The sequence below is a fragment of the Drosophila virilis genome, chromosome 4, assembly GCF_030788295.1.
Source record: "Drosophila virilis strain 15010-1051.87 chromosome 4, Dvir_AGI_RSII-ME, whole genome shotgun sequence".
NCBI lineage: Eukaryota > Metazoa > Arthropoda > Insecta > Diptera > Drosophilidae > Drosophila > Drosophila virilis.
The window spans coordinates 19,986,202-20,125,503 of record NC_091546.1 but is presented as its reverse complement, the minus strand read 5'-3'; the positions used below and the strand labels follow the sequence as shown (position 1 = coordinate 20,125,503).

The following is a 139,302-nucleotide window of genomic DNA, read 5'->3' as shown; positions in this document are numbered from 1 at the left end:
TAACAGCAATTTAGTCACTAAGTGCCAAAACAGCGCCATCCTGTTTGCAATTGGACACATTGTCAGGCCAACATTTGCATTAATATTGCAATAACCAGCAACAGTGTGGAGGTCCTTTGTCGAGGGCCCCTGAATTCTCCGCCCATCAAGACCATGCGTTCCTCTGTGTGCACATCTCTCTCTCTCCCTCTTTCCCTCACTCTTGGTCTCTGTGCGTGTGGTCAGTGCTTGGTGACGTTAATTTATCAAAGGAATTTGCAATTGTTTAATTAATTAGATGCTCACCACACACACGCACACACAGCATACCGAAACACAAAGATGAGAACAACTAAGCATCGCAGTAATTTGAATTGAATTGTGGTCGGAAGTATTTTAGTATTAGCATTTGTCATTACATTTTTTAAATCTCTACACCCGCAACTAAGCGCGGTATACAATACTGACGAGCTGGCCAACTGATTGACTGACTGCGGAAAATAAGCAGCAAAAATGTTTTTCATCCCACATGCTTTTAAATTCATTGAAGTCGGCCTTCTCTCTATATATAAAACTATTTGTACTGACTGACTTACTGATTCGTGATCCGACTCAATTTCAACGATCTTTATTTAAATTAAATTTAGGAGTGTTTCACACTATTAGGAAAATCCATCCATGGAAATGGAGGTCAAATATTTGGAGGGTGACGTTTCTCTATGAAAAATCAGTTGAGACATGTTTCACACTTTTCACAGAATCCAAGCTTCCTTGACTCAAAGATTTTGTGCACTAACTTGTAAGTTTTGTTCGATTTGCCTCAAACTTCTTTTCAAAGCTTTACATAAACAATTTATGAATACCAGTTTCAGCGATTCAGGATTAAAGTTAAAGTTTTTAGTTTTCGATCAGAATCGGCTTTAAAGTAATTTTTAAAGATCTTTGTGAGAATTTGTTTGATACGTTGTCGAGATCAAGATGGGTAGATTTAATAAAATTAATAACACGACTCGTTTTAAGGTATAAAATAAAGAAAGTGTGCTTTACAGCCTTACAAAAGTTCAAGTGTTCCAAATGAACTCGAATCTTGTTTAAAACCTCTAAGTAATTAGTTTTTTGGGTACATAATTCTCCAATTAAGAAAATCCATTTATGATCCATTTGATATCCAAATATATGTATGCCTTATAGAATTTCTAAATATTAAACAATTAGTCAGTTGCAGACTAAAGTCTATTGATTGCACTTTTCATTGATAAAATTGTCGAAACTTGTCGCAGCACATGTTTTCGCGTATTTTCTGGAATCCTCACGATAACCATCAATGAAGTAGATGTAGTATGTTAGATGTTTTCAATTATAATCAAATTGATAAGAAATCACAGTGATAGACTGTAAGTTCTTTGAAGAATATATCAAAACGCTGTCGTTTCCGTAAAACGTAGATTCGTACGTGTGCGACGGCCTCTTGCTCTACGCTTCCAATATTTTTCAAAGCACATCAAAGACAATTATCAAAGACTTCATTACCAACAACTTGCCTTGAACCGGCAGCCAATCTCGTGCCCAGCAAAAATGCTGTAGGTACAAATGTACGCATGCGAAAAAACTAGCCAAAAGACATATTCATTCAATCCAAAGAAAGGGTATTTGTATTTCGTAGCGCCGTGAACAGACCTTTCTTTGGTTTCCGTTTCAATTCTTTTTATATTAAAAAAATTTGATAGCTTTCGCTGTTTTATTTAAAAGCTATTACAAAATATCAACAACAATTTGAATTTAAAATTAATTTCAATAGATTGTCTATCTTACCTATTGCCTTACTTAAATGCAGACAGTTTTCTTTATATGGGTTCAGGCCAAGATATCCTTTAAGGTCAAATAAATTTCGTTAACGTAATTTAGCTAGCCACACGAAATTAAAGCAAATTCGAAGTTAAATATGAATTTGAAACATTGATTAACATTTTTAGCCCATTTGCTATTTGCACAATTTCACACTTTGCAGCTTAAATGGTGCGATACTATATACTATCAATATCTATATCCACAAGCACATGAAAATTAATTTTAAATTAGAATTCAATTTGGGATACGAAAAATGATCAAACAGACATTAAGCGTGGCACACCGACAACAACAACGATAACAACAACAACAGCAGCAACAACCAGGCCACAACAACGACAACGACAACAACTTGTTAGGCTATAAAAAGTGTTTGCTATTACCGGCAATTACATTAAAATCAGTCAGAACAACAACAGCAACAACAACAACATCAACGACAACAACAGCAACAACAAAATATACATACATATAATAAAACATTTCAACGAAATTGAATTGAATTTCTGTAATGACAACCCTTTCAAGGTGGAAGGTGACTCGGTACGGGGCTGGATTGTGGCCGGCTGCGGGGGTGACAAGTGCGCTGGTTTTTTTTCGGGCGGGTGAGGCAAGGGGAACGTAAGTTAACCGAAGGCAACAACTGTGCAAACATTTTGGGTCAACATTTTTTGATATTGGTCAACGCCTGCAGCGCATTAGCCAACACTGTCAGCCTGGGTGAAGGCAAGAGAGAGTGAGAGACAGAGAGAGTGAGAGACAGAGAGGGAGAGAGAGAGAGAGATAGTAAGGGGCGGCTAGGCTTATCTCTGAACAAAATCAATAGTTTCAAAATTTAAATTATTTGTGCGTAAAACTTTAAATTTTTCATGTGTTTTCTTTGCTTATTTATGCGACTTTATTTTACAGTTGACTAGCATTAAACAAGAAGGAAAACAAGACAGAGAAGCAGAAAAACAGAAACAAAAGAAATCACTTAACCCTTGAGCGACCCCGACACATGCGAAATTGACTTGAATTATCGAATTTCGTATGGGTTTCTGCCACTGGGCATGGGCAAGGTCTGTCGAGCGACCCTTTTATCAAACTTGAACTCAAGTTCAGGCATCGGCACAAGAGCAACAAGCACGTGAACGTCTGACTTTGTAATACCCTATATATTCTACTTATGTATATGCCATCTTTCATAAACACGAGTATATACGCTAAATATGAGTTTTATATTTGTTTAACAATTAGAATTGGATTTTATTTAAAGTTTAATAAAATCTAGGAGATACCTTGTACCCAGCTCGAAGCTACCTTTATGATCTCAGAAATGTGTAAAAGAAACAAGTGCTGGAAAACGATGATTATCGATTTTAAAGAATCGGATAACCTCCTAGCTGATATAACCCTAATATATTCTTTGCATAACTGCTGCTATAAACTCTTACTTTTTAACTATTCGTAACAGATACAGAGTATAAAAAAATATATAAATATTTTCAAGAATAGAAAAAATGACAAATTTGATAGTCAAAATACCCCATGATTGGGAATAGGGTATCAAAAAAGAAAGAGCGACGGGCACACATGACGCGTAGTCGAGGGGAACAAGGGAATCAAACGGAATATAAATCAGTTTAATGATTTTTATGCCAGAAAACAACAAAAAGCATAGAGAGACAGAGAAAGAGAGAGAGAGAGAGAGGGGGGGGGGGGGGGAGAGGGTGGATGAGAGTGGAAAAAGTAGAGCGTGGGCTGTGTTTGCACTGCTTTGCTTGCCGCCGGAAGCGGAAGCTGGCGAAGTGTGCGAAAAAGCTCAACAAAAAACTGAAAATACAAAAAATAAAGAAATGGACGCCGGCTGCTTTAAAAGTTGCTGGCACACAATTTAAGGCATCGCTGGCTTAAAGCAAAGCAAAGGAATGGCATTTCACTCTGCAATTTCCTTACGAGCCAAATGGTGATTTTCTCGTACAAATTAAGCTCAATTGAATTGCGATTGCAATTCAATTACAAGTTGCTTATTGATTTTTCATCTGTGAAATGCAAGATTGCAATGGAGTTAAGTTTCCAGTGCTCGCTTAAATCATTTAAAGGCAGCATCCATTCGCATGGCCCACCTGCCTGACAGACAGACAGGCAGACACCCTGGCGCTCTTGTACTGCTGTTGCCATATCTCAACGTTTAATTAATGTCAGTGACATTTGTCAAGTTGAATTTCATAATTTTCGCTTTAGACCCGCTTCCAGCCTACCGCCCGCCTGGCTGCCACCCAGTGCACCGCCTACGCCTCCGTTCCCGCTTCAGTTCCCGGCCCCGTCACAGCCAGCCGACCGACAAGTGACTCACCAAACCGGCGACATCAGCATGGCACCTGCAGTGACAGTGCCACGCCCCTCATTTACCCCCAGTAGCTACCCCCCCCCCCCCCTACATCTGTACATCAACTCCATTGGACTGCCAACATTAGTTTCAATAATAAATTAACCTGTAACTCAAACTCGGCTGCTTATCTTGCCATAAGTCAGTCCAAGTCAGTCCAATGCCTTTTGCACTCCACTGAGTCGCGTACGCAGCGCAAAATTTAGTTAGCAGAGTGCACTCGACTGTGTGTGCGTGTTTGTGTTGTGTGTGTGCGTGTGTGTGCGTGGGTATTGTGTGTATCTGGCATGCAAGTAAATTTATTTCAGCACAAGACAAACTCATGCGTTGTCTCAGTGCCATCTTCCTGCGCCGTCTGCCAGGTGATTCCCAGCCAGGACTCAAGATCCAGGAGCCAAAGTTTTGCCGGCGTGTGCTTAGTTCTTGCTTTCTTTTCAATTATTTATCAGGCTGCCAGCAACGAGTTTAGTTAATGCCAGCGAAACAACAATGCCAAGCACGCATATTATCAGGGGCCGATAAATTCTCTGTGCCAAGGTAGAGCCAAAGAAACTATATATAGACATATATATATATATATATATATATATATATATATATATAGGTAGGAGTTTAAGTATGTCAGAGGGCTTACGATGGGGCAAATGTTGATAATCTTTCTTTTTCTTCTTTAAAACCTCAAATCTCGAAATGGGTCATCTTTTTTAACATCGATAGAACCCGCACATTCTTGACAATTATCTTAAACTCTGTTGTAAATATAATACTGCATAAAATTAAAAATTAAACTCTTTAATCTACGATAACGTTTAGTTGTGCCTGCAACTGGGAGAAAATTATTACAGGTCTTTGACCTGACCCATTAAGGCTCTAATTTCTCTAGTATCAGGGCAGAGTCTGCAAGCGGCATAATGCATAGTTTTGAGCTTGAGCAGGAGCTTTGATTACTTTTGTCAAATGCATAAAGTCGACTTTTCATTGAAATTAGGCCGAATTTTAATTTTAGGTATATGAATCGAGACGACCTAACGGCCGAAGCTAACATTAATTGCAATTTTGTATCTATGTAGATATTTTCGTTCAGCTTTATTTAGCATACCTGAGAAGCCACTCTCATTTGACATGTTTCGGTATATGCTCACTTTTGGTTTTACACACTTTTGACATTTTATGATTTATGCGATGTACGATAACCATATAAATGTATATATTTATCATTCGCTGGAGTCATCAGCATTTGCGAGTCACAAAGCAAATCCCTTTACAATACGCAATGTTCACAAAAACTTTAACGCAGCAGAAGCAACTCCATAAAGGCTCCCCCAACCTATCGAATGCCCGAGCAGACGAGCACATAAAAACGACAAGCATACGTGCTCATATAGGTGTGTGTATGTGTGTGGGTGTGTATAAAAAGTAACGCTGAAATAAAAATAACTGAAATATGCACACACGCACACACCTTTACGACTGGCTGAAGGAGTAAAAATGTTATGTCGAAAATGTACAGCGAAATTTACACGCTAAATGCGTCCCAAAAGAGAGCAAGAGCCAAAGTCATTAAATGTTGGCCAGGTGGATGTGTGTGTAGGCCCCAAAAAGGTTTTACATGTCATTGCGGCCTGCTACACACACACACGCACACACACACACACACACACCAAGAGCCACACAATCCGAAAGAGCGACCCAGAAATTGACATAAATACATAATGAGCAACAATTTCAGGTGCTGCTGCGACTTGCGCCCGCCTTCACCTATTGCGGCTAACTTTTTGTGGGCGTGGCCAAGGTGCGTGTGTGCTTTGAGGCTAAAAAAGCGTAAACTCTTACTTTAATTTCCCGCCGGAATTGGCACAAGAAAACGCCAGCCAAGACGTCGAGCCTAGTTGTAAGCAATTAATGTGGTTCTCCACAAAACTACTGAGAATAGAGGCGAAGTTATCTTTAAACTAATGAATGCCCTTATAGAATCAGGCCAGGATAACAAAGGATCTTCATGTGAATTCTGTCAGTTTCTTTTGCATATAATTTTAAAGACATTGTCAATGCGAAGGCAACGAATATATCGATACGGATAATGGGGAATCGTAATCAATAGTTGTGCCTGGCATTAAAATTTGAGAATCGACAGAGCCGATTTTCATATTTATCTCTAATATCTAATATTCATTATCTCGTATGCATTAAGCAAGGGAAACTATCTCGTGCGCTCAAAATTATTGCGAATGGAACCGATAATGTACATATAATCGATTGTTTTGTTAGGCCTTAAAAGCTGAAAATCACTTCTGTTATCCATTACAAAAATCATAAAATTGATTAGCTAGTTAAAACAAATATTACAAATATGACCCTAAAGTCAATGCGAAATAAATCGATAAGTCGATAATATTTGTATTATAAAAGATTATTGTGCCTGGTTTAGTTGTGTTATACAACATAAATATTTAAAACCTAGTAAATCGTTAAATTTAAAAAAAAATTAATATAATTTTCTGCATGGAAAATTCTCTCGAGCGTTTAATTTCACAAGAGTGTAGCAAGTGCAATTACATAGCTCACAAGCCTGCCCTGGCTAGGCTAGTGTATAGAAAAGCCAAAGTCTTTGCCTGGTCTGCTCTAATATTAAGGCCAAATTGTTGGCTGGCAGAGTTCACACGAAGCGAAGAATTCTCGTGAGACATTTTCAATTATTTATTATTTATGCATGGCTTGTAAGCGAGGGGAGGGTAGATACGTCTTAGCAACCACTAGCCATACATATGGTATGTGTCCTCGTGTCGAGACTGGTCCTGTCAGTTGACAAATTTGCGCCGTGTCCTGGCGAGCTTTAATGTGGTCGACGGCCAAAGTAGCAAGCGAGTGCTACGTGAAAATTTCGTTAAGAAAATTATTTACATTTGCAAATTTTATGAGCTTTGTTTGGGAGCGTTAAGGCAACTCTCCAAAGGGCTGCATGTTTAATGTAATGCAGTGTGTGCGTGTGTGTGTGTGTGTTCGTGTAGGTGTAGCGCTCAGCCCACTTTTGGGGCACCTCTAGCTCAAACTCTCCCTCCAAACAACCTGTAAAGCTCACAGTCTGCATGTCTTGCTTTCTGGGCTCCACGTGTCGTACTTTTTAACCGTATTAAATTACATCCCTGTTGGCGTTTATTAATGGCGCAAACTTTTAATGAGAATGTGCATATTTAATTGCAAAGCCAAGAGAACGAGATGCCATGAGAGCGAGGGCAGGGGACACAGAGAGAGAGAGAGAGATAGAGTTAGCTTGAGCGCGACTTCATTTTTAAAGCTGTTGCTATTTGGGCAACCGCTTCGATTTTCTCTCTCACTCTCACATGCTCGCTCCCTCATTCTCTCGCTCTCTCTGAAGCCATATTTGTTTACCTACTGCGCGCTTTGCCAGCAGGAATGTTATCTGGGAGTGCTACTTAGCGGCAACATCATCAGCATTAATGTGCCCAGGTCTTTATTATAATCAGCGCTGGGTCGCCAACGCAAATTGTCCATTTGTTGTTGTATTAAAAATATGTACTAATTTTAAGGCGGACATAAAAAGCTAATCGACTGACTTGAAAGCATCGACACGTGACTTACTTTGTGGCGTCGATCTAAAAGGTTTTCTCTAACAACTCCAGCTACTTGAAGAGTTCTTATATGATTAATTAATAATTTGTTATTATGCCAGCATTTAAAGTGAAAAACTCTTAAAAGACCAATGCAACACGAAAGACCGAACAGAAGTAATGAAATGTGCTTGAACTTTTTGCCAATCTAATGCACTTCGTTGAAAAACTCTAATGAAACTTTGTTAGCCAAATTTGATTGCTTTTCGAATATAATTAATTAAATACTAGCAAAAACTGCAGCTGAAAGTGCTTCACTAGAAGATACTCTATAATTAAGTTTAGCCAGGAAAATAAAAGATCAAGCTTTGTGCGCAGAATACATAATTGAATTAGATCTGAAATTAGCAATTTGTTTGACAATTGTCTGAGAACAAATTTTCAATGTTTACAGGGTACAAATGTCAGTCAACAGCCAGCAATAAAGTTGCCATTAAATATTTATGAAAAAATAAATGACAAAAATAATTTTAATTAAATTCATTTTCATTTCCATCGCATTTGTCCATGGAATAGTGTGGTGCGAGTGGGAAAACTGAGCCAAAACAACAAGAATACAACAAATATATTTGTATTTGTGTGCAGCATTTTGCAGCTAATTTTGCTAAAAGTGCGGGCAACAGAATATGCAAAAAGTGCAAAATATTTGGTTAGTTTATTCCAGTGAAATGCAAAACTGAAGCGAAGCGATACGAAACGCAACGATATATCATTGAACTTCGACCACTATCAAAATGAGCAGCCAAACCGAATACCCAGAAAGTTGAAACCAGACAAACAATTAATTGAGCTGCGGGCTGAAATATTGTTGTTCAGTTTGTTGCCAGTCCAGGCCGACTTTAAAAAGAAAATATCACAAAATGCTGGCACTCCGGATGTCAGAGGCGCCAATATAGCTTCATTTCCGTTTGTCGAGCACAACAAAAAAATATATATATGTGTATAAATGCCATACGTTCGGGCGCATATGCACATGGTGTATACGGCGTATACGTAATATTTCGGCTGCCCTCACAATAAACGGGTGAGCAGTTGTGCTTGAAGCGGGAGCTGCTGGAGGTGGGCTCGGTATGCTTTTCTCTCATAACACCAAACCGAAATTGTCAAATAAATGTATTCAAAAAATGTCGACATTCCGCGCTACTGCAAAGTATGCACTGGTAATGGACTTTTAATGTTTGTATTTTTAGCTGCGCTCGCTAAGTAAGTGGAGAGGGTGCAGTGGAAGAAGAAGAAGTTAGCCACTGGCAGCGGCAACTGCGGCGACACACTTAACAATATTTTGTGGTTTATAAATGTATGAAAATTGTCGCTTTATGGTTGCGGAACATGTCTTGCTTGTGTGAATAAATCGCAGTTGGCTTAAAAAAAGTATATAAACAAAATGCAAGCATATCAAGCCCAATAAATTAATGTAAAGTAAAACAAGACAAAGAAACTTCAAGAAGGAACAGCAGATAACTACAGGCTTTTAGTTTTACTCTTCTATTATATTAATTATCCAGATCAAAAAAAACTTCTCTTGTAAATATAGAGTATAAATTAATTATAGTATAGAAACATTCAAACGCTGGCATTGCGAAGATCTCTGTGCTTGCTATTACCTATTAAATGTACATTAAGCTCGAGCACAAGTTAATGTATTTATTGTTGCCTTTAGCATTGTTGTATGCTCGATCAAAGGAGGCAATGCCCCATGAGGAGAGAGTAACATACTCATATCAGAGACCACAAGTATTGCAGGACTAACTGTCTCGCCTGTCTGCGCATTCAACTCTGACTGTCTGAGTGACTCGTGAAAGCGATTCTGACGTCGCCTGCCGTATGCCATTTGCCCGTCTGCTGCCCCTGTGGACGGGGCTTAATAAATGGCTGACATTTAAAGCGCATTCCCCCTTTCAAAGCCGCCTGATGGCTGACGTTTTTCTGAGCTTTTGTTTCACATTACAAAGTTACATTTCCAGGCTGCAGCTCCCACACACAGACACATACAGCTCTCACTCACTCTCTCTCTCTACCTCTCTCTCTGTCTGCCAGACATCATGCCGTTTAAAAATAATTTCGCTTGGTTCCGGTCGCTAGCTGCGCTTTGACTGCCAGCCAAAAAGTACGCTCATATATTTGCTTCTAGTCGCCTGTTAATAACCAAATACGCAGTAGTACAAAAAAAAAAAAAAACGTAGCGAAAACTCCCCCGAACCGGGCTAAGGAGCCAAGCTCGAAGGCAATTCTTCGTCCGCATCTAATGGGCTGTCCACGCAGCTACAAATGTTGCATACTCCATGCCGGGAATTGGGGATTTCGGGCCGCATTTCTTTTATTTATAGGTTGACGCGACGCGGTCTCTCGGTTATATATCGCATCTATATGTATGCCCCACCCGTCTCATATCCGCTTGTATGGTCGTATTTCCGTTTCAACTTTTTCGGCCGCTCATGAAAAATGGTAAGCGTACAGCGCACACCAACGGCAAAACGACAAAAAAAAAAAAGAAACAAAAGAGAGAATGTCGATTTCCACACGCCGAGCACTAAATACCCTTACACCCTTGTTGCACACATGTATGTAGATTTTGGATGCTCTCAATTGTTAACTTTGGTAAAGATATCTTGAAAACTGCTTGCAGCAGAAAGACGGACTTATATTAACGTTTCTGACAAAAGCTTGTTTCTAGCGATTCGGCTCAACAATATTTTTGAAAATGTCCTCTTCATGACAAAATTAAAACTACTCTCGTAGAGCGTATAAAAAGTTGTCCATCTATTTGAACGGCCTGAAATGTCTGTCTCTCTCTCTCTTTCCCATCTGGACTTGCAAAATATGCTCGAGTGGTTTATAATTTTTGCTGCCAAACATTTTTTTGCGGCTCAGTCTGCGTTGGTTTTTGTAGGGCGGTGTCATGGGGTTAATGCCACGCCAGATGAGCTGACAATTGGCGGGCTAAAAGTGCCATCATTTGTTCGGCATTTTACTCGCTGCTGTGTTATAACATTCTTTTGTTTTGAGCCAGCGACATTTATGGACACATTTGAATTTCAAGCACCTTTTAATGAACCATAGCAATATGCTTCTGTGATGCATTGCATGAGAGGAATAGGGCACCAACCAGAAGTGTGGACATTATAAATTTATATAAATGGTGGGCAACTTTATGTTAGGCATATAGCTTTATATAGAATATACTTAGAATAAATCTGCTTACACGGAATAGCTATTGATAAAAATGCAATTACATCAAAAGTAAAACATAATTAACTGAAAAATGCAGCCAGGCTAACACTTCTAATGCGCTTCTGGTGTTTAACCAAGCGATCTTCACACTATCTCAAGTATTAGAAGCGACCTATAATCTCTGAACTCAGCGAGTGGTTAAATTATTTATTTCTACTTTTTTTCAGCAATTCAACCATAAGTTAAACACTCGAAAAACACATTGCTATCCAGCAGAACGCAGCTGCGGCAACTCATTTGAACTCAGCTCAAACTGGAATCATAATTATTTGACCATTGAAGCTGAACTGTTTTGAAAAACTACCCCATAGCATTTTTTCTAGCTCGCTACAAAATTTCTTTCATTTTAATGCCAGGGCTGGTTAGCTTCTAAAAAAAAAATAAAAAAATAAAAAACAACTGAAATGGTGCGCTGGCCAAATTAATTGAAACTTTATTTGGATTATGAAATTAGCACACGCCCAATGCTCTGGGTATTTTTTTTGTAGCATTAAGCGCTTTTTAATTAGGTTTCCATTTTTTCGGAGGGGATGAAGCTTTTGAAGTTGCCCCATTTTGTTGCAAGGGGGTGGTCGGATTAAGTGCTCCATAATTTGACGCCAGTTTTTAATTGTGTGGAAAATTGTTGGCAAGCATTTGAAACTAGTACAAAATTGTTGTGGGCTCCATAACTGAAATATGCAATTAAACTTTTGTCGGACGGGTTGAAGGTAAGCACTCCGAGGCCAGTTCTGACACATGCCAGTCCGTGAGATGGAAAATGTGCTGCACATGAGTTGCCATTTTGGGGCAATCAAGCGCAAAATGTAAATGAAAATTGACAGTTAAGATGGCAGCAAATGCTGGCAAAAGTTTGGCTAACAAAAATCACTCATGAAATTTGATTGACTGAATCAATGAGTAAATGACTGGGCCACTGACAGATGCGGCAACAAGAACCGAAACCAAAACCAAATACCAAACAAAAAAAAAAAAAATGGAACAAAATAATAACGAAAAAGTTTCGCTTTGCGGCGGAAATGTCCTGGCAATCCTGACTGCTGCCAGCCTCATGAAAATTGACAATCAAATTGCAAATAGCTTTATCTTGTAGTTTGTTTATTTATTTATATCATTTCGTACACTTCCTGCGCGTCGGCCACAATGAGCAGAGAAGTCATCTGGGAGGCTGACGGCGGCCATAGTTGTTAAGCTCTGTGTTTGTGCGAGTGTGTGCGTGTGTGTGTGTGTGTGTGTAGCCGCCATTTTGATATGGCTCATGTGTGCGCGTGTGCGTGTGTGTGTGTGATTGCCTGTCCTTTTTGGCCTGTTATCCTTGGCTTATGTTTTCAATTAAATTTCCATACAATTTTCATGACATGATGAACTACCTAGGACTACAAGCCAGGTCTCGACACGACTCTCAGCTCTGGCGTCCTGTGGTACATGCGTGTGCATGTGTCCGTTTGCGTGTGTCAGTCAATTTATTTAATAACAAACGCACAGGACATATACAGTGAAGATCTGTACAGTGCTGTGTTACAAAAGTTCCTTCTGCCGGGCTCAACAATTCACATAAAAATCTCTGTGAAGATTTTTGAATAAATCAAGAGTCAAATATTTTATTTCATTTCATTTACACTCGAATAAAATCAAGCAAAATGCAACTGAGCGAAGATAAAGGCTTAACTATGGTAAAGAAAATGCACATTTGATGCCGAAATGTTTCGATTATAGCTGCAAATTTATTGTGTAATATATTTGTTCTTAAATATAAGCTTTAGAGAACATTGCAGGTGGTTAAGGCAGAGTTCTAGTTCTCGACTAAACAATATGCCTGGCCAATAACTTTATACTAACTTCACATTGTCGAAACACTTATCGAAATTGTATAATTTAATTTAATCTAATTTATTTAGTCTATGTTCAAGGTTTAATACGTATTGGAGCATGATTTACAAAGTACAAGTTCCTGTCATATGCCTTAGCTGAACCAATCTCGAGATTTAGTTTTTGTTTATGACTTATGCATGCATCCATCAATTGTTAACGGTAGGCATTTGTCTTTCATTTACAATAAGAGCCACTCATTTTTTGTATGATCGGACAGGGCTGACATAAACAATAAGTAAGTTTGTGTAATCGGTTGAGTTGGGACGCAGCAAAGACACAGCACAGTTAATATCACTTATGCGAAATGCGTTTCGTTTCAACGGTGAGTGGAAAACTTTAATGTGGCCGCCCACACAAATGAATCAGGCGTCTGTTACAGGTTAACTGACAGAGCAGCTCCTGCTGCTGCCCACGTCATTTCAATCAAACATTTTTGTTTATGACAGCATCGTCGAGGTCCAGGCATATGATTTATCATTATGTGACTGTATGCCGACCCACCTACTTTATCCCCACGCCTGTTACGCAACATAAGTACATGTTCAATATATAATAACATAAAATATGATGGCCTGCCACATAAATAAAACAGCAACGAACCGAAGAATATTGTAAATGTTTCAAATGTTACAAATGAGCACACACACGTCATTCAAAAATGCTGCGCCAACATACGCATACATAGATATATACATATATGCGTTGTTACATATATGAAATTTGTTTTAGAATCCTTAATAGGGCTTGTTTAAGCTCGTATTAAAAACGACATTTGCTTTGAAATATTATAAACTATAAATACAAAAATAAAATTATTATGACGAAGCGCACGCTGTGTGCCTACCTGATGACAAATTTGGAGCAGAATTTAAACTTAGTCGATAGAAAAGGGTTTATTAATTAAATCATATTAAATATGGAAAATATACCCGACTGTCCATTTATTTTACTATATTTTGAAAAACATTTGTATTTGCATGAATTAAAGAGAAGTGTATGTTGTGTGGGCGTATTAAATTTGTCGATTTTATTGCTGGCGTGGATAGCTATAATACTTAATTAGGGGAAGTGGCTGCCGACGCCAATCAGAACGAAATCTTTTTCAAATCTGGCACAGAAATCTAAAGTGATATTAAAAATCAGAATGAACTGGCCTCGTCAATTAAAATGGCAACTAAATAAATTAAATTCCAAGTTAGCTGTCATCGGCCAAAAGGCAAACATATAAGTGCTGGCCATTCAAGTGGGCCAGGGTGCAGACAGCAGGGATCAGATTCTGAGCGCAGAACGAAGAAGGGCCAGAACTCGTGGCCAGCATCAATGGTCAATGGAAGTGCGCGTTTATTGAATGAAATTAGTCTGCAAATAGTATGGCATAAGCCAGGGCGCATTGGCCTGGTCAACGAGCCGTAAGCCTAATGTAAGTGCCTTGGCTGGAACAATTTGTGCCCGATGCTTGATGCCCGATGCTCGATGCCTGTTGCCCCGCCCATTCTTACTATATCCGGTCTCTATCCCCAGCAGTTGTCGTCTGCATTGAAATCGTCCATTAGCTAAGCAGATTAATTGCTAAAAGGTATTTAATTCGCGCTGCTTTTATATTTCAGCGTTCATTCTACGTTTCAGCCAGACGCATATAACGCTTTTCTTTTTATTTCATTTCTCAATTTCTTTTCATTTTATTGTTCCCTTTTTTTTTTTTTTTGTTTGTGCTCTGCTGTGCTTTTTGATAGAAGCTCGCAACTTCCTTGGAAATATGGCGTTAAGTATTTTTGCGTTACTTTTTTTCGTTACTTTTTAATGCTTCATTAGCTACTAATGGAAATTGTGTGACTTTGCGAAAAGCTCTGGCAGTTGCTGCCATTAGAAGTTGCGTGTGGAGGGTTTTCGCTGGGTTGTCGCATTGATACAAACCAGGAAGTTGCCTTGGTAGCTTTATATACGACCGATATTAACTAGAGTTTGTTTGATTAATATTCACATGTCTTATAATCATAAATATCATCTTTACCTATCCTAAACATGAATTCAAGAAAATAAGCTCTTTATGATAACCTAATCCAAATGCTATATATCTTACAGATATACTTTGGCTATGTTGAGTCCCACATTGAAATCTGTTTTCTTTTCTAAAGATGTTCGGTGCCACTGGGGAAAAATGGCACTCAAGGTATTTGAAGACAGCGCATAAAAGTCAAAAGCAGTATAAAATACAACTAAAAAACAGCAGCAAATAATTTTAAGAAAGTTGTGTGATTTATGTGCAAATATAACACAAAAGCATGGCAAGTTTTGCACTATAAAAAAATACAAGCAGAGGGAAGGAGTGCTAAGAGACACACACACACATACAGATAGAGAGAGAGAGACTAGGCAATGCAGGTGGCAATGAAGTAGGACAAACCAGGTAGAAAATGAAAATTGCCGATGCAGCTGCTGCCAAGTCAAACAAAATGAATGACGACCAAGGCAGTACAAACTTGAGAAGCTGAGTAGGACAATGGGTAAAAGAGAAAGAGAGAGAGAGAGCAGGAGCGGACGAGGGAGGGAACTGCCTCTAAGCGTCAGCTGAGCTCAGTGAAAGCTGTTCCGGAAAACTTCGGGAAATTATTGAAGTGTAAGTAGACAAGTAAATGTAACACTTAAGAGAGCGAAAACTACAAAAGACACATGGAAAACAAGGAAGAAAGTTTAAGAGACAAATGATGAGCTACAAAAAATAGAGGAGAGGGAATGCTGGATTTATCATCTATATTCACAGAACCTAAGCCGATCGCAAGGAATCTTGTAAAACTAGTCAGCTTTCTCATGCTTTAAGGAAAATCGTCTTGCATTAAATGCAAAAAATTGTATATTAGAATATTGAAAGCCTACAGCTAGGTAAATAACAGCTAACCGACATTGAGTGAAAGCACCTGCAATTTTATTTTTAAATTTAAAACTGGGAAACTTTGTAAATTTGTTGTAAGAGTAGCATAAAATTGTTGATTCAGTCAATTAGCTAACATTCTCGTACATCTTTGGATTACGTTGAATATTCTCCTCCATGATCTTTTTGTGCATGTACTCCCAATGGTCGACCTTTTGGAGCACATCCGGTATAACTTCCCGTATACGGAATCGATCAATTTCGAGACCATCACGTTGCTCAATGTTTGTCTTGAAATTATAATTGGGCGTGTAGCCGTTGAGCTTGAGAAAATGATCGAAATAGAATGGAACAATCTGCTCCTGCATGTTGTCCAGCACCATCACAGAGTCTTGGGTGAAACCCTCGCTAACGACACCATCCTCGGCAAAGGCGCGCACAAAGTTTCTAGTGTTCTCCGAGATTACGACGGGTGGTGTTATAATCTTGGGGACACGCTTTCTCAGATACAGTCTCTGCAGCGGTCCAACACGTTTGGGTTTCTTGTAGGGCGGCTCAAGGTTGCGGCGCACCTTCTTCATTTCCATGTCGATACGACGCTCAACCTGGTAGGCCTGCGCAGAAAGCTTTTCCAGGTAGCGTCGTCGTTTGCGAAGTGTCATTTCCACTTCGCGCACCTTCTCAATGTCCATGTGCTCAAACTTGGCGAGTAATTCCAGCACAACGGTGCTGATGGCCCCCACCATATCCGAGGCATTGGGAATCACATCGCTGGAACCCCGCACCGTGGCGGGCACAATGCGACGCCACACTTCGGCAAGGACGGCGCGATGTTTGTTGAATTCCTCGTCGGCAAAAGAGTTCTGAATTGGTTTGTCGAGGTAGTGCCTGACTCGTGCCTCCATCTCAATGGCGCGATCCTCCATGAAGAACTTCTTGGCAGATTTTCGTGCTACATACTCCTGCTTCTCTTTCAAGTCCTTGGTGCACCAATCCACAAAGGTTTCCAGCCTACCCTGCAGCTCGGTGTGTATGGACAAGGTATAGTGCATTTCAAGCAGCAGCATGAACGTCTTGTTCTTTAAATTGTCAATGCCTTCAAGGAAAGTCTCAGCATTGGGAAAGACCTGCAACACCGGATGCAGATTGCGCAAGTAGACGTCATAGTAAAACTCGCGTATGGCCCAAGCGTCATCTTTGTCCCTTACGCGAATGTTGACAATGGCACGCTTGGCAATGGACTGGTCATAGGGTTCCAGTTCATACTCTATATCCTCATCTTCCTCTGTAGCAATGCTAACTTGCTCGGACTCGTCAATTTCGCCGCCAGGTTTGCCGCGTTTTTTTACTGGCACCAAATGGATCCAATCGTGCTCTGCGCGCCATTCCTCCTCGCCGAGCAGATAATGAAAGTTCTGCAGCATTACGCAACGTATCCAGTGACCCTCAATGAACACAATGTCCATATTGAGCATTGTGAGTTCGCGCTCCAATTCGCGGAATTCTTGCTTCATTTTGTCGGTTATCTCATAATAGGTCTTCACTTGATAGACCTGTGTCATGGCCGCATTATATTCTTTCTTTTCCCATTTTGCGAAGAGGCCTTCGTAGAGAAGCTTGGTATTCTTCATATCCTGCCAGTGGCGCTCGTTGAGCGTATCATAGATCTTGGTGCGCACCATTTTGCCTTGAATCAATAGTGACTCATACTTAAGACGCATCGCAACCTTTAACAGCTCCACGCCTGTCTTGAAATTAAATGTTTTTACTGTTGCGCGGCTTTTAAGCTCATCTATGTAGTTCTCATCTAAGTCCGTGATAACAGAGCCATAGTATTTATTTGCGCCAGGTCCCAACAGGGTGTTACGCACATCCGGTACCGGCACCTCCAGTCTGAGGCGCAAGCCATTGCGAAGGCGTGTGCTAAATGTAAAGAAAGAATCTTTGGGACCCAGCATAGCTGCCTGCTCCTTGCGTTGACCGGAAAACGGTAGCATACGATAGGGATTCTCCTCCTCAGCGTCAACATCAATAACTTCCGCCTGAAAGCGTGAGCGACGCATTTCCTCGAAGGGTACCAAGGGTTTTCGTATATAGTCCAAAGGTATCTTAGTTTCGTCTTCTAGCAATAGAAAGCTGCCGCTGTCTTTGGATAGATTTGTGCACTCCGAGCTGCTAAGCGAGCTGAGGCATTCCTCAATGCTCTTCAGATCCTCCTCCAGCTCGGCAACAATTGCCTTACGGTCGACCAATAGGTGCTCCTCGGCAGGGTCAATGTCCTTGGTCTCGTACAGAGCCTCGCGGGTCTCGCGCAAAAATTCCAGGTACTGTTTACGACCTGGAAAATCGAGAGTCGCCAGCTCGTCGGGGTCACGTGAGTGAAAAACGAAATCATACGGATGACACAGGTCCTGTACTACCTCCCTGGCTGCATCCTTGCTATCAGTGCGAGTGGCCGCCAAGTGGTCAGCGATCATCTTCTCGAAATCATAGCGAGGAATGGTCAGGTCCTCGTTCATATATTTCTTACAAGGCGGATTTGCCTTGATAAAATTTACAATCGGCACCCTTTCCGGTTGTTCTTGTACTGTAATCTTTGGATATACCGTCTTGGTTTGATAGTGCACATGAACGCTCTTTGCCTGGGTAGGGTCCCAGTGATCGTGATGGTGGCGTGCCTCGAATTTGTCAGTGTAGGGACGCTTCGTAGTCCGTACATTGGCAAATTTAATGTGATCAGGCACTATCTTCTCTAACATCGGCATGCCCGAATTTTGGATGGCATCGTTAAACAGGGCCGAGGGCACACGCTCATTGGCGTAATCTCGACGTCGTCTTGGATGGACGAGAAGCGTTTTCTCTCGAAACATTGGTGCTGGCATGTTACCACGCTGGTCAATGGGCACATTATCACTACCGGCCGCCATGCGATACTCCTCCTCCTCCTCCTCAGTGTGCTCAGAGACATTAATTACCTCCTGTGGCGGCACCCAATCGATATCGAATACCTCCTCTTTGACATCACAGGGCGATTGCTCACGCAACTGTTTAGCCTCCACACAAGTGAGACCCAGCAGATTCATGCGTGCCAGCTTCTGCTTTAGGTGCTTCGCCTTGGCCACTTTGCTCTTTAGGGCAATGTACTCCAAGGTGGTCTCTACTTTGGAAACGTCAACCATGTCGGCTTCCAAAAGATCCGGTGCATCCGGCACTATAATCTTTTCAGGAAATACATAGCGAATGAGATTGAACTTCTTGACATGGTACTTCAGTTTCGGTTTGACCAGTTTTAGATTCTTACGCAGCACACGATGATAGTGTAAGCCCAGACGCTTGTCAATGAATTCCTTGATGGCACTCTTCTGTTCGCGTTTGTGCAGTAGCAACGGTTGCGGTGGGAATAGATCCAATTTGGGATCATCCGGATCGAGCACCTTTATAATGCCCCGCTCAACGTCCAGCTTAATGGGTTCCTTGCGTGGCGCCAGCTGATTGAGCCACTCCTCGCGGGTTAAGCAGCCCTTCACCGTGCGCTGACCCTCCATGATCTGATGATGATGCAGCTTGCCGCGCAGACCATCACCATGTTTGAAATGAAAGCCGCGCAGCTGGAATTTATCACCTATTTTGCCCACCTTCAGGTAGTCCTCATCATCGCTGCTCTGCTCGCTGGGCGTAGTGCCGACACTACCTTCAATGCTTTCCTGGCACGCCAGCCGCTGTTCGGCATCGGGGAATTTCTTCAGCTTGCCCGTACGCTCCAAAAAGAACTCCTGTGCTACCATGGCATGGTCCCTGCGAACACAATTCTCCTTGTGCATGATGGCCTTTAGGCGCTCGGTCTCTGTCAGCGTTTTGGGGAAGAACTTGCGCTTTCGGATCACTGGTGGAATGTACTCAAACTTTCGAAAACTGCGCTCAATATCATCATCGATTTTGGCCACATCCTGTAGCAGATCGTTCTCAGCCACGGTGCGTGCCTGAATCTCCATAGCGGCTGCCTCCATTTTTTTTTGCTCTTGCTCCCGCTCGGCTTTCCGGTACTTGTTGCGCAAATAAATGTCCTTGTAGCGTTCCTCACGACGCTTTTGCTCATGGGCGATCTTCTCTTTGTTGGCTGGCTTATCTGGCGAGCGAAACAACTCGGCCAGCTTGAAGTCCTTTGGGGGCACCTCTTCTGGCACTGGCAGATCCTTGATCTTAGTATTGAACACGGCCGGAATCGCTAAGCGTTCCGCTTGTAATTCGGCTTCCACCTTTTGCTCGGTTTGCTTTTTTGTACGACGCCGTGCCATGTAGCGCACTACTCGCCAATAGTTCTGCTGATTCTGTTGCTCCTGTTCGTCCTTTTCGTATGTGTTCTTATAGTCCATGCCCTGAAAATCTAAATTCACGGGATTTTCCAAATCAATTACCTCGCATATGTGCGTATCGGAAGACTCTGAGCCTGTGCTGGCGCACACATTGTCGCCATGCTTGACCATCTTGCTAATCAGCTTGAACTGCTGGTCCTCGGTCAGTTTCTTGTGGCGCAACGCACTGGGATTGACCAGACAGTGCGTCTTGCGCGGATCCTGTGTAAGGAAGAACTTTTGACGCACTGGCGACAATTTGGACAGTTGTTGGAAATTTTCTGGACAGCGTCCAATGTGCGGCCGCGGCGCTCCAATCACATAGCTAGCCTCGCAGGGCTTCTTCCACTGATCGCCCTTAAAGTTTTTGGGGCGCACGGACGGCACATGATACGAGTCAATCATTTCCTGTGAATTAACATCTTTCTTTTTGCCCAAAGGGGAGCGTTGTGTGGTCTTGCCTGAGACGACCGGCCTGCCTGGAATGCTTGTCGACGTACAGCTCTTTGCTTGCATGTTAACTGTAAAGATGCCATCCCGAAAGCCCGATACACTTGAGCTGAGAAAATCATATCCAGTTTTCTTAGTCAACACCCGCTTGCCACAAGCATCGCGCGTCTCGACCTCTGTGCGCTTTATGTTGGCATCCGGGAACTCCAGCGTCTGCACGGTCAGCTGTGGCTCCGAATCGCGGCGTGAGAAGTCAATATTCTTGAACTTGGCAATGCCAGCCTCTCGCTTTGTCTGCTTATGTTGCTTTTTGGGCGGACATCTCCTCTTCTCCCACGGTTCGTTTGTATATGACCTTTGCGCCCTAGTCATCTGGACTTTTGGATCTGGCTCAATTTTCGTTTCGGGCATATATGTGTCCCTTTGTAGGGAGCCTGAAATTCGCTGGACGTCAATTTCTGCCGCGGTGTTACGAGCCGAATCAGTCACAGTGTAGCGCGGTTGCAGGACAGAAGCCCGGGGTTTTTCGGGTGCCGGCATTTTAGCATAGGATTTTGAATTCAAAATATGTGGTTATTGGACAGAATATTCGTTTCCGCTTGTGATTGCGTAAGTAAAATAAAAGTGACTGAATTTTTTAATGGAAGCTTTGTGACAGAATTTTACAAGGGTTTTCCACACAGCTTTGAGGCATGTATAACTTGGTGCTAAGGAATTCAATTATATTTATTATATTATTCCACAATCTTCTGCTTATTTACCTTAATTTCTGCTTAAATTTGTTCGATCCCATACCTATTTTTACACTCATTTCACATTTACTTTTAAGTCTTTTATTTCTGCCGACTGTTTGTTTCCATTACCATTCAAAAGTTTACATTGAGGACCCATAAATTCAGAACGTTACATATCTGCTTACATGATTTTTATTACATTTCGGGGCAGCATTTGCTGTGCTCAGCGTTCGCTTTTCTCGCACCCAAACTCCTTTTACTCGTTCTTTATTTCCACCCTCAGCATCAATATTTCCATTTCAGCTATTTTTGTATACCCTGTAGCCATATGATGGACTATGGTTGGGTATAATCAGGCTGTAAGTGTGTACTCATTTTGAAAATATCTTTGATGTTTTTAGGAATATCATTTAATAGATACTTCTTTATATGGTCGTTGCTTCCAAGAGTTGAGCAGCTATTTCCATGTTATCGGTGCACGTTAGACCTGAGCTGCAGGGTATTGTCCTATCGAGCATTCATAGCAGTCGGCTACATCTACTGTTTTCTTTAGTATGTGCCTTGTGTTCTTATTGTGAGCACTCCTGCCCGCCCAAAAGTATGCCATAAAAATTGACTTGTTTTCCATGTTTAGCTTGTCGCAGTGCGCATCGAAGTTCGCCATTTTTCAATTTATTTGCCAGCCCCCATCCAGATATTTTATGACCCACATATGTCAGCCTAATAGGTCCGAGCACTAAGCCGCCGCCCTACGTGAATTTAATTAAAATTTATAACGACTTCAATATGCCAAACACGCCGCATAATTTCAGCCAGGTCTGATCTGAAAATCCTTCTGCTCTCTTCCTGTCGGACAGGCATTCACCATGATTCCCAACCTTCAGTTCTGTTCGCGGTGGTTTAATTTCGTATTTATGTTTATTTTTGACGCTCACAATCGGAAACAAAGTTAATTTTTGTACATTTTCTATTCGTGCGTTCATTTTAATGTTCGTTTATTGTTGTTATTGTTGTTGCTTTCAGTCATTTCATTGTTTTGATTATTGTTTTTTGGGCGCCCCCCAAGCGGCAAATAAATAATTTATAATAATTTCACAAAATGCCACTTAAAGTGCGGAAATTGCGCAAAACGAAGCCCCACAACGGCCAATTGTGTGAATTTATAATTTTTGTGCAAATTCAATTAAATGTTCCCTGCTTTTGGGCTTACGATTGGGAAAGGCAAAATCAATTCAATTCAATTCAACAAAAAAAAACAAATCAGAAAAAAAAAACCAATGGAAATTTTTGCATAGAAATGCAAAATGCAAATGCATTATGAAAACATATTCTTTAATGCTATGACTGAATATTCTATACACTTACAAGAGCAGCGCATAAAATATTCATTTCAGTAATAAACTATTATTTTCCATGCATTTCCGGCCTTAAGGGACTTAATCTACTTATGTTTGAAATGTGAACTTGCGGGCTCTAATAAATATATATTTTTATGCAGTTGAAAACAAGGAAGAGCAGTCATATGGTTGGGTGTGTTCCACTGAAACATAGAACCTAACTAAAATCGACGAAAATCGAATAATATGTAAGTAAGGACCGGAGCTTGAGCAGAGATTAGGTTAATTGAATTCGGAGGCCATGAAAATCGCATAGAAAGGCGCACCTTATAAACATTCATCATTAAAGGAGTCAATTTATGCAGTTTCCCATTACTTCACACATTTTCTAGTTCTGTAGTGCTGCAAATATGTTGGCGAACTAACAATGCCCGCCACAAGGGTAGAAAAAGACAACGTAAAAAAAAAAATGGTTAACATTTTTTGTTGCTTGCACTTTGCAGCTAAAAAGTTTAATTCAATTAAGAGTTTGGCCTGCGCTGCTGTTGCGTGGATGTTGAAGTTGCTCTGACGAGAAACCAAACAATTGCACACACTCACACATATACACAACCACCTACACACCCGCATACATACACACACACACACACACACACACACAAACGTACTTACGCACACTTGCACACTCGGCCACCCACAGCAAAGTCAAAGTTGCGCTTTTCAATTCTTGCAACATTTTCTGTTGCATTTCCCTTTGGTTTCGTTTTCTCACCTTCTCTACCCCACGTCGCAGGTTACGTTCACCTTTTCAGGATTCATTAAAAATGCATTCTCAGCCCGCTGTGCCGCACAAAATGGCAAAAGAAACTGAAAAATTTAAGCAAAGTTTTCGAGTCTGTGTGAAGGCGATGCCAAATTTGCCATATGGCCAAAGTCTGTGCGGGATTTTCTTTGTTTGGGTGTAAAGTTTTCCCCATTGCATACTTTAGCCCAAACTGCGGCAGCTCTTAAAGATGCACTGCTGCAACATTCTGCTGGGCTGATACATAAGAAAGTCAGGTGCACAGCTTTAACAATCATTTCAGTTACAAAAGGTGGAAGACTCTAGTGAGATTATATGCACATAAAACACAGTGAATTTTGAATTTGAATTTAGTTATCGATTGCTTCAAATACAAACCACAAAGCTTAAAAATGCAATATCCATTTGATCAAATCCATCTTGATTAATGTTAATTAAAAGCATTTTCTTTTGAGTGTCGTTAATTAAATGTAACAAATATACTCTATCTTCTGCCATGGAATATATGGAATATTTTTGATTTAAAATGCCGTAAATTTGATGGCTATTAATTTTTTTTTGGTTAATTTTGCCTTTGCCCTTTTTAATCGCTTCTAATACTTTATTTTTTATTTATTTTTCTATGCATCTTCTAATTGCCCAGCAAGTCTGCTCATCTGTACTATAATTTCCTAAGCTCGACTGCTTCAAAATGCATTTTTCCAGGCCCTTCAACCTTATTTTTTTCCCTACACTTTTTTTCACGCGCGGCAAAGTTTTTAATTGAAAGTTTTAAGCTGTAATTGAAGTTTGCCCAGTGCTTCGACCTGTCACGTACCCCGTCCCACGCCCATACTCCTTCCTTCCGGGCGGTCTTCCCATCTAACTGCCATTTTGCCAGCCTCTTCATTGCGCACTTTGGTAGCCAAGCCTCAGCCTCGGCCTCAAACTCGAGCCTGGTCTCGGCCTGAAGCTGGTTACAGCTTGTAAAGCGTTTTATCCGGTGCGGCTGGGAGTCACCGTTGCCGTTGCTGTCGCCGTCGCCGTCGCCTCGCCAAAGTCCCTTTCGAGTGAAGCGCAAATTTGCCTTTTGGCCCAGGTATGAAATAATTATAATTTGCAAATTTCGTAGCCACCGCGCGGACGTTGTTTAATTTTGTGTGCAGCAACTTGTTAAAGTCGACCCAAAAGTGGCAGCCACTTGAACATTTTCCATTAATGTGTTAAATTTTATTTAATTTCACTTCATATACGTATTTCGAAATTTGTTTTTTTTTTTTCGTTTATGTATACATTTTAAAGCCCGCCTAGATGAAATTTTTCATTTTTGCGGGCACCTCGTGTCGTTGCACTTTCGGGGCCTCATTTTTCTCTTGTGGCGTATAGAACATGTATTTATTTAATTAAAAAACGAAGCTTTTGTGCACTGTGCAGTGTTCTGTAGTGTAATAATTACAAAAATAACAACTATTTTGTCTTCTTGCTTGCCAGAACTTTTAACAAACAATTGTTGTGGCAGTGCAGAGAAATTCATGAAAAATAAGTAAAAGTGGTTAAGAGTGTGCGGCATTAAAATACCCTATAAAAAAAACAAATAGTTTTACAACACTGCACTCCAATTTCAATAGGCAGAGTTACCACCTAACAATGTACTGTCGTGCATGTGGCAACGCCAAACAGTGTGAATCAACACAAAGCAACATTAAATGATGATTTTTAACAACATTTTTTATAATTTTCAGCTCTCGACTTGACAAACGTCGAAACAGAAGGTATATTTTTGTGATATATGTACACCATTTTAATTATACACAGCAGTGTTAATTATACTCAGAGGAATAGCTTATCAAAAACTGCATATCTTGAATGTAAGTTATTATTCAAGTATTCTTATAGAGCATCCCTTTACACATATGTGTAAGCTTCACAAAACAATTCAATTCTGTTTTTATATTTTGTATTCACTATCTTTCGAAAACCTTTCAAAAATATATATGGAATATATCTGCTATGAATTGTGCCCAATCGAAAAATAAAAATCTACCATTTTCTTCCGCCATTTCAAAATATATTCCTTTCCATATTCCTTTAATAAGTTCACTTAAATGTCTGTTATTTTTTCTCGGTTTCAGATCTACATCCATCCCTATACATATGCGATGACATTCGTCTTCATAATGTAATCGCTCTTCATAGCACATCGCGCTCTTAATTAAATAAAAATATTGCATATGATTTTATTTTGTATTGACATTTTTTGAGCACTCTGATGTATTTTTTTTATTATTTGTTATTGTTGTTTTGCACTGTTGTTACAATGTATATGAAAAATTATTCATTATTTGCATGTGTCGTTGCAGAAGCCGCACAAGCAGAATAAAGAAGAAATTGCCAGTTTTTAATTAAATTTTCACGGAAGTGCAGCCACATTTAACGGAAATGTTGAAACATTTAAATGCAAACGACATGCAAGATGGGGGCAACAGATTCAGACAACTACACCCCAGACCCCTTGGGGTCTTTTTATTCATACATATATATCCACGTATCTATAGTTATAACAACTTTTTGACCAGCTCGTGGTAGGTCGTTGCCATCGGCGCCTTTGTGTTCATTTGTCAAGCTGATTGGCCCACAGCCTCAAAGAAATAGCTTTAATGCTGACATATTATTACGCACATTTTTTAATTATAATATCGAGTTACATTCGCTTTCAAACAATAATTAACGTGTGCAGGTTGTAGCTGTGAGACTTCTTTTAAGTGGATTTTATGAGTAGGTTTAAGAAATAAAGAACGAAAACAAATTGTTTAATCAACTTATCTACAGATTTAAATTAATTACCTAACAGCTAAAAAACCCCATTTTAATTATTTGGGCCACAATTGCAACTAAAAAAATGTTCTTAAGTCTCAGAGCAATTATAACATTTATGAAATAAATGTTTTATCTTGTTAAACAATTGTCAAGAAATTGGGAAAAAACGGTAAATAACTCAATTGTTCTATAGAAATGGGAGTTTTTTCTTCCAATTAGTTACTTCTCAATGAACAGCTTCGTGTTCCGAAATAGTAGAAATAATGATATCTATCAGGTAGATAAAAAAAAACGACAACATACTGAAATTGGGTAAATTTTAGCAACATTTCGGCAATTTCCGGACAACAATAATAAAAATCAACGATAATAAATGCATTCAATATGCAAAGGTTTTCAATGTTTATTTATGCAATAATGCAATGACAATTAGGCCAATTAAATATTTATTTTTACACTTGGCTTCAACAGTAGGTAAATGTGCAGTTGATGTTTGTTTTAGTTCTCAATCGTCTGATACTGAGTGCTTCCTCTTCGCATATTGTTGTCGTTGTCGTTGTCGTTGGTGTTGATTTAACGAGTGCATTTGAGCCACAACAACAACTTGTTCAAATTTTTGCTTTTGGTTTTGTTAAACAAACTAACAGCAGCAGCAGAAACAACAGCAACAACAACTAAAAGTGCTGCCACAGAACCTGGCACTTTGTCAACTTCACACAACGACAAATTGGTAAACCAACAGCAGCAAAGTGCAAAGTGAACAACAATGGCAAATAAAATAAAATAAACAAAACCGCAAAAATTAATTAGCATGCCAACGAAATAACTAATTACTAAAGTATATTAATTAATCGCTGTAAACTACTTCATTCCCATTTTAGCCCTAAAATTTGTTTATGATTTCTGATTTTATACGCGTCTGCGAGGCAAGGCCCGCGGGCTATAGGTGACTATAAAAAACATAAAAACCATAGAGAAATACTGTGCACTTACCCGGAGTAGAGTAACAACTTTGCTGTGCTGGAGTAGAGTAACAACTTTGCTGTGCTGAAATAAAAAATAATAATAATGAATATATATAATAGCTGGACATTAATATAAAAATATAAAATAAATATATACTTGTGAAATATGTTTTAAGCTAAATTTCCTTTTTGATTTAGTTCTTGGCTTAAGCTTTCTCTATTTCAAAGGCATTTATTCATTTGTTTGCACACGTTACTCAACACTGGTTTATCTGAAGTGTTGTAATATAATTTATTGAATGTTCCACAATTGCAGACACATGCTCATGTTAGCTTGATGATAAATATTGTTTTTCCCACCACAAATCATTTCCTTTCGGCCTCTCGGTATTTCGGCTGTCTGCGTTATGTGTTATTAAAACCATTTTTAATTGAAAATTAATTGAAATATCAATTGCAATGGCATTAAAATGCATCAAGCGGTATCCGAAGCTACAGGCACATAAACACACACACACACACACACACACACATTATAATAATACTGCGACATTTTATGCATTTACAATTTATTATTATGCCATTTTACGAGACATTTGTGTGCGTGTGTGCTTGATAATTTGTTATGCAATAATATACCAAAAATCCACTTTGATGCCATGTCAATTTGTCTGTTATCCGAGTACACACTGTACGAAAATCAATTAATGCAATACGTCGGGCATTGGCAATTGCCAACTTCGATCGTCGAGTGGCTCCATAAATTAGCCGAGCAAGCCATTTAATTGAATTAAGCGCATTTACAAATCTGAATTATATCTGAATTGAATTGCACGAATATGTCAAGTGATATTCTGGCAAATAGCGACCTTCCCGCCCCCCACACAGCCATGCTCAATACAATATGGGAAGGAAAAAAGAGCAAGCCATATTTTTTGCTCTTTTATCCCTGGGCAAGCAGGAAGTCCAGAAGTTAAGACAACGAATGCCATCTAAGGCTTATGAATGCGTGTTGCCAATGCACAATTTCCATAAAGCTGCAAATAAAGAGTTGCAAGTGCTGTAGTCGGGATTGCCCTGTTGGTTAAGATATCAGCAAAGAGTACGTAAACTGGAAACTGTTGAAATCGTTTTGTGTTTCACAGCATGTGAGAGTCTTTTGAACAAGCCCCCCTAACGAGCTAAAAGTTACGCATTCTCATACCCTTAGTTAGGGCATAGAAAATAAAATGGAAATTCGAAATTCTAAAAACCTTTAAAAGCTGTGCAGGTCTCTATGAAATCTATTTCAATTATAAATTATTCACTTTTTAAGTTATAAATAATTATAATAACAAGAGCTAAATCTTAAAGAGTTAAATATGTCTGTCTGTCTGAATCGAGCATTTGCTGGAAGAGAGATTCGGCCAAAATCGGCAGTCATTAGTCAGCAGTGTCAGAAATGAAAGTGGCAAGACAATTGCAAAGGCTTTGTATACACTTGTAAGGCAGGCGGAGACATTGACTATGCCATGATATATATAATCTGATCAGTATTTAAGCTAGTTTCTTAACTTTAAAGCTACTTTGCCGAGCATATAGCTGTCATAGGTATGTTCTATCGAAAACTCATGCTCGAAATTGTTTTGTTTTTTTTTTTTTTTATATAACCTTTTAACCTTCATATCTGCAAAACTGCCTGCCGTACGTCAACAAGGGTATTCAAACTTCGGCATGCCAAAAAGTAAGCCGTTCTTTTTTTGTTTTTGTTGCTCTGGGCTCAAATCGATGGCTGGGGCTGTCCAAATTACGAGCCTATTGTTTGGCAGTTGCCGAAAAAGTGGGACTACGAGAAGTGAATCGGTTTTTTCTAATGCTCGCAACTCATCGTTTGGGCTAATGGCAATTTTAATGCGCACTTCCGCCGGAAGTCAAAATGTCGTCGTTCTCGCAGCGGGTTGGCAGCACCCAGTTGTGGTTGCGCTGTTAGCAATGTCCCAGCCAACACGTACGCATTCGGAGGCAGTTCGGCGTTAAAAAGACAAATGACAAACACATTTGCACACTATTACAACTCGCACTCTATCCCGCTCGCGCTCTCACTCTTTCTCCAGCCATCTCTCTTGCTCTCTCACTCGCTGCTCTTTGCTTGGAGTCGCAACAGGCGGTCATGACACAGGCACATAGATAACTGTCGCTCTATTTTATACACACTACTTACATGGCAGATAAACACGCATGTAAATGTGCCGAGCACGAGGCTGGCGCGGGGGCGAGGTAGAGCTAGAGGCTGAACGGTTGAGCGGGTGGCTGGTGGATGGTGGGTGGCTGGCAGTGAGACAAAGGACAACAGAGGCTGGCATTAAAATAATGTTAAATTGCTTGTAGTATTTGCTCCTGTTGCCTGGCTTGCTCCTGCTGCCGCCGCCTTTGTTTGCAGGCATCTCATTGTAGTTGTCCTTCGGCATGTCCTGCCTTCCTTTGTTGCTGCTGCTACTGCTGGTGCTGCTGTTGTTCTTGTCATGCCACACACACTTTTTCTTTTTTGCTTATTTCACTCCTCTTTTGCAGTTTTTCGGTGCGTGGCGTCGTAATTCATTGTGCCCTCCGCCTCCATTGTTGCATTTAAATGTGCTTAAAATGTGGTTAAATGTGTTCGTGGTATAAGTGCGCCGTGCCATGGTCGCATTTCCGTTTCCGTTTCCACATTGCTGCCAAGCCGACTGTAGTTGATTTTTAAGTTGCAATTTTTGTGGCCACGCTCGAAATGTTCCCCTGTGGCCCGCAAACCCGACTTGCAAATTGGTTTAGATTTGTTGCCAATAGCGGATTGGATTTTGTGGTTTTGCTTTCTGTTTACTTTTAGTTTTTTTTCTGTTTTTTTTTTTTTTTTTTATTGGTATTTTGATTTTTACGTTTATATGCTAATTGGATTTTTGCTTCTTTATGCATCCATTGGATCAAGCAATAGTTGCAAGCCAGTCAATAAGTGTTGTAAAAAGTTTAGGGAATTGAATTCATAGCATTAAATAAAAATAAAAAAAAAACAACTAAGTTAAGCTGCGGTGAATGCGAAATTCAGCATTGGTCTAGATAAGATGAACTTAAGTCCCGCTGAGACTTTTAGAAGCATTTAAGATCCAAGACTTAATATTTTATGTCCCAAGCAAATACTCCGTATCTCGGAATTATTTTTAAATAATCCAAGTTTTGCCATTTTCTATATTTGCTCTTTAAGCGATATTAAAATAAGCATGAGCTTAGTTCAATAGTTTTTCAACAAAATATCCCCATTTCTCCGCAAGGTATTTATTCTTTTAGCTGTGACACGCTTCAAAAACACATAATAATAAATAATCCCAGAAGTGGAAGTGCGTATTTAATTTTGTTTGTGTCATTTTACAAAGTGTTTAAGCACTTCCCGCTTGCACTGAAACAACAATCTAGTAAAAAAAAAAGATGTTATTTAAAATGAAATCAAATATTTAAAATGTATCATAGTTGAACAGTTTTGGGGGCATAGTATCAAAGCCCTTTTCGCAGTATTCTGTGTCCCAAGCGGGCAGCGCAAATATTTGCGTAAACCACACAAAAGTGAATGCGATTGCGAGTGAGTGCACCCGCGAATGCACTCTACTATATGCATGAGTAATTAATTTAATTAATTTGTTCATAATTAATGCCAACGGCAAAAGTGCAAAACTGTTGCAACAACATCAAAGATGGGCTGAGAAATGTTTTTGTTGTTTATAAAAATGACGTACATTTTCATTTTCTCTTTTCTTTTTTTTTTCGTCTTTGTTATTGTACGTTTTTTTTATGGCCATTTCATCGACCGCAACCCCTGCGCCTGGCTGACCGGCTGTCATATTCATATTGCAACGATGATGCGACTTTTTGCAAGCTATTTGTTAAATATGTCACTTTTAATATGCCACACGCATTTTCACTTATTAAGTGCGCTTCATTCATTGACAAAAATAAAAAACGAAAAAAAAAAATAAATAAATAAGCAAGCAAAGATGAAAAAATGCGAAAAAATTCAATGCAATGCATTGTGCAACGTTGCGTATGCGTGATTTTTAATCAACCCGCCACCCAATCAACAGATCAACTGCCCACTTTGAACCACTCCGCGTTCTTTAACGCTCAGTCGCAGCCATATAAATAACCATAAAAATATATGCATGTATATATATCAATATAAAGTATATATTAAAGCCAAGTATTTCATTTCATTAATGTAATGTAACATAAATGCTTATGATAAAATTATACCACAGTGGATGCGAATTGGCATTCAAACCTTAAATAAAGTAAACGAAAATACAAAAGTACTTGGACAATATACAAAAATTTGTAATGCTAAAAATTGCTCAATCGATTGTGTGCAAAGGCTTAAATAGAAATTGTTAGCAGGTTAAAAAGCAGGTTAAATAACAAATAGCTGACGAATTTAAATCCATGTTATTTTGAATATTCTGGAGAAGTTAATAAAGTTAAGAAGTTTAAGAAAATAAATAAAAATAAATATAATATGCTAATAATAAATAATACATAAATTATATATATAACTGGATTATTAAAAAATGAAAAAAAAAACATATATTAAACAAACATTTTCTCTTTTTTTTAAATATGTCTAAAGAAATACAAAAAAAAAACAAAAATGCAATGCAAAAATAAAATGAAAAATACAAATAAAATGAATACATGTATTAAATAAAGAATAAACCAAATAGAGATTTATATAAAATAAATTTTAAACCGAAACATCACTCAGTCAGTCAAAACAAAAAACACAAAAACGAGCTAGGTTGATAAAAATTAGCTGATGAAAAAAATATATAGCTAATAATACATAAAACAATATGAAGGGATGCCGAACTGCATATGTTGTGCCACAGTGCATACAATAATTAAAATATATAATGGATTGTCAAATGTGCTTGATATGGCGGAGCCACGTACACAAATACAATTGCATATACGATGGCTACACACACACATACACAGACAATCAGGGAACGAAAACGATTTGTTGACCACGTGCAATGGGCCGTATGAGCGATTTGTGTATACATATACGCACAATATTTTAAGTGCTTTATGGTTAATGCCACTTATGGTTAGCACACTGACAAACCCAACCAAACAACAGGCAGCCGCAATTTATGCAAATTTACGTTGGCAACAATAAGGGAACCGAACAAAATAACTGACCGGCAATACTTTGATCCCCCAACTGCAATCACAGAGTCTCAATGCAGAAACTAATTAAAATTACAAATCCACAAATTATTTTTGTATACCCTTCATTGACTTTGCCAAATGGCAAAATTATGCGGGCTTAAAAATTAATAGCACATAATGCTGCACAAAATACAGCAAACAAAATGCCAAATTGCACAGGCAATGCAATCAAAGGCTCACTAAGCTGTTGCGGCAAGAAGGGCGACACAAAGCCAGCTAAACAGGCAGACAGAGAGAGAGTGAGAGAGAGAGAGAGCGAGAGAGAGAGAGAGAGAGCGAGAGAGAGAGAGAGAGAGCGAGAAGAGAGGGGAGTAAGTAAGGAGTGAGAGCGCAAGATGGCAAGTCTGCTATTAAATAATTGCACATGTATCAATTGGCAAGCTTACTCAATTTACAGGCAAACAATTTGAGCTGTAAAGAGCAACGGCTTGATAAAAATCTATTGCATACTAATAGGCACTTCAATTCAATTCGCTCACTTAGGCAGCCTCGTGTGCAGATGTATGCGTGTGTGTTCGTGTTTGTGTGTGTGTGCTGCAGTGCACTTTACAATGACCCATAATAAAGTTTGTTTGCCGCTCTGTGTCTGCCAATTTGCCCATTTTGTGTTTACTCAACGCGCCAGAGCAAACAAACGATGCCAAAGAGCAGGCGGCGAGCGACAGCAGATAAACGCAAATGCAGAGTGTGAGAGGGAAAGCAAGAGAGATGAAGAGCGCCTGACTCGCACCTTTCGTCAAGTTACCATTGCCATACGTTGTATACGTTTACCTGGCATTATTTCCGCTTTTGGTCCGGCCCCCCGCTGCTGGTTTGTTACCCCTGTTGCAAACTTGCTGGCGCATGTTTGTTTCTCGAAGGCCCAACAACAACCGAGAGCGCTCTCTTAGCTACGCTCGCATACGCTCTTAAATGTAGACACACACATGGGCAGCACTGTTCGCCAGCTGCAGTATATTTTCTTTGGTATTATTTGGCGGATTTTGGGTTAAGCGACTGTTTTGTCGTTTGACTGTTTAAATCTTAATTTAAGCTTAAAAGCTGTGAATATGTGTTTTTATAATAAATATTTGTATTACAACTATTTGTACTATTACTAATCAACCAATTCTAAGTCGACAAAAGTAATAGATTGTCTATTACTAGAAAATGGGAATAGATTAAATGGAAAATAGGACCCATTGCAGTAATTGGTCTTTATATTGAACACTAACTATTGTAACATATATACAAAGATCAAACGATTTTCGCTTTGTAAAATGTTTCAAAGATTCAATTGGAAATTCCCCCAACAAGTGTTTCGGCTCCATTGCCAAGCACTTACTTAACGAGACTTAGACACCCAAGAGGCAACAAGCCAAGCTATTAATTAGCCATTTGCACGCCATTTCAATGCCATTTCAGCAGCTCTCGTCATCAATAGATGGCCGAGCTGTCGCACCCCCATTTCACCCGTCCGCCCCCACACACACATGTCAATTGCAAAGTTGTCAGGCCCCCAAACCCGTGCCTAAGCCGTCTGGGTTGTAGTCCTGCATACACAACACGGACAGCATGCAAAATAGTCGTATATTAAATGTTTGAAGTCTGGCAGCTCGCAGAGCCAGAGTCATATATTCTAGTGGCGGCTTACAGTGCGTATGAGTGACATTTAATTAGTACGACATAAGCGTTGCCATAAAGTACACTTCGAATTGTATTTATTTGCAAACAAACATGGCGACAAAGGACTCGCCTCTCCGCGCCCTCTTTTTCACTCTCCCTACCTCTGAAGGAGCAGCAGCAGCAACTTTTGTGCGTGGGTGTTTCGGGTATTTACACACATTTCACACCGACAAACACACACACATACACGCACAACCACGCGCACTTGAACAAAGTGTAAGACATTTATAAGCAAATATTTATAACGCGCGCCTTGCACTGGTGCGGGGAGCAGCAGCTGAGGAGCACAGAGAGGGGAAAATGCAAAACAAAATAATTACAACATAAATTAAGCAAAATAACCGCAGACGCGTAAATGTTACTTCGTGACTTCTGACTGTGTGTGTGTGTGTACATATTAACATATGCTACACGAGATTTGTAATAAAGTGAATTTAAACATGGCTTGAGACTAAATATTAAAGGTGAATGATATACAAAATGTTAGAGAATCTTTACTTAATTCATAAATAAATGTATGTACATGTTGCCAAGCAAAGAGAGTAATTTATAGGTTCATATAGGTATGGCAGTACAAAAACATGTCAAATTATATGAAATTATCTATACATGATATTTTTGTTGTTTTTTTATAAGATTAATCGGAACATAATTTAAATATGAGATATGTAAAACAAATAATATTTTGTACTCTTAACAAAACAAAAGGTACACTGAGCGCAAAGTTGTCAAACCAAGTATTCTCTAGAGATAGAGAGAATTCTCTGACTTGGTGTAAATTTGTTCTACTTGCTTGAAGCGGATTCTCAGGTGGAGACACCTCGCTCAACTTTCGCGGCCGCTCTGACACATTTCCTCATTGTCTCTTATTTTCTCTATGTGTAATTGCAAACGAATTTTAATAGAAATGATTTTTGCGACAGCCTCAGTGCCGACAGCTTTTTGCGAAACTTAATGCCCTGACAAATATGTCCCCCAGGGGAACATCTTGGTGTCCTGGTGTATTCTCTGGTATCCGCATTTGATGCAGGCGCCATCATCGATGCAGGTTTTGAGTTACTCAAAGGAAATGAACAGAAATGTAACAACAAAAGTGAATTCCACATACAAATTGAAAAAAAAAAGTATGAAAGATATGAAGCAGCAGCAGCAGCAGAGGATGGCGACAAAACATGCCCACGTCTTGACAGGAAGTAAGTGCCCCAAAATGTGTGCTACGCCTCTTCGCACTCGCATTCGCATTTGCCTTTATTCGCCTCAAATGAAAGCAAGTTAATTTGATTTGGAAATTTCGAAAGCGCAGTTGGAGGCAGGCGCATTGGGATGCTAATAAACGTGTCGCCATTGTCGCTTAGGTGACAAAACAAGTGGTTGGAGGGAACTGTGCGCGCGCGTGTAGGGAAGTCAAGTGAAAACCAAGGAAATTGAATATAACTTGATAAATCTAACAAATATGGAAAGTTCTAAATGCTTGCTGGCACAGTGTCACAACGTCAAAATGAATACTAAACAAATATTAACAATTTCAAATATTTTGCAAGGGAATATAATTAATATAAAAAAGTATTTTCTTAAGCATATTTTATCGAATATTATGAGTAAAAATGCTTATATATAATAAAAACTTTTAATTTTCCCTGTTTTTACATTTACCTTTATTAAATATTTTACTTCTTTTTTTCTTTATCAATCAAGCTAATTATTTGATTTATTTCGCTTGTCTTGAGGCACTGTATTCTTTAAGCAGGCAGCCAACACATTCGTAAGTCAGACAACAAAACAGAACGCAACTTTTGGCAGAACACTTCGACTTCCACTTCCACTTGAATACGCTTTCAATGCGACGACGACGACGACGACGACGACGACGAGAACGACAACAGCAGAGTCGACAGCCCTGTGGCAGCTGTCAAGCGAGACAAGCTGGCGGAGTAGCTGCTTCAATATAAATAGCTAAATGTATACCTGAGACCTGAGCCAGCCCTACCCCGTTCCAATATTCATGGCAACGCACCAAGGAAAGTACATCAAATGTACATTAGTGCGGTAGTTAACTTATTCATGTACACAGCCCCAGCCCAGCTCATTGGGGCTGACACGCCTCCTTTTTTGACGCCTCTCACCCATACCCAGCCTCAATTTCGTGTTGTTGTATCACTTTTTGTCACCAAAAAATACAAAAAAAAAAAAAAAAAAAAGAATGTCAAATGAAATATAATAAGGGTACATTGGAACTGGCGGTGCTTCTGGGTGGGTCCGTGAGTGTACCTGCTTTATAAGCTGACTCCATTTAACTGGTACGCACTTGAAGCTCGACAACGGCAGTCGGAGTCGGCAACGGAGTCCTCCGTCAAGTGTGTCCTTGGCTGGCGACTTCAATACTGTCACTCTGCACTTTCCGGCAGACAGACAAAAAATTTGTTTTCGAGTTGAGCTCCTGGCGCATAGTTCGCTGTTTCGAGTTGTTGGTTGTCGGTTAGTCGCTGCTGCTGCTGCTGCAAGGGCACAAAAGACTTTGGCAAAGTATGAAATAAAGTCAAATTCCAAAACGTGTCGCCCCTCCCTTCTCCCTTCACTTCTGGAAAAAAAAAGAACTAGTCCACAGCTGTCAAGAACAACCCAACTTTCGAGTGCTTTGCTTAAAACCGACAGCAGCTGCAGGTGAAAGTTTCGTCTAATTAAAAAATGCTTCTTTGGCAAGAAAATTGCGGCTTCATTGGGTTCGGTGCCCAAGCCCCAGACCTCTAATGTAAATGACTTCACAAGCCGCTAAATATATAACTTGCATATCTCGTGTACAAAACCTTTCATATCTTTGAAGAGGGTATTATAAGTAGACATATTCGACCCCAAATAGCTTAAAATATCTTTTTGATTAGCCAGGATGGTTTCATCTACATCATGTCTAGATCTGGCTCCTAGAACTTTTTCATACAGAAGGGCAATAAGATAAAAAAAAGTCCGATTTGCGGGAATAATTCAAATCGACTGCCAGTTGAGCAATGTAATGCAACTTCAGAGTACTCAGACTGAGTCTTTAAATAATATTTGAATAATTCTGGAAAAAGAACAGCCGCAATGCAGAAGCTGGCTTAGGCGTCTTGCCCTTGCTTACGCTGCGTATGCGTGATTTGAGTTTCTTGTATTGAAATATTTATGGCATATTCAAGCGTTTGGTTCGCGGCACGTCTAGACTTTGTTTAACATTTACCAGCTCAATGAGGAGACGAATAAAAGTGTGTAGAAAGCATAATGCCGTTGGCCAACTTGGCAACTGTAAATAATAACAGAAATTGTTGCTTTTCTTGCTGTGGGTGGGCCAATAACCTTGCTACTGGTTGGGGCAACTGAGCCTGGCGGCACTTAAAATGCACTCAACTAAAATGCCACAAATGTAGCAGAGGCAACAAACATCAACAACATCAGAGCCAAATAGCCAAACAGCCACACGGCCAACGGCCAACGGGCAATGGTCACCAGAGCAAAAAGGTCACTGAAGTAAACGCAAACGAAAATAAAACTGCAAATAAAATTAACACGCACATCAAAATGCAAGCAGCAAAGCTGCCAGGCGAAAGTAAAGCAACGCACAGAAAATCGCTCAGTGCGAGCACAAATCGACGCCACTGTGCGTATGGCGAGGGCAGTCACATGAATTGTAGATAAAACTGGTAAATGACATGCATAAATAAAATCTGTGGACCTGTATATTTAATTACACATATATTATCTTTCTATGCGATTTTCATAAATTCACGTGAAGCCTTAGGCTTTCAATAAAAATTTTATAATCCTTATCTTTATATTGACTACCTTTTTCTCAAACTCACACATGTTATTTCCTCTATGATTATGTGTTCAAAAAAATGCATAAAAATATAGATGTTATTCAATTAAGTCACAAGTCGTTTAAACTTCTGATGGTGACAAAACGGCATCACTTACATTTTCAACATTATTCATTTGAGCCAGGCTTATAAACCTTTAAATATATGCAATTTAATATTTAAAATTGTGCATTATTTAAAAGTGAGAAACGCAAATTATGAACTCTTTTGAAGTGCCTCACCATTTGCGCCTCTCGTGCTCCGCAACTTATGAAACTTGGATGCACATTAAATTGAATTGGCAAGTGCTTCTGTTTTTTAACTGACAGGCATTGGCCATGCCCACAATTTACTGGCCTCCACCTTTCGGAATGCCCTCATCGTTGCAATATACATTATGCAGTGCCTGCAAAGCAAATTTATTTAAGTTAAAAGTCAACACACACAAACACACACACACACTCAACCCAGAGTTACCTCTCCCCTTGCTCTTTTGCTGCACATTTGCACACTTAATGTCATACTTCGACCGTTGCCCGCTCTGAACCCGCCCACTCTTCATCGGCAATGCCACGCCCATTTACTTTGGCAACGCCATAAAGTATACAATGGCATTGGTAATAAACCGCAACGCGTCATTGGCACACCCTTCCACAGCCCCACTGTGCACCTTGCCCGACCTGTGGTCTGCTCGCCCGGTTCACTCCGTTATCCTGTGAGTCCTGTGCGTCCTGTTCGCCCTCCGAGTACTTTGTGTTTGCCCCGGGATGCCTAGCCTCCACAAAATTATGCTGCACACACCATACAACGCCTTTGTGTCCAACTTATTGACGCGCTGACTGACTTTGAGTTGGAGTTGAGCTGACTTCAATGCATGTGCTCGACGTGAACGCCGCCGGCTGCTTGGCTAACTGGCTGACTACCGGACGGCCTGACTCTCAGTCTGATGGCTGGACCGATTGTGCAACTTCCTCTTGGCCACGCTTCATGGCGTTAATGTTTGCCCATATATAGCCTGGCCATATATTGTGTTTCTATATAATGCATAATATTTTGCTCGCCAGACGCTGCCAGACACAACAGCAACAGCAACAGCAGCGGTCACCCAACCGTCCGTCCATTCGGTCTTGGCCCATTGTGGGCGCTTCTTAGCCTTTGTTGCCTTGTCAAGGTGTTGATATAGGCGTTGGCCGCTGCAGCGTTTGTTGTTGTTCGTTTGTTTGTTCGATTATTGATTGAGCGCTCAACTGTTAAGCAACAAGACGCACAGCCGAACAGGTGACTAGCCAGCCAGCGATGGCCTTCGGGCTTGTGCTCGTAAAGAGGATAAAGCCAAGTAACATCAACCAATAATAGGTACGTGCTAAGTGATCCGATCTGATCTACAGTTGCAGCCTTGCCATACGGACCGTGGTATTTGTTATAAGACCCACAAAAAAAAAAAACCGACAGAGGATAGTAAAACTAGCCACGTCAGATACAGGATCCAGGATACTTTTCTCGCAATCGAAATTTAAATGACAAGTCTTTACAACTTTGATCATTTTATATATTTTACTTAATGTATATTATATTTTTTTATACGTTTTTGTTAATATTTGTCTGCTTTCTGCAAGCTAAATTATCTGATTTGACAGTTTTGGCTAAATATATTTAACCAAACATACACTTAGCAAACTTATTTATTTTCTCATTATTAATTACAATACGTATTATGATTATTTATTAAGGATCATCTCATGCTAGATTAACTAAGATGATTCATTGTAACACACCTAATATTTGATAGTTCTTCCAAATAGCTTAGGACTTTTCAAGCGAATGTCTTACGAACTAAATCCACAATCAGAGTAAACTGACAGCTGTGGTATGCACTTTATTAGCCTAACTGCGCCATAAACTCATCCGCACGAGGTTCAACAACAAAATCAATGCACTATTCATTCATACGCTGGCGGAAGTTTTTCACACGCGTCCCATGCATAAAACAACTCCGCAAAAACAACTTCAACTTCAACTTCATTGTCATCGTCAAAGTAGCACTAACCGGCATTGTGCAAGCAGCGCCTCAAGTGTCCTTGTCGTGTTCATGCATGTCACTTCGATCACTTCACAGATTTAATCAACTACCCGGCCGGCTCCCTATGTTCCGCAGCCGTCACCTATCCGGCAATCCCCGCTCACATTGCTGCATACGCTGCGGGCGCATTATGATGTGATGTGCTCTATTATATTCATATTTTATAGCTACTTACATTTTACTACCCAACTACACCCAGGCGCTAACCCAACTGCCAGCTGCCTTTTTTTTTTAGTGTCTGCTACTTCTTTTCCTTTGCATATATTTTTTAGAGCATGTATTTTTATACCCTAACTTCATTGAAAATGGCTTAAAAGGGGTCTAATAGGTTTGTGGACATGCATGTAACAGACAGGAGCATCGCCCAATAAAGTAAATAAATTCTGACTCAGCATTAACAATCGCATAGATCTAGCCATTTTCGTCGTAAATTAAGTTATCGATAAGTCGATCAATATTAACATCAATAGCTCGTTATTTGACTTTAATCTAGGATGTAGGTTCTCGTACAGTAGGCGCAGCTCCTGAATATCTAATTATTTTTGATAGCCTTCCAAATTTTCCCGAATATGCATTAAATGTGAATTTTGAGACATATCCTTAGGTTAACCCTGTTAATAATAAGTAAATTCATATGTGAACATATATAAATTGAGGAAATTTCCAATGTTTGCTGCGACAGGTCTGATCCTAGAATATGTTTTAGTCAGCCATTCCCGGCTAGGACACTTAGCTTTGTTGTTGTTGGGTTTTATGCTTGCCTTCTTTTCCGTGGGCTTCCATTGTTGTGCAAATATTTTTTAGCTTGGCGGCACTTTACACGCCTCTTTTCTTTTCTCTATCGTTGAGTAAATCCTTGCAGCAGTTGTCTCTCGGTCCGCCCATTTTTCCAGCCAGCCACCATTACCACCGGCCTATCAAAAGTGCTGCCTGTCTACTTTTGTTGGCTGTCAGCGTCGTTGCCACCCTGCGCTATTTTTTTTTGTGTGTGCTTTTAACATGTCTTTTGTCATTTTTCTAGTTTATTATTATATTTTCTTGCACTCCCACACACGCTGCGCCAGTTGCAATGGGCGGGGCCGATCCTCATCCACGTCCACTTTATGCTATGCTTCATAAAAATGCATCAACCGCAAATTTTTTTGTGTTGCCTTTTATGATGTGCCTGTCTGCCCATCCATGTCCACGTTCCCGTCCATGTCTATGTCTAGATCCAGCAGGCGCAGGACATGCTCTTTGTTGCAGCTACCGCAGTTGTGGCTACTTTTGCAATGCAATTGGCGCTGCAAATTCCATTACTCGTGCATTTGCCACTGTTCGCCAGGCAATTTTGTTAAATTTGATTGAGCAGACAAAGCTCAGGCCGGAGAAGCTGTCCGTAATGCAGGCGAAACAGAGCAAAATTTCCTTTTGCTCAAATTCTATAAAATATTGGGACACAAAAGACTGGCTGACACATAAAACAAGCAAGGCCGCTCGACTAGGGAATACCCTGCAAACATTCCAGCTTCATTCGATAATAATAATACAAATAATCAAGATTCTTAATTAACTTGGGATTAAATATTCTGATCTTTATGAAATTTTCAGCGTTCAAATATGACATTAAAAAGTACGAGCATACCAAGGGACATTGGTCCATAAGTCAAATATTCTCAATTTGCATACTAAACAAGAACATCGATACTTAAATTAGATGTTCTAGTCTTAGAGCTATGCTGAATAAAAAGTTCACAAAACCTATGTTTATGAACAAAATAAAAATGGGCAAAATGAAATTCAAATTGAGAAAAAATGGCATTAAATAAATAAAAGAGCAAACTTTCTTTACAACCACCTTCTTCCCATTTCTTTTAGTGTTTCAGCTTCAAGCCAAGTAAGTTGCGTTAATAATGTAATTGGTATATTTGAGCCTATGCGCATTTTAAGGCACATCTGTTGGATTAGCATCGTCTGGGGTTAGTATAAAACGATCCAACTGGCGCCTCTAAGTGACCTGAATCGCAATTGCATCTTCCACTTCAGCTGAAAGCTGTCGCAAATTGGCAGAACCGAGGCGCCTTATGTGGCCCACGTTCTGCTCTGCCGATTGAATGGGGGCCATGGGGCATGGGTAAGGGCTGTGTGGGCGTGGCCGGTACACGCTTGCCTTTTTGCAGCTGTAATCAATATGCAAACAAACCATTTGCCACAATAATTACAAAGTAATGCAGAGCCCGGCGCGAAATGTAAAAATAAACGGCAGCTGCTCGAATCCAATGATGACTTTGCCCCGGACCAGTGGAGTGGATTGGCAGGAGTTTCACTTGTGGCGGGCCATCATCCAGACCAACCCATGAACGCTGGCCATGCGCGAGCCAATGATGAAGCAATTAATTTGCAATTAAATCGATGATGCAATTGCAAATAAGCGCAGCGAAAAAGAAGCGACTGCAAATTGTGAACAAAAAAAAAATGGGTTGATGCTGGAACAGCACAAAATATTGGGTCGGCAGCTAAATGCGCTACATTTACAAGGAAAGTGAGAAATTTTCCTTGCACAAAACAGCTTATAATATATTTTCCATCATATTCTCAAAAACGAAATAATTCAATTTTTTTCTTTACATTTAAGTAAAAGAAATCAATTGAAGTCTGGTGAAATTTAATACAATTTTATGACAGCAATTTCTAGATGCTATTGAATAGAAAAAAATGTTGGTTGACAAATAAAATAAAATAAAAAATATGAATTGTCTATAAAAATATATATATATATGTTTTAGGTGCATATCATATAACAGAGTATTTAAGCAAATTAATAATTGTATATAATTAACTGTTTTAATTGTAGGGCATAAGCGAAAACTAAATAAACCAGTGCACTGCGCGTCTGAAAAGGGGCGGAAAAGGGTGGCAAAATTAATGTCCACACGCGCACACAGAGACACACTCATAACAAATGTTGGCACACGCACAGTGGTGCGAATGACGTTACGGTCAGTGAGGCGATGGCTGCAACAACAATAACCAGCAACAACATTGAAGCGAATGCTGATGCTCCTCACTGATGCTGATGCGCATTTTTCACGCTGTTTGCATCAACCCGAAACTGGAAATCGATCAGTTTTTAAGCCAGAATGTATATATGGAGTGAACTGGCGTGGTCTGGAGTGGCCCAGCCTGGCCTCTCCTGTCCTGGCCCGGCCTGTCCAGTCCTGGCCTGGTTTGGTTTGGTTTGGTGTCGACGAAACGTTTTTCCATCAACTTTGGCGGTTATTCAATTAAAAATTACTTTATTTGTAATTAAATCGTTTGCCAGCGCTCAGCTGTGGTGGCCATGTTGCATTTTATACATACATTCTCTTTTTTTTTCTGGTATTCACAGTGGGCGGCGGCGGGGGCGAGGCCAAGTTTACTTTATAGAGTATGCAAGTGATGTTAGAAAATCGCTTCAGCGGCATTTTAAAATGCAATTTGTTTAGCCCATGATATTTTTCTTTTGTATACATTTTTTTTTTTTATCGACGCCTCTTGCGGCTGGCACACAAATCACGGCAATTTATTTATGACACTATTTACTATAAAGGGCGCCCGGATTGTGCAGAGACAGCAGCTGCCAGGCGCCGCCCACAGAAAGCACACACATACATAGCCGACCTGGGAGGGCAGAGGAGAACACACAGCAGGAACACTTGGTATGTTGCCTCCTTTTGGCTCCACGTGCACTCTACTTAAATAACAATTTCAATATATTGAAATTTACTTTGTCACATGAAAGCTAAACAGCTTGCACTCAGCGTCAGTCACGAAGCAATCCACAAGCTACACCCGCCACACACACACACACACACACATCGAACTCCCTTAACCAGCAACTCAACGTTGTGACTTGTGTTTCCCGTCCGGCAGCCCCTCGTCGTCAAGTTGAAAGTGTTGGAAAAGTGCTGCCATTGCAGGTTTTCATTTTATGCTATTTACATTTTCATATTTTGCTATACGCCGCACCGCAAACAATTTTGTTGTTCGCATACGCTTGCCACAACTGGGTCTTATAATTTGCTGTTGCATTTTGTGATGAAAAGCGAATAGAAAGAGCTCAGCCGGTTCAAATCCAGCAAAAAATTGCTATACAATTATTAACATTCACATTATTATGATAAGAAAATATAATAATAAAAAACAAAAAATTATAATAATAAAATTTAAGTAAAAAACAAAGAAATAGAAAATGTTGTATGTATTCTGACAGGTCGAACCCTTAGGCAATAATTAAAACTATAAATTACGTGAAATTTTTTGCTAGCTTGTATTTTTATATCAAATGCTTTCTTCGTTATTTAATTTCCTTGAATGGATTTTTTTTTGATATTTTTTTAGAGCATCAACGCGTCAGATTTGCATTTAGGGTAAGTTTTCTTGTTGTTTCCGCTGTCGTTTAACATTTTTTGTCTTTTGTACTTTTTATTTTCAATTTTGTTATGTGCTCGTCGTCGGTAGCTGCCTTCGGTGGGCAACTGATACTTCTGTTTTTTGTGCCCATTTAGTCGTTGCTTGCAATTTTTAACGTAGCATACTCCGATGGCATGGCACGCTGCTAGCCTGGGTCGGCGTCCTTTCAAAAGGGCATCAGGTGTTGCACGTTGTGCAGCAGCTTATCTCAAATGATTTATAAACTACCAACAGTGGCGAGGCCAAAGCCATTGTCATTGCATAAAATATGCTAACAGAACAGCAAAAAAAAAAAACACAAAAAAAAAGTACAAAAAGAAGCTACCGAGAGCGAAACATATCCGAACCAAGCCCTGAGAGACGTAACAAAATGATACAAAGTGCTTCTGCCTCCAACCAAACTCGACCAGCAGAAAGGGACTTTCAGTTGAAGTGCCATTCGCAATGGAAGCTGAAAAACTCAAACTGACGTTAGACAAAGGTATTAACTGACAACTGCTTAGACCTAGGCTCTGCTGGACAGTATTTGTGCACCGCCCAAAATCGAATTAAATGCTCCAAAGCAGACCTCGAAAATGCAAGAACGCATAAAGTGTATATATTCTTGATCAGCATCGAAAGCCGTCCGTCTGCCCGAATGTATAAATGCGTCGAGCTCAGAACCTATAAGAGCTAAAGACTTGAACCTAGGTATTCATAATGTCCGGGCAGGACCAATTTCTCAACCCGTTTCCAACCAATCGATAAGAATCTATGTCGAAATTCTTCAAGATATAATTACAGATCAAGTATGTTTCATTTTATAGCTAGAAGTTACAGGGTATTCCCTCGTCAAGCACTTCCGACTTGTTTTACCTTCAAAATCAAATTTTGTTCAACAACAATTTGGGCAATCAAAGTAAGCTTTGATGTCCTTAAAAATCCAAAATGGTTCTACATAAATCTGAAAGTTCACAACATTTCGAGCACTTGAATGTAGAAGGGCTCTAGGCAAAAATAAAATAAAAATGAAATGGAATAAAGGAACTACAGCAGCAGGATAAAAAAAAACACACTTGTAAATAAACTATTGAGATATGTCTACACTGATTAGATTACGTTTTATGATGTGAAAAATTAATTTGCCTCGTAGAATACATTTTTTTTTAAATTATTTTTTGAGGAGTGCCTATGACTATATATTCTTTTACTTCTTATTCTGTAGTATGTTTTTGGGCACAGAGCACATACGACTGTTCATGTTTCTTTCGAAATTCTTTTAAAATTTTAAAAAAATTTTTTTTAGTGTTTTATCAAAAATTTACATTTTCGTTACACTGCAAAATAAGTTAAATTCGGATAGAAATTGAATAACTAAGGCAGATTATAAAATGTAAGTTGCACCTTTTGACTTTTGAGAACATCCAAAGGAATCTCAAGATTTTAAATAAGTTCATTCTACTAAATGTAAGGCTGCAGGCCCAAACAAAAAATTGTCGGCCTTTAGCTTTAAGTTCGGCGCATAGCAATAAGTAAATGGATTGCTGGTCTCAATAGTGGCCTGCAGCACAGTTCAATACATATATAAAAGCAGCGTATTATATATGTGTTCCCTAATTTGCATTGCTGCCTAACCATTAAGAGCAGCACCCATTATCGAGTGGCTCTTCAGCAGAGAACAAACATATTGTACACACTTGCACATAATAAGCCTCTCACTAATTGTTGCAGCTTAATTGAGGCTTACGCATTGTCGGCCCATCCAATCCGCTTGGAGTGTGGCGCCCACTCATTATAGACGCTCAATTTGCTCATAACTATGGCTAACAAAATAATTATTGTTTAAAAAGCCGTGCAAACTAATGCCCAGTGCTAAGCTTGCAAATCTCCTCTTCCTTGCATCGATGATGGGCGTGGGTGTGGGATGTGGGGTAGCAACTGCTGCCTTTCCTCCTGCTGTTGTTGTGATAATAATAATTGCTGTTGTTGTTGTTGTTGTTGTTACTGTTGTATTGAGGTTGAGTTTGGCTTGTCTAATTAATTTGCATTTAGCGCACAGGCCTTGCAGTGCTTTGGCATCGGCTTTGGGTCTTAGATTGGATGCAACTGCGGTATTTGGCGACCACCGCAAATAAGCCCATTCCATATCCTGCTCTCTACATACCCCCGACACACACACACACACACACACACACACACACACACACACACACACACATCCCTTGACTACCGAACGTTGCATCTCTTAGGCGATTTATGTTGACTGCAATTTTCAGCTGTGGCTCAACGCAGACAATTCAGCTAGATATATCGATATAGATATATGTATTTCTGTGTGCCTCGAAATTCAGTTGTCCCAGCATTTGTGGTTCTTGCATTGTGATTATTATCGATTTAAGCCCTGCTGGGCACATTACTCGGCAGTTCGTTTTATTAATTTGAATATCAGTTGATGATTGGTTGCGTGAAATCATTTAAGATATCAATTTCACCAGATAGTTGCCTCACAAGCACATAAATACATTCGTATAAAATTTATAGAGAATTTGACAACAATTTATAAAATCAGCTTGAAGGCAATTAAAGAACACATTTTATCCGAACACAACTTGCTAATCTAAATATCTCGGGTACTTAAGACTTAAAAGAATATCCATATTGAACAATTATTATTAGACCAAATCTGTATTCAATATTCCAGATGTTAGCTGACATATCATTAAAATGCCTAGAACTTTCCCTAAAAGTGTCCTCATTGGGGTATATGTATGCACAAAATTTTTATTTTTTTTTATACTTACAGTCCCAATATTATTGGCTTATATGCACATTTATCTTGATGTCTTTCTATTTATCGTACCCAATAGAACATTAAATTTCAAAGCGCCTCAAAACTATCAAACACACAGATGCACAAAGCTATTGAGCAGCACGCACACATGCACACACGCACACACACACTTACCCACCCACCCACATTGGTGGAGCAGGTGGCAGCTACAGTCACCATGCTCCCCTCCCCGTTGCACCCATGCTCTGCCATCGGGCTATACAAATACAAGATGGCAAAAGCATTTATGGCATTTTGTCGTTAGCTGTGCGAACTATTTGCCTTGAAACGACAACCACGAAGACAATGCCACAAGAGCAGCAACAGCAACAACAACAACAACAACAAGAGGACACAAATCATCGAGAGATGCCACAAAAGCGCCTCGAACATGCCAAACAGAGACAGCGCCAAGGGGGGTTAAAGCAGACAGAGATAGATACAGCTGAAAAGCTTAAACATATGCAGACAAAAGTAAATCAATCAATCCTGGAATTAACTAATTGCGTAAAGCAATATTTATGAATAATTAATGAGCTCATAATGCCGACCAGCATATGGGCGTATATGTATATGTATATGCATGGGGCGTGGCAAGCAGAGGGTATTTAGTTTGTGGTTCGTTTATCTTTTAAGCATTCGAAGGCAATTCAAACTGCCTGCCTCAAACCTGCGGCTGGGCTTATTAAGTGGGCCTTTGAGTTTCTGGTTGAGTGGAAACTTGAAACTATGAATATTAGTTGGCTACTTTATGTAATATTCTATGAATTTTTAATTAACCGCATGTGAGTGGGTCTGTGTGTGCTAGCATTTGCATAAATCAAACAAAATATTTTACAAACGCATTGATATAGTGTATGGATTTTTTGAAGACTAGTGCCTGGTTAATTTATAGCTGAAATGCATGTAAATTACCTCGGGGCCACGACAAGCTGCAGCCACTGTAGATAAGGCGTTGCCAGAAAGTATGCAACAGCAACAACAGCTACAACATTTGCATTTCATAAATTCAACGGCAAGCGCGCAAATAATTCAAAAATTTAATACGAATGCCAGAAAAAAATGCCAAAAGTAACATATAAAAGGAAAACGAGAACTGCAGCCAGCATTTCCCATTCCTTGCCAAAAGTATATGAATTGTATATCCAAAAAAAAACAAAAATAATATGAATAACAGCAGAGCTCACAGCTACAACAACTAGCGACATGCGCGTTTAAAATATTTGCACATTTTTTAACTGAATATTAATTTATGTTGTTTTCCACTGTTCAGTATTTCAGTGTCAGGCCCTCTGTGGGCGCCAAACTGCCAAACAAGATTTCATACCCTACGTCAGCTACCTTTTATAGTAGTTCGCTCAGCAAACCAATCGCAGCATATGCTCAACTATTATTCTATTGAAACTCGCAAAGGAATAATTCTAAATACAAAGTGTTATTTGTTTTATATAAATCTTGGCTTTGCTGTTGTTGGATTGAATAGCCAAAAAGCTGGATTTCGGTTGCTGATCTTGTCCTTGTTAAAATTCGCAACAAGTTAGCGCATATATATGTGTATTATATATATATACTTATATATATGTATTATAATATATGTTATAATGCGCAATATAGACCCTGACTCAGATTTTGGAAATCTAAACTACAGAACATATCGAAACATTAGAAATGATGTAAGAAAATAACTTTTTGAAGCATATTTACGCTTAAAATATACATATATTATATAACATTATAAAATTGAAATTAATTCCATTCATTTTCATTTTTGTTAAGGGTGATTGCGAATTCGACACTCGAAAATTTGCGACTTCATTTAACTTTTTGTTTTGTTTTTTTTTTTTTTTTTTGCCGCAACAGCAGCTGTTGACACATAAATAAATGCATATTGCACGAGCCGTGAGTTACCGCGTGTGCCTATTTTATTTTCAGCTGAGGGTTCATGAATTTAAATAAATTTTTGCGCGCAATACGAAGTACAACAATTGGGCATTTAAATGCAACAAATTTTTCAGTGTGGCAATAAAACCAAATTCGAAATGCCTAAAAATCTAGTAAATTGAAGTAAAGGCTGGCAAAGAAGAACCTAAAAGGCCAAGCGCTTGATGGGCGTGGGCTGGCATAGGGCAAGGGGCAGGGGGCAACTGTACGCAAAGGCTGCACAGACATGCACAATGACGCAGCAGACGTTGCATACTTCTAGGCTGCCTGCCAAAAATGTAACAGGCAACGCTTCACCGACTACCACTCCGAGAGAGGAGAGGACCAGGCACCGGCAGGGTGGGCTGATGTGGGCATGGCAAACGCGTCTGGGGCTCATAGTTTACATTGACACGCGCTTGCATGCAAATAAAATCATGGCAGCCAGACAGGAAGTCGGGAAAGCTGCCAGCAGAGGAAAAACTCAGCCAACGGGCACACACTCACACACACATCCATATAATTATTATTGTTTTGATTTCCCTGGCTGAGTTTGTTTAAAATTTTTTTAATTCTTGAACTTGACAGGCAGCGCAGCCCCAAGAAACTGGCCAAAAGGACTGTAGCTGGCTTTGGGGCCGGGCCACTTGACTGCATTGACTTCTGGCACTTTTGCCGCTGTCATGGCCATAACCCACGAGCCAAGTCCAAGTCCACTTCATCTCCTGTTTCTCGTTCAGCAGCTTGTTTGTCCTGTTTTGTTTTGGATTTGTTTTGTTTTGTTTCGTTTCACTTGGCCCGGACCTGGACCAGTGCCAAAATATTATTTTATTATGCCAAAAGAAGCTATGTCGTCCATGAGCAGCCCCTTTCAGCACTGGGATTACACTGTTCCTTCATGCATTTCGTCGGTTTTGCTTTTTGCTCGTCTGCCTCAAAGCTGTGCATTTAAAAGTAGCCACAATTTGCCTTCATCTTTTCGTTTTTCCTCCTTTGGCCAACGCTTGAGGCCAAAACAGCTTAATATGTTGCACAGATATAAAACTGTCTGTTTTGCCATCAAATTTGCTTTATAAATATATACATATTTATGTATGTATAAAGAAAGCCTTAAGGTAGATGGTTTAGCAAAATACAAACAAAAACTGATAAATAAAAATTATTGATCTGGGTAAGGAGCTAACTGAATGATAATATAATCTCCTTGAAATATCAGTTAATTTCGCGGGTGACTTTTTTTAAATGTGAAGCAAATATAAATACAAATATAAAAAAGAAAATCTACCAATTCTTTATCCAAGTGAAGTATATTTTAGAATGTGCTGTGTATTCTGGAATAGAATTAACGCCTAAGAAATTTTAAATTCTTCTTAATATTTCAAATTTAGACAAAGCCAGCATATCCAGAAACCAATCCTGCTTGCTGAATTTCTCGTGACTTGCTGAACTCTTTATATATATAATAGAGCTGCAAATGAACTTAAGCCTTTTCAATATTAGCCTTTTCTTTAATCTGCCTTCAGTTTGTCCGCAATGTTCATTTGCTTCACGAATGTCACCACCGAAAACGCCAACTTAGCCACCTATGAAAATAACTCTATTAATACACAACCTAAGGCAAGGGGCAGGCAGTAAAAGCGTCAACTTACTTTAATGTTAGTGTTCAGACTGATGGGAAATATGGAGCCGGCGGTAAAGCTAATTGATTGCTGCACATTTTGCAAAAAGTATATCAAAGCGGATTTATATCGACGAGTTGCATCGACCCAGTGCGATTGAAATATGGCTAGGGCCAGGTTCTCGCAGTCGCTTTCGATCAGGTTGCAGGTGAAACAAAAGGGAAACGTCTGAAAGAAGAGCGCAATCACGTATGCCACTGAGGCAATGCCCGTCCAGAGATCCACAAAGAACATCAAATTGATCATCGTGAGGCCGAACAAGAGGCCCACGAATAGGAATTGCACAAAGGTGGTGCGCGATATATAGGGTCGCATTAGATTGCAAATCCTAAAGCACAACTCAATGAAGTAGTCTTTATGAAAACAATTCCGTATAATTACTTGAGTATTAGCTTGTGATCTGAAATGCAACCTCTGAGCTCCAGATAGTTCTGTTCCTCGGACTTGCTGGGATCCGTGCGCAAGTTTTCGATGCGTTTGCAAAGCAGTTGCAGATGCATCCGCAACGAGAAGCCAAAGATTAAGGGATAAACATCCGTCATTTGATTGAAGTACACGCCAGAGGACATAAAAAGATACTCAATAAAGGAAGCGATCAACAGGCTGGATGTGCCATCGCGCCAATCCACAAAGCAGTTATACAAACGCCAAGGCGTCAGTCCCCTCACCACCGAGGTCAAATAGGTGATGGTCACAAAGATCGTGTAGGTGAACTGATATAGAAGATAAAGCGAATTGCAGCGTTTCACACCGCGATGCACCTCAATTCGCTCCTCATCCTTGACGCAACGCTTGTCCATTTCATCGAACAGCTGCTTGAGCTCGGCGAGACGCCACACGTTCAGAAATGATATCATGCCACGGGTAAAGGCGCCCGGTGCATTGATGCCCGCTTGCAGCGATGTAAACAGTTCACCGGGCGTAAACGTGCTAAACTCCTTTACATAGGTTATGGACAGACCGATGGGCAAATAACCAGCCAGTGCGATCACAAATATTGTCCAGATTCGGTATAGAAAGCGATATCTGGCATTCACTGCCAGCGGCATCCAGCCCAAGGCCGTCATGCCGTACTCCAAATACTTGTACGCATCTCGACTGGGCATCCGATCTGTCAGCGTTGGCTCCCTCAAATACTTGAAAAACATTTTCACTTTTTAACCACTTTGAAAGTTTGCTAGCAAACACCACTGAAAACTAGCTGCAACTGTTGATGCCAATTGGTTGGAAGAGCCATTTTATATGCCCTAGCCCAAGGCTGAAACTAATTACTAGTCATATAATAATAGTATAAAGTATATTTCTATGTGACTTTCGATATGCCGAAGAGTGAATACTCTTAAAGAGCCAGAACTGAAGCCAAAGCAGAAAATAATTTATGCCAAGAGGTATACAAAAATGATACTAAACACTTCAGTAAAACACAATCTGGTTTTTAAAAGAGGGACAACACTCTTTTATAAATAAATATATAATCTATCTACCTATCTATATATTTATCTAATGTCTATTCTGTGTAACAAAATTCATTGGCAATTTATGAAACCCTCTGAGTTGGTGCAATATGTCTAATTGTCGTTTAATTATTTATATTTTAGTCGTATTGCTGTTATATGTAATTGTTTACATATTTAAATCAGTGTCTTTGCTATTGGGAAAATTGTCATCGGGTTGCAAATCACAAGCTGGTCAAAACATATTGGCCAAATAAATTCCTCCCCCTTAAGTGAGGTCTGCAGTATTAGTTAGAGATTTCTAATTGAAATGTCCTTGCACAGAATATTTGATTTTGCAAGTTGAACTAATTTCGGCTTATTTTAAGCATGGGGATTGCTAGTCGCCAACTACATAATTGAAATCTCATCTTTGCAAAATGCACCTCAGACATTTATTATCTGGGTCAAAAGCCTGCCCATCTGATCTAAAGTAAAGCTTCATTAGCACGTCGTCCTTTGTAGGGGAGGCCCCTAAACCCTCTCAGCCGCCCCTTTTCATAAATAAAAGGTATGACTAGAATGAACCTTCTCTGCCAGTTGCGACGAGTGATAAAAGAGCTTTTATTAACTCATTGTAATTTTAAAAATCTTAAATCAATCAGATATGCCTTTGAATCTGAAATGCAACACGCTGTTGGGTTATTTAAAGGGATAATAAGCATCTCAAAGAGCCAGCTGCATTTGGTTACGATTTTAGCAGCTCGCAGCTTATCCTTTAGATAACCACCCGTTGCCAGCTGGGATGGATGTGCCCTACAAGTGTGTTGCCTTATGATTATTCCGTGCTCTGAAGCTCTTTCATTCTCATTTCCGTTGCACAAAGATTTGCATTGCGATTATTTCTGACCGGCGAAAAGGTTGTTGTTGCTTTTTATGCACAGCAACAAAATAAAATGTCGACTGATGTTAATGACAGGACTGCTGCCAGAAAGGCAGAGGACGAGCGAACGGCTTAAGCGGATAAGTGAAAAACGACGTAAGCTCATCCTGGAGCAGAGCAGGTGGGGTAGAATGCAGCCCGGTGCCTAGGCAGGGATTGCCACAAATGAATGGCATTTCAGATGCATGCAAGGATATATGAACCACAACAAAGGCGATGCCCGGAACAGTCAGGACTGGACTGGACTCGCCCCTGGCCTACCAGGCGGCTCATTATGCGCAAACACGTCACCGAGTGTAAGCCCGTGCCGGTAGATGGCGCCAGTACACGAACTGCCCAATGATAAGTCAAGAGGAGTCCTGGCAACATCCTGGCCGGCTTTAACAGCAAGTGCGGCAGCTGAAGAAATATCAAACAGCAAACAGCAACAGAAGAAACATCGGCAGCAGCCTTGAAGCAGCAGCGCCCTGTTGTTCCACCAGCAGCTCCTGTCCTGCCGCCTGACGATGATGCGTGACATAAACCACAATGCCAGGGCCCTGGGACCAAAGCCCAGCATCCCAGATCCCTGGGACTGTCGGACAGAATGACTTACAAATTTGCAGAGCGTCGCATATTTCAGTTGTCATTTTTGCTGTTTTGCCAGTTTTGCGTATGCCAGAAAAGAAGTCGCCGTGTGTGTGCGGAAGCTCCTGTGCCCCGTTAACCCGCCTCTTCCACTCGTTATGGTTTGCATCCTGCCTCTCCTGTCCTGGGTAGCGGCATTTCCGCTGGCAACGCAACTGCGGCGGCAACTGCCACAAACAATTTTGACATTTGCGCTGCACAGTTGCGGAGCGCTCGTTCGTTTCGTAGCCAGTCGGTGTGCTGCTCTCTGGACAGGATGTGCAAGGATATTGTGAAATCAACGTAATGGCGGGGCATTAACATGCAAGCTGCGAAAAAGGCGACAGGTAGCAATGTCCGGGCATGTTGGCCACAAAACAAGAATGCACAATGCATGAAACAACATATCGCACTTCGAATACACTACACAGTGCTGTATCAATAAATTATGACAGGTATGTAAGAAATGGCTTTACTAATCCAGTCAAGGATTCCCAGCTATTGGTGGGGCACAGAACTGTGCATTCAGTGCTTCAATAGAATGAAGATTATCACTAATATTTATATATATTATATTATTTATTATTTTAAAACAACAAACTATTCTGCATAATAAGATCATGCTGCTAGCGTTTCACAGTTTCAGTTTCCTTTGAGTAAAAATATCTTTCTGTATGTCAAATGTTTTAGCCCTAATTCGACAGTAATCATTGTGTACCCTAAAAGTATTCAATATATATTCTCAACTCCACTGACACGCAACAAGTCTCAGATGAAAGCTAAAATGCCCGCTCGGGTCAGGGGTATTATGAAAGAGAGTGTATAGCCCCAGTTTTCGCATTATCTTTGGCATGCTGCTCTTTTTCATTATGAAATTATAAATATTTTATTTAATACAGAAGCGAGGACAGCAGCACCTGAAGCGGGCAGGCATGGTGCGAGGGGCGAGAGGCGTGTAAAGCGAGCCTGTAGGGCCAAGTAGACTGTATTAAATTCCACAGCCAATTGCAGGCGACTTTGTTTTGCTGCCAGCTACATTTCAATTTTAAATGAAACATAAAATTCCACTTGCACGCAATGGTAAAACGAGAAGCAAGGCCAAAAATACAAAATAACAAAAAAAAAATAATAATAAAAGGAAAAGCACGACAAGTAAAAAAAAAATTCCTTTAAAATATATGTAATATGTGTGAGTGTGCGAGCATTTCAATTGAAATTTACAAACCGCTCGAATGACCTTAAGCTACTTTAACATAAGCTGATGGGCGGGGTGCTGGTGCTGGTGCTGGGGCTGGGGCGTGGCTGGCGGCGCACAATAAAAGCAATGTAACGCAAAAAAAAAAAAAAAGAACAAAAATGTGAAAATTTCATAAACCAAAACTCAAACAACGTCCAAAGTTAAGTAAAAATGTAGGTAACCAATGGCTAGGGGCTCTGTGCGCGGACAAAAACTGAGCCGCCCAGTAAAAGTTACGGCCATTTTACACACACACACACGCACACACAATCACACACTGGCTGTTTTTGTTGTTGTGTGGCTTATTTGATTTTTGCTTGAGTTATTACACAACTGGCAACTGCATAAACACGGCAACCGCAACGCCTTTGGCATATAAATTCAATTAAAAAAAAAAAATTAATATTCCTCTTGCTCTACCCAAAACCGGGGCTCTTGTTGATTTTCCAATACAATTTTAACCAGTTCAGAGAAATTTCCTTAGAAAATATCGAGCAGAAAAAATGTAGAAAGTGTATATTATTATTTAAATCATTTTATGAATTAAATTACCTGAATATGTTGATTCTAGTCAAATATATTTCTCAGATTTATGAAATTGTAATCGAATTAACAGATTCTTATGCCTCGAAACTTTTAGCTAAATGTAATACATTTTATAAAGAGTATTATTATTTTATCTAGAAAATGTATATAAGACGTGTCTTACATTTTTCGCAAGATCCTTGCTCTTATATCAAAGATAAGGTGAAAATTCTAAAAAGAGCTATATACGTAAGCTTAAAGCATCACACCACGGCACTTAAATGTGTGTGTGTGTGCGTGTGTGTGTTTTGTAATTGAAAAACAGAAATGCTGACAAAAATTTGTCAAAAACGGATAGATAAAAAAATTTTCTGGTTTCTCAATTTTAAAGTTTTATAACAAATATGCTTAAGTAAAATTCTCAATGATACTTTGGTTTTTTCACGACAACAGCACTCGACGAGTTCGGTAACATCCTGGCGCAGGTTGCCACAGATCAAGTTTGTGGACCATTTTAAATGGCGACAGCGCCAAAGAGAAAGGGTGACCCAAGTACGTATTTGAATCAAAATAATATTGCTGTATTGAATTGCATGTGTGCTATCACCTTTGCCCGCAGTTGCTGCAAGTTCATCGCAAGATCTAGTCACCGATCAAAATTCGGGTCGCAGGACTGAACAGAAAGTCTATACGTTCAACAGCGAGAAGCCCAATCAGGCCAAGACAACTCCGACTGCGGGCAAAGACGAAAAGGCCAAGCCTCAAAAGACCATACTGGAAGAGCATGGCATCATATTGGGCAAGGTGATTGGCACGGGTAACTATGCCAAGGTCAAGATTGGCTTCTCCGAGGAGTATGGCAAGCGGGTGGCCGTTAAAATAATATCCAAGGTCAAGGCGCCATCCGAATACACCCAAAAGTTTCTGCCCCGCGAAATTGAGGCTGTAAAGGGACTGCATCATGAGAATCTGATAACGTTCTATCAAAGCATTGAGACCAGTCACAGGTATAGACTGATCTATAGCCGATTATCTTCTTCTTTTCGTTATCATTATCAATCTACCCAACCACCAGAGTCTATTTGATAATGCAGCTAGCGGAGAACGGCACATTGCTGGACTATGTGCGCGAGAAGAAATTTCTGGATGAGCCGCAATCACGCACACTCTTTAGACAATTGATCAGTGCCGTTGAGTATATACACAGCAAGGGCGTCGTACATCGTGATATCAAATGTGAGAACCTTTTGCTGGATGAGAACTGGAATTTGAAGTTAATCGACTTTGGATTTGCGCGCAAGGACACGCGCACGAATGAAAATCAAGTGGTGCTGTCAAAGACTTTCTGTGGCAGCTACGCATACGCTAGTCCAGAAATATTGAAGGGTATACTGATCAAACACAAAATATTATCGTTAACCTTTTCTAAGCCTATCTCTCTAATTAATTCCCCACTCAGGCATTGCTTACGATCCATTCATGTCGGATGTTTGGGCCTGCGGCGTGGTCTGCTATGCGATGGTCTTTGGTCGTCTGCCCTACGATGGCTCCAATGTGCACATACTGCTGAAGCGCATCAATCAGTCGCTGGTATTTCCAAAAAATCCATCAGCCACCACTGAGTGCAAGCACATGATTATGCATATATTGGCGCCCGTCAAAATCAGATATAATGTGCCGCAAATCAAAGAAGATCCTTGGTTCGGTCAGAGATAAATATATACATATATATGCCACAGTCCAGTTCTCGCTGTTGTCGTAGCAGAAAAACAAATTTTAAGTTAATAAAACTGCTTAATTATTAAGCCACAAGCTGTGAAGTTCTCTCTGCATAGATATACAAGGCTTTATCAAAATGAAAGATGTGGCCTGAGGGACAGAGTTCCTCAAATATTTTGTAGTCTAAATGCCATATTTAAAACATTTAAACACAAATTCCACCTCACAAACGTTTTTTTGATTTCAAATACAAATTCACCATATATTTCAGCAGAACGTGCGCATGCGTTGTGTACAGGTTGGCAGCACCGATAAATATCGTGTGGCCCCTACGATTTATCGGCAGCAAATCGAGCATTTATCGATGGAGCCGCGCATTGCGAAATTCACTCAAAATAATACTATCAATGCCAAAGCAAATGAGAAAATATTTAGCTAGTCATTTTTTTTTTTTTTTTATTTACCCTAGTCGTGTTTGTATACCCTGCAAATAGGGTATGTCCTGGGCAGTCATGACAACAATCGGTTGCCCTGGCAACGACGACTGGCAGCCAAAACATGAAAATGTCTTACGCGACTCGTTTTTAAAAGTCAAGCTGTGTAAATTATATTAAAATAAACATATTTGAGTGCAGTTAATAGTTGTTAAATTAAATATTTAAAACAATTGATGGCGGAGGTGCACATAATTGGACAAATACTGAAAGCTGTTGATTTCGACGAGCCACATTTGTACTGCAAGTGGAGTCTGCAGAGCGGTAAATAGCGAGCGAAAAACAAATATTTTGATTTTAACATAACATAAATGTGTGCATATACTTTTTAACTGGCCACGCCCACTGCTTACAGGCAACGCTTGGCGTTTGGTTCAGGGTGAGCTGCAGGGACAGACGCACGTTTCCAGCCATCGCCTACAGAACAGCTCCGATTTCGCTCAACCCCTGGACATACATTTGTGCACCGCTGCGATTCAGGGTTGGCCGCGTCTCCTTGTCGAGGTCTACGCCGTAAACGTGCTCCAGCAGTGCTGGCCCGTCGGCTACGGATTTGCGCATATGCCATCAACACCCGGTGCTCATCGCCTGGAGATAAACACCTGGAAGATCGCACCAAACAGCTGGTGGCAGAGCATCAAGGAACGTTTTGGTGGCGGCGGCACGGCGCTGCATAAAACCGATTTACTTTACTCGGGAGTGGAGCGGTAGGTTTAAATGACACTTGCCAAAAATGCCACATAAGCTTTTGATTAAGCGTACAGAAAAGCTTGGGCAGGGAACAAGAGAAATTTAAAGTCAGCTTTTGTCAAATCAAGCTTTGTCTTGGTTTTACTTAAAGCTTAGAGTAAAACTAACTTACTTTATCAAGACTAGCTTTGGCCTATGTTAAGGAAGAGCTATAAGAGCAAAGAACTTTGAAGCATATTGATTGAGATTAAAGTGTGCTTAAGTGCGATTGATTTCACTTAAAGCAAAGTGCAACTATATAAAATTCTCTAACTCTAGGACAAAGGCCTTATGCTGCAGCTAGTGCAATTTTAAACTAACTTTATTTATGAACAACCTAATCTTTTACAGCTACAAACTGCTGACGCGCAGCTCTGGCAAAATAATTGTCGAGCTGAGCTTAATATTTCGCAAATTTGAGGAATACGGTGTGGAATTTAAATAATTAACAACCATGTTATGCCTAAAGTTGACTGCATTATCTATCTGCCTGCTGTCGACGTCGATGCAGTGCATCAAGATCGGCATCTCGCAGAGCTATAATACAAGCACAACACCAACAACAACTACAACAACTACAACAACAACAACAACAATAACATCAACAACTACAGAGACTCCAACGACAACTATTGTTGCGGACACGATCACCACTGACATTAGCCCCGTGCCCGATGCTGGTAGCACTCCCAGTCAGACTTTTCCGCCACGCAAGACGCCAAAACCACGCACAACCGCAGCGCCCAGACGAAGCAGCTCAACGCCTGCTCCAACCACTGAAACGCTGCCATTAAATGCCACCACTGCGCCTTTCCACGGGCATAATCGCTTCGCCTACTGCGCCTGTGATTTGCACAGCGATCTATGCGATATAAATTGCTGCTGCGATCCCGATTGTCCACAGGAGACGCTGCAGGTATTCAGCTGCTTGCCAGAGCAGCCGACGCGTCTGGAAGACTTTCAGTACAACCATGGACTGCCCACATGTCAGCTCAGCGATGGTTGGTTGTGCGTCTTTCGCAGCAACACAAAGCCAGCCAAAATACAGGTGAATGTTAAATGAAAAGAAGAGGCTAAGCTACTTCTGGCAAATGCATTCTTGTTTATAGTCTGTACCTATGTTATTTCCTTAATTCTCTAGACCCCAATCAACAATTTCGATGCAGCACAGTACAATAAATGGCCGGAACAGCTGAGCGGGTATGATACGCAATTGCCGTCCACACAATTTGCAGCGCATTACAAATTTGGACAAGCGCTGCAGCTGTGGCAGCCCGAGAGCAAAGAGCTGTCCACTTTGGAGCTGCCCATGGGCTATGAGAGCGCCAGTTGCCAGCTAAAGCAGACGTTATTGTATTTGCAGCCCATGCGGAGCAGCTGCCTTTTAAGCGATGCGTCGCAAATGCAAACGCATCTCTGGACGCTGCTCAACGTGACCAGCAACCACCAGCTGTTGTCGCGGCCATGTGAACCGGAGGAACAGGAAGAGGTGCAGGGCATTAGCATTCAAGTATGCCAACAGCTGCTGCTGCAAACGCAAGTACTTTGTCTGGCTGGAAATGAGACACAAGTGGACATGCTGGTGGATAGCATAGAGCTAGAATTGACGCACAACTATACCCACATTTTGGAAGCCAAGCTGCTGCTCAGGGAAGCCCGAGAGGAGGAGGAGCATCAAGAGCTTTGGCTGAGCTATGCGCTAGTCTACAAGTCTGCCAATGACAACAAGAGGAAAAAGCCCAGCTCTGGGCCACTTGGTTATGTCCTGGGTGCACCAATACTGCTGGGAATAATGATTCAGATGGACCCGAAAAACGAAACGGAACAGCCTCAGCACTTGCTCAGCTACTTTCAGAGCAATGCTAGCGAGCGCAATCAGCACTGGCTGACACCTTGCCGCAGGCACAGCTTGGAACCGCATCATGCCGTCAGCTTTGGCATCGATCTGGCCAGGCAATGCCAATTGCGTCAACTAGCGCCGGAGCACGACAACCATACGGACTACTGCCAGCAGTTGCAGTCGCACATTTGGCAACAGTTGCTGCCCCAAAATTGCACGCGGCTCGATGAACTGGGAAAGGTGTTTGTCTCGCAGCTGGGCAGACCGCAGCCGGATAAATGGCTGCCAATCCAGCTGGGTTCTGCTGATGGTCAGCAGCTGCCACCCGTTCAGGGCATTTACGATGAGCAACAGCAAAGTCTCAGCTGCCGCAATATGTTGCTCAGCGTTAGCTACGAGTTCTATATGACAGAATTGACGCTGCTCGGCGGACACGTGCCACACCAGAATCTGCTGCAGCATGCGAGGCTAGTGCTGGGTCATCGACATGACCTGGAATTCGATGCGCGTGACCAGCAAGTGGAACTGCCCTTGGCCGTAACCGTAATGTTCTTCAAGGCGCAGCACAAGAGGCTAACCGGTTCAAGCCTACGAATTGTCGCCAATTTTGGACTGATCTTTACAACTATTCTGGTCTCAATGAGAACTAATGCAAGTTTACAGCTTTTCTAGTCACAAAGGGTTCTGAGTTCTATTACAGACTTAGGATACATTTTATAAAAATATGAAATAAATGTCTATAAAAATATATGGATGTCAAGTATATCGCATTGATATCTTAAGATTTACAAAGTAAAGCAGCAGTTATTAATACTTATAAACTTACCAATATAGGTTCTGATTGTCTTTAAGTAGGTTTCTTTTGGGTTTTAAAAATGTTTCCTTTCACACGATCGTCCAGTTCATGAAACACAACTAAAAGTAAAGGAGCCAATTTATTTTTTAGTGCCAGATGAATTAAAGCATTAATTTTATGTATGCACTAGCAAGAAGATATATAGTAAGACTTAAGAGAATGAGAATTGTATAGAAAGGCGATTAATAAAAGAGATAATTTGAGAGGCAGACAATGAAAGAGTAACAGGTTATTAAAGATTAGAAAAAATGTTTACTATTACTGAGATTAAACCTTATCGAAAGAACTTTTGATGCGACTTGTATGGGAAATATACGAGATGAGAAATATATGAGAATTGTATAAGTGATATACGAGATGGTCGAAAAGAAAAAACGGTAATAGTGTGACTTGAACAGAAGGTGTAAGTGTGAACTCAGAAGAAAAACGTCAAACACGGATATTAGAATCCTAATGATTATTCAATGCAATTATAACGATGTTTAAATGCGATTTATTGCAGCATAAACAAAAATCGCACATCGAACTTTGCAATGTGTATGGAATGGTCATAAGTTTTGAGGAACCAATCTTCTAAACAATATCCCTGCGGCACTTGCGCAATTGTTTTCGCAACAGCAAGGCATTCAACTCGGCCTGTTTGCGTCGCTCCTCCTCCTCGATGGCCCGTTGAATTTCTTCAGCCTCGTTGGTGGCCTTAACAGAGATCTCATGCACGTCCGGCAGAAAGTCCAAGATGCCCTTACGTATGAGATATTGATAGTTCATCGAAGCGGTATACTTTATTTCGTTGCCAATAACACGACTGAGATCCATCCAATGCAAATACATCCAGTTTTCGTTACGCAAATCCTTGACGCTATTATAGACGGGAATGAATTCATCGATTTTGCCAATAAATACATGGGCCACATCCATAATTTCAGGCTTCTCGCTGAAGTTGACCAGCGATTCAACTAGCTCATTGCGCAGATTCATTAGATTGGTCCAAACTTCATCAAGATCGAGCAACGCAATCGGATTACCCAAGGTGGCGTCTTCCAGTTTCTGAAAGTTGGCGCAGGCATACCATAGCTGTTTATATGGCTCAAAGCTCCTGATGATGCTGGTCAGAAATTCCGTGGAAAGTGGCTCCAATTCGAACAGTTCCTGACGATACTGCAGCGTTCGTCCGACCTTCTCCAGTTCCCTTATCAGCGCCCAAGTTAGTTTTATATCGACAGAGGTCTCTTGGGCCCGATTTGGATTGAAGACCAAAGAGAAGGCCTGAACCTCATCGTTGAGCGCTTCGAGACGCTCTTCAAAGTTCTGGCATTCGCTGGAATGCTGTCGCAGAAACTCTTCAATGTCCAGCTTCTGCTCCTCCTTCAGTGTGGACAACCGCATCAGGATCTGATGTGGCCAGGCAAAGGCATTCCATTTCATGGCAAACTGATGATCGCTCAGATTGTAAAAGAAACTATCCAGCAGATCGTACTCCAGCCACATCACCTGTATATCGGCGCGCAGCTGGTCGACCACATCGGGCACTGTCAGTGCAAAATCCCGAATCTCGAACAGATGCTCAATGCTCATGGGACGCACGGCAATTTTATTGAATACCTCCATACAGCGCTCCACTATCTGTTCGTTCGTCTCATACATGCGATCCACGTAGTACTCAAAAATGCGGCGCACTATTTCAATGTATTTCTTGATCATGAACTGCTTTATGGTGTCCACATTAATGTAGAAAGGTCCGATTGTTATGTAGGCGGGCAATATTTGACGAATCTCTTCCTTTTGCCGCTTGTGCTCCAGTATATCCCATTTAACCTGCGATGAGGGCTTATGGGCTGCCGCATAATCCTTCATGAAATCATTTACATTCAGCAGATAAAAGTCGACGAATCTCTCGTAATGTCGCGCATAGGCCTTCAGCGGAAGCACCGCCTGAGCATAGCAGCGGCGCATTAGATCGTTCTGCTCAAGGAACTTATCCTCGATCAGTTCGACGGTCAATATGTATAGATTATGTGCGAACTTTAAATTGCTCATCACTTCCGCATCAATGGTGCGGACGCCCGAAGTCTTCTCCAAGCCCCGTTTGTAAATATCCATTAGCGATGGTTGAAAGTCATCCGGATTCGTTGAGTAGAAGACCTTTCGTTCCTCATTAATACCTATGGTCAGGGCAAAGACGGGCTTTGGAAAGGGAAACTCAGTCTCGATAAAATCGCTGGTCCACTTATAATTATGCTTGAGTGGCAGAAATTGCAAACAGGGATCACAGACCAGTTTCGAGAAGTTCATCAGCGACGAGAGCAGCAGCACCTCCATGGACTCCTGCATGCGAAATTTGACTTGCCAAATGAAAGGGAAGATCTTGCACATCTGGTAGACCGTCCAATTGTTGAGCGAGATATCCAGCCAGCCCTTGCCCAAGGCGCGTAACACCAGGGTTATCACCGTGGTCAGCTGCTCTGGCCAATAGACCTTCAGAAAGGTGGAGACAGTGTCGCTGTGCGCCTCCTGCGACTGCAGGAAATCCACCAATGCTGTTGGCTTATTGAAATTGCATACGAATATGGTCAGCGTTTCGATGTGCTGGCATTCGACGGCCACGCCCATCATGGCCTCAATGCCACCAGCGCAATAAAAAAGGCTGGCTCGCAGCCAGAGATACCGTTTCTCCTTTATATTAATACCGAGAGCCTGCAACTCGCGGCGCTCTTGTTCGGCAAAGTCAACGGGTGCGGCAGCTGGCATGAACTCTTTTAAGGATATGTTGCGAAACTGTGGAAACTCCTTGGGCATGTGTATGATAAACTGCTCCAGCTCATAGAGTGCCATCAGACGCTCAAACACGATGTTCACCTCGGACCTAAGACGCCTCTTGCACTGTTCCGAGACGTTGGACTGCTGCAGCAGTGCCTCAATGGGTTTGAAGCTTTGGAAGGTCGTCGACTCGATGTCATCGTGGAGCACACAGTCGACAATCAGCTCCATAAGCATCAGTTGTTCGCCCTTGTGACGCTCATGCACGGCTGACTTGAGACGCTGTATGTACTTGTGCGGATCCTCGGCCAGGAACATGAACTGCAACTTGGGAACCTCGTAGGTGCATTCGTCGTCCAATGAGGTAAGCGTCCAGAGATCCGTTTTCTCGTTGTACGACGAGACCGCTGCCATGGCCCAGCGGCAGCTCCGCAGACTCCGATTATAGGGCAGATAGGCACGTGCCGGAAGCGGATAACGGTCACCGCCGACAATGCCGAGCTCAAACCAGGCATCTGGGGAGCTAATGTCGTAGTTGCTGTCATCGAAATAGCTCAGTGGAAATTTGTGCGGGAAGGCAAATTCGGACATCAGGTCGTACTGTTCTTCGGTGGGCTGCAGCATATCATCGGTAAGTCCGGCTTTTTTCAGCTCCTCGATCAAATTGATTCTGCTGTACTGTCTTCGGCGGCGATCCACAGCCACGTCCTTGGGCAGCTCGCCCTTGGGCACGAAACGAGTCTGTATGACCTTGGGCAGAATAGTGGGTAACGGAAAGCGATAGACTTTGCCATTTTTGCCCATCAACGTTAGCCAACGCTGCGCCTCCTGTATGGGATAATGGACGGGCGTTAATTGTTCGCGCGGTATATGCAGCTCGTGGAAAGTCTTGGGCGCCGTGCCTGGACGCGGAGGCATTATACAAATTGTCCGCGATGACTCGTCATCCTCCACGGAGGAGAAGGAAACTGTAACTGGCTCCTCGGTGAACGAATTGTTAAGCGCCATTTCGATTGTTCGAGATGTTCTTGAACTTCAAATATATTCGAGTAATTTTAGTGTCGTTAACCTACTTACAAATAAATGACAGCTTTTATATTGATGGCCATTTTACAATATCTTTTTTTTTCGAATAGATATTTCATTTTCTTAAATTTTAAGCGACGCGCCACTTACGCGACATTCACGTTAGTTGGCAGCACAGAGAGTGTTTGCAGTGGGCTGGCAGCCCACTCGGAGAGAGCAATGTGCGCCGTTTTGCAACACAGACAGCTGACAACAGTGTTGAGCGGTTAAGTGATTTTTATTTTTAGCGCACAAAGAGACACGTTGAGAGCAATATAAACACAAGCTATTATAAAATAATGCAATTAAAATGGTGTAGATGTAATTAATTAGCACATGTATTCATAATTCATGTACAAATTTATTTTGGAAATTTTTGGAAAATAAATATCGTGACTCTTCATTCGTTACGTGCGATAGCTTGTGCCAGCTCTAACAAGTCACGTAAATATCGTTCTCCTTTATTGAAAATCGGTTCGTTCGTGTGCAACAAAACGTATTTTTAAATGGAAAAACAAATGAATTAATTGCTAAGACTAATGAAAAACGCAAAACAAAAACCATGCTTGATATGTGCATAAAATGTAAGTGTTAAATCAAAGGAAAACTGGGTGAAAAATGTTTGTGAAAATTTTCAATTTTCTGCCCGAGCAATGGTGCTCCGCTGGACGGAGAGAGCGCAAGAGAGCAGAAAAATCAATAAAAATTGTCGTAGCAGCGCGATTGACACGAGCAAAACAAAGAGCGCGCAACGAAAGCGCGTGGAATGGGCCAAACGCGAAAAAAGAGCAACCGTTGGTTTCAGTTGCAACTCATGCCCCAAATGCGTTGGCAGCAGCAGGTTGTGAACGGTAGCAAAAAGCGAAAAAGAGTGCCAAGCAAAAGTAAACGGCAAACAGCTGTTACAGTTATTGTTTGTGCAATAAGTGTAAATATTTGTTGTTGTTTTTTTTTTGATTTATTGAAAAGCTGCCAAAGCAGCAGCATTTAGTTCACTTAACCCCATTGAACTGGCAACAAAGCGCTTCGCCCACGCTTAAGCATTTACACACACACACACACACACAGAATCACAGACAGTTCAAACACAGAGGCGAACGTTCGTTCGCACGTTCGTTCACTTTGATGGGCGCGTCGTGTATAAACATTCCGCCTTAAAAAACAATGAATTTTGAAAAGCAAAAACAACAACAACAACTACGATAACAATTGTGGAAGACAACTTGCCAAGCTCTCTCGGTGAATCACAGCCAACGGAGTCGTTAATTAATGCGGCTGCGACTGTTCGCACCAAAGCAATAGAATGTAGAATGTCAAGTGGACGCTGGATGATGTGATTATATTTCAGCCGCTTAAGTAATTCAATTTGTTTTGCGCATTTGCAGTTTGAGCACCAGCAGCAGCAGCAGCAGCACCAGCAGCAGCGAAATCAACAACAACAGCTATGAACGTTATGCGAAAGCTGCGCGGCGCTGCCAGCGCTGGCAGCGGCAGCGCATCGAGCAGCAGCAGCAGCAGCAATGCCAGCCCCAGCGCCAGTGCGGCGAATGGACGCACCGGCGAGGAAGCACTGCTGGATGCACGCATACAAATGAGCCTGGCCACACTGAAAAAGCTCTTCAACGAGTACACGCATCCCAAGGAGCCGCTCAGCGAAAACGAACGGGATGGCAAGCTCTATGAGATGCTGCCACTATTTTGCAAGGTTTGTGGAATTTACTGAAATATTTAAATATATATATTTTTTTTAATGTCAACTAATTATTTTGCTGTTTTTATGCCTTCGCAGGTGTTTAGCAGCAGCCCTGCTAACGATATGAGCGAAAAATTCTGGGACGTGGTTGCCTTCTGTCAACAGGTGTCCCGCCTGATGGTCAGCGAGATACGTAAACGTGCATCGAATCAAAGCACAGAGGCTGCCTCCATAGCGATTGTCAAGTTTCTCGAGGTGGAAACAACGGAGGATACCAGCAGCGGTTGGCTGCTGCTGGCCACACTGAATCTCTTGGCCAATGGCGATGTCTCGCTCATACAGGTTAGCTTGAAGTTCAGATGTAAAAGTATCTTTTATACACAACCGGACTCTATGATCTGGAGCTTTAAGTTCCAGAAGCAAGCTTAACATGCATGCACATCCCAATTGATTTGCATGTCCTTTTTGAAGTAACCCGATAAAGTACATATATTCGAAATCAGTAACAACAGTCGAGTCGATGTAGTCATAGTCTCAGTCATAGCTTCCAAATACATATATGCTAAAGAGCTTCATATTAGGAACAATCGGACGGAAATGAGGTTTTCTTATGCAGATATATGCCTACAAGGGCATTTAATATTCGGCGTGTCAAAGATAGCCTTTCTTTCATTGATATATTTGTCTCCTAGAGATATTCATATGTGCATATATACGAATACGAAACTATAGATATTTTTATGAGTGTATAGGAGAGATATTAAAGTGACCTCTATACTTATCATTCGTTTGCTGGCCTCACTTGAATGTCAATGATTTAAGAACTTTATAGCTTTATATATGTATATTTGCACTATAATCGCTGCTGTATTTTGTATCTTATATTTCATATACTAGATGTAGCTAGGACTGTATTCAAGTGCATATATATATATATATATCTGGTACGGTTTATTAAAAAAAAACAGTGTATCCTACAGGTCAGATATTTCTCAAATTCTTTAGTCGTTTGTATAAAATTGTAATAGTCTGAGGAAAACAAAAATATAATCCTTGAGCTATTCGTAATGTATCAATAGAACAAAAAGCTCAGGATCCATCCTAGTCTTAAGGCACATGATATAAGGTTTAACTCCCTGTTCAAATACCCCTCCTTTTAGGTGATGACAGCTGCATCGGTGCCCTCAACTTTAGTCAAGTGTTTGTATTTGTTCTTCGATCTGCCCCAAGTGGAGGACGATGAGCCGCCGGCTGAAGGTGCCAGTGCCAGTGATTTTAATGCTCATGAGCGTCGCACATTATTGCAAAAGGTTTTTGTGCAGCTGCTCGTGAAACTGTGCTCCTATCCATATCCAGCCGAGGAGCTGGCTCGCATGGATGATCTAACGCTATTGTTTTCCGCCATCACCTCACCCTGCCCCATGCAAAATATTGTGTGGCGCAAGAACGCAGCCGAAATACTGACCACCATCTCGAGGCACGGTTTAACCGATGCCGTTGTTACCTATATACATTGTAAGTGTATATATATATATATATATATATATGTTAAATGAAGCTAAACTTAACTAATTATTTATACTCTATCGTACAACTCTAGCCAAAGGCTGCATGGCGTTGTGCGTGGACAACATGCAACGTTTGACATTTGGCAATCCGCTGGAAATAGTCGAAATGTTTGTCACCGTCTTTTGCTTCCTCAAGGATTCTAGTCAAGTATCCCAGATACTAATGGACGACTTTCGCGCCTCCCAAGGCTACGTGTTTCTAAGTGACTTTTTGCTCAAGTAAGTGAATTAATTTAAATCATAATATCCTGTAATCTACAACCCAAGATGCTCGACAGATTCGACAATGCGCGCAGTCAAACATTGGAAATCCAGGCAGCTATACGCAACCTGGTATTGATGATCTCATCGCTGTGCATGTGCGGCTTTTATGAGCTCCGGCCGCCGGCAGCGCAATTCAATACGGCCTTTAAGCTACAGAATTTCCAGCTGCCGCAAGCCAGCTCACGTGAGACGTGCGTACGGAATGTGTATGCATTCCAGGTGCTGCAGACGGTATTTCTGAGATCGACAACACCTGCACTGTGTTGCACCATCTTGGACGCCATTTCGCGTGTTTATCACTCGGAGAATGCAAATTATTTCATACTCGAATCGGAGCACACGCTGAGCAGCTTTGCGGAGCGCATACACCAAAAGAGTCCACAAATACAGGAGAAATTCTATGATCTGCTCGAGTTTATAGTCTTTCAGTTGAACTTTGTGCCCTGCAAGGAGCTGATCAGCTTATCGCTGCTGCTCAAGCACAATCAATCGACGTCCTGCAGCATCCTATGCCTGAAGACGCTGCTCAACATTCTGCGCCACAACAGCGTCTTCAAGGATGTCTATCGCGAGGTGGGCATACTGGAGATCCTTGTCAGCTGCCTGAATCGATATGCAGATCACGTGCGACAAATTACCAACGGTGACGATTCGCTTGTCGTGCAGCCAGGCGCTGAGGAGCAGGAGGATCTGCTCGATACACTGGGCAAACATGTGCTGGAGGCACTCACAATGCTGCTGGGCGGCGGTGCCAGCAACAATGCGCAACTATTTCGCGAATATGGCGGTGCCAAGTGCGTCCATGAGCTGGTCAAGTATAAGCATTGCCGTCCCCAGGCGCTGGGCATCGTTCGGGAGCTGATACTCTCCGCTGGTGGAGATGATGACATGCTCTATATCCTGTCACTGATGCACAGCATCAGTCCACATCAGGTGGAATTTAAAATCCAGATACTAAACATGCTGTTGGGCTGCCTCAAGGATTCGCATCGCACACGCACCGTGTTCCGCAAGGTAGGCGGCTTTGTCTATCTGACCAGCGTGTTTGTCTCGCTGGATGGCAGCATGGCACAGCCACAGCCGGATATTGCCCAACAGGATCTCATTTTGCTGCTGCAGATCGTCTGCCAGACGCTGGCCACTGCCATGCGTTTCGAGCCCGCAAATGCTAAGTTCTTTCACCAGGAGATCTGCAATAGTTCGCTGTGCGACACATTGCGTCTGCTTGGCTGTTTTGGCAGCGGCACAATACTGCAGGACTTTACGGGCAGCTATGAGCCGCAACAGACGCTATTAAAGTACTACCATGACGTATTCAGCGGCGACATACTGAGCTTCAGGTGAGTCTTCTTCAGCTTTGTGTTAGGACACACAAAAATTTAGCTACTATTCCTTGCAGCTTCGACGAGCACATACCCAGCGCCTTGTCCTACATCTGTGTGGTATTTCGACTCCTCTACAGCATCGCCTTGGACAACTTTGAACCGCCAAATTTGAGCGGAGTGATAACGCTCTTCAGCGAGTCGGCGCCACATACGCGCTCGCCCAGCAAGGAGTTGGCGGCACCAGTGCATCCCAGTCAGTTAAATTTAACACAGCCCGCGCCTGAACCGCGCATTGTGCATCCCGGCGTAGTTATATGCATGCTGCAGCTTTTGCCCGGCGTGCAGCACGATGCGGCACCTGTGCAGGCCATACAGCTGCAAGTGTACCTCAGCGAGATCATCAAGTCGCTGGTGCGTAGCGAGCGCAACCAGCAGATCATGTGCGACCATGGACTGGCCGAGCAGCTGCTTAGGCTGACACGTTGCGCTCTGGCCGAGGAACTGCATCCGTTGCATGTGCCCATGCAGTATATACTGGAACGTCTGGCGGCGCAAGCGCTGCAGCCGACAGAATTGCGTCAATTTCTGCGCCTCGGCGAGCCGCTGTGCTGTGCCGATATTGATCTACAGCAGCCGTATCGACAAGGTGGTCCGGTGCCGTTGACGCGCATCAAGACGCTGGTTTCAATGACAACGCCACGCGATTTTCGTGCCCATGGCTCGAGCACGCTGCCGCCTTTCGTGGAGCTGGACATGTCCGCCGAGGGCTTTGGTTGCCTCTATTTGCCATCGCTGGCACCACAGGCCACAGCCACAGCGGGCGGGACAATTGATGCGAATACGATTGGCGGCATCGGTGCCGGTGATCGCATATTTCCACCGCAAACCGGGCTCAGTTATTCCACATGGTTTTGTGTGGAAAAGTTCTCCGATCCGAAGACAGATCCGCACTGTGTGCGTCTCCTAACTCTTGTGCGCACCATTCACAATCCACGCGAGGAAAATTTAGCATGTTTGTCCATACTGCTCTCGGCTAGAGATAAGGCAATTGTCGTTTCCACACAGGAGACGCTCGTCACGCCCAGAAAAAGTAAGTGCAACAACGAACATGATGACTGACCATTCTGATTTCTCATCATTCTTATCAATGTCTTCATTCTTATCGAATTAGCAAGAATTCTTTTTTATGCAAGCTCTATACACAAACCGACTACCTGATTTAACTGCATAGACTTATACTTTGCTTTGCTTTTGCTATGATATCAGTTACTATTTATAGATGTTTATCGGTGAACCGCAAAATAAATTGAATTCCGAAAGAAATCACAAGAATTCACGGCTCTAGTCTAAGCCCAAGCATATCGTATCCGCTTCTTATGCCCTGATAAAAACTTTAGCTACAAATGGGGTATATAACAATTTCACTCTTGTTCATCCTCAACCGCCAAGTCTTCTGAGAGAGATATGTCACTATCAGATTAACTTTTTAGACTATCACAACGACAAAACAACTTTTTATGCTCAAAAAATGGGTGGAAAGCTAATAGGCCACTTTTTAAGCAACTTTTAGCCTGGCCAAGCCGAACATCAATTAGGTCTTTTAAATATGTATACAAATCTTGCATAGGTTAAAAATAATTGCATACCTGCTCTGAATTGTATCCGTGGTTTGGGAACCTTCTTTAAAAAGATTTTTCGCTGCCCAATTTGCTTTTATAATTTCACTTGGATATCCACTTTGCTTACAGGCATTGGCGACTGGGAACCGGAGGGTTCGGATGATGGCATTGCTCGTATCTGGTGCCCAGATCTGTTGCACGAAGGTCAATGGCACAATCTGGTTGTGGTGCTTAATCGAGCCGTGCTTAAGAACTCCAGTCTTTCGCTCTACCTGGACGGTGTGCCCATGCATACGCAAAAGCTGCACTATATAGCCCAGCATCCAGGCGCGGGTAGCGTCAATCTGACATCGGCCACGCAAATCTTTGGCTACATTGGCACACCGCCCATTTGGCGTCGTTATTCGCGCCTGTGCTGGAAACAGGGCGTCTGCCATCTGCTGGAGGATGTGCTCACACAGCAGACGGTGCAGACCATCTATCAGCTGGGACCACACTATATGGGCTCGCTGCAAGCGCCACAGCTAGGTAAGCAGGCGGAACCACTGGCGCCGCTGGTGCCGGAAGATCGTGTGCTGCTCGGCCTGAACGCGAAGGCTGTGTCCAAGCTGACGCTCGTCAAGATACGCAAGGTGTACAGTCGGGCGGATAACAAGAGCATTGCCAAGCAGCTAAATATGAATTCCCATGAGAATGCCACGCCCATCAAGTGAGTATTCCCATGACGAATGCTTTCAAGACTATTCACAATTTCTTTTCTGTTTCTTTTATAGAATCCTTCACAATTCGGCTGGTCATTTGGCCGGTGCGGGTCGCTCTCTGGGCGGCGTTGTTGTTGGCTATTTGGGTGTGCGCGTCTTTAGTCCGCATCCGGTTTCGGCCATGATTGACACCGTCGGCGGCTGCAATGTGCTGCTGGGCATCATTGCCATGGCCCAGGATGTGGAGTCGCTATACGCGGGCGTCAAGGCGTTGACCTGTGTGGTGCGCAGCAATCGTGCCGCACAGGCAGAAATGGATCGGAAGCGTTGCTATCAGACGCTGGGCATGTTCTTCAAAAAGAAGAAACACTTGTTGAACTCGCACATTCTGCACCTGACCTTTGGCCTGGTGGGCACCGTTAACAGCGGGCACGACACGTCGGCCATACCGAATGTGACCGCATTTCAGGATCTGCTGTGCGATCTAGAGATTTGGCATAATGCACCAAATGGGCTATTGCGTTCGCTGCTGGAGCACTTGCTGGAGCTGGTGGTGGAGTCCAATGAGAAGAAGCAGAATGTGAAGATTATGCGGGACTTGCAGTTGCTGGTCAAATTGCTGCACATCATCACAAGCATTCAGGATCATTCGACGCGTGAGATTCTTTTCAATCTGCTCGAAACGCTGCTGGGTGGCCAGCCTAGGCACACGGATCTGTTGCTCTTTGGCCAGTATGTGGCCGCCAAATTGCCGCGTCTGCAGGACTCGCACGTAGAGCGTGCTGTGCTGTTGCCCAGCATGAAGCCGCCTGCTGAGGATCAGGATGGTGTCGCTCAGAATATTTATTTGCGCAATCGCTGCCTCTCGCTATTGCACGGCCTGCTCTTTACACCGCGCAACACTGTCAACTATGTCATTTGCGATGACATTTCCAAGACGCTCGGCATGGACTGGCTGCTGCTCTTCATGCAGCCACATGTTCACTTCACCACGGTCATTATAGCAGTGCGCATCCTGGTCGTTGTCTGCGCCAATGAGAGTTTTCTAGTTCGTTTCCGGGATGCCACACACAATGGCGGCTATTTACGTTTCACCGAAATGGTTTCGCAGCGCAAAATGCTCGGCCTGGGCGCCCAGCAGCTCAATCAACGTCCCAGCAATGGCACCGGCACTGTCATCGTGGCCACGCCCCAAAATACTATACAGCATTTGCCCACACAAATTGCGGGCGAGGTGCGCACGGCGGCTTTAAATATACCTGGTGAGTAGAGAAATCAAGCATAAGCACTTTAAGATTTTTTTTAGATGAAGACTAGCTTTAACTATAATTATATTAATTTTTAAAAATTTTTAATTCCAAGACCCACAAATTCTTATTTATTTTTATTGGAATAAGATTAAGATATAGATTTTTCAAAAGCCTAGAGAAGTAGATATTGGAAACTGCAAAGTTGATAACTTGTAGAAACATTATTTTATCAGCTTATTTATTCATTAATTTTATTTATTTATGCAGGTTTCCAGTTGCTTGAGTGGCTAATGCAACATCATTTGGACGTGCCGGAGTTGTATTTCCTGGTGACCGCATTGATAATGGGCCAGCCAGTCAAGGTGCTGGCCACCGAGCATACGAAATTCGATTTGGATCGTGTCTGGTCATTCCTCTGGGGTGCCCCAGTCTCGGCCAATACGCAGCTGCCCAAGCTGAACGTCTGCCCCGAGGGCGTCTGTGTGCTGCTGGCCATGGTGCGTGCTATTGTTCATGGCGGCGAGTGCGCTGCCTGGCTGCATAGTCATCCGGAGACGATTATCCAGCTGCTGTTTAGCCTCTATCAGAATCTCAGCGATTTTACGCCAGTCATGATGGCCGGGGATGTGGTCACCTCGCTGGTTGCGGTGCTCTTTCCGCAGGTTTCACGTTCTGGCGACTCGGAGCCAAATAGTGGCACCTCCACGCCCACCGACGGCACCGGCAGTAGCAGCTTTGTGCTGCCAGCGCCAGAAACTCTCCACGCGGCCGTGGACAATCAGCCAAAGCTAACAGCGCATCCGGTGCGCAAGTGCGTTATAGACTTTTTACGCGTAATCGTTGTGGATTCGCTGGGATTGAACATGCATGGCAAGAGCACACCGGTCATTGATCTTGTGCTGGATGCGGCACCGGAAACAGCGGAACTGCCACTGCAGGTGCAATACCAGACGCAGATCATCATTGCCCTGATGGATCATCTGTTGGCCGCCGATGTGCTGGTGGGTGAGCAGGCGGCGTTGCCATTGGTTCCGCTGCTCCAGAGCCACACTCAGCACATTGCACCCAATGTGTTCTATTTGACGGCGCGCATAGTGGACAAATTGTGGCAGGGCTGCCTCACGAGGAATCCCCACGAAATATTTGACTTTATTATCAAGCTGATTGGACAGGCCAAGCGCAGATCCTCTTCACTATCGCTGGAGCAACTGCATCACTCACTAAACCGCAGCATTCTCTTTTTGCTTTCACGTCCCACCGACGACTCCATAGCCGAACAGATGAGCGTCCTGGAGGCGCTGCACAAAATCATTCAGCATCGTTTGCTTATCTTTGGCGCCGGCAATCACGAACTGGAATTCATTGGCTGTCTCACCTATTGCCTAATGCAGCTGACCGCCGACATGAAGATCATTTTGGAGCCGGCCACAAGCCGCAACACCACCTGGCATGTGAATCCACAGACGGAGACAACAGAGCCCAAAGATGAGGATCTCAATCAGTTGCAGGTAAGTTGGAAGATCAATATCTTTGGGCCTTCTATTAAAAAGCCTCTTCTCAAAGGGTCGAAATCTAATTGTGGGCGCCGCCTTTCGCGTCTGGGAGGAGTTGTATGTGTGCAAGAAGCCCGCCATTGAGGAAGTATTTAAGATATCGCTCAGCCCACCACCCGCCAACTCAAAGGCGCCAGATTTGCAGACCACACGCGAGCAGGTCATGGAGTTGGCCTCCAAACTCTGGTTCAATTATGTGGATGCCGAACGCAAAGCCTCATATCGTGTGCCCTGGGAGCTGCATAATCAAATCCAATCCAAGATACAAAAGGTCACCGGCGGCTTGACGCGTCTGGCCAGTCGCAGCAAGGTGAAGAAGGATGAGCTGGTGCGCACCAGGTCGAATATGAGCCGGGAATCGGCCTACGAGTGTACAGGGATTCACGTGCAGCTGATTAAAGATCTGCTGGAGCTGCGCACCAAGCAATACCAGCAAATGCTGCAGCACACACAGCGCTATGTTTACCAGGATTGGGTGCAATCTGAAACGGAGCTAACGCGGGAACGCGGCCTGTGGGGTCCGGCGGGCTCTTGTACACTGGACAAGTGGGTAATGGACACGACAGAAGGACCTCATCGCATGCGGAAAAAGACAATGCGCAATGAGCTATTCTATTTGCACTATCCATATCGGCCCGAGCTGGAGCTAGCCGATAATCGGCAGCTCAAGTATAAGGTGGCCTCCAGTTTGGATAGCAAAATCTATTTTCTGCATGGCCAGCAACAGCCGCGCATCTTGGCCGAAGCCGAGCAGCATGCCATGCAGCAGCAATCCTCACTGGAGGCGGCACATCCGCATCGGCTGGAGGCAAGCAGCTCAACATCGACGCCACCGCCGCCTATTTCGCCCAAATTGCTAGCACACGGTGCAGCATATCCGCAGGATTCGCTGGATGGCAATGCCCCGGAGGATGATGAAGAGGAAGAGGATACCTCAATGACCAGCGACAACGAAACGTTTTTGCGTTTGCTCGAGGAACAGGAGAAGATCAGCTTCATGTTTCGCTGTGCACGCGTCCAGGGCCTCGACACCTTCGAGGGCCTGCTGCTGTTCGGCAAGGAGCATTGCTATATTGTGGACGGCTTCACGCTGCTGAAGAACAGAGAGATACGCGACATTGACACGCTGCCACCGGGTGCCTATGAGCCCATCATACCCAACTCAGGTGGTCAGACGTCGTCGACATCGCGCGCTGTTAGCCACAAGCTGAGGCAGTGCTCCAAGTTCGCCTATGAGGAGATACGGGAGGTGCACAAGCGTCGCTATCTGCTGCAGCCGATTGCATTGGAGGTCTTCTCCGAGGATGGCCGCAATTATTTGCTCAGCTTTCCGCGCAAGGTGCGCAACAAGGTGAACCAACGATTTTTGGCCTTGGCCACCGCTCTCAATGATAATGCCCAGCAATCCGTGGCTGGACAGAAGCGTACGGCCAGCGTGGAGCAAACGTCGGGTCTGTTTAGCGGTTTGATTGGTGAAACGTCGGTTACCCAGCGCTGGGTACGTGGCGAGATCTCAAACTTTCAGTATCTGATGCATTTGAATACGCTCGCCGGACGCAGCTACAACGATCTCATGCAGTATCCAGTATTTCCCTGGATACTGGCCGATTACGATTCGGAGGAGTTGGACTTTACGAATCCCAAAACATTCCGTGACTTTTCGCGTCCCATGGGCGCACAGTCGGATGAGCGCTTGGAGCAGTTCCAGAAGCGCTTCAAGGAATGGGACGATCCGCATGGCGAAACCCCGCCCTATCACTATGGCACACATTATAGCTCGGCCATGATTGTGTGCTCGTATCTGGTGCGATTGGAGCCCTTCGCGCAGCCGTTCCTCAAGCTGCAAGGCGGACACTTCGATTTGGCGGATCGCATGTTCCACAGCATCAAGGAGGCCTGGCTATCGGCCTCCAAGCTGAATATGGCTGATGTCAAGGAGCTAATACCCGAGTTCTTCTATTTGCCCGAATTCCTTAGCAACTTTAACAACTTTGATCTGGGCACCAAGCAAAATGGTGAAACCTTGAACCATGTCATATTACCACCTTGGGCCAAACAGGATCCCAGAGAGTTTATACGGCTGCATCGTAGTGCTTTGGAATGCGATTATGTTAGCCAAAATTTGCATTTGGTAAGTCGAAATGAATCTTGCTCCATTATTATAACAAAACAAAAGAAAACCTTGAAAATCGCTTGAATCAATGAAAGTCGCAAGGAAGGGCAAACAGATGTAATCCAAACAGACTGAACTTTTAAAAAAATGCACAGTTAAACCTAAGCCGTTAACATAGCACATAAGCAATATTATTAACCGAAACTTTACTCTTTGCAAACATTTCAAAATATTCTTGCAGTGGATCGATCTGATCTTTGGCTGTAAGCAGCAAGGACCGACCGCTGTGGATGCCGTCAATGTGTTCCATCATCTCTTCTATGAGGGCAATGTGGATATTTACAAGTAAGAGTTTAAGAGCTGCAGCATGAGCGGATCTATTAAACGATATTAAATCTTGTAGCATTGATGATCCACTTAAAAAGAATGCCACCATTGGCTTTATCAACAACTTTGGCCAGATACCAAAACAGCTGTTCAGGAAGGCGCATCCAGCCAAGAAAATGGCCAACTCTCGACACTCGGCACTGATCGATCCCACGGCTCTGATACAGGGCAACAGCACAGTGCTGCAAACCGATCGTCTGTTCTTCCACAATCTGGACAATCTGAAGCCCAGCCTACAGCCCATCAAGGAGCTCAAGGGTCCAGTGGGCCAAATACTGCAACCCGACAAAACGGTATTTGCTGTGGAGCAGAACAAGGTGATGATGCCGCCATCGTATACCAAATACATTGCCTGGGGCTTTGCCGATCATTCGCTGCGCGTGGGCCTCTACGATACGGATCGTGCTTCCTTTGTGTCCGAAGCGGCGGCCCAGAACTCCGGCGAGATACTGACTTGCGCCTGCCCTAATGCCAAAATGATTGTCACCGCCGGCACCAGTTCAGTGGTGACCATATGGAAATTCGATGCGAATCGGAAGAGTCTCAGCGTGAAGCAACAATTGCATGGCCACACGGATGCGGTGACCTGTCTGGCGGCCAGTGCTGCCTACAATGTCATTGTCTCCGGCTCACGCGATGGCACCGCAATCGTCTGGGACATGTCTCGATTTATATTCGTGCGCCAATTGCGCGGACACGCGGGCGTTGTGTCCGCTGTGGCCATTAACGAGCTGACCGGCGAAATTGCCACCTGCTCGGCCACCTGGCTGCACGTGTGGTCGATCAATGGCGATGCCCTGGCTATGGTCAACACGTGTGTGGGCAGCGCCGATCGCATGCAGCAAATACTTTGTGTTGCCTTCTCACAAATTCGTGAATGGGATCAGCAAAATGTGGTCATGACGGGCTCCACAGATGGTGTTGTCCGGGTGGGTGACAAAGTCAATATATACCTTATACAGCTTAAACAATCTTATTTTTCTAGATGTGGTCACTGGAGCACATCCAAGTGCCCATTGATCGCAAGCTCAAGCGCGGCGTGGAAGTCAACTCGCAGGACAAACCCGACGCTGGCTCCGTCGATGATACCAACAATAAGTCGACCAAAATGAACATTTTCAAGCAAATGAAGAGCCTCTCTCAGCCGGAACCGGAGCATGGTTAGTTTATCACAACCATCAACTCCATTCAAAAATATCAATTAAAACTTAAACACACTTTACAGAGATTGTGAAATCCGCCTCAGAGAGCAGCATTTCAGAGGCCTCACAGCACAGCAATGAGTCCAGCAAATCTGCGGAAGCAACTGCCAAAGTGGAACCCTCGACTGAGCGTAGAAAGAGCTCCATAAGTGGGGCGAAATCGTTGCATGAAATGAAATCGGCCACGGTGGAGGGTCCCAGCAGCAGCAGCACAGAGCACAAAACGAATGAGGGTGAGGGCAAAAGTGTTGCTATTTATGTGATTAATATATATATATATATATATAAATATCAGACTATTATATATGAATGTATACATTGATGAGTGTTAGCAGTCGAATCGATATAGCTGTATCTGAATATAGTTTTATCATCACAAAACTCTGCAATATTCAAGGGTATTTACTCTTCGGCATGCCGAACAGACTCTTTTATTCTTGTTCATACTTTCTAATATTGAGTTTTTGTTGTTCACAGAGGAGCACAACATTCGACCTAGCAAATCCGATACCAGTTTAACGGACGGCTTCGTTCTGCTGGACAACGACAGATATCGTGGCGAGCAGGCGCTTCGTAAAGGTGCTTAAACTCAATTTCTTAACATTTTTTCCCATCAAATCCAAACGCTTGGCACTTACACAAATTTTACCTATAATTCTTCCTAGGCTTTAAATGGCAACGTCAATTAATGTTCAGATCAAAGCTAACCATGCATACGGCCTATGATCGCAAAGATAATGCCGAACCGGCTAGCATAACAGCTCTGACGGTATCCAAAGATCATAAAATACTATATGTGGGTAAGTGTGCCAGCGAAAGATTGAACCAAAATATAAATGATACTGATCATCATTAAAACTTGCATATATTACAGGGGATACACGTGGTCGCATTTTCTCATGGAGCGTTACGGAGCAGCCGGGTCGTGGCGTAGCCGATCATTGGCTAAAGGATGAGGTTGCCGATCAGTGTGTCAAATGTCATGTGAAGTAAGTTGAGCTCAGCTCATTAATAGTTTAGCATTCCATATATTTTAACTGGCAGAGGGAGGTATCTAAGATCTCACAATGATCTGAGACGTTTAGCTTTATTGTGATCATATTTCATATTACCAAGCGCAGATCATGGTGTATTCCAAATAATCCAAAATAAAATGTTGTCTGTTTTTTTTGTGTATTCTCACAAATTTTAAGAGTTAGAGATACACAGCATTTTGTATTTAGGTACAATACGGGACATAGATTCTCATCTATCGCAATTTTAGCTAAGGAAATGTTTAAATGTTTTGATATATATCTCATTCCTATTCAGATTTACACTGTATGAACGGAAGCATCATTGCCGCAACTGTGGCCAGGTCTTTTGCAACAAGTGCAGTCGCTTCGAGTCGGAAATATCGCGTTTGCGCATTCTGAAGCCTGTAAGGGTATGCCAGGCCTGCTATAGTCAGCTGCGCACGAATTCGCTGGACAATTAATTAACAATTAACGAATTGTAATAACCGGAGTTTACTTTATACCTTACACTACCGTAACTGTTAAAAGACGTTAGGGGCATTCTTTTAAATACTACTACTACTTATTTATTTATATTGTATAATTGTATATTAATTTTTAATATATTTAACCAAAAACAAAAAAAAAAACGATGTGTTGCGCTAAAAACAACCAAAGGCTGTTATTATATGATTTTAAATATGTTTTTTTAATTATACAAAAAGAAAAGTGTTGCAATATTATTTGATATCTAATTTATACTATTTATTATACACCGAATAAAACAATATAAATATTGCTTATACGCCACAATCATTGACAATTTGTAGTAAAGTAATTAAATTGTGTAATTATATAAATTAAAACAAAAAAAAAAATTTAGTGTGTGTGAATTTTTGTGCATGTACTAAAGCTGCTTAGCGATGCGACCAGCGCACAATAAATATTGTTATTTAAAGAAACCTTAATAAATATAATTGTATAGGGAATGTATGTAGTATCAGAGTACACACACACATAGAACCCAAATCAATAATTAGCTAACCAAATAATGCAAACAAGCACCGCCAGTTATATCAATTACAAAAGTGAACTTTAAACAATTTTCTAGTAAATATATAATCGAACCAAACAAATTTGGAGACAGCATTTTACTGGGCAAACAGAACACCTAATTAGCACACACAACACTCGAACCTCACACTAAATATTTGTACACATATACAACAAAGTGAATGAAATAAATAAAAATAAAAAAAAGAAACTACTTAGGCCGAGTATTAAATAAAAGACACTTTCGAACGAATTAAAACAATTAACTTAAAAGCAATGATAAATGTTGATGTATTAAATGGGTCCGTAATTTAAAGCAATATTGAAAATTGCAAATTAACTAAATGAAATCTTTAAAAAAAAATACGCTAAAGTCCTATCAAAAATGTAGTAAACATTAATTTATGCTGTCGAATGTTTTTCATTTCCAATTCTTAATTATTTATCTTAATACCATTTTCAACTTTCTAAACTATCGAATTTTTGATTTCATAAGTAGAAAACTTTCTCTTTGCTTTTCTTTATGATTTCAAGAATTTATGACAGTTAAATCTAAACTAAAATCTTTGTATATATATAAAAGATAAATAACGAAGCAAACAATAAATAATATTTAGCTGAAACAAAGTTTAGATAAATAAAATGGTCGTAGTGGTAAATAAAAAGATATTCGGTATTTTGTAGAGCATCTACATGTTGCATTGATAATAATTTACAAATATAATATACATGTGACAGCTATATACAAAAACTATTCAATTAAAACAATATAAACTCCCCAATTCTTGCATGGGAGACCGAAAACAATTAAGTACATTTTCGAAAAGACTTGAAGCACGAAATAGGAAAAGGAAAAATCAGCACATTCTACAACTAAAGACACACATTTCAAGAACTATCCAAAGACTAAAACCGAAATTCTAACATTTCAAAGAAAGAGCATCAAGAACAATTATACGAACGAAGGAACTCTAGCCAATTAAGTCCAACTCAAAAAAACACCATAGCAAAAAGAAAACACACGAAAAAAACGAACCCAAAAAATTCTTATAAACCATATAAAAACAAATATATATATATATATATATATACATATATTAATTGTTAGTTCGTGTCGTAAGAACATATGCGAAAAAGCAAAATACGATTTAATAAAATGAATAATGTTAAAAAAAAAACACTTGTTTTAATTCAGGCTTAAGTTTGAAATGTGAGAGCAAATTTGAATATATGGCTGTGATGAACGCTTTGTAACAAAAAATTACCTTTTAGATAGAGATGAATGCCTTTTATAGTAGTTGGAGCTTGTTGTTGCAAAGCTTTACAATACTCCATTGAGTAATAAAGAGATGGAGTATTGTAAAGCTTTGCAACAACAAGCTTTGCAATACTCTCAGTCTCTCTTCTTTTTTTTTTGTTCAAGCTCAAATTGCGCCATTTTTTGCAGAAAAAACAATTTGACCCCACGCATTAAATATTTTGAGTATGAACCGATATATTGATACATTTATATTAAATGAAACATTATTAACAAATACACGCGGCACAACATAACTGCAAATAATACAAGCTAATTAAAAAAATGAAAACGATTTTACACACACAAGACTCGCCCGCTTCATTAGGCAGACACGCACAGACTACATTAACTTCATAGGCTGGCGTCTGCGCTTAGCCGGCAATAACCAGAGAGCGCACTAGAGCACAAAAATGCTCTCTCATTGCATAAGCGCTCTTTCACTTATAACAGGATCAAAAGCACAAAGTCTATTGCGTGCACGATTGACAGGGCCGAATACTGATCATGCTTTAACACCGCTCGTTTACACTCAGAATATGGGCGCCATGTTGGTTTTATTTTTCTGCAATTGCATGCCTCTTATTTATTGAAGAACATGAAGTGTGGATTAACGTAAAGCAAAACAAGCCCAACAAGCACAATAAATATGCAATTAACACCAGCTTATTAAAAAATGAAAAAATCACACGCATGCGCAAAAGATTTGACTAGCCAACAGAGAAGACGCGCACAGACTAAATTGCCGCGTTCTACTAAGCAGGCAACTAGGCCATGCTGACATACGCAGTGCAAACTGTTATACAACTCTGGTGCTCTCTTCATATATAATGCTCGCTCCTTTCATTAAAGCTCTCGTACAAGAACGGAATCAAAAGTCACTAGACGCACGCAGAGCTCTGAAATTCCCGTCAATTTCCCAAAAATATAACAGTCGTAGCAGGAGTTTTGTTGTTGTATCTTTCTCCAAGAAGAGGACCATCTATAATATTTATTTGTGTGGTGTCATGCCTTCAATGTAACACATTGTATAAAAAATAATACCATCCGGTGGGAGAGGTGTTAGTAATTCGCGATTCTGGAATCAATTGATTGAAATCACGCGCCGATTTGCCGGATATGGAAGCGTCATGCTCTTTATTGCTGACGTCCATTGTTAACATGCCAAGACGGCTGCCCGGCGTTCCTATCACGCATGCAATAACCACCGGGACAGCAATTGCCACCAGGGCAACATGACGATTGGCCCGATCCATCCATGCGGGGACAGTTACCATTCAAGCAGTTAAAGCAGGAGCCATTTCCAAAACCGAACTGGCTGGGAGTTTTAAAAGGCGTATTTCCATCCATAGTCACTTAGTGCTAGATTTGGCGGCAAAAAATCTGATAAAGTCAGACGACGAATTATGGTTATTGCTCACCTGTTTTGATTTTGTCTCACAAGCCGGCAAATCAGTGCGTTATTTTTCAGGAAGACAAAATAACAAAACAAAAAAAAAAACTTTTGTGTTTAAAGACAACACTTCTGATTTGTTTAAGGTGTTCGAAATGAATGAGCCATAAAGCTATAAAATTCTCTACGTTTAGTCGAGAGAGGATGACAGCAATTCGTACGCTTGCTGTATTTCGAATTATTTTCGAACAATTTTCGAACTGAGGGCAGAGCGCATGCGCTATAACTGACAAAGTGGTGAGTTTTTCTGTTAAAGAGGCGTGGCCAAATGGCACACGCACACAATGAAAACCGTGCAGGGTCGCTGGCAAAGTGGAGCGAGCGGAGGTCTGGGAGTTTTGGGGCATAGAAAAAATGCGACTTCTTGATGCCGCAAATTTGGCATGTGTATGTGTGTGAGTGTGTATGTGTGTGAGTGTGTATGTGTGTGTGTGGCACGACCTGGGCTGACGGCAGGAGGCAGTAGGCAGGAGGTGGGCCAGCTGGTAGCAGAGTCTGAGTTAGGTAGTTAACGCAAACGTTGGCAAATGACTTTGCATTCTGACTGGTTAATATAACCACAGGATTGTATCGAAGCGACGGCTCTACTCTCATATGTGTGCGTGCGTGTGAGTGTACAGGTTGGGTGAGTCCATGGAGAGCCGGATGGGACTATATAACCACAGGCAACTAAATGGGCTGTGTAATAGCCGCCGCGCTGAGGTCCAGTCGCTTGTGCTGAACTCCGATTTACAAGACTCCACCCACAAAACGTAATCATATATAAGACGTTGTCCGCTAAGCCGGCTCCTGCCTACCCATAATACTCTCTCTCTCTCTATATATATATGACTAGTTATGTATATATACATGTGTGTGTGTGTGTGTGTGTGTGTGTGTGTGTGTGTGCAACCAATACACAATGTCACAAAAGTCATTTCAATTTAGATGCGAGTCAGTAAATCAACCCCTATCAACATACCAACAACAACCAGCCAGTGCCAGCCCAGAAAACGCCATTGCGAATTTCTCGACGCATACACGTACATAATAATCTCACTCACACACATACACACACACACACATACAGCAACACACATAGAAGTAAATGCATGCGTATATCGTGCATATGGCATTTCCTATCCCCAATAGCATACGCTACCTAGACCTTAGTGGGACTATACAACTTTTCTAAGTGGAGCATTATTTTGCAGACTCTGAAGTTTTAAGAGATATTGTTCTTATATTTAAAAGACATAAAAAATACCTAAAAAGGATAAAATTGTAAAAAAAAATGTTTAATGTTATCATAGATATTATTTTTATCATTTATATTATTATCAATATTATTATTATTCCTATATTTTGTATTATCTTTATTATTTTTATTATTATTATAACGTGTATTATAATTAAGTGTTTCTTTATCATTTTTATTATAATTATTTCCATCATTATTCTTGTTCTTCTTCTTTTATTATTATTTTTATTATTATTATTATCATTATTAAGTCTGTTATTATTTTTATTATTATTCTTATTATTATAATTACTATCATTATTATAATTCTTTTGAATATAGAACTTAAATGATTGAGGTCAATAAGTCCTGGTCAACCCTGTATGCCCCACTTTGTAGCGCCCTTACTGCTGAGATCCTGACTTTAGAACTAATAATCCGACAGCCTACAAGCGCAGGACGAACCAACCAAAAAAAAAAAAGGAAAACAGAAGAAAAACGAAAAAAGAAGAAGCCAGCGAGGCATCAGCCCGAAGAGCAGAAACAGCATCAGCAGCAGAAGTGACGACGCCTCTGCTGGCAAAGATATTTACTGAGGCACAGATACACAGGCAGCGTGTAGGAAAGAGCAGCATATACCGAGAGCAGGACAGCAGATATTATTACCAATACACAGGCAGTAGCGACGACGTCAACGCAAGCGACGACGACGACATCGTCGACGGCCTCGTTCCGTTGCTAGCTTTTCATCATTCTTGACATTTTGTGGTGAATTGTCGAAAGCCACAAGATATGTCGCAGTGTGCGTGGCCGGGACGCACATTAGTGTGTGTGTGTGTGTGTGTGCGCACAGAAAAAAAAAAAAAAGAAGGAAAATGGTGGACGGCAGGAAGTCTCCTCATTTGCTGTAATCGCATCAAGCGGCAGGCACAGAAAAAAGGGCGTTTTCCGGTTGGCTGCCCGCCTGTCCTGTCCTGCCCTGTCCTGTCCTGTCCTGCACCGTGTGCAATGCCCACTCGCAGGGGATGAAATGTAACATTTTGTAGCTTTTCGTAAATTTTCGACTTTTTCGTCGACGTTTTGGTTTTTCGCTGCCATCGTTCGCATCGCCTCGCCTCGCCTCGCATCGCATCGCGTCGCATCGCGCTGCGCTTTACCATTTTCATTTTCCTCATTCGGTTTCGGGGTTTTTTTTTTCACGCCCGATATTTTTCATATATCCCGCGACGCCCCGCACGGCTGTGGCTTTGTGTAGCATCACGAAACGGGGGTGTGTGGGTGGCCGAGGCGGTTGGCTGCTGCTGCTGCTGCTGCTGCCTTTGGCTTTGCGTCCTGCGTCCTCTGTCAAATTGACTGCAAAAAAGGACCTCTCCTTTGGCAGCTTCACTTTCGTAATTGGCGGTCTCTGCTCTGCTCTGTTCTGCTCTGCTCAGTTCTGGCTACGGCTCTGACTCTGGCTCTGGCACCGGTTCAGCTTCTGCTTCTGTTTCTGTTTCTGCTCCGTTTCGCTGCTGGCTGCGGCATTCACAGTTGGTCCGTCAGCCAAAACGATCCGCATCCGGTCCGCAGCAGCGTTGTCGTCGTCGTCGTCGCCGTCGTCGTCCTTTGCGTCGGCAAACGTAACCCAACATTTTTGGCGTGCGTTGGTCAAAAGTTGTTTTCGTGTTTCTCAAAGTGCTAATTGTTAACCCGCCTAATTCCGAACTGAAAATTGACTCAAACGCAGTCAATTAATTCGAGTGTTATACCCAGTTATTATAAACTTAAGCACGCTGGATACATTAAGCTTTAAATATTTCCATCAACGGAAAATGGGCACAGGTAAACAATGGGAAAAGTCATTATTTCATCAATCCGTCGGGAATTTCTTCAAATCTAGCAAAGCAGTCTGCCCAAGCAGACTTTTCTATAGCAAAAATATTACATAATCACAAGCCGTCGGCAAAATTAAGGGTTTTAAAAGTGTAAAACTTTTTTGAAATTGAATCTGGCGCAGTTAATTAAATATTTTAGGATATAGAAGCCAAAAAAAAATTAAATAAATACAATTTCTTATTGACATAGCTTAAAGTGTGAAAAAACTGTTTATATTATTTAACCAAAAGCCGTCAAAAAATTGTTTATGAAAAAAGTGAGAGAGATTAGAAAAAATTAAATTATATATTTTTTAAACTGTTAACTTCTTATCATGAGTATTGAATGAAGTTTAAATAAATACTATGTCAATATTCAAAACAAATATAACTAAAAGAAAAGTATTGCAAAAAAATAACATGTTAAGGCAATTTTAGAGTTTGTTTTGTTGTCTCAAAGTATAACTTGTTGTAAGATTAACTAATTAAAATATTTATGATTAAAGAAGGCCAACTTAAACAATTATATAAAATGATCAATATACTAGGGAAATTTATTATTGAACTATATTGAACCAGAATTGATAAGCAAGCTTGAATCTTGTTAATATGATTAAAGCATATAAATACTTTAAAGAAATAATATAAAATACATTATGTTTAATACGTTCAGTTTATTATTAATATAAATAGAATATTTATGTTGTTTTCGATGACCTTAATGTATATATAATGTATATAATGTTTGAGGTCCGGGCTTCAATTTATTAAAATATAAATAAAATTATTTTGTTTTTAAATAAATTTATTAATATGTTAAAATATAAATACAATTTTGTTTAAATGCATTGCAATATTATTATTTCTATTTGTTAAAACAAATTTGTTTTGTTTATATTTTAATAAATTAAACTTCAGCTTGCGAACCAGCTTATAAAATATTTAAAAAATGGAAGGATTCAACAATTAATTGATATCAGTAATAAAATGTTGTTGATATTAATTATTTTGTTTATATATATGATTTTTTTTTTAATAAAAAATGCTATTCTATTTCAAATTAATAATTATTATTTTAAATTCTTTTGTTATGCACTTAATAGTTTTCAAAAACAGAATATTTCCATTCATATTTTACAAAATATTTGTATTTAGCTTTAAACACATTTTTTTTTAAAGTGCATTTATATAAAAGCTATACATTACTGGGATTTTAGACTGCACAGTTAACACCCTTACCATTGCCATAACTTTGATATGCCCAATTCGCAATTCCCACGCCCAAACAATTAAAATCCCACGTCTGCCCACATCCCAAAGTCGGCAGCCCTTTTAGCCTATCAAAACAATGCCGAGATTTCCATACCAGTCAAAAAGCATATTGTATCAGTTAAAACTTAGATATAACCCGCTCACAGAAGGACACACACTAGCCGAAAGTTGACGCAACAAAAAAAAAAAAAAACACAGAAGCACGAAATGCCATGGCATAAATAAACAAAAATATTTAAAATCAACAATAAAAATGTTTAAAAAAGAAAACATAGCGCAAAGGATCACGCTCATTTGATATAGATTTTAATACAACCCTTAGGGGCCAGGGCGACAGCCAGGGCCATGGACAGGGGCAGGGGCAGGGGCAGTGGCAGGGCCAGTGACTGGGAGACGGGCACGCACAGCCACTCGAGAGGTGTTAACACGCTGCGGACAATTGCCGATGCGCAGGGTGTGAAAATTGGCAACACGCGTCGCAACCAAAATGCGGCTGGAGGCAACCACCCAGAGCAGACCAGGCCAGACCAGAGCCCAACCAAAACCCAACCAACAGTTGACAATATGTCAAATGTCACAGAACAAAGGGCCCAACAAAGGGAAACAATCGAAAACGGGCGCGTTTTATTTTGACAAGTGCCGAGTGTTCAACTTAATTTGTGAAGTGTGCCGGACCAAAAGGGCTGTAGCCATATAACTGGCATTATGTGCTAGCTTTGTGCAATTTTCACTTGCTAATCCGCGGCACACACACACACACACTAGCATACAGTTGGCAAATATACGGCAACAGTGCCGCAAAGTGTGCAACAACTTTTGTGCGTGCTGCACTGTGTTTGCCTAACGGAAGCTTTGAGGCCGAGGCTTAGCTCTTAAATATAAGTTAAATATGCGTTAATGTTGCCAATATCCACTAAAAATACAACTTCACTTCACTTTCATCAATATAAAGCAGATGTGACTGCCTATACAAAAGCTAATCTTTATGAAATTGTCAGAGCTTCAAAAAAAGCGCTAAAAATTACCTTTAAAAATGTACCTTACTTTACCTTATAATCCGTCATGCATGCTGCATTTATATATTATTTGTGAATAATTCAATGAATTTCATATATTCACAGCTGGCGATCGTCTGCTGGACATACCCTGTAAGGTATGCGGCGATCGCAGTTCGGGCAAACATTATGGCATCTACAGCTGCGATGGTAAGTCGCATCCATCCCAACTATGATATGATAATTGATGTTAATATATATATATATATATATATAGGCTGCTCGGGTTTCTTCAAGCGTAGCATTCATCGCAATCGGATTTACACCTGCAAGGCCACAGGTGATCTCAAGGGTCGCTGTCCTGTGGACAAAACCCATCGGAATCAATGCCGCGCCTGCCGCCTAGCGAAATGCTTTCAATCGGCCATGAATAAGGACGGTAAGTAATGTGGTGCGGTGGGGGGGGAGGGAGGCTATTTTCTGGCCGCAAGTCTTTGTTTTACTTGGAAAATTCATTTAATTATGCAGCAAATTAGCTGGGGCTGCTTTGCCAACAACGGCAACAAGACCAGGCATAAATTACATTAAACTCAAAAACCCAAAATGCCGCAGGCTTTTGGGTGCCGCTCACTTTTGGCCAGAGTCTGAAGGACTCTCGACTTACTCTGGCTGCGGCCTCATGGAGTGTGTGTGTTCCTTCTCCTTTTTGTTGTAATTGTCATTAAGCTGATTATAAATTATGCGAACGTCCCCGCTGCCTCCCCTCTTAGCAGAAGCCACACAATTGAAATTGCGACACTTGATTTTTGTACGACACTTTTTGTGTACCGCATAAATTATGTAGACGCGACTTTGATTTGCTATAAGGTCGAAAGGAAGGGGCTATATTGATTTGATTCGACAATTGGCTGATGGAAGCTGTTTTTATTTGAAAATGTATTTGCAGTAGCTACTTGACCTTTATATATTCAAACTGAAGTACACATTTTTACTAAAGCTCTCTTTGGTTTAGGTATTTGATCGTCGAACTGACAAGCGAGAAGTCGCTGGCTCGTATTCAAGTGCAGACATAATGTATATTTTTTAACTTTAATTAGAAATACTATCAAAATTAAATATTATATATGTCTATATATTCATAAAGAATATATCCAGCGTTGATTCAATCAACTGATCTGGGTCTAAGCTCAGCAGCAGAGCGACGCAGAGATAAGTTTTCTTTGAAACTGGGAACCATCCCGACTCATTTAGGCTTTGCCTTCTGGTCGTTAAAATCTCTGACTTCTCGATATACGATAATAAACAAATGCTTCTACATAAAGGTTCTTAAACGAAGTAAACTACCTTTCTGCTTTTATTATCTGATAATAGATATGTACGTTAGCTCGAATTTGTATTGAGTCACTAAATGATTTGCATATTACTAAACGTGTATGTCCAAACTTTATTTGGCCAATACAATTGACCAAGCTTTACATGCGCACCACACCAAACGAAGACCCGCCCAACAATACAAAACAAAAACAACCCAATCGAATCGAACTCTCGACTCAACAACTCCATGCAACAATGGTAGCTTTAAAGCTCTTAAGCCAACATTAAATGTAGCATAAAAACACATAACAACGGCAGCGGCTGACAATGAAAGCAATATACAAACATCTATGGCTACAAACATCTATTGCTATATAGCTATAGCTATGACTGTATGGCAACAGCTCTATGGCTACAATTTACCATTTAGCATCAACCATTGATGGGTTCACTGCACAGGACAGCAACAGCAACAGCAACAACAACAACAGCAGCCAGCCAGGGGGGAGAACAGCGTGAGAATTGTTGCAGATTTTCTCACACGCAATTCGCCTTCGGGGGGGAGTCGATTGACAATGTGCACTTAATAGCGGATTACATGCATTATCCCATCGCTTCAAAATGCGACTAAAATGTATTGACAATCAAATGATGATACCAAAACTCAGACGTCAAAGCGCAGCTCGGGCGAAACAAGGGGCCCAAAAGATTTCACTGAAACGAACCAGAAGCAAAGTTAGTTTACCAAGCTGCAGGCGGTTTGGGGGCGATTTGGGCGGCCTGTGGAGCTGATTCACGCTTTATAGTTAACGCCCTCTGAACGTGGCCCAACAACAACAGTCATGCGCTCGCTAGGTGACAACAATAGCAAAACAGGCAAAAGCACAACAGCAAAAAAAGAAACAGGCAACAAGCTCGAAAAGCCAAAGATTAGATACCCTTACACTTTGAACAACACGAAAAACGGAAACACTTAAGTCAAACTAAAAGCCAATGTGGGAATATAGAAACCATCTCTTTTGCAAATATAATAAGATCAAAGAAAGTCTTAAAAGTTATATTAGCTATAACTCTAAAATAATATTAATGAGAAAACAGTTTAAAATATATTTCAAATTAAGCGCTACATGGAAAAATATTGAAAAATATACTATTCTAAATGTTTCAAGCTTAAACTGCTAAGTTTCTGGGTAAAGCAATAAGAAATATTGTCGCATGTTGCATGATGAAGCCAACAAACCCAATGTTTAGAGCATGCGAGTGGTGTGCCCAGGACATGTGTATGTACTTTTGCTTTGTGCATTTTCTTAGTTTGCCGCTGGAAAGCCTCATGTTAGCTGCCTTTTTGGGGTTTTTCTTGGCTGGTTGCCGTAAATAAACAATAAACATACACCCACACACACACACACACACACACCCACACACACACACACATACAGATAGCGACACCAACAACTGAGAGAGCTCGCACTTCCCTTTGCCCAGCGTCAGGATGTGCCCCAAACAAAGTGCTTTTGTTGTTTAGAGCAAAAAGCAAAAAAGCCACAAAAATCGTTCAAGGCACGTTTGTGTTACATTTTTCGGGCCAACATAAGAATAGTTGTATATCCTCTACTTTTCCTTTGTCTTTCTGGGAGGAGGTGTGGCAGAGCTTGGGTTCCTGTGGTTAGCCATTTTCAGTTGGTCGGCATTTTGTTTAGCTACAGTTGAACCATATTATTGTTGTATGATTTCTCGATGTTGGCCCATAAGGCTAATTAGTAGAGTTGCCAGTGTTGGCAAGCGGTAAAGTGTAGTGTTACACAACTCCAGCGTTTGTTATAACCTCAACTTCTGCTTTGGCAAATAAGTTATTATGGGAAAATATGACAAACAGCGCACATTTCATTTTCTTTTTTTCTTTTGCTAGCCCTGCCCCTAACCCCTGCCGCCTGCCCACTGCCTTATAAATGTTGGCCGCTTTGTATGCTAATATCTTTGGCCAGGGTACAGGAAACAAGAAGAGGAAAGGCGAAGAGAAAAAAAGGCGACACGGCGAGTGCTTCCCTTAACAAATTATGTTGCCACTTGTCACATTTAATGGTATTTGCATTTGTATACCAACAAAGTGTCAGCATCATCATCACGCATAGTGCCCCCCCCCCCCCCTTTCACTCTCCACATTTTTTCCCAACCATTTGCCAGCTTCATTCTATTGCCAGCTCCAGCTTCTGGAGCGCCTTAGATTCTTATATATTTCTTTACAAATATTTACGCGGCATTTTAAGCGGATTTTTCATTTTGAGTGATTTGTGTCGCTTTTCCAAATCCCATTCGCATAAGAAAAAAAAACCGAGCAACAAAATGTCCTTTTCGGTACGTCCACTTTTCTGAGTGTGGAATGGTAGAGGGTGGGGTTAAGAGCAGGGGGCGTGTGCCTGCGCATATTTAGGTCTTTATCCTTGCTGGCTGCGTGATGAGCTGAAAAGTGAGCTCTAATGATGGCATTTGGAAAATATGAGAAATAATATACTTGTAAGTTCCAGTTGGACAGTTACGAAATGTTTAGATTAGAGCAATGTAACAAATGAATGCAAATTGTACCAAAATAAGTAAAGAACATAATTAAATAAATTTAAGCAGCTTTGCAGTATTAATATTACTAATATGAATACAATTATTACAATTAATAGTAAGTGTTTAGAGTAGGTTGTACCTAATTAGGCAGCTATTTCAAATAAATATTAGTAATATTATTATCATTAGTATTATTGTAATTGTTAGTAGTAGTAAATGTTGAGAGTTTATTAGGCTGTAAAGTTGTTCAGGCTATAAGTTGTTCATATTGGTGATGTTATTAGTATTTTTATTTTATTATTATTATTATTATTATTATTATTATTATTATTAATTTATTATCATTATTTTTATCATTAGCATTATTATTATAATTATTATTAGTATTAGTATTATTATTAATATAATTATTATAGTGGAGTTATACTAGGTAATGTAAATTGTATTCAAAAAAAAGCGACGCCATAATTTAAAGTTTAATTTCTGTTTACTTATATTATTCTGTTGCTTATATTAATTTATGCCTATTATATTCATTGTTATTATTGGTATTTAAATAATTATTATTTCTTTGTCTTATTATTATTTATTGTACATTTCTTACAACTACAAGGCAGAGACTCGGTTTGAACCACCGTATTGGGCTTGCAGCCCCTTTTCAATTGTTTGCTAAATCTTTGAGACGACTTTTTGCTAATAATTGAAGCACCAATATCATCTATAGCATTTAAATAATTTTTGTGTACTAGAATCTTGCGATAGTTAATTTAAAACATATTCATTTCTCGCGTTATATGGAATACTTTCCGCACTCGTTGCACGCTTACTACAAGGACTCACTGTGATCGTTATAAATTTCTTTTCAGCTTGCCAATTCAATTGTAACTTTAGCACTTTTCACAAATCGAAAAGTTTACAAAGCTAATGGCAAACAAAATGCTTAACGTAACGCTGCCAACCGGGCCAAGTAACAAATGAATACTGAATACACAAGATAAGCAACAATAACAACAACAACAACAACAACAACAACAACAAATAGTAGTCGAAAAGGCTGCTGGAAAATCAGCCAAGTGCAAATTTAATGAAAATGGAAATTGTTTTGCAGTCGGGTTGATGATGGCGCAACATGGTTAGTTCGTGATTGGATAGCATCTTCTGTCCGTGTCTATAAAGTATATATTTTGCAGCATACTTCTGGGCAGTTAAGCCCCTTTGTCAACAAACCGAACGCTGTAACTTGGCCCGTTGACAGCGTCTGCGTTTGCGGTCATCAAATGCAGTATATATATATATATATATATAAATAAGTTTATATATAGTCGACTTTTTGGCGCTGGCTGGCGACTAATTTCATGACCACATTTAAAACGTATTGATTTTGTTTATATGTATATGTATGTGCGCATGTTTGTGTGTATTTGTGTATATTTATTTATACGCATGCAGCTTTTAAGCCGCCCGCTTCGCACGCACTGCGCCCGCCATATTACGTATACGCATTGCATTTACACATGACTGCGGGGCACTGAAAGCCATGCAACATACAAAGCAACCCCACACACACACACACACACACAGTCACACATATAGGCTTACATATATATATGTTTTTATACAAGCTGCAGTGCTGCTCTTAATTGACATTATAGCCTACTACTTTATGTGCATACACTTTTGGTAGGCAGTGTGCGACTGGCGACATGTAAATGCGCCTGGCTTGCATGTGTCATGTACTCACACCACCACTGCCTATGTGTGTGTGTGTGTGTGTGTGTGTGTGTGTCAGTGTGTGTGCCTGTGAATGACAAAAGTGTCAGTGTCAACATTAAAAGCGGATTTAAAATCACTCACTCACTGGGCCCTGACGACAGAGTCAGAGCGTAAAAGCCTTTGGCCTCCTCAACCATGCAGCTGACGCGTTGCCTTGCGTTGCGTTAAGGTGCGGCGCGATGCGCCGGGCAGCCAGTAAAAGTTATTGTAAATATTCAAAATGGGCTAAAGTTAAAGTTTGTGCATAATCAAGTAAGCCTATCAATTACCTATGTGGTGCAGAGCTATGCAGTTATGCTATTAAGTTATGGGAATAAGCTTTGTCGAATCCAAACTCATGAACAAATCTTTTGTTAGAACTAAAGTCATGAATATTGAGTTGAATGTTTAAAATATTAAATTTTGATTAGTTAAGTGTAATCTCTGTTGATCATCAGCTGAATTGGACAGATATTGTTTAGCAAATTTAAGACTTAAGCTGATTTAAATCTTTATTAGATGGTTTTCTTGTTAATATTTTTCATTTAAATTTTATTTACTTTAATCTACATTTAAGCGGCTAACAATATGAATATTTGATTAAAATGAATTTGCTAAGCTTACTTAATTTCATTTTGATTTATATGAATAAAATAAAGAAGCCCGAGCGGATTACTTCGATTTTGTGTGAACCTAGCGAAAACTAGCAGCTGTTAAATCTTTACTCTTGTATGCTACATATATTTTCTTATCGTTCATCTCAAAGGTAAACCAGTTTATCAATGAAACGTAACTTTCTTATCGTACTATCAGAAGTGTAAGCCGACAATTTGTCATTCGACTGGCTGATGCCCTGCCTGGGGAGAAGGTGCAGCTCTTGAGCTGACATAAACAATGGCCATTATGAACTATTACGCACTTTACAGTTGCTAAGCCAAAGGCGATGCTCATGCTCTGAACCAACCCAAACCCGATGAGGGAAACACACCCCTCTCGCTCTCTCGCACACCCTCACACACACCCCACTCATTGCCAACCGCATCGAATCAGTTCAAGTGTTTCTTTTTTTCTAATTTCATGGTTTATTTTTTTTTCTGGGCACCCCGCTTGAAGCATTTGGCAATATTTGCCTTATTTACTTTTCATTTGCCTGCCAAACAATCGCATTTTATTTTTATTATCAGCAGACCTATAAAAGATTTATATGTGTGTATATATATTCACTTGCATATCGGTAGCACACTCATTATAATGCCTGCCGAATTTGTGGCCAGGGTTTGCGCTTTTCAGCTTACGAGCTGGCAGCTTGGCCAGAATAACCTGGACAAGACACTCCAACCCCGGCCGGCCCGGCTGATGATCATTCATTTGGGATTTTTGCGTGTCTCGGTCGTGAAGTCGCCGGGCGTGCAGCTCAGCTCTGGGAAATTGGCAGCTGTTTAACATCCGCTTTTCTACACCTATCCCTCTCCCGCAGTCTCATTCAGTTGTTTTCTCGCTCAGTTGCTCTGCCACTTATCATTAATTTTTCTACCGCATTTCTCTGTCTGGCGTTCTGACATTTTTGCCTTTGCCCAGCTCTGGTCTCATTCCTGTTTTGACATAATTGTTTTTGCTTGGCTGCGTTCGTACTTCTGCTTCCTTCTGCCATCTACCCTAATTAATTGATTAGCTTCAGCAAATCGGTCAATATGTTTTCCCGTTTCGTTTCACTACTGTTTCTGTTTTTATTGCTCTACGCTTTGAGGATGCGTAATGAGTTGCTAATTAGATTTGAAGATAGCTGTGCTCTTTTTTTTCCCGCCTATTTATGATGTCCTTCAGCACGCTTGAGAGTTTGGGCAGGTGTGCGAAAGCTGGACTACAACTCTTCACAAGTCAAACGTTACAATCATTTGATTTAAAAATGTTAAAAAATTAATAAATAGTTTGCAAATGTAAATTGAAAATGAAAAGGGTATAATGGTTGTACCACATTGTATGTAACAGGCAGACCCTATAAACTATATATTCTGCGTCAGCATCAATAAACGAGTCGTTTTAGCCATGTCCGTCTATCTGTCAGTCCGTCTTTCCATCCGTTTCTCCATCCATCTCTCCGTGCGTCTATCCACCCGTCTGTCCGTATGTATGAACGCGTCGATCTCCCTACCTATAAGAGCTAGAGACTAATACAAGTTTCTTTCCAATAATCGATAACTTGTACCGCTTACGACAAAAATCGATCTCGAACTTTATTTATTTGAGTAAATCTCTGAGATTTGAAGAACTAGAGCTACCTAATTTGACATAAAGCTTCTACAATAGTGTACACAGATCAGGTATATAGCACATTAAAAAGCAAACAGGCGCGTTGGAAGGTTTAGGGTATAGCTTAGTCGGGCACAATCGGCTGGAGGCACTCTTACTTATTTTTCATTATTTTCGACCAATCCTAGCCTCATGTGGCTGAAAATATACTTTACGATTAAATAATTGCAGTTCTTCCTTTAATAAATATTGAAATTACTTTAATTCTCTCCCCATTAAACGACGCTTTGACATTTCTGCGAGGTATTTTACACCAATCCTAGCCTCAAGTGGCTGCGAGAAAAGAAGGAAAAACGCCGCCAGTCAATTAGCACTGTGCGCGGGGCGACACGACTTTTGCATTTTGCATTCATAACTTTTTCAGCTCAATCAAATCAGTTGGATTTTCATATCAATTTTCTTTGCCGCAACTTTTGTGAGCGACGGCAAACAAAATGGCGTCGCTGCGAGCTGGAAAAGACTTCATTTCCGGTGAAGGCGTGGCGTGGCGTGGGGTGAGATTGATTCAAAAGTGCCGTCAAGGAAAAATTAAAATTGTATAATTTTTGCTTATGCGCGCCCTTAATTTTTTGCCTTTTTCACACGTTTCTTTGTTTGCCCGACGGCTGCGCCAAAAAGAAGCAAAAGAAGCAGAAGCTGAACAACGAAATTGTCGCGTGCAAAGGGTTAGCATGACCCAAGGTTGGGTCGGGGCTTTCAAGTTTTCGAGTCGAAGGCAAGGGTTTACTTTTGCCCCCAACTTTTTTTTTCGCCAACCGCAGTTTTTAAGAGTCGTTCTTTTTCGCCGGCGCCGGGTAAAATGTTGTCGCAAGTTTGCTTGATGCGCCGCTTAACCCGCAGCGTAAAAATTTGATGAGTTTGGCATTTTCTTTAATTGAAATTTGTGATCTTTTGAAAGCTTTGAGACTCACAGACACACAGACACACGCACAGTGGAGCTACTAGTAGTTTCGTGTGGCCGCGGGGGCCGTCAAGTGGCTGCAGTCACTTTGCACAGACGCTCGCTCACACATGCGATTAGCTGCGGATTAAAATGTCACCCCTTTTGCGCTGCGTCACGCACAAGGTAGCAGATAGAAGCGCACAAACAAGCCCACACTTACGCACGCTATAGATACATTTAATTACAAACAAATAAAAGTCATGACAGCAGCCCACACACGCACATGTCAGCCCAGGTCCAGGCCATGGGGCATATGCAACAGTTCACACGACCAGGCCAGGTTCGACTACCAGAGAGCTGCCGTTTTCTATCTTTGCATCTCTCTCTCTCTCTCTCTCTCTCTGCGCATTTTAATAATCGGTTTATTATGCATGTGTGTGTGTGTGTGTGTTGTCCTCAAGAAGCTACTTATACGTAGCCAAGTGTTATTTACTATTTGCTATTTGGTTCGGCAGTTCCAGCCCACACTTCAAAGCAAAGTTCAGCAAAGTAATGCTGGGCGGCCATAAAAAAAAAAAAAACGAAAAAAAAGAAAGAAGAAGAAGAAAGCCACTCTCAAAGTATCTTTGAAATTAACTTTATTTATTTAACTACTTAAAAGCAGATTAACGCAATTACACACTTGAACTGATTTTATGCAAAACAGTTGAACAAACGAAACGCACTCGCAGGCAAACAAAACGAATGCGAAACAAAGGCAAATAGATTGTTCGACAAGATGAAAACGGCTAAATCAGCGAAAAATCTATGGAAAAGCTCAGAAAATCTACAAAATATATATAAAACAAAAAAAAAAAAAGGCAGCATGAAAGGCTTTCTTTGACACGCCGCAGATTAAATAGCCTTAAGCGGATGGCCAAATGATTTTCTATACGATTTTTCCCACAGGAGCCATATAATATTATTTATATATATATATGTTTGAAGTTTGTCTTTGCTGGGTTTAATGACAATTGGCAGCAAATATGTCGCACATGTTAGGAGTAAGTGCCAGGTTTGGTACTGAGAAAAACAAAGTTGTTCATAAAGTAAATTACATACTTTACGGGGTCGAAGATGTTACCTTCTATGCCTTATACATCTTAAGACAAAATTATAATACCCTGTACAAGAGATACAAAGTTTTCCATTCAAGGCTAATAAATGCCAAGTTTGGTCCAGACATGTTGAAAATCTTAAGACATGTCAGCTAAACAGAAAGTCGTTAGCACTAATTTGAAAGGAAATGGACAGACAGAGATACTTTATGGATCCGATAGGTCTCCTTCCTCAAAACATCCGCATGCTACCTTCCCTTATTTTGCACTCATCTCAAAGATATATTTCTTCTTGGATTCATTTTAGCTGTGCAGCACGAGCGCGGTCCACGCAAACCGAAGCTGCATCCGCAGTTGCATCATCATCATCATCATGCGGCCGCTGCGGCTGCAGCGCATCATGCAGCCGCCGCCCACGCCCACCATCACCATCACCATCATCATCACGCACATGCGGCGGCGGCGCATCATGCTGCGGCGGCTGCCGCTGCGGCCGCCGGACTGCATCATCATCATGGCGGCCATTTGCCGGTGTCGCTGGTGACAAATGTCTCGGCCTCGTTCAACTATACGCAGCACATCTCGACGCATGCACCGCCGGCTGGCTTTCATCTGCCGTCGGGCGCACAGCCCCCGCCGACGCATCCACACCAGACGCATGGAGCACATCCGGCACAGCAGGCATCTTCACATGCGACGGCCTTTCATCATCCTGGCCATGGACACGCGCTGGCTCCGCCCAGCGGTCTGCAAAATGGCAATATCAGCAGCAGCGCTGCTGGTGGTGGTGGTGCCTCAGCCGTGGCCATGACCTTTCCGCCCCACCTGCTGCATCACAATCTGATTGCCGAGGCGGCCAGCAAATTGCCTGGCATTACGGCGGCAACGGCAACGGCAGTGGCCGCTGTGGTTTCCACGTCGCCCTATGGCGCCCAGGCAACGTCGGCGGCAATTGGCAGCAACCACAACAACTACTCATCGCCCTCGCCCAGCAATTCCATACAGTCCATATCGAGCATAGGTTCACGTAGTGCCGGAGCTGGTGGCGACGAGGCTGGCAGCCTGAGCCTGGGCAGCGAGAGTCCGCGCGTTAATGTGGAAACGGAGACGCCCTCGCCTTCGGCATCGCCGCCCTTGAGTGCAGGCAGTGTATCGCCGGCGCCCACGTTAACCGATTCACAGAGCCTGGCCGCATCCAGCACATCGCCGCATCCGCAACAGGGCTCGACGCACTGCCTCAGCGAAGCCTCGCATCAGACCAACAATAATGCCACAACGCCGCCCAGCAATGCTGCGCTTCTCATGCACAGCATTCATGTCAACAACAACAACAACAACAATAACAACAGCAATAATAACAACAACAACAATAATAATAATGCTGGCAGCGGCGACAACAACAACAAACAGCTTAGCTACACATCGGGCTCACCCACGCCCACAACACCGACACCGCCACCGGCTCTGCAAACGCCGCGTGCCACCGTCGGCGGCTGCCACGCCTCGAACGGTTTCCTGGAACTGCTGCTCAGTCCGGACAAATGCCAGGAGCTCATCCAGTACCAGGTGCAGCACAACGCCCTGCTCTTCCCATCGCCGCTGCCACAGCAGCTGCTCGACTCGCGCCTGCTCTCCTGGGAAATGCTCCAGGAGACGACGGCGCGTCTTCTGTTCATGGCTGTGCGCTGGGTCAAGTGCCTGATGCCGTTTCAGACATTGTCCAAGAATGATCAGCATCTACTGCTACAGGTACGGGTACGATTTAATTCCTAAACAAAACTATCTCTAAATGTTGATCTAAACAGATATTTTATCGGGATTGCCCGCAGCTTAATAGATGTAGACATTCTCACCAAAAAACTAGCATGATTTAAGCTTTTGGTTTTCTATTCGAGTACGAAACTTGACAGGGGCAAAGCAGGAGAATACCGGCTTGCGAATAATAGTATATATATATTTTAGTTTAAGATTATATGATCTCAAAAAAAAACTAAATTGACTTACCCCATTCTTTGGTCATTATCCCATTTCCAATTCTAGGAGTCGTGGAAGGAGCTTTTTCTGCTTAATCTCGCCCAATGGACCATTCCATTGGATCTGACGCCGATACTTGAATCGCCGCTAATCAAGGAGCGCGTGCTGCAGGATGAGGCGACCCAAATGGAAATGAAGACCATACAGGAGATACTCTGTCGATTTCGCCAGATCACGCCCGACGGCAGCGAAGTGGGCTGCATGAAGGCGATTGCATTGTTCGCACCGGAAACAGCCGGCCTGTGCGATGTGCAGCCCGTGGAGATGCTGCAGGATCAGGCGCAGTGCATACTGTCCGATCATGTCCGACTGCGATATCCAAGGCAGGCGACACGCTTCGGCCGGCTGCTGCTGTTGTTACCCTCACTGCGCACAATACGGGCGGCGACCATTGAGGCGCTCTTCTTCAAGGAGACTATCGGCAATGTGCCGATAGCGCGACTATTGCGCGATATGTACACCATGGAACCGGCCCAGGTGGACAAATAGATGGCGCTTGGGCGTGGCATGCTACCGAATGTTATCAAAATCGATGCGCGCAGCATTTAAGCGGCAACAATTTTTGTCACACTTGCAAAAATATTTGTGCTCCAACTAAAAAAAAAAAAAAGTTGAATAAGAAAAATTGATAAAAAAAAGACGATAAAAAATAAAAGTAAAAAATGTTGCTAACTCGACGCGACTGCAGCTGTGACAATTCACAGCGCAGAGCGTTCATGTAATAGATACATTGCCACGCCCCTTTCCCGCCTCCTCCATCCCACAGGCGCCGCTGGCTGCTTTGCACGTTGATTTATAGCTCTGTTCGCGAGTTATTCGCTTCTCTTTCTTTTTTTCTAAAATTTTATATATATATATATTTTTTTCGTGTGTCTCCTCTTCACTTTATTTATCTTTCATTCGACGTTTTGTCGTCGCTTTTCTAAAAATTGCTCATGTTATTTCAGTTGCCTGGCAAGCAGGCGACCTGCCAGCCCCCCCTCCAGCCCCAAGCACCCTTGACCTGCTGCAGCAACAAGCCTCATTCCATGCTTAGCTAGTTTCTTTTTTTGCGCTCTCTCTCTCCACTTTTACCATTTTCACGTTTTGGCTTTATTATACCCTGCCAGGGAGTAATACAGTAATGGAAAGTATCTTCATATGGCCTGCTTTAAGTTGAACAATCATTTCTAACTGCAAAACAGTTTAAATGTTTTTCACCATATACCAAATTTGGTATTTAAATTATTTCAAATATTTCACTTTATTAAAATGCCTAAAAATTGATTTAGAAAAAAAGAACTTTTAAAGCTTTAGCCTTTTGCTTTTACATATGCATAAATTTCCATTTCAAAGCTCTAAACATTTCAGAAAGACAGTGAACATGGAGTTTCCTTATGAAGAAGCACAACTGTTAGTACAGGGTATCTCTATTTCGACTGAATCACGCTTACTGCTACCAGTTATATATTATTTTAGACTCATGCTCTGATGCACCTTCACATTCGCTAGCCATCTTTTCCATTTCGAATTTATCGATGGTTAAAGACTTTAAAAAAAAGTAGTTGAAGCATAGCTCGAAGCTTATAACAGATTGAGTTGCGATTTGATATATTTGGGATTATCTAATCTACCAAAATCTAAAAATAAATTATACTAAAATATTAAGCTTTTTGCTTTGGTTTGTGCGCAGATATCAAATCCAAACTTATTCTCTGCAAATTTCTAATAGATCGGACAACGAACACCGAGTTTCTTAAAGAATGAGGCTTAGCAACGAAGAAGCACAGCTGCTGTTACAGGGTATCTCTGTCTCTGCTTTCAATTACTTTGTTTGGCTTTCAAATTGTCTCTGCGTAATATTGATGGCCCGATGTACCCAAACATACCCTAACCATCTTCGTTTCACCTTTCAATTTGATTGTCCTCTGTATATCATTCCATTTCCCATTTCATAAATTTGCTGCTGCTCTCCTTTATGAAATTTTCCAGTCTTTTTTTTATTATTAATTCGTTGTTACGTTTGCTGCCAGCGTGTTTAGAAATCGTGGAAAATGAAAAAATAATATTGCCGCAGGTCAAGCGCCCAAATGTATGCTCAATATTTTGTCTCTGTTACCTTTTGCACATTTGTTGGTTTAATTTTACAGTTAGTTATACATACCTATACATATTTATAAATAAATATTTAAGAGCGAATGTAACAAATATAGCATAAATATTGGTGCCAGCTTTGTTTATCAATTATTAAATGCCAAATGCTTTATAATTGATTTTTGCCAAACGAAATTTGTAAAATGGTATTTTCATTGACAACAGAAAATGCACAGAAGATATAACAAATACACGCATAAAAAAAAAAGGTAAAAGAAAAAACTAGTTATACAATAATAGTTGGAAATAGTATGTAAATCGCAACAGCTGTTGACCCCAGCGAATATATGCAATTTAATTATTATGTACACAAAAATATTTAAATAAATTTAAATATGATACAAACATTGAGAATGCAATTTTATCATTTCTTCTCGGAAAGGATTTTAGCGAAATTAAGTGTTGAAAAGCGTCGAAAGTGGGTTTATTTCATGTAAGTCCTATTAACATTTTAGTGTGCGAATTAATAAGAATTATTTGAAGGCTGAGTTAGGTCTTTTAATGGGCTTAAATACTCTTTAGCTGAGCCGGGTATACACGACTGTATTTATAACATATTTGATAACTTCAGCTTAAAACAGACGAATGGAGCACAAAATCAAAATATGTTTTCAGTTTATGAACAGAGCATAAGCAATTCCCTTTTTTATTCACCCTTATTTTCAGAAATCCATAAGTGGAAGCACTCTAACTACAATTACTTGCTGTTCTATATTTAATTACTTTCTGATATATAGATTAGTGCTTGAAAAATATATTTAGTAATTTATTTAAAGGCACTTCTCAATAGCCAACGGATAGGATAGGATTAATATTCAGAATAATTTGTATTATTTAAAGTTTATTAAAATCCTTTGTAGACAGAACATTTTGGCATGTATCAACACAATTATCTACGCATCTTCAATTCCCTGTTCGTGGATATTGCAAAGATTACAATAAGATGTACCCCTAGTAAAATTGTTGCTTTTGAGAACTTTCTGACCAATCCCTGCTAGAAGTAGGGGCATAGCTTCCTGGACAGACTATAAATATTCGTCACTGGGTTGTTAATTTCCCAAAACTATCTCCTTACCTCATCTACGCAATATTCTTTATCCTAGTACAAATTACTTTAAGTTTTAATAAGTTTATCTCCTATTAAAACCTTTCTTCTAAGCTACGAAAAGCCGACCGGACAGACAAATAAATACCTTCATCGTGTCGGTGATGCTTCTGGCTTGTAATTGATCTCTTCTGAAGTATAAAATGTTACTATTAACAAATAAATAAATAAATAAAATATACACATGTATGGACATTTTCTTTGATTAAGCACCAAGTTTGGGCCAGAAATTGTTCACTTCGAATTTTAATTCAGAAAACAAAAAGACTTTAATTAATCTTTGCTCTGCACTTTGGACCGACAACTTATTTATAAGTGTATTTATTTATAAATGAAAAAAAAAGAACTAGATAATTATGAGTGCAATCCTTATGCATGCTTTATGGGCATAGCTTACCCTTAGATATATGCCCGTCCCACCTAACTCCGTCTACTACTGCGGCTGTTGCCTGTCGCGTAATGCACTGAAAGAACTTTACCAAAAAACATGCAAATTTCGTTGGCACTAAACAAATAACAGGCGGGCCCGAACAAACCAAGCAAACCAAAGCAATTTGTGTTAATGGAAGTAACAAGAGCACAAAAAAAAGGCAATTAAAACAATTAAGTGACGCGTTTCTTTGGGCCACACTATTTGCCAAGTGAAAATGTAACAAAAAAAAAAATAAAGAAAAAAAAGAAACAAAATCCGTAAAAAGGAAACCAAAAATGATGGCATTAAAAAATGTGCCAAAACATTTCATTTTGAGAGCCAAGCGAGCAACGCAAATACGAATAAAAAATGTAAATCATAAAAATAAAAATAATAAAAAAAAAAACAAAAAAAAAAATAAAATAAAATGAATATTGTATAAAAATCCGCAATTTGTATGCTGTCGCATATTCTTGTGTAATGCTTGAGCATTGTCCAAAGGCCGTTGGGCGTTGCTGGGCGGTTGGGGGCGTGGCTGTAATTGTATATGCTGTCATAAATACATGGAACGACTGAATGCTTTGATAAAGGACATGTGCTGCGGCTCTATTATTGATGCCAGCTTGTCTTGGGCTGTCATCAAAGGACGTGCCATTGTTTGAACCGAATGTCTTGGCAAAAGGTAAGACATTTGCTTATTTTACATACACCATCTGGCAAATGCCTTTGGGGACATTTCAATACCAACAACACGCCCCCCTCCTCCCCATGGCATAGATGGTGTCCAGAACGTACCGCACACAGACCGCTGGACATGTTGCATCTACTATACCCTTTTGGCAAAAACTTTCGTTGTCGTTCGTTTCTTTTCAACACTTTTTACTTGGCCATGGGCAATACATCTTGGACCACAAAACACAAAATCGTCTTAAGTATTTTGTGTGGTTTAAATAAAATAAAAATAATAAAAACCATCTCTTGCCATGCCTGTCTCTGTGTGTGTGTGTGTGGGTGTCTGCATAAAGGGATAAGCATAGAACATCCGCTTAACGTTGTGTATTTTCTTCGCTTAGTCTTGTCTTGGCATTCAATTTGGGTCTCGTTTTGCGTAAATGATTTTATTTCATTCTTTTGTGGCTTGGTGTAAAATTTTGATATACTATTATTCTATGCCCAGATCCAATGTCCGTCATTGTTTTTTATGGACACTCTCACACACACACACACACACACACACACACATTGCACAACAATCGCATACCCTTACATGCCCCATCCAAACCCCACTCACACATCATCTTTGCCATCATCATCAGCCGCATGACATGGCCAAAAGGTGGCGGCTGCTGCATATTGGATATGGATGTGCATGCCCCGGCCATCCGATGGCTATGTGAATTCTGCCACTTGTTGTCGTCCATCTGTATGTGTGTGCGTGTGTGTGGGCAAAAGGATTGATGTGCGCGTCACATGGTAATTTGGGCGTGGGCATAGAAATTGCTCATACGCCTAGTGAGGCATAGGCAAGGCATTGTATCTGAGTGATTTAAAGAAATAAAATTTCTACAGTTGTAAGCAGGGACTTTGTCCAGCTAAGCCGCAGATTTCGTGCATAAGATAATGTCCATTGGAATCCTAAATAATTCATCCGAATTCCATCTCAGGCCAATGTGCCTAATCAGGCGAAGGCCTAATCAGTGCAATCAAAGTACGAATATTTTTATTTATTTTTTTGCAAAGTTCACTTTTAATGTGATTATTTATAAAATACAGCATTTATATCTGCGCTGGAACTAATTACTTGCAATACTTTTCACCCGTAAAATGTCTGGAAGCAAGCAAAACTTTTGATTAACTAGAAATGAGCACGAAAAATAGTTTTATAATTGATGTACAGAGCATGAAACTTTCGTATGTTATTTGCAATTTTCCATTCTCAGCAAATAGAGCACAGATCAAGTTTGTAAAATCAAGAACTAAATCTCTATATAAAGATATATATAAAAGAAATAGACAGCACCATTTCCGCTCATTTATGCTACTTTTTAATGCAATGCATTTGGCAAGGAGAAGCACACAAAATTAAGGGATGGATAGGTGAGTGGGCGATAATCGTGATTGCCATGCTGCACAAAATCACATTGCGAGCTGCTGTTGCTGTTGCTGTTGCTGTTGCTGCTGCCATGGAAACAAGCCAATCCGCACGCCACACCAGAAACAGAACCAGAAGCAGAACCAGAATAGACACTGACTGGGACTCAGACACTGAGACCTAAAGCAGGAGCAAGTCAGGCCACGAGCATAACGTGCAACTTTCCAGCTTTCGCCGCAATCAATTTTACGGGTGCACAACAACAGCAACAACAAGAATTAGAGCAACCCCGTGCAGAGAAACCAACCCAAGCCCTAGCCCAAAAAACCAAAAACCGAAAACAGAAAACCCAAGCCCAAACCAACTCGATGCGACACGATTCAACCACATCCACACATATGAAGGGCCAAACGGCGTTAGACACGCGACACGAACATCGCCCAGCACGTGGTCCAGCTCACATGAAGGTATTAACGCGTAACAACATCGCTGCATGATTAACCTCCTCCATTGGGATGTGCCCGGCAAACGGGCATTGCCTATGTGTGGGCGTGCCAGTGGTCAGCCATGACTCTGCGGGGCTAGCTTTAGCCATGTACTAGTCGGAGCTTAACGTCGAGCACCTATGACTTTGGCGACAACAGTTACACAGCTAATCACCTGACGCCTCCTCAGCCAACAACGAGAAAAACGGCATCAGTTCAATGCCCAGAAAAACTGAAAGGTCAACATCTACTAAGCAAGTCCGAAGTGTCTATGTTCTCTCCTCATGTTAAACCTTATATGAAAGAATATTACTTGTCAAAGGCTTCAAAAACAAAACGAATGTTCAACTATAATATGGAACCTGAAGGAATATGTTAAATACGTTATAGTATACAAAATGTGTCTTAAGTAGGAGGGAAAAAGACATTAGGAGTTACCAAATATAATTTAAAGTCCTTGAACAATTTTATTTATTAAAGAATAAATATTTTCCAAGAAAGAAGACAAAAAATTATTTATACTCGTTGATTAAAGAAATTGTTTGCAGCTTCATATTGAAATCAACAGTTGGAACGGATGCATCACCCAGTTATAAAATACCAACGTAAGCCCCTTCTATACGAATGTAAGCCGTGGATTAACATGCATGAGTTCTAAGACTGAGACCCTAAGAGCGATACTGTCGCTGGTCGAATAGGCAATTATATAAGCGATGTTATGAGATTTAAAAAAGGTCCTCATTGATCGCAGAGAGTCCGCCGATTGTCAGCAGGAGCAGCTAACTTACACATCCCATTCTGTTCGTCTTCGTGTCCACATATGTTTGATAATACGATTATTTGAATAATGGTAAAAATTTTTCATTTTTATTAACTTTATAGCAGTAAATAATTTGTTAAGTTGTGTAACATGTGACCAAAACCGTAAAACACATACGTAAGCAAATGTCAAAAATGTTAATAAGCAAATTTGAATTTCGCGCGCAGTTAACAGTGGGTTAACAGCATGTAACTCAACAGTTCATTTGAGCATAAGGGAGTCTGGCAAATAACCATACAAAATTATGATTTAAATATATTTAAACTTATTTCTATTGTCGGAATTGAAAAAAACTAATTTGCACATTATATTTTTAAATTTATTAAAATTGGCATCAATTGCAACGAAAAAAAAAACGATAGCAAATCAGCTGTTCAATGTAAAATCAAAACAAAACATAAACAATGGAAATCTATGCTCATAAATAAGGCAAATTCAGCAGAAATCTCTTGGAGAATATAATTTTTAAATATTCTGGCGGGATTCTCTTAGAAATTTACTTTTCTTCCAAAACAATTGTTAAACGATTTCATAATAAGCTAATTGTTATATGATTTCATAATAAGCTTATGATTCGCTTATTTCCGAATCAAAACTAAACTTAAAATATTTATTTGAAATATGCCAATTGATGCGTAACATTCGATTTCTCGATACACACTATCGCATGGCAATCAATAATGTTATCGATATGTGTATCGTTTCGTACACTTGCAAATACGCGTTTACTGAATAGTATTTATTAAATGTGCCGTGGTTTCGACGTGTCAGTTCGTAGTAAATAATTCGCTGTGCTAGTCGCATATACCAAGAGTCTGACACGCGTACAAATCAATCGACAGAGTTGAAAACACTTTGCCATACAACAGCAGCAACAACGAAAACAACAACAATTAATACAGCAGCATGGCGGAAAAAGTAAATGTTTGCATCGTGGGCTCTGGCAACTGGTGAGTGCATTAAGAGCATTAATAATGTCATTAGTTATATAATAATTGCATATTGCACCTTGGCATTTTGAACCTGGTGCAGGGGTTCGGCCATAGCGAAAATCGTGGGCGCCAATGCGGCCGCGCTGCCCGAGTTTGAGGAGCGCGTCACAATGTTTGTCTACGAGGAGATGATTGATGGCAAGAAGTTAACGGAAATTATCAATGAAACGCACGAGAATGTTAAATACCTGAAGGGACACAAACTGCCAACAAATGTGGTGAGTACAAAAAAGCGCAATGTCATGCATAACTGTGGCGGCTAACTGTTAATTAAAATCATCAACATAAAGAAAAAGGTGTGAAAACAAAAAAAAAAAAAAAAAAAACAAACCGCCGCCGCTTCTGTTATGCAATATGCGTATTAGTTTTAGTGCAATTATTAACAAGTGCAGCGACGGCTGCTGCCCCTTACATAAAAGACGCCGCTGCCTTGATCTTGGCCATCGTATTTACGTCAAATTATCTAATCAGACGAATGCGCGGACGGACATACTGACGGGACATGCACATACAGCTATTTTTACAACTCACCTCGCGCACTCACACACTCTCTCGCTCTCACACACTCTTGGCCAACGCTGCACTTTTTGTTTTTTTTTTTTTTTTTTTTTTTTTGGTCAGGGCCAAAAACAACAACAACAAAAAGTTTCGCCTTGCTCTGACGTCTGCACACAAACGAAACCTTCTGCCAAGCTGGCAGTGACAGTTCTGCCGCTGTGTCTTTGACGTAGGTCAAGGCCGGCTTGACGTGTGCGCGCCTCGCACTCTCTTATGTATTCTCTCTTAATTGCTCTGCCTAAGAGAAACATATGTACAGCAATTGTGACAGTTAGACAGATCAATGTTTTGCCGTAATACATTTATACGGAAATATTTCACATGCATTACATAACAATTTGCACAGCTGAACTGATAAGAGCACTGTTGACTGTTTGTATTCGCTTGATTATAGATAAGCCGCTTTGTTAGCGGGTCATGTTAAACACGCTATTTTAGTTGTTTCGATAAAGTACCGACTAATAAATATGTAATGGCCTGTACTACATATCGATTCGGTTTGAAAGGTAACAATACGTTTTGCGGCTGTTCAGTTCGTATATATTGCCAATTACAACTAACTCTGACTATTGACAACGTCTAGATTTGTTCGGATAAAATATGTTTATTTATGAATTAAATGGAAATTTTCCATTAGAGCTAATTTATCAGTAGAATTTGTAGGATTTCGACTAGAACAGCTGTCACTGCAGCATTGATAAAAGAGAAAAACAAATTAAATCGTTTCTATGTCTGTTCCTATTGTGTTTCTATATATTTGTATGCCAGCGCGACTATATATATATATATACATGTATACCTTAATTTATATAGCTATGCTTTTTGGCAAACTTTCAATAGTGAAAGCAAAAACAAAAACTGATTTTTTTATTAAAAATGTCAAAATTGCAGGCAAATATGCAAAGCATTTCTCAAATCAAAAGTTAAACGGCTTGAAAATGTTTTCTTTTTTTTTCTAGTCGCCTATTAAGGGAAATAGTAGAAAATCAAGTAAAATATTGTAGCGAAAAATGATTGTGTTTTCTGATAACAATTTGTTTGTTTTCTCATCTATTTTTATGCCCCAATACTTTTGACATGTTCTAGCTTATAACAATATATATATATATATATGGAATGATGATTTGGGCAAATATAAATTTAAATAGAAATTTTAATTCCGCATCAAAATACAATATTTTTCTCATATAAATACACAAATATTCAGTCTATCTAGTCTAGTCTATTAACTCAATTAATTTGCTTAATATGGTTGAAAAACAGTTTACATTATAATTATGCACATGATTAGAGATGGGTTAAGCAATTATTTATTTGACTTTAAGCGCAATTAGGGTTTTGCACAGTTGATTATCAACAACAAGTGCAAATGCTGAACTTTTTACAGGCAAACGAATTGATGAAATGCATTTGGTTCCAACCTATTAAACTTTGTGCTTGTCGCTTTAGTTATGGAAAATGTTTTTGCAATAACAAAAAAAAAGCAAATATTGCCTGATTTATACCCTAAAATTGGGTATAATGTTACGGTGCAAATGTATGTAACAGGCGAATAGAATATATATATATATATTTGATGGGGAAAACAAGCAGAGCCATAATACAAAGGCTAAAAACAAGCCTAACTCGGCAGCTATAAAAGATAAGACATACTATATTTGATATTTAATCTCACGTACACAAACAAGAAATATGCAACATGTTGTATATTGTTGACATATTTAAGTACTGAAAATCTCGTTAGGATCTGACTATAAACAGCGAAGTTATTAAAGAACGCAGTTTTCTATATTAGATAAGGCTAAGAAAAGAAGAAGCACAGCCACAACATATGTTCGCTAGACTTGGGCACGCTTGTTAAAAGTAATTAGCTTTCTTTTTAGATTGTTTAATATGCATTAATTTTAAAGTCCAAATATTAGCAGAGTTTTTTGGTCAAAAACTTGTTTTCTTATCTACAGCGAATATAAATCGCAAAAAAAAAGACACAATATGCGAGATAGATATCTCGCTTGAACTTTAAACCATAAGTGTAAGCCTTATAAACAGGTTTCCAACACAAGCCGATGGCTAATTAATTCAAATGAGCGTTAGAGAGAGAGAGACAAGCCTCTAAATATGGAAAACACGTGCATTTCAAGTGATTTTCGTAGAGATTTCAAAGTTTCCTTCATTCAACCTTGAGCTCTGTGTTTGGTTTGTTCTATTGGCCGCTTATCAGAGTAACTATGGCCGCTTATCGGAACATTCGCTTGGCGTTTTTATTATTGATGCACACACACACACACACACAAACACCTTTCGCATTTAATTTTTTTAAAGTTTTCTCTCTCTCTCTCTCTGGTTTTCTTTATAGGTTGCTGTACCTGATCTGGTTGAGGCTGCCAAGAATGCCGATATACTAATCTTTGTGGTGCCACATCAATTTATACCAAATTTCTGCAAGCAATTGCTGGGCAAGATCAAGCCAAATGCCATTGCCATATCCCTGATCAAGGGCTTCGATAAGGCCGAGGGCGGCGGCATTGATCTGATATCGCACATTATTACCCGCCATTTGAAGGTAAGCCCCAAATTGAGAAGATGTTCTTATGCAATCGTTAGCTAATGTTGATTCTATTATCTACAATCAGATACCATGCGCCGTGCTGATGGGCGCTAATCTGGCCAACGAGGTGGCCGAGGGCAACTTTTGCGAGACGACAATCGGCTGCACGGACAAAAAGTACGGCAAGGTGCTGCGTGATCTCTTCCAGGCAAATCATTTTCGTGTCGTGGTCGTTGAGGATGCCGATGCCGTTGAGGTTTGCGGCGCCCTGAAGAACATTGTGGCCTGTGGTGCGGGCTTTGTCGATGGTCTCAAGCTGGGCGATAATACTAAGGCAGCGGTCATTCGTTTGGGTCTCATGGAAATGATACGCTTTGTCGATGTCTTCTATCCGGGCAGCAAATTGTCCACATTCTTTGAGAGCTGCGGTGTTGCGGATCTCATCACGACATGTTACGGTGAGGCCGCGCGCGAATACAGTTGATATGAATGCACATCTTTAATTCATGTGCAAACATTTTCCAGGTGGTCGCAATCGTCGTGTCTCAGAGGCTTTTGTCACATCGGGCAAGACAATCGAAGATCTGGAGAAAGAGATGCTCAATGGCCAAAAATTGCAGGGCCCGCCCACTGCCGAGGAGGTTAACTATATGTTGAAAAACAAAGGCCTGGAGGATAAGTGCGTGCCACTTTGTATATCCAAACTAAAATCGTATTTAACAAATTGTTTATATTTATATACTTGCAGATTCCCATTGTTCACCGCCATACACAAAATTTGCACAAATCAGCTTAAGCCTAAAGATTTAATCGATTGCATACGCAATCATCCCGAGCATATGTAAGTGTTGAGTTTTTGTTTCTTGTTTTGCTTTTTGCACAGCTGCACATGATATCTCCAAGAGTTCCGTATTACTTTCCCGTAAATCCCTTCCTGTCTATGCCTACGTCCCACACACACACGAACCCACAACCTTTTGAGTTTTTCCGTATTTTGTGTTTAATTTGCAATTTTATTTCCCTTCTTGTAACAACCAATTTATGTTAATTAATTGTTTTTAGTTATGCCTATTTAAATTTAGTTTTGTGCACTCCTCAATAACTTTTAGCATGTTTTGTTGATTTAATATATACTTCTGATTAAGTTAACAATTTAATATAACAAAATATGAACAATAAAACTCGAAAACAAAATTCTAAATTATCAAATTGTAATATACTTTCAAAAAAAAAGTTTTTAATAATATATATATTTTTCTTTTAGAAATTATCGCTCATTCCCAATTCCCCCTTCATAATAGCTCATACATATTAAACCCTACATCTAATCCCAATCCAACTAATAGATCCTGCATATCATGTACATTTCTAAAAACAAGCAAAAACAATCAACGACTTTTATGTTTCATCAACAAAACAATTTGTTTTCTTCTCTTCTTTTTTATATGATTTCTCATAGGGATACGTTCATCATGCCGTCGCCAAAACTCTAAACTGTGTTAAACCAAAACAAAAAAATGTTCTAAAAGTTTAATTCGATTGTAAATACTATTTGTTTATATATCAAGTCAAGTCAAGTCAAGTCCAGTCATACACACACAAAATATTATCATGCACATCCACACACGCATTTGCAACCGATACGTATTCGAAAATCGTTTCCTTCGCCAAGCTCAACACGCATTTTATAATACAACTCGATTCTTTTTAAAATGGTTTTCAAAAACCAATGTATGTGTTCATAGGTGAAAATGTCAGTGTCATATTTGTTAAACCAAAATCAGTTTTGTTAAACACGAATAAAGTATTTAAATAATGTTTTTGTTCTGTACATATCAAAAGAAAAACGCATAATTAGCATTAAAAAAAACATACTTATTTTTGAAATGAAACATATTTTTTGAAGAAATTGGCAGCTATACAAATCGGCAGCGAGCAGTACGTATCAAAATTTGATATACTTATTATTAATTGAATTTTACGTTATTTGTTTAACTCACGTTTGTATTTGAATGCAATTTGAAATGTTACGCTTATTAAAGCCAAGCACTTTTATAAATAATGAGTTTTGTTTTCTATTCCGCAGGCAAACTTTGTAAAATATATATTAAAACACAAATTTCTAAACGTTTTTATGCACAAAAAACAAAAAAACCAAAAAAAAAACCAAACACAAGCAAATAGTCATTTTTTTTAGCACACATTTTAAAATCCTCAATACGCCAGCCAACGACAAGAATGGCATATACATAGGTTGTTAATTTATTGTTAAAATCCAACGCATATCCAGCGAACCACAGAAACGAACAAAAACCAATCTTGAAGTCTGCTTTTTGTTTTAACTTAGTTTATAAACGATAAATTAGCAAATGAAATTGTGCGCATGTACCTAAAGACAATTGTAAATCAATTTTACAATTACAATTAAAAACAACAGAAGAGGCGTAATAAACGGAACAACAATGGTTTAATTTAAAAATTAAAAACTTAGACATACGGAATTTTATTTGCATTAGTTAATTCTACTGCAATCTAAAGTCGTAAATAAAATGTAAAATAAAAATGTGTTGAATAAATAAAAGACAAAACAAGTACTCTGCATTTATTTTGTAATAGATTTTATAAAGGCTGCAGGGAGTGTTTGAACCGAACCGACTTGATCTTAAAAGTTTGTCAAAAATTTAACTATACAAAATAAATTATTTAAAAAAATGCTTACAAATATGCATATCAAGTTTTGAATCCAAGCTGGGCTTGGAGTTGTGGAAAATCGGGTTCTGTAGCCCCAAGGCGAGAAAATGCCTCGCACCTGCTTGTCGCTTTAGTTATGGAAAATGTTTTTGCAATAACAAAAAAAAAGCAAATATTGCCTGATTTATGCCCTAAAATTGGGTATAATGTTACGGTGCAAATGTATGTAACAGGCGAATAGAATATATATATATATATTTGATGGGGAAAACAAGCAGAGCCATAATACAAAGGCTAAAAAAAAGCCTAACTCGGCAGCTATAAAAGATAAGACATACTATATTTGATATTTAATCTCACGTACACAAACAAGAAATATGCAACATGTTGTATATTGTTGACATATTTAAGTACTGAAAATCTCGTTAGGATCTGGCTATAAACAGCGAAGTTATTAAAGAACGCAGTTTTCTATATTAGATAAGGCTAAGAAAAGAAGAAGCACAGCCACAACATATGTTCGCTAGACTTGGGCACGCTTGTTAAAAGTAATTAGCTTTCTTTTTAGATTGTTTAATATGCATTAATTTTAAAGTCCAAATATTAGCAGAGTTTTTTGGTCAAAAACTTGTTTTCTTATCTACAGCGAATATAAATCGCAAAAAAAAGACACAATATGCGAGATAGATATCTCGCTTGAACTTTAAACCATAAGTGTAAGCCTTATAAACAGGTTTCCAACACAAGCCGATGGCTAATTAATTCAAATGAGCGTTAGAGAGAGAGAGACAAGCCTCTAAATATGGAAAACACGTGCATTTCAAGTGATTTTCGTAGAGATTTCAAAGTTTCCTTCATTCAACCTTGAGCTCTGTGTTTGGTTTGTTCTATTGGCCGCTTATCAGAGTAACTATGGCCGCTTATCGGAACATTCGCTTGTCGTTTTTATTATTGATGCACACACACACACACACAAACACCTTTCGCATTTAATTTGTTAAAGTGGTCTCCCTCTCTCTCTTTATAGGTTGCTGTACCTGATCTGGTTGAGGCTGCCAAGAATGCCGATATACTAATCTTTGTGGTGCCACATCAATTTATACCAAATTTCTGCAAGCAATTGCTGGGCAAGATCAAGCCAAATGCCATTGCCATATCCCTGATCAAGGGCTTCGATAAGGCCGAGGGCGGCGGCATTGATCTGATATCGCACATTATTACCCGCCATTTGAAGGTAAGCCCCAAATTGAGAAGATGTTCTTATGCAATCGTTAGCTAATGTTGATTCTATTATCTACAATCAGATACCATGCGCCGTGCTGATGGGCGCTAATCTGGCCAACGAGGTGGCCGAGGGCAACTTTTGCGAGACGACAATCGGCTGCACGGACAAAAAGTACGGCAAGGTGCTGCGTGATCTCTTCCAGGCGAATCATTTTCGTGTCGTGGTCGTTGAGGATGCCGATGCCGTTGAGGTTTGCGGTGCCCTGAAGAACATTGTGGCCTGTGGTGCGGGCTTTGTCGATGGTCTCAAGCTGGGCGATAATACTAAGGCAGCGGTCATTCGTTTGGGTCTCATGGAAATGATACGCTTTGTCGATGTCTTCTATCCGGGCAGCAAATTGTCCACATTCTTTGAGAGCTGCGGTGTTGCGGATCTCATCACGACATGTTACGGTGAGGCCGCGCGTGAATACAGTTGATATGAATGCACATCTTTAATTCATGTGCAAACATTTTCCAGGTGGTCGCAATCGTCGTGTCTCAGAGGCTTTTGTCACATCGGGCAAGACAATCGAAGATCTGGAGAAAGAGATGCTCAATGGCCAAAAATTGCAGGGCCCGCCCACTGCCGAGGAGGTTAACTATATGTTGAAAAACAAAGGCCTGGAGGATAAGTGCGTGCCACGTTTTATATCCAAACTAAAATCGTATTTAACAAATTGTTTATATTTATATACTTGCAGATTCCCATTGTTCACCGCCATACACAAAATTTGCACAAATCAGCTTAAGCCTAAAGATTTAATCGATTGCATACGCAATCATCCCGAGCATATGTAAGTGTTGAGTTTTTGTTTCTTGTTTTTCTTGTTTTGCTTTTTGCACAGCTGCACATGATATCTCCAAGAGTTCCGTATTACTTTCCCGTAAATCCCTTCCTGTCTATGCCTACGTCCCACACACACACGAACCCACAACCTTTTGAGTTTTTCCGTATTTTGTGTTTAATTTGCAATTTTATTTCCCTTCTTGTAACAACCAATTTATGTTAATTAATTGTTTTTAGTTATGCCTATTTAAATTTAGTTTTGTGCACTCCTCAATAACTTTTAGCATGTTTTGTTGATTTAATATATACTTCTGATTAAGTTAACAATTTAATATAACAAAATATGAACAATAAAACTCGAAAACAAAATTCTAAATTATCAAATTGTAAAATACTTTCAAAAAAAAAGTTTTAAATAATATATATATTTTTCTTTTAGAAATTATCGCTCATTCCCAATTCCCCCTTCATAATAGCTCATACATATTAAACCCTACATCTAATCCCAATCCAACTAATAGATCCTGCATATCATGTACATTTCTAAAAACAAGCAAAAACAATCAACGACTTTTATGTTTCATCAACAAAACAATTTGTTTTCTTCTCTTCTTTTTTATATGATTTCTCATAGGGATACGTTCATCATGCCGTCGCCAAAACTCTAAACTGTGTTAAACCAAAACAAAAAAATGTTCTAAAAGTTTAATTCGATTGTAAATACTATTTGTTTATATATCAAGTCAAGTCAAGTCAAGTCAAGTCCAGTCAGACACACACAAAATATTATCATGCACATCCACACACGCATTTGCAACCGATACGTATTCGAAAATCGTTTCCTTCGCCAAGCTCAACACGCATTTTATAATACAACTCGATTCTTTTTAAAATGGTTTTCAAAAACCAATGTATGTGTTCATAGGTGAAAATGTCAGTGTCATATTTGTTAAACCAAAATCAGTTTTGTTAAACACGAATAAAGTATTTAAATAATGTTTTTGTTCTGTACATATCAAAAGAAAAACGCATAATTAGCAAAAAAAAAAAAAAAACATACTTATTTTTGAAATGAAACATATTTTTTGAAGAAATTGGCAGCTATACAAATCGGCAGCGAGCAGTACGTATCAAAATTTGATATACTTATTATTAATTGAATTTTACGTTATTTGTTTAACTCACGTTTGTATTTGAATGCAATTTGAAATGTTACGCTTATTAAAGCCAAGCACTTTTATAAATAATGAGTTTTGTTTTCTATTCCGCAGGCAAACTTTGTAAAATATATATTAAAACACAAATTTCTAAACGTTTTTATGCACCAAAAACAAGAAAACAAAAAAAAAAACCAAACACAAGCAAATAGTCATTTTTTTTAGCACACATTTTAAAATCCTCAATACGCCAGCCAACGACAAGAATGGCATATACATAGGTTGTTAATTTATTGTTAAAATCCAACGCATATCCAGCGAACCACAGAAACGAACAAAAACCAATCTTGAAGTCTGCTTTTTGTTTTAACTTAGTTTATAAACGATAAATTAGCAAATGAAATTGTGCGCATGTACCTAAAGACAATTGTAAATCAATTTTACAATTACAATTAAAAACAACAGAAGAGGCGTAATAAACGGAACAACAATGGTTTAATTTAAAAATTAAAAACTTAGACATACGGAATTTTATTTGCATTAGTTAATTCTACTGCAATCTAAAGTCATAAATAAAATGTAAAATAAAAATGTGTTGAATAAATAAAAGACAAAACAAGTACTCAGCATTTATTTTGGAATAGATTTTATAAAGGCTGCAGGGAGTTTTTGAACCGAACCGACTTGATGTACAAAGTTTGTCAAAAATTTAACTATACAAAATAAATTATTTAAAAAAATGCTTACAAATATGCATATCAAGTTTTGAATCCAAGCTGGGCTTGGAAATGTGGAAAATCGGGTTCTGTAGCCCCAAGACGATAAAATGCCTCGCACCGTGAACCGAACTACAAAAAAGGTTTATTAGGTTTGCAGCCTCAGCATATTCTTTACTTGGCGCCTTAGTTCAAATATACGTGAGAAACTATCGATAACTCTTACATTTGTATATCGATTACTGCCGAACAGCTGTTGGGCTGACATTTTGCAACACTTGAAATACAACTCTGTGTTTACGTTTCTCGCTGACTGTTCATTTTTTTTTGGCAATAACAAAATTTTTTTTTTCCCTTGCCCAGTGGAATATTTTAGCGACACAAAACAAGAATAAAGCTCAATAATGCTATTAAATAGCTGCATAATTGTATAAAAATCAATAACTGTATTTACGTATTTGTTGAATATGTGGCACTGTGCGTTTACTCTGCACTGGACAATGGCGTCATAAATGCCTTTGTGTATTTTCATAGGGGCAGTAGCCAAATCATAAACATCAAAATAGAATTAGGTGAACTACGTGAAATGCCAGCTGCAAATTGTGTTTCTGTACGTGTGTGTGTGTGTGTACGTACGAATGTGCTTATTAATATATTGTTGCTGTGTGTTGTTGTTTTTTTTTTTTTCAGTTGACAGACGTAAAAATCTGCAACGCATAAAGCTGAAACACCTAGGCTAATAAGAAAACGCAGTTGAAAGCAATAATTTAATCTGAACAGACGCTTTATGGCCTTCCATTTGTAGTCAATGAGATGGACCCGCAAAAGATCACCGAATTGGCCAATTTGCTGCGCAAGAATGGTGATAAAATCCTGAGCTCCGAATTTACCTTGACCTTATCAGGTGAGCAGCAGCAGCAGCAGCGGCAGCAGGCGTGGATGGGCATGCGGGTGAGACATGACCGCACCCACCAGTTGCTTTGTTCTAAGCTCAGTCTGCTTATCAGCTTAACCCATTTTGTTAATCTCACACACATTCACTCAAACAATTGCAGGTCCGCTGCTGCGTGCTTTGAACGATTCCTTTACTTTGATCGCGGACAGCGATATTGTGGCTGGAGCGGGCCTTGGCCCAACCCAGAAGCACCAGCATGCATTTCAGGTGGTCAAACCCATCAATGCCAAGTCGAGCGTGTTTCCGGATCTGCAGCTGCTACATGATTTCGTGCAGAAGACAACGTTACTGAAGCTCAACTATTTCCCCAACGATCATTACTTTGAGGGCGCCATAGACATATGCAAGTTTCGTGCGCTGCGTCGCCTGGAGGTGCACAAGATCAACATATGCCAGGTGGTGGGAATTCAAGCGCTTCGCGCCCAGCTCCAGCATTTGATATGCATCAAGAGTATAAGCAATGTGGAGGATATCATAACGCATTGCGGCGGCGATAATTCGAATGGTTTTGTCTGGAACGAGCTGCAGTCCGCGGACTTTAGCTACAACAATTTGCGTGCAGTGGACACGGCCCTGGAGTTTGCCCAGCACTTGCAGCATTTAAATTTGCGGCACAACAAGCTGACCAGCGTTAGGGCCATCAAGTGGCTGCCGCATCTAAAGACGCTCGATCTGAGCTACAATTGTCTGACGCACCTGCCACAGTTTCATGTGGAGGCCTGTAAACGGCTGCAGGTGCTCAACATAAGCAATAATTATGTGGAGGAACTGCTCGATATGACCAAGCTGGATGCGCTTACTACCATGGATTTGTCTGACAATTGCCTGCTCGAGCATACGCAACTGTTGCCGCTGAGCGTTCTGATGACGCTCACCACGCTCAATTTGCAGGGCAATCCCCTCGCCTGCCATCCCAAGCATCGCCTGGCCACGGCACAGTATTTGCACAAGAATACCGCGACTGTGAAATTTGTGCTGGACTTTGAGCCGCTATCGAAGGCCGAAAAGGCATTGACTGGCAGCCAGCAGCTGCGCTTTGTGGGCACCATGAGTCATCGGCTAGTCAGCAGTTATGTATCCATAAATAGTTCACGTGCCTCCGTCAATACGCCAGCTTCTAGTGTGGGCTCGCAGCTTTCGCTCTCGGTCAGAGGCAAGGATTCATCGTCCGAGGCAGAGCAAGCGCCACCGGATCTGCAAATTAGCAAAAAACGAACTAAAAAACAACGCACTGTGGATATCGCTGAACATGGCGAGGAGACGGCAATAGAAGCAGTTACCACAATCGCAACCCCCGATGCAAATAGTCTGTTACAAGAGAGGCCACAAGAGACCACAGATGGCAGCCATTTGGAGACGAAAAAGCAAATTGAGACACTGCGTCTCAAGTATGGCAACGAGTGGCTGCAGTCGGGCAATGCGGAGCTAATGCTGGGCATTGACACGCCGCAGCCCAGCGAACAGGCGCGTCACGTGGCACGCCAGCAGTTGAACGAGTTCCTGGGCGAGTTTTCGTCGGGCGCGCAACAGGCCGATTCGGAGCCAGAGCTGCTAAATATCAGCTCCACGCCCACGAACAACAGCAATTGGAAGGTTGGATTTGAATCAAAATTGACGCCCAACAATACAGATGGCAGCCCCACGGATGCCGCCAACCTAACACAGCAAACAGTTTACGAGTCATGCGACAGCAGCATTCAGACGCAATATGAGAGCACGAACGATACAATGCAGGAGGAGCAAACGGAGAGGAACGAAGTGCAGCAGCAAGAGATTGACAAGCACAAGGAGGTGCTAAGTCGCTATGCAGCTGCGAGCGCTGAGCAGGATGAGGAACCAGGTGATATTCTCACGAATGTTGCAACAAGAACCGCGCCTAAAATCATGTTTTTTCTACTCTTTCAGTTTCCGAAGAAGAGCCCGATGAGAAGCTGTATATTGTCTACCATGCGCAAAAGACCAGCGAGCCATTGTTCCTTACGATATCCTCGAATTATATTCGCGAAAAGGATGCACTCAGCGAACGGTATGTGTTTGCCTTCTATATATTATTTATTTATTACATATATTTACTTTCAGCACCAAGACCAAATGGAGCATCAAGGTATTGGAGTCTTGTGAGCGAATCAAATCGAATACGCTGCGCATTAATTTTGATACAATGCAAAAAGATAAACAGGAGCGCATTTATTGTGTGGAGAATGCATTATGCCAGGTATATGAGAGATATCCATATCGAAACAATTAATAAAACTGTGTACACTTAGGAACTTGAGAAGAAACTACGCGACATTCTGTCCCAGCGTGATCTCACCGACATGAACATAACCATTTATAGCTGCATCAATTGTGGCATCAAGTTTACCAGAGAGCGCAAAATCAAGAACTACAAGGCAGCGGGTACAATGAGCCACAGTGGACACTAAACTAAAATCGATTCTGACTGCAATTTTAATTAATTTTTTTTTTGTTTGACAGAGCCACGTTGTCCGGACTGTCGCAGCTTGTTCGTCGCGGAGGTGAACGATGATGTAACCGGCTCGCTGGACAAGCCCAAAGTGTCCAGCATGGAGCCGAAGCTGTCGCCAGCATTAATTGTGGAGGAATCGCCAGTGAGCACGCCGCTGGTATTGCAGTCCAAGGAGGACAATCAAAGTATTGGCAAGTTTTTGTCTAGTCTTCTATATTATATCGAGAAAGTTATGGAAATTATTTATGAACAAAAGCAAAAACAACAAAAACAAATACATTTAATATATAGTTTTGTATAACATATTCCAATGTATTTCGGTTTTGTTAGCTACGTTTAGTTTATAATTCTTGTAGTTATAATTTTGGCTATTTGTTAAAATTCGTTTAATCGTATTTAATATGGTTTTTAATTTAATTTTTTATTTCTTTTTCTTTTTGCATGCTATTAATTACAAAACCCAAACACACACACACACGCACACGCCCATATATATATATATATATATCACACGTAAATCAAATGGCAAAATGCGATCTAACTTTTGTATATTTTTATATATTCTTTTTTATATACTTTTCGCTCATCCAACTACAACAACAACAACAACAACAATCTTCTACAATTGTTAAATACTATTTAATTATTTAGTGGCCAACAGCAGGCTCATCGCTAATAACACACCCAAGCGTAGGAGTTTGATGCAAACCACAAAAAGTTAATATTCCAATTGTATTGTATTTCGAATTTTCAATTTATTCTATTTATTTTCCTTTGTTGTTTAACAACAATTTGCATTTGGCTTCTTGTTGTAAATGTGAAGCAGCATTTGGGCAGCATGAAAACAAAATTAACAAAATCAATTTATACAGCTAACAACAATTAAATCTATTCAAAATTTTTGTAAACTGCTAACGCACCATTTAAGCTACGATCACTAAAGAGAGAGAGAGAGAGAGCAATGCAATGCTGCTTCCATTAGAGATTATTAATTGTATTGAGCACTATTTCAAGCCCAACTAATGCTTGTCCATTGTTCCACAGGCTCGGCTAATTCGTTAAATGAGAGCAGCTCCTGCTCGAAGATAACCAACTCGCAATGCTCCTTTGACTCCAATCAGTCGGTGGTGGGCAGCTCCAATACAGAGCGCGATTTAGAGTTTCGCGCCAATGAGAGCGATGTGGACATTATATCCAATCCGAGCCAATCCAGCATTGAGGTGCTGGATCCCAACCTAGTGCAGAGCGCCAGTCGCAAAACCTCCGAGGAGCGTCGCATATCCCAGATACCGAATCTGCAAACCATTGACGATCACCAAAGTCAAACCCAAAGCTTCATTGAACGCGAGTTTGGGCAATTGCTCGCCGAACAGGCCAGAGCACAGACAGTGTCAACGCAGGCAACAATAGTCAATGTGGACGCAACAGCGAAGGCCAAGGCCTTGGCTCACGTCCAGCTAACAGAGAGCAGTTCGTCGGGTTCGGTGACCGACAGCATATGCACCACCTACGAGCAGCAGGCCAAGCATCAGCCGTCGGAGAAGGCTCAACGGCAGGCAACGGACGATGCCATCATTCTGCACAATATGCTGCTGGCCGAATCTGGCGGGAGCACGAGTCAACAAAACAACAACAACAACAACAACTATGAAGTGACGGCCGCAAATGGTCATCATGAAACGAAACATTTAAAGACAGCCGAAGATGCGGGCCTATCTTCCATGTTTGGCGGTATGTAAAACAAATATTTAATGTATTTGAGGTATATTTATGTTAATGTTGCCTTAAAATAGGCTCTGTACGTCTTACTTGGAAATATGAGAAGCGCATAGAAAGGTGATGTTTTTAATCAGTAGCGACAATAAGAGAGAGCTGTCGTGAGGGTGAAAGTAAAATCTTTTTCCTTTAGATCTTAAACTAGAGAGCAGAGTCACATATAATTTATAGGATAAAAATAATTAACTATAAAAAATTGGCTAGAAGGGATATCTGCACTTAAGAAGAAAGGCAAAACTCCTATAAAAGGTATTTGCATGTAAGAATTTTGACAATTTTCAGGAAGTAAACTACGAATTTTTGATATACGATGATCCAGGTTAGAGTCCCAGGCTAATTCTGTTCAAAGAGTTAGGTTATTAGCTTGTACTAATAGCATAGCAATAAGTAAACAATTTTCAGAATTTGCTCATGAAATTAATCATAATCTTTGACATTTACAGCACTTTTTCAGTCGACCAACATGCTAATGTCCAGTTCGAAGAAGCTAATCGAAACGGAGGCCAGTGCCAGCGCAATTCAGCCATATAAATTTAATTATAGCGATTACAATGACATCGATCATCGATTGAAGCTCTATTTCTATCAGAGCAAGTTCAAAGAGGTGGGCGAGCACTTCAAGTGGCTGGCCAAGGGTCGGATATACAATGAGCAAACGCAAACGATGCGCGATGGCTTATTGGTAATGTCCACCTGCAAGTGTTATCTGATGGAAGCGTATGCGCCGCCACAGGATGATGTCGCCAAGTGGCTGCGTCAGGTGGTTAGCGTAACAGTGAATCGTCTGACACGCATACAGCTGTTGCCCTGGAAACTGGGCTTGTCGTTTAGCCTGCGCCACTGGGGTGGCTTTGCGCTAATTTTACAGGATATGCTGCGCACAAACAGTTTACTGGCGTACCTGGCAGGTAAGTGAAGTGGCTAAGCTATATTATATTTGCTCTACATTCGCTTCTGTTTCGCTAGACAACCCGCTCCCCGATGGGTGTGAGCTGATCCAGCATCCGACGTATGAGGTGCGTCAACAACTCAAATCGCTGATGGGTGAACCGATTAGGATGTGCGCCGTGCTCAGCGGCTGCCAGTGGATATGTGTTCCGGAGAAGCGCAGTTTTGAGCTCTGCACGCTGCTGACCACAGACACACAATTGCATATTGCCGGCAATGGCAAATTTAATTGGCTGACAGCAAACGAGGAGCAGCCCATTGAACTAACGCTGACACAGCAAATGAGCAATCTGGTGGAGGTGGAACGGATTACGGATTTCGAGTACAATGTTAATTTTCTGGATGAAACCGAAAACAAATGCGAATTGTGGCATTTGCAGTTTGAGACACTGGCGAATGCCGAGTGCTGTCTGAATGCCATTGGGAAATCTTGGGAGAAGCTATTTGGCGTGCCATTTAGCTACTCCGGTACGTAGTATTCGTCTATTAGTAAGGGACCAACTATATTCATATCATATCAAACCAGACAAATGTATATATAGCTTACTTTGAATATGTGTTAATTTGAAATTGAATTGTAAGCATTACCTTATCTATTGATCTGCATATATATATATATATATCATATTTAACTAAATATATTACAATAATGCCTAGCTTTATAAATTGAAAATATGTATCTATATTTAAATATCTTAGTGCTTACTTTATGAATCATGGACAATATTGAGCAACAAGCGAGACATGGTGTATATATGGAAGTCAAATGTAAACTATGTACAGCAAATAATTCAAATCACGTGCGATCTAAATATATCTTAATTGCCAAGAAGGTATGATAATAGCCAAACGTTAATAGATCATGTTTTGTAATAGCATTCATAGTTTATATTTATTCTTAAAATATTTATATTTTCGCCAGTATTTTCTTCATTTTGAACTTTAAATCAGGCTTAAATCTTTTGAGTACCGAAGTTTAAAACGCAGGCTTTTCCATTTCCTAAATATATTTGAAATTAAATTTCCCTAATCTATAGAAAGAGCAGCTATTCAATAATGGGATCGAGCGCAATATTATATGTATTGCCATTGACTTTATAAATAACGTTATTGTTATATATTAATAAAATTTTGAGTATACGACAGCTGAACGACATAATTCTCAGGTTTTTTTTTATGTTTCAGAAAGAAATATGTAACATATTTTAAAAAATTGTGGAACTTTCTTATGTGATCGTAACTCGCCAATTATAATTAAAGCATATAGTCTTTATGGGAAAAACTGTTACATCACATACATTATACGATTCGTGGACAAAATGTAAAATCCTCGGTGGAAGTGGAACAATATGGAGTTGCTTTCTGAAATATGGTCAATGTATTCTTGTCCAATATAGAAATGTACCTGATTAGTTACATTTATGAGGATAAAACGCTGGAAAGTAGCAAAAAAAAAAAAATTTGAAGACGCATTTGCGCAGCTAGTCTACGTTAGATGGCGCTGCTTGAGTCCGACAGGGCACAGAGGGCGCCACGTGTACCAATTTTTAACCTAAACTGATTAAAGCACTGAATCGAACGATTTAATAAAAATCAGTTATTGTCATTAATTATTTGTGCTTTGTACAGTTATTTATTGTACTTGGGCTTTACATTTAAATTATAACAATTTGCGCCACCTAGCTAAAGTATATACAATACCCCCAAACTCTTGCAATCGTTTTACTTGTCACCCAATTGTTCGGCTATCCAATCGAGATGTTCCTCCTTATAGCGCGGATCGGCCATAATCAAGGCCGTTGACTTGGATGTGTAGTAGTAGAAAACCGACACTATGAAATTGGTATCAAAAGATAATCGTGCGTGTTTAAAGAAAAGTTGTGTAAACTTGCAACTTACTCAGGCGCTGGAGCACCGTTAGGGCATAGAGGGCCAAGGGCCATTGCTGAGCGGATTCTGAGGCAGACAAACGATACTGATAGACAGTCCAGGAGTGCTGTGAGGCGGACAGCAGAAAATAGACCGTAATGCTGAACAAAAATAGCTTGCAATTGCGCAGGATAATGTGGGAGGCGCCCACCTGATAGACGCAGGTCGAATGTAGCGCCAGTGTGAACAGCAGATATTCAACAATAATGAACGCGTCCTGAATGCTTTTCGGTGATTAAGGAATATTGTTTAGATAACATATATTAAGTTTGACAACATTTGACACTCACACAAAAAAGAATATCGCCGTTTGCAGCTTATCCCGCGACAGCCAAGAGCCAAAAGCATTGAAAAACAAATCGGCAGCCAGCAGAGCCAATTGCAATGCAACTAGCCACGAATAACGGCGCAGTGTTAATTTCATATTTAATTTGATTACTATAATTAAATATTTTCTTTAAAACTGTTCACAGTTCGGTCGTGAACTTTGTTTTGTTTGGCTTGCCTATGTTGTGTCCTTCGTCCTAGTGACGTCAAATGCGCCCACGCGAGCATGCGTGTCGAATGCATGTTAATCGACTATCGATAAGCCTATCGATATGTCAATTGCGCCCTTGCGATTGTTATGAACCACATTTTGTAACTGTTCACAAGAGTAACAGTTGATAAATGGGAGAATGCCCTCTAAGGCTGATGCCTTCATATAACAAATGTCCAATATCAAAATACCAATCAAAAATCAATTTTCGTGTATATACTCTCAGGTTATGATCAAGCTTTTCCACAAACGACGACTAGCTGATGCGCAAGTGTTTTGCACAAATCTTTAGATTACTCTCTTTTTGGTCTCTACCTACCTTTCTCTCTCTCACTCTCTTCTATGTGGCAAGTGCAAATTGAAGCGCGCCATTTTGGTATACGTGAAAAGTTTTTGGCGCCAAAATGTAGCTACATACATATATACGTGTTCCTGTATGTGTTTTTTAAGGATATTTAAATAAACATGTGAACATACCACTATGACCGATAAACAGCTGGAAACTGATATATGGAAGATTAACACACGAGCACACTACACACACTTATTGTATTTTACATCACGTACACATTTTTAATTTGTTGAAAAAAAAGTTGAAAAAAAAGAAGAATGAAAAATAACACAACGACACACGCGCCCGATCATTGATGCAGACGCGCACAAACTAAATCATCTCATTAAGCTCGCGCTATGCTCACTCCTTAAACCAGCGCTCTTTGCTGGGTGCACAACTAAAGTAACGGGATCAAAAGCATCGCCGCGGCAAATAAGTTATGTAGCTCGCATTTCTATGCACAATACACGCTCTGAGCAGGTAGCTGCTGCCTGCAGTATAACATATAACATATGCACATACGTATAACAGAATCAAATGCATCCACAAATGTCCACTCTTTGTATTTAAGCTCTCTGCAAGCAGATAAACCGTTCTACTGCGCTAAATGCGTACACACATGCATACAGTTGTCTCTTTAAATATGTATGCATGTACATGTATTTCCAGACCTCTTAATGGTCAAGCTCTTTACTGCGAGGAAATTTTATTGGTTTTTTTTGGGTTCTTTAAATATTATTGTAAGAGATAACGCGCATATTCGAATGGATATGAGCGGGCCCGGCGCAGATCCTTTAGGGCGAGCGTGGAATGCCTGCGAAATCTCACATAGTATTGTTGATTCAATTCCGAGTAATAGTTGCTGGGCAACATATGTGTCCAGCTGAGCTCCTCCTGATTTGGCTCTGGCCGCCGCTCCAGAAACTGTGAAATGGCGGAAACTGTTGATGGCTCAGAGTCGACGACGTCGGCAGCTGGAAAAACCAATTTCGGGGTCAGCAGCAACAGCAGCAACAGTCTTGTCAATTTGGCCATTTGGAATTGGTGTTAGCCGGTCAGAGATTCACCCTACACCGTTCTCCTTGGTTATGCTAAACCCGACTGCAGTCCATTTGAGATCGTCAGCAGTTTGTGCTTTTTCGCTTTTCGTTCTTATTTAGTTGTTGGTCTGCATTTTCCAGGTTTCCAACACGCTCAGCGTTTTTTCGACTGGGCTATAAAGTGGAGAGCCTCGACGCTGATCCGCTACAGTCAACCATTTGGTTCCACTACGACAGCAAGTAACACGGACAACATCTCCAAATTATCGCAATGGCACTCAACATCGGACACGTCTTTCTGGTCACCATGCTGGCCGCAATTTGCGGCGCGGAGACGATTCAGCTGCAGCCAACGCAAGGCATCCTGATCCCGGCGCCGTTGGCTGAGAACATTCGTGTATCGCGCGCTGCTTATGGTGGCTATGGAGCGCCAGCTGCTGCACCCTCCTATGCCGCCCCAGCTGCTCCGTCTTATGCTGCACCAGCCTATTCTGCACCGGCACCCGCTGCTCAAGCCTACGCTGCGCCCGCTGCTCCTGCCTACGCTGCGCCCGCTGCTCCCGCCTACTCTGCACCCGCCGCTCCCGCTGCCCCAGCCTATGCCGCTCCAGCACCGGCTGCACCCGCCGCCTACTCAGCACCCGCCTCCGTTCCATCGCCGCCCTGCCCCAAGAACTACCTGTTCAGCTGCCAACCCTCACTGCAGCCCGTGCCCTGCTCTGCGCCAGCCCAATCCTACGGCTCCGCCGGTGCCTACTCCCAGTACGTGCCCCAATACACTGTGCCCTTTGTGCGTGAATTGCTATAAACGCACTGATTGAACGTCATTTGGCTTACCTGATCCAATAAACTGAAAATATTAAGAGAAAAAAAATGCATTATTTGTAGTTTTCATATTTCTTGGGTTATGGTTATGGATGATTAGCATAATGGGTCTGGGATCTACTTTCCGAACAAATTTGAGCTTTACAAATATATAAAATATTCAAAAGGAAACTGAAACTTGGCCAATCGAATATTTAATTAAAATTGATTAGTTTTAATTAAATAAAAAATTTGGAAAAAAAAATGATCAAAAAAGCAAAAATAATATGTTTGAGATATTTTTTGGAAATTTCAAAACAGACAAATATTTTAAATTTAAAAAAAATATGAAACAAGCTAAAAATCTGTTTTCATTCATTTCAAAATTTATACATATCTAAAAAAATATATATTAAAAATTTCTTTCTAAAACTAAGTTTTTTTTTTGATATTTAAAAAAAGAAACTTATCAAATTTTAAGCTTATTAAAAATTGTTGACCAAAATATATAAAAAAAAAAAACCTATCAAATATGTAAATGTAATTAATTAATTTGTTATTTCTTTTGGACAACATCGTGAAGTTCTGTCTGATGTTATCTATTCCCACCCCGAATTGTATACACAAACTGTTATTCTTAACATTCAGTTTTATTTATAGATATAAAAAAAACAGTCCTTTGGTCTCTCAATAGCCACAATTGCCATCTGGCGCCGCACAGGGCACTGGCTTCAGTACCGCGTCGCAGGAGAATACATAGCTCTTGGCACAGGGCGGCGCCCGAATGCTGGCCGCCTGGGCGCTGGGCGCATTGCACTTGGCTGGAACGGCTGGTGGCTCTGGCTGCTCGGTTGGCGCGTAGCTGCGTGCAAAGCCGCTGCTAAAGCCGCCGCCAAAGCCACCGCTGAAGCCGCTGCTAAAGCCACCAACTGTGCCGCCGCGTCCGAAGCCGCCACGACCAAAACCGGATCCGGCGCCAAATGGCGGGCCACCGAAAGGCGGCAGACCACCAAACGGTGGACCGCCAAAACCGCCCGGGCCCAGACCCCCGAAATTGTTCTCGACAATCACCTCCTGCACGATTTGCTGCTGGCGTGGCTGGCGCACCAGCCGTTCCGCCTGCTCCTCCAGCTGCTCCGGCGTGTACAGGCGCACGGGTATGAAGCGGAATAGCTGCCCGGACGAAGGACTGCGCACACAGCGTCCATCGCAATTGGCCAGACATGTCTGCAGCCGATAACAGAAGAACAGCAGCGCTATTAACGCCCTTGTTATGGACATATCGAATTGCTGCCGATGATAATGATGATTATAAGAAGTCTTGACACCTGGCTAGACCGTGCTGGCTGCGAAGCTGTAAACTGAGACTGAGCCGGCATTGGGCTCTGGCCAGTTGGTTTTTATAAATGCGGTCAGATTTTTGGCAAAATATGCAGCGTTATGCGGAAATGCTGCCAAGCGACAAAACCAACAAGGTGCTTCAAGGTAGCCCGGCCAATTGGGTTAGTTGGTCGTCATGGGCCAAGGTAAATTCTCAACTCTAATCCCTAGCACACATTCTAAGCATTGTCTGGCCGTGTCACGACTGAACCAAATACCAAATACCTACAGTCAGCACCTGTGTCTAGATACCTCCGACTCGCCCATTTACATATATATTCATACGTTTTCATTTATATTTTGGTTTGGCCGGCTGACCACCTGCAGATTTGGGTTTATTTTGCAATCGAATCCAAACAATAATTGAGGCTAAAATCAGCTTGGTTCAAAGACCCCATCCAATAATATGCAATTATGTGAAAATTCTCTGAAGAAAGTCAGAAATCGAAAAAGTGTCTACTACGGACATATAAACAATATGCTGAGCCGACTTTTCGCTTTTTGTAGGTGTTGCTGATGATTCGGCTAACCGGACTTTATTCAAAAGAGTTCAAAGTGCTTAAAAAAAAATGTTTGTTAATAAATATACATATACATTTTATAATTAAATGAATAATTAAGTCATATTCAGCATATTGAAAACTTCAATACTTCTTAGTCTTTTTCTCAATTTGTATACCCTTGCCGAGGGTATCATCATTTTGTCGGGAAACATGTAGCGCATAAAAGAATCAGACCAGACCAGATCAGACCACTATATCATATAGCTGCTACAGGAACAATCGGAACAATCATACTTGACATTAACAAGATCTTTAAAATTTCCCTAAGTCAGCAATTAAAAGTAATTAAACTGTGAACAATTCTTTTGATATATCTGCACGACTTTGTGCCTTTTATCTGCAAGGGTATTTAATCTTCGGCTTGCCAAAGTAGAGCTGCTTTCTTATTTTGCTTCTTTTTTTTTGCCAACTCTATAAGAACTTTTGAATTTTGCATAAGACCTAAAATGAAGCATGTTGACTTAAATATTTTATAAACTAAAAATATATTCATTTTTTTGATTTAAAAACAAGATTCAGGAAACTAAATTTTACTCATACTTTTGTCAAAAACGAAACTATGGCAAGTTTATAACGTTTCTTCATTAAAAACTGCTTCTTAAGAAAATAAATAGATTTTTCTGGCAAGGTTACGCTGTCCGGTCATCTGGGTCTTTGAAGAACGTAACAGCTCGAACCTGATACACATATTTATGTAATTCAATTCAATAAAAATAATTTCACGGAAAACCTGTGCGACTTCCAGATGGAAGTGTTCGCTTATGTTTCACATTATATTGAATTTAATGTGCTTATTTATTTATTTGGAAAAACCAGAACGGAACTCTATAGTATAAGTTTGTTGAGTTTCGTTTAGTTTTCATTTGTATTGTTATTGATACGCGGTCAGGAATCAAATTCTCATTTGAAATGTGCAATTCAAAAGAACAGCTGTCGAGCTTTAGTTGCCCACAAAGTTAAAGCTATTCCAGATCTCTGGAAAAGTTGATAATACCAGCTGAGCAAAACATATGTGGCCTTTTTTTTATGGGAATGTCCATTTAATTTAATGCATATATTTTTTTTGTACATTTTCTGTGAGCATAGCTAAGATTTTTGTTTCCCGGCAGCTTTGGAAGCCGTGTCAAGTTCAAGTCTCGAGGTTTATGGATCTTCTAGTATTGGTAGCCGTAGGCCTGAGGCAGGTAGGCGCCGCCGTAGAGCGACTGCTGGTGCTGGGGCACGCCATAGTTGGGGGCAACATAGCTGGCCACGGGCGAGGAGTAAGCGCCGGCGGATCCATAGCTGGGAGCTGGAGCGCTGCAAGGCACTGGCGCCAGGTTGGGCTGGCAGCTGAACAGATAGTTCTTGGGGCAAGGTGGAGCTGGCACGCTGGAGCCGCCATAGCCGCCCGAGCTGCCGCCATAGGCGGCCTTGCGCAGACGGGTCAGATCACCGTAGCCTTGGCCCTCAGCCTCGGATTCCTGGTTGGCAATGGAAACCGAGCTGCTGCCGGTGGGCGTGGCCAGTGCGGAGGCCACAATGGCGATGAGAGCGAAGCAAACGAAGAATTTCATCTTAAAGCTGTTGGTTCTTTCTTGATGGTTACCAAAGGTGACTGATGCCCAATGCAGCCGCACTCCCAGTTTATATAGCTAAACTTTGCCAAGTTAGCATTAATCAGCAGAGACAAGTGGCTTCAACTAGTCTGTCGTTTTTTGGCATTTGCTTAATCAGCTATCACCCCATAAAAAGCCCACTACATTGCGAAAATATAATATATGGCTTATATAGTATAAGAAATATACAAACAGTTTAAATGCCCGACTGTGCATAAACACCATCGGATTTGTGGGTGAAAATTGTGTCAGCCAATTATTTTTATTGATCTATATTTAATAATGTCTCGCACCAAACCAAGTCAAGCTCTAGTTTAAATGTACTACATTTTTCCATTCTCACAGTTCTACAAATCTTTCTTTGATTCCTTTAAAGAAAGAACATTTGCCTACATAATATATATGCATATAAATACATAAACTTGTTCACACTTTGCAGAAAATTATTGAAAATGGATATCAAAAGTTGTGTTGGGTAATTTTTCCTTTTCAAAGCTTGAGGCTCCATGAAAAAATGTTTCTGTAACTTTACAAATTCACAGGCAACTGTGGAAAATTGGCGGAAAATGATTGTATAAGACGTTTTTGTCCACCATCTTTGAATTCTTTTTATACCCTGAACCCATATGTATGTAACAGGCAGAAGGAAGCATCTCCGATCCCAAAAAACAGGATATCGATATCGATTTTTATCGATTGCTTGGAAACGGAATAAGTTATCGATTATCGGAAACAAACTCGATCTGCGCGGGCACTAGGAGCACCTACATTTAAATTTCCAGACTCTCGCTCTTATAGGTTCTGAGATCCTTGCTTTCATGCATAAGGACAGGCAGACGGACGGCCGGAGGGACGGAGAGACAGACGGACATGGCTAGATCGACTCGGCTATTGATGCTGATCAAGAATATATATACTTTATGGGGTCGGAGATGCTTCCTTCTGCCTATTTCATACATTTGGATTTCGCACAAATACAATATATCCTTATACCCATTTTTAATGGGTTCAGGGCATAAAAATGTCATAGAAATACGATAAAATATAAATGATAAGAAAATGGGTAGAAAATTAAAGGAATTTTGTAAATAAATCCCAAGTTAAAAATTGTCTTTTCGTTTTTTTGAGTAAAAGAAGAAGTGGAGGTAGCATTCAGCATAAATTCTTAGTTTAACTTCTTTCACACATTTCGCACAACATTTTTATAACTCAATTTAGATTATAAATTATCACAGCATACGCATAAGCAATCCCAACTTCATCCCAAATCATGTGCGATTGCTTTAAAAATTCCAGCAAAAAACCACAATTGATTGAACAAAATAAAAAGAAATGGTGCTAAATAAATGCAAATTTAAGATTTTTTGTCAATTTAATTGAACTAGAATTTTTTTTGTACATTTTCTGTAAGCATAGCTAAGATTTTTGTGTCTCGGCAGCTTTGGAAGCCGTGTCAAGTTCAAGTCTCGAGGTTTATGGATCTTCTAGTATTGGTAGCCGTAGGCCTGAGGGAGGTAGGCGCCGCCGTAGAGCGACTGCTGGTGCTGGGGCACGCCATAGTTGGGGGCAACATAGCTGGCCACGGGCGAGGAGTAAGCGCCGGCGGATCCATAGCTGGGAGCTGGAGCGCTGCAGGGCACTGGCGCCAGGTTGGGCTGGCAGCTGAACAGATAGTTCTTGGGGCAAGGTGGAGCTGGCACGCTGGAGCCGCCATAGCCGCCCGAGCTGCCGCCATAGGCGGCCTTGCGCAGACGGGTCAGATCCCCGTAGCCTTGGCCCTCAGCCTCGGATTCCTGGTTGGCAACAGAGCCGCCGGCGTTGCTGCTGGCAGCAGAGCTGCCGCTGCTGGGTGCGGCCAGGGCGGAGGCGGCGATGGCGATGAGGGCGATGCACACAAAGAATTTCATCTTGAATCTGTTGGTTCTGCTGTGGTTACCAAAGGTGACTGATGACATGCCAAGTTCCACAACTAGTTTATATAGCTAGACTTCTGCATAGCTGGCACAAGTGGCTCCAACTATTCTGCGGCTTTGAAAATTTGCCCATTTCATAAAATTGTGCTGAGTCGAGGGAATGTTCATTTTTGGGGTCAGTTTGATGTGTATTATTTTTTTTGTTTTTCATTTTTGATGAGAAGAAGAACTATGCCGTGAGACGTTTAGGTTGGCAAAATTTGTAAAAATGGTTGGAAAGTGTGGCAACAGAGTTGGGTGGGTGGCTCATTTCTCGACTCGTTGGCATGTTGCACAATGTTAATCGTAGCCTCATTTCTTAAGCCAGCTCTACTTTAAGCTAAAATAGCTCACTGTTATGCTTGATATGTGCATATTTCTATATTTCAACATGTTTCAAATTTTTGTTGAGTTACGAAATTATTAAGACTTGAGATAAAAACTTGGTTAATGTGCCTAAAGTCAAATTGCATATATTTTCAATCATAATTGTTCCATAAATTTAAACTTTGCTTTGTAACTATTTGGCAAAAAAAAATGTATCACTAAAATAAACCTTCAAATGTTCTAATATGTGAATATATTTAACAGACTCATATAACTGAGACGTCCATGCATGAAGATGCCCAAAAAAGTTTGCAAATCTTGGTTTTTCCTAGACATTTAAACAAACATCCTTATAATTTTGTCATGAAATGTGTAACACATAGAAGGGAACATCTCCAGTCCCATTTATTAGAATATATTCCGTATATAGTCCGTCTGCCTGCCGTCTATTAGTCTTTGCGTAGGTCCAACTTTCTGTTGAAGGCATTACATATGTCGGAACCTTCCGGATCGGAGTACCAAGTCATATAGCTGCCATTGGAACAATCGGTCGAAGAGTAAGCTCTTGAGTGGAAACCTTTTTTGGTTATCAAGATATGTTGGTCAAAACCCGACAATATAAGTCAAACTATGCTGATTTCATATGTGCCAAATCTTAGCAATATCGCGCAACTAGTTTGTACACAAGAAGAATCTGTGAAAAGGGTATATTTTTATCACTCAGCAATTAAGAGCTTTACTTTTCAGATATATCTGCATACGAGGATACATATTTATTTAAGACTTTTTCACTATTTGTGATACCTCCAGGATGGGATCCGAAATATCATCTTATAACTTAATATTCTTCAAAATACTTATGCTCATGTTTGAAAATTGCCTTTTGGTCGTGCGACTAGGCTTCGAACTAATTCTGTATACATTTGCTATAATGTCTCACAATCATTACATCTCGTTTGAATAAATTTCTTAAAATTAACTTACGTATATAGAACTCTGAAGCATTGCCTTCAGCTGATTACTCATGTGCACATAAATAGTGCGAATGACAAGCTTTGTTTTTATAAATATGTATTCTATATACGCGTTTTGTTAAAGAAAGCCACAAACTGAAGTAATCAATATTATAAGAAAAATATTCAACTCTCACAAATATTGTAAAAAACATAACGAAACGAATCTTGAATTTTTCTACCATTTCTTATGTAATCAACTTCAATTTGATGTCTGCATATTTGCATATCTTCTTGATTTATGAATGCCTTCAGAATTTTTCACTTTCTTTGCGCACCTCCTACGCATTGAAATTCACATCATATACAGACAAACACACACATATATATATATATATAGTATGTGATGATTCAAAATGACTGAAAACTGAAATGCAAGTGCCAACGACCCACATTTTTGGATGAGTTTTGAAAATTTATTACGTACAGCCAAAGCGGCTGCATAAATACCAAAATTATATACTTATTTTCGAAACTGTGAAAACAAATGTGAATTTCCACAACCTATCATGAAAATACATATGTACATGCACTGCGGCTAGAAATGCCCCCCGCACCAGTCGCAGTTGCACTGCGATTAAACACACACCACAAACCGATATACACTCACTTCACAAATACTACTACACAAACATATATATTTATATTGAAATATATATACATATATATATATATAAATATATATGAATACGTATGTGGCGGCACCCGGACTTAGCATCGGCTCCCTTCTAGTCTAACGCCTTGAAAACACCGAAAAACATCTCTTTCAAGCCGAAAATCGAATACTCTATAGAGCATATTAAATATTATTATTATTCTTACCACTATTACTATTTTGAAAATATTATTATCTTTGGTAGTATTATTAGCATTAAGATTTTATTATTATTATTAGTATTTCTATTATTTAAATATTGTTATGATGATGATTATTATTATTATTATTGTTATTATTATTATTATTATTATTATTATTATTATTATTATTATTATTATTATTATTATTATTTATATTACTATTATTTTCATTATTATTTTTATTATTATTATTATTATTATTATAATTATCATTTTATTATTAATATTATCATTATCACTATTATTTTCATTATTATTTTTATTATTATTATTATTAATATTATTTTTATTAGCCTGGAATTTGAACGCGCAACTTCTACCTTAATTCTTCGCTATCTCCTAACGACTTACTCACATAGACAGCTCATCTTTTGAGTACTGCATCAACTCAATAAGTATTATTGATCTGCTGGTTCAGATACTACTTGCTTAGATAGAGTACAACTAATTATTGGCAAACATTGTGTTAAAGCACAAATATCCTGCATCAGGGCATACAGATCGGCTCATTTGGCATCAGCGTTGGCGACGACATTGGCGCTATTTTTGAGACCCCGCATGCGGTTGGATTGCAAGTGCCCAGCAGCAGCAGCGTCGGCATCATCGATCAGCCCCTTACTTTTTGGAGGGAGCAGCACACATGTTGTGCCACAGTCGTTGTTTATATGCTGTTCAATTTTTAGGATCGTTCTTATGCTACACTCACTCAATTACGCTCAAGAGTCGGCGGCTTCTCAGAAAATCTGTGTGGGGTAGTTTTTATATTTTTTGTACTTCTCAAAAGGCGATCATGTGCGATCTTCTGTGATCTTGAGTATCGCTGGGAAGCGTCTGACGCTTGTTTGGGCTGACTTTCAATTGTTGCTCTTTGAACTGTTCTTGTCTTGAGTGAATGTGTGGATGGATCACTTAATAACTTAATATGAAACTAAGACAGCGCGATGTCTATGTGTATCGTACGATCCTGTCTCTGAGCCGGCTAATTGCAATCTAATTAATATCAATTACTATTTGATAATAATCTTTTAGATCACGAGAACAATTTTTTATAAATAATCTCTGTGTATATTTTTTTCTATAAATGATCAAATTCCAATTAATTACTAAAATAGGTATAAGATATATATATATCTATTAAATAATATAATAATTAATATTAAGATTATGTCAAATATATATATTTAATATGCATTTATGTCTGTTCCCATGTAAATTTTGTTCAGTCCTTAATTATCAAGATTATATTAAATATTTCTTGATATTATTTTTTCCACATATAAATCACTAACCACAAAAATCGTTTGGCATTGGTTTTTATTTATAAATATTTCTTATATTTATATTGGGACCCTGTATACAAACATATATGTATGAATAAGCAAATATAAAATGCTTTCTTCATAATAAAAAAATTCTTGTTTTCGTTCAAACTAACAAAGTTTAAAAAGCTACTGAAAAAAAGACAAGCTAATACTGTAAATAATTGTTAAGAATAATATAAATATATTATCACTTGAATATTATTATAAAAAATAGCAAATTTAAATAGATAATCTTAACAAATTGAATACCAAGATTTTAAATTCAGCTGTCGTAAAAAGTCAGAATATTGGGAACATATCAATCAAGTTTAATTCCGCTATGATCGGTTGTTTATTTAAGCTTTGGGAGCAATTATTAGTATTATTATTATTAGACTCTTTTTAAAGATTTCAATTAATTTTACCTATACACTTAAACTCATAAGTGCATATTTAATGGAATGGATTCTTTCATTTTGACAACTTTCGATTATGGCCCAATGATTGATTGATTGTCAATTAGCAATAATGGTTATTGTAAATATTGAAGAGCTTATTGTTTAGTATGACTAATGTAACTTTTCAGGCAGTAAATTAACTGATATGAATAATTTGTAGTGTAGACAATCTTGATAGCTGTCGCTATTTAGATTGATGTCTCCGCGAACGTCAATCACAATTGACAATGAGAACTAACAATAAGATAAGTCAATATCTACTATCTTTGATAAAAGGAAACAAACAAGTAAGCGTGCTCTAGTCGGAAGTGCATAACTAGAAAAACCCGTGAAAACTCTTCCCTGGACCCACACTAAGTCTGGGCAATTCATGCTTGATTAACTTCAGTGTTAATTGTAGGATCCTTATGAAATTCTAAGGGCTTAAATATGGCACAAAAAAGTACGTAAATGGCA

General features: G+C 40.5%; 17 protein-coding genes and 1 long non-coding RNA gene across 23 annotated transcripts; 9 read left to right on the top strand and 9 right to left on the bottom strand.

The window, feature by feature from the left end:
- Window positions 1-15,831: 15,831 nt before the first annotated feature.
- Window positions 15,832-21,244, bottom strand: LOC6628696 (uncharacterized). The gene has a single exon (XM_032437604.2). The coding sequence runs from the start codon at window positions 21,139-21,141 to the stop codon at window positions 15,928-15,930; it is 5,214 nt and encodes a 1,737-aa protein (XP_032293495.1). The 5' UTR covers window positions 21,142-21,244; the 3' UTR covers window positions 15,832-15,927.
- Window positions 21,245-50,487: 29,243 nt separating this feature from the next.
- Window positions 50,488-52,075, bottom strand: LOC6628970 (odorant receptor 42b). The gene is made up of 3 exons (XM_032437606.2): window positions 51,260-52,075; window positions 50,849-51,206; window positions 50,488-50,782 (listed from the first exon to the last, which is right to left on the bottom strand). The coding sequence occupies exons 1-3, from the start codon at window positions 52,024-52,026 to the stop codon at window positions 50,708-50,710; spliced, it is 1,200 nt and encodes a 399-aa protein (XP_032293497.1). The 5' UTR covers window positions 52,027-52,075; the 3' UTR covers window positions 50,488-50,707.
- Window positions 52,076-55,963: 3,888 nt separating this feature from the next.
- On the top strand, window positions 55,964-57,434 carry LOC6628971 (testis-specific serine/threonine-protein kinase 3). Its single transcript, XM_002051327.4, has 4 exons — window positions 55,964-56,174; window positions 56,242-56,629; window positions 56,698-57,008; window positions 57,082-57,434. Exons 1-4 carry the CDS (start codon window positions 56,141-56,143, stop codon window positions 57,336-57,338), a joined length of 990 nt encoding a protein of 329 aa, XP_002051363.1. The 5' UTR covers window positions 55,964-56,140; the 3' UTR covers window positions 57,339-57,434.
- A 403-nt stretch (window positions 57,435-57,837) lies between these two features.
- On the top strand, window positions 57,838-59,055 carry B9d2 (B9 domain-containing protein 2). Its single transcript, XM_015172683.3, has 3 exons — window positions 57,838-58,099; window positions 58,191-58,542; window positions 58,916-59,055. Exons 1-3 carry the CDS (start codon window positions 58,012-58,014, stop codon window positions 59,007-59,009), a joined length of 534 nt encoding a protein of 177 aa, XP_015028169.1. The 5' UTR covers window positions 57,838-58,011; the 3' UTR covers window positions 59,010-59,055.
- tctn (tectonic) lies at window positions 59,019-61,150 on the top strand. Its single transcript, XM_015173433.3, has 2 exons — window positions 59,019-59,612; window positions 59,706-61,150. Exons 1-2 carry the CDS (start codon window positions 59,019-59,021, stop codon window positions 61,074-61,076), a joined length of 1,965 nt encoding a protein of 654 aa, XP_015028919.1. The 3' UTR covers window positions 61,077-61,150.
- A 562-nt stretch (window positions 61,151-61,712) lies between these two features.
- On the bottom strand, window positions 61,713-65,102 carry sac (sterile affecting ciliogenesis). The gene has a single exon (XM_002051329.4). It carries the CDS (start codon window positions 65,023-65,025, stop codon window positions 61,834-61,836), a length of 3,192 nt encoding a protein of 1,063 aa, XP_002051365.1. The 5' UTR covers window positions 65,026-65,102; the 3' UTR covers window positions 61,713-61,833.
- A 420-nt stretch (window positions 65,103-65,522) lies between these two features.
- Window positions 65,523-81,016, top strand: bchs (WD repeat and FYVE domain containing 3 bchs). Its single transcript, XM_015172684.3, has 19 exons — window positions 65,523-65,666; window positions 66,468-66,787; window positions 66,872-67,117; window positions 67,936-68,290; window positions 68,376-68,562; window positions 68,622-69,947; window positions 70,007-71,022; window positions 71,681-72,260; window positions 72,325-73,514; window positions 73,770-75,010; window positions 75,066-77,186; window positions 77,410-77,513; window positions 77,572-78,484; window positions 78,541-78,715; window positions 78,781-78,990; window positions 79,235-79,336; window positions 79,423-79,557; window positions 79,632-79,746; window positions 80,069-81,016. Exons 2-19 carry the CDS (start codon window positions 66,527-66,529, stop codon window positions 80,232-80,234), a joined length of 10,443 nt encoding a protein of 3,480 aa, XP_015028170.1. The 5' UTR covers window positions 65,523-65,666; window positions 66,468-66,526; the 3' UTR covers window positions 80,235-81,016.
- A 2,032-nt stretch (window positions 81,017-83,048) lies between these two features.
- LOC26531480 (uncharacterized) lies at window positions 83,049-83,705 on the bottom strand. The gene is made up of 2 exons (XR_001450129.3): window positions 83,524-83,705; window positions 83,049-83,464 (listed from the first exon to the last, which is right to left on the bottom strand). It is a non-coding gene; the product is annotated as an uncharacterized lncRNA (long non-coding RNA).
- A 4,539-nt stretch (window positions 83,706-88,244) lies between these two features.
- Window positions 88,245-101,329, top strand: dsf (nuclear receptor dissatisfaction). Its single transcript, XM_070208946.1, has 5 exons — window positions 88,245-88,353; window positions 89,021-89,104; window positions 89,172-89,333; window positions 99,114-100,555; window positions 100,847-101,329. Exons 1-5 carry the CDS (start codon window positions 88,245-88,247, stop codon window positions 101,327-101,329), a joined length of 2,280 nt encoding a protein of 759 aa, XP_070065047.1.
- On the bottom strand, window positions 101,295-128,706 carry LOC6629025 (uncharacterized). Its single transcript, XM_032437607.2, has 2 exons — window positions 127,696-128,706; window positions 101,295-101,434 (listed from the first exon to the last, which is right to left on the bottom strand). The coding sequence occupies exon 1, from the start codon at window positions 128,585-128,587 to the stop codon at window positions 128,288-128,290; it is 300 nt and encodes a 99-aa protein (XP_032293498.1). The 5' UTR covers window positions 128,588-128,706; the 3' UTR covers window positions 101,295-101,434; window positions 127,696-128,287.
- On the top strand, window positions 108,640-114,475 carry LOC6629022 (glycerol-3-phosphate dehydrogenase [NAD(+)], cytoplasmic-like). Of its 2 annotated transcripts, none has more exons than XM_015172685.3 (7): window positions 108,640-108,837; window positions 108,920-109,097; window positions 111,794-112,000; window positions 112,071-112,443; window positions 112,511-112,664; window positions 112,734-112,826; window positions 114,072-114,475. In XM_015172685.3, the coding sequence occupies exons 1-7, from the start codon at window positions 108,794-108,796 to the stop codon at window positions 114,082-114,084; spliced, it is 1,062 nt and encodes a 353-aa protein (XP_015028171.1). In that variant the 5' UTR covers window positions 108,640-108,793; the 3' UTR covers window positions 114,085-114,475. The 2 variants fall into 2 exon arrangements, with proteins under 2 accessions (XP_015028171.1, XP_002051368.1); XM_002051332.4 differs by lacking the exon at window positions 114,072-114,475 and adding an exon at window positions 113,445-114,047.
- LOC6627491 (glycerol-3-phosphate dehydrogenase [NAD(+)], cytoplasmic-like) lies at window positions 115,704-116,740 on the top strand. The gene is made up of 4 exons (XM_032437709.2): window positions 115,704-115,910; window positions 115,981-116,353; window positions 116,421-116,574; window positions 116,644-116,740. The coding sequence occupies exons 2-4, from the start codon at window positions 115,999-116,001 to the stop codon at window positions 116,738-116,740; spliced, it is 606 nt and encodes a 201-aa protein (XP_032293600.2). The 5' UTR covers window positions 115,704-115,910; window positions 115,981-115,998.
- Window positions 118,677-125,607, top strand: LOC6629023 (serine/threonine-protein kinase 11-interacting protein). Of its 5 annotated transcripts, none has more exons than XM_015172689.3 (11): window positions 118,677-119,212; window positions 119,293-119,506; window positions 119,658-121,397; window positions 121,463-121,583; window positions 121,637-121,772; window positions 121,825-121,957; window positions 122,036-122,212; window positions 122,679-122,744; window positions 123,072-123,758; window positions 124,247-124,711; window positions 124,770-125,607. In XM_015172689.3, exons 2-11 carry the CDS (start codon window positions 119,416-119,418, stop codon window positions 125,225-125,227), a joined length of 4,074 nt encoding a protein of 1,357 aa, XP_015028175.1. In that variant the 5' UTR covers window positions 118,677-119,212; window positions 119,293-119,415; the 3' UTR covers window positions 125,228-125,607. The 5 variants fall into 5 exon arrangements, with proteins under 5 accessions (XP_015028175.1, XP_015028174.1, XP_015028172.1 ...); XM_015172688.3 differs by having other exon boundaries at window positions 118,678-119,174; window positions 122,036-122,218; XM_015172686.3 differs by having other exon boundaries at window positions 118,678-119,212; window positions 122,036-122,218.
- Window positions 126,350-127,214, bottom strand: LOC6629024 (transmembrane protein 138). The gene is made up of 3 exons (XM_002051335.4): window positions 126,971-127,214; window positions 126,651-126,904; window positions 126,350-126,583 (listed from the first exon to the last, which is right to left on the bottom strand). Exons 1-3 carry the CDS (start codon window positions 127,102-127,104, stop codon window positions 126,474-126,476), a joined length of 498 nt encoding a protein of 165 aa, XP_002051371.1. The 5' UTR covers window positions 127,105-127,214; the 3' UTR covers window positions 126,350-126,473.
- An 84-nt stretch (window positions 128,707-128,790) lies between the features above and the next one.
- Vm26Ab (Vitelline membrane 26Ab) lies at window positions 128,791-129,466 on the top strand. Its single transcript, XM_002051337.4, has one exon. It carries the CDS (start codon window positions 128,864-128,866, stop codon window positions 129,398-129,400), a length of 537 nt encoding a protein of 178 aa, XP_002051373.1. The 5' UTR covers window positions 128,791-128,863; the 3' UTR covers window positions 129,401-129,466.
- A 561-nt stretch (window positions 129,467-130,027) lies between these two features.
- Window positions 130,028-130,784, bottom strand: Vm26Ac (Vitelline membrane 26Aac). Its single transcript, XM_002051338.3, has one exon. The coding sequence runs from the start codon at window positions 130,675-130,677 to the stop codon at window positions 130,084-130,086; it is 594 nt and encodes a 197-aa protein (XP_002051374.1). The 5' UTR covers window positions 130,678-130,784; the 3' UTR covers window positions 130,028-130,083.
- Window positions 130,785-132,354: 1,570 nt separating this feature from the next.
- Window positions 132,355-132,947, bottom strand: LOC6629028 (vitelline membrane protein Vm26Aa). The gene has a single exon (XM_002051339.4). It carries the CDS (start codon window positions 132,893-132,895, stop codon window positions 132,494-132,496), a length of 402 nt encoding a protein of 133 aa, XP_002051375.1. The 5' UTR covers window positions 132,896-132,947; the 3' UTR covers window positions 132,355-132,493.
- A 1,343-nt stretch (window positions 132,948-134,290) lies between these two features.
- On the bottom strand, window positions 134,291-134,893 carry LOC6629029 (vitelline membrane protein Vm26Aa). The gene has a single exon (XM_002051340.4). The coding sequence runs from the start codon at window positions 134,890-134,892 to the stop codon at window positions 134,422-134,424; it is 471 nt and encodes a 156-aa protein (XP_002051376.4). The 5' UTR covers window position 134,893; the 3' UTR covers window positions 134,291-134,421.
- Between the last annotated feature and the right edge of the window lie 4,409 nt (window positions 134,894-139,302).

Bases quoted from the DNA above. Each gene is read 5' to 3' on its own strand.
- bchs (XM_015172684.3), top strand. From the start codon at position 66,527: ATGAACGTTATGCGAAAGCTGCGCGGCGCTGCCAGCGCTGGCAGCGGC. The intron at 66,788-66,871 runs GTTTGTGGAATT...ATGCCTTCGCAG, and splicing joins TGCTGCCACTATTTTGCAAG to GTGTTTAGCAGCAGCCCTGC. The intron at 71,023-71,680 runs GTAAGTGCAACA...CTTTGCTTACAG, and splicing joins GCTCGTCACGCCCAGAAAAA to GCATTGGCGACTGGGAACCG.
- LOC6629028 (XM_002051339.4), bottom strand. From the start codon at position 132,895: ATGAAATTCTTCGTTTGCTTCGCTCTCATCGCCATTGTGGCCTCCGCA.
- LOC6627491 (XM_032437709.2), top strand. From the start codon at position 115,999: ATGGGCGCTAATCTGGCCAACGAGGTGGCCGAGGGCAACTTTTGCGAG. The intron at 116,354-116,420 runs GTGAGGCCGCGC...AACATTTTCCAG, and splicing joins TCTCATCACGACATGTTACG to GTGGTCGCAATCGTCGTGTC. The intron at 116,575-116,643 runs GTGCGTGCCACG...ATATACTTGCAG, and splicing joins AACAAAGGCCTGGAGGATAA to ATTCCCATTGTTCACCGCCA.
- Vm26Ab (XM_002051337.4), top strand. From the start codon at position 128,864: ATGGCACTCAACATCGGACACGTCTTTCTGGTCACCATGCTGGCCGCA.
- LOC6628970 (XM_032437606.2), bottom strand. From the start codon at position 52,026: ATGTTTTTCAAGTATTTGAGGGAGCCAACGCTGACAGATCGGATGCCC. The intron at 51,207-51,259 runs GTAATTATACGG...GTTGTGCTTTAG, and splicing joins GATCACAAGCTAATACTCAA to GATTTGCAATCTAATGCGAC. The intron at 50,783-50,848 runs GTAAGTTGACGC...TTATTTTCATAG, and splicing joins GTCTGAACACTAACATTAAA to GTGGCTAAGTTGGCGTTTTC.
- LOC6629024 (XM_002051335.4), bottom strand. From the start codon at position 127,104: ATGAAATTAACACTGCGCCGTTATTCGTGGCTAGTTGCATTGCAATTG. The intron at 126,905-126,970 runs GTGAGTGTCAAA...ATCACCGAAAAG, and splicing joins ACGGCGATATTCTTTTTTGT to CATTCAGGACGCGTTCATTA. The intron at 126,584-126,650 runs GTAAGTTGCAAG...CCAATTTCATAG, and splicing joins AACGGTGCTCCAGCGCCTGA to TGTCGGTTTTCTACTACTAC.
- LOC6629025 (XM_032437607.2), bottom strand. From the start codon at position 128,587: ATGGCCAAATTGACAAGACTGTTGCTGCTGTTGCTGCTGACCCCGAAA.
- tctn (XM_015173433.3), top strand. From the start codon at position 59,019: ATGTTATGCCTAAAGTTGACTGCATTATCTATCTGCCTGCTGTCGACG. The intron at 59,613-59,705 runs GTGAATGTTAAA...TTAATTCTCTAG, and splicing joins CAAAGCCAGCCAAAATACAG to ACCCCAATCAACAATTTCGA.
- sac (XM_002051329.4), bottom strand. From the start codon at position 65,025: ATGGCGCTTAACAATTCGTTCACCGAGGAGCCAGTTACAGTTTCCTTC.
- LOC6628696 (XM_032437604.2), bottom strand. From the start codon at position 21,141: ATGCCGGCACCCGAAAAACCCCGGGCTTCTGTCCTGCAACCGCGCTAC.
- LOC6629029 (XM_002051340.4), bottom strand. From the start codon at position 134,892: ATGTCATCAGTCACCTTTGGTAACCACAGCAGAACCAACAGATTCAAG.
- Vm26Ac (XM_002051338.3), bottom strand. From the start codon at position 130,677: ATGTCCATAACAAGGGCGTTAATAGCGCTGCTGTTCTTCTGTTATCGG.
- LOC6629023 (XM_015172688.3), top strand. From the start codon at position 119,416: ATGGACCCGCAAAAGATCACCGAATTGGCCAATTTGCTGCGCAAGAAT. The intron at 121,958-122,035 runs GTACAATGAGCC...TTTGTTTGACAG, and splicing joins CAAGAACTACAAGGCAGCGG to AGCCACGTTGTCCGGACTGT. The intron at 124,712-124,769 runs GTAAGTGAAGTG...CTGTTTCGCTAG, and splicing joins TTTACTGGCGTACCTGGCAG to ACAACCCGCTCCCCGATGGG.
- LOC6629022 (XM_002051332.4), top strand. From the start codon at position 108,794: ATGGCGGAAAAAGTAAATGTTTGCATCGTGGGCTCTGGCAACTG. The intron at 109,098-111,793 runs GTGAGTACAAAA...TTTTCTTTATAG, and splicing joins ACAAACTGCCAACAAATGTG to GTTGCTGTACCTGATCTGGT. The intron at 112,665-112,733 runs GTGCGTGCCACT...ATATACTTGCAG, and splicing joins AACAAAGGCCTGGAGGATAA to ATTCCCATTGTTCACCGCCA.
- LOC6628971 (XM_002051327.4), top strand. From the start codon at position 56,141: ATGGCGACAGCGCCAAAGAGAAAGGGTGACCCAA. The intron at 56,630-56,697 runs GTATAGACTGAT...CCCAACCACCAG, and splicing joins AGCATTGAGACCAGTCACAG to AGTCTATTTGATAATGCAGC. The intron at 57,009-57,081 runs GTATACTGATCA...TTCCCCACTCAG, and splicing joins TAGTCCAGAAATATTGAAGG to GCATTGCTTACGATCCATTC.
- B9d2 (XM_015172683.3), top strand. From the start codon at position 58,012: ATGGCGGAGGTGCACATAATTGGACAAATACTGAAAGCTGTTGATTTC. The intron at 58,100-58,190 runs GTAAATAGCGAG...CACTGCTTACAG, and splicing joins CAAGTGGAGTCTGCAGAGCG to GCAACGCTTGGCGTTTGGTT. The intron at 58,543-58,915 runs GTAGGTTTAAAT...AATCTTTTACAG, and splicing joins CTTTACTCGGGAGTGGAGCG to CTACAAACTGCTGACGCGCA.
- dsf (XM_070208946.1), top strand. From the start codon at position 88,245: ATGGACAGGGGCAGGGGCAGGGGCAGTGGCAGGGCCAGTGACTGGGAG. The intron at 88,354-89,020 runs GTGTGAAAATTG...ATATATTCACAG, and splicing joins GACAATTGCCGATGCGCAGG to CTGGCGATCGTCTGCTGGAC. The intron at 89,105-89,171 runs GTAAGTCGCATC...ATATATATATAG, and splicing joins TGGCATCTACAGCTGCGATG to GCTGCTCGGGTTTCTTCAAG.